At 40.3% G+C, this 144179-nt stretch overlaps 2 protein-coding genes and 2 pseudogenes across 3 annotated transcripts; 3 read left to right on the forward strand and 1 right to left on the reverse strand.

Annotated features, from left to right (window-relative positions):
• Positions 1 to 14000: 14000 nt before the first annotated feature.
• Positions 14001 to 14458, forward strand: LOC149216227 (cysteine proteinase inhibitor A pseudogene; annotated as a pseudogene). Its single transcript, XR_016250081.1, has 2 exons — positions 14001 to 14174; positions 14267 to 14458. The product of XR_016250081.1 is annotated as a cysteine proteinase inhibitor A pseudogene (transcript).
• Positions 14459 to 55774: 41316 nt separating this feature from the next.
• Positions 55775 to 56764, forward strand: LOC149216228 (uncharacterized). The gene has a single exon (XM_089389869.1). It carries the CDS (start codon positions 55775 to 55777, stop codon positions 56762 to 56764), a length of 990 nt encoding a protein of 329 aa, XP_089245995.1.
• A 22207-nt stretch (positions 56765 to 78971) lies between these two features.
• On the reverse strand, positions 78972 to 79538 carry LOC149216229 (cysteine proteinase inhibitor A pseudogene; annotated as a pseudogene).
• Positions 79539 to 81270: 1732 nt separating this feature from the next.
• Positions 81271 to 81957, forward strand: LOC149216230 (uncharacterized). The gene has a single exon (XM_089389870.1). It carries the CDS (start codon positions 81271 to 81273, stop codon positions 81955 to 81957), a length of 687 nt encoding a protein of 228 aa, XP_089245996.1.
• Positions 81958 to 144179: the final 62222 nt, after the last annotated feature.

Here is a 144179-nt window from a genome sequence, read left to right on the forward strand (position 1 = left end):
GGACCATACCGGGCATGAGGGGCCAGGTAAGATTCTTGGAATGGCTGGTTGAGCGATGGAATGTTCAAGAACAATGCTTTTACATAGGAGGGCACCAGCTCGAGATAGAGCCCTCGGATGTATACTTTCTCACTGGCTTGCCAAACAGAGGCGAGCAACTCAATCTTGCGGGGACTAGGCCGGGTGGCCAACCCCTTGATAGTCTCTGCGAGGATTGGTGCACACGTGGGGCTCACCATTCAAAAGGCATAGAGATAAAACACATCACTCTGCCTGAACTCAAAGTCATAGCGTTCACGGTTACCAGAATTTGCGGCGCGGCCGCTTTACACATTGCTTCCGGATCCCAAATGCGGATGGCAATTGACTGTTACCAAGGCACCATTTTCAACTGGTGTGAAGCTGTGTCGGCTCATATGAAGAGCCAACTGACCAAGGCAAAGAACGGACGACTAAAAACTTTTGGATATGGGCCTATAGTCGTGAGCTTTGCCTTGGAGAGAGTTCCAATGCTGATCCCTCAGCAACTCACTGTTGATATCTTGGGTCCTCGGGAGCCAAAGCTGATACGATGGGTTGCGGTGATGGCCCGGCATCCTGACGAGGGTGCGGCAGTGGTTCGATTCTCAGATAGTTACTTTCACTGGTTAGAGGACCAGGTTTTTTCGATACAGGACTTTCCGTATGCCGGAATGGATTTTAGAGGTGATCCGGACATGGTTCTTCCACAGGGAGAACAATGGGACGACAGAGGTACTTTTATTTTCACAAGTTTTCTAATTATGTATTTTTTATTTTTCATATATATCGTCTCAAAACTAACAGTAAAATTTTCAAAATGCAGATGTTGGTCCACAGCGTCCAGCCAACCTCCGGCCTTTTGATAGACTACATCCAGCTGCACCGGTACCGGCCCCACAGGACGCGGTAGCAGAAGTACTAGCTGAGTTGGAGCATGATCTAGAGCGTCTCACGGCAGATATACCTGAGACTACTATGGATGACATTCCTATCAGGCTTCAGCGTTTTGTAGTCGCGGTCCCTGGACCGTTTAGGAGATTTTTGCGTAAGGTAGCCCGCGCAGTGGTGTCATACAGAGAGCACCACCAGTGATTGACTAGTCACTTTTGTAGTCACATGTGACATTTTTGACTTTTTGTACTATCATTTTGCCGATCATAAGGTGTTTTCAACCTATGATCGAAGACGATGTATATATTTTTTGACACACTTCTATCTATATATATCACTATTACCGGCTTATCTTGTTTAACATGTATGATGAAATGTTTTTAAATTTACTTGCATGATTATTGTAAATGTCTGTCCAACACTCGAGAAGCAATTGCATCTGCTAATGTATTTAAGGACCTTGGAATATGTTGATATTCAATGTAATCAAATTCACGTTCCAAGAGACGCACTCTCAAAAACAACCTTAATAACACAGGATTTCTAATGGCATAAACTCTATTAAGCTGTAATACAACAAGTTCAGAATCTAACCTCACTATCAAACGTCGAATTCCAAATGAAATAGATTCGGATAATAATTCAACCACTGCACTGTATTCTGCAATGTTATTCGTTGTTTGACCGAGGCTTACCCCATGCATAGAAACTAACTCGTCAGAGGGTGAATAGATAACCCAAGCTGCGGAAGAGATATTCCGTGTACTACGACAAGCACCATCAGCAAATCCAATGTATGTTTGGAGAGGCGTCGACATCTACAATATCAAGAGTAAAACCAAGATAAGCCAGAATAACGACGAAAAACCACACTCTCTAAGCTAAGCACACTGACTAGACTAACACACTTGCTAGCTAAAAAGAAGATCTAACCTATCTAAAAATTTCTCCATACCCATCATTTAAGCATAATACCTCTTTAGGTAAAGTCCATTTCTGGGTTTACCCAAAGAGTCCCCATCAAAGTCAACTAGCTCATAAGCCCCTTTTGCTAGCTTTCGCTTTACAATGTAGGGCCATGCCACATGGGAACGAATTTTCCGGCACCTAGCTTATCGTTAGCTTGATCATATAATAGTACTAGGTCTCCTTCCGAAAAACTTCGAGGGGTTACATTTTTATCATACTGAGCTTTCATTCGTTTTGCGTGAGTCTCGATAGCTAAAGTAGCGTCACGTCGAGTCTCATCTAATTTAGCCAAGTATAATAACCGTTTCTCCTCTTCGGAAGTAGCTGGAAGTAATTCGACAGCCATTTGAAGTGATGGGATTTCGCATTCAATAGGTAACACAGCTTCTAAGCCATAAACTAGCTGGAAAGGGGTGAAACCTGTTGAATTTTTCACTGAAGTTCGATATGCCCATAGCGCCGAAAATAACATGTTGTGCCAATTCGTTCGATGGATACCAATGATCCGTCGAATCATGATGACTAGAACTTTGTTGATTGACTCAACCAAACCGTTGGCTTGCGGATAATAAGGAGTAGAGCTATCGTGGCGCAAACCAAGCTGGCTTGTTAGTTCAGTCATCATGACGTTTCGAAAATGGCTTCCATGGTCAGTAATGATTGCTTGTGGGACACCAAACCTAGTTATGATATGATTGAATACGAAAACTGCAGCTGTCTTGCCGCTTGCGTCGAATGTAGGCATCGCCTCGGCCCATTTAGTAAAATAATCAACCGCGAGGATGATATACGCATGCCCCCCGGCCGAGTGAGGGTTACAAGTAATAAAGTCAATACCCCATTTGGCGAATGGACCAGCGGCAATTATAGGGTGGAGAGGAGCAGGTGGAGCGCGCATCTTGCGATCAAACACTTGACAGTTGTGGCATTTCCTGACGGCAATGATACAATCTTTAAACATAGACGGCCAAAAATAGCCAGCGCGCAACACCTTCTGAGCTGTGGCATACCCAGACATATGACCGCCACATGCTCCAGAGTGACAATCATTCAAAACTCTCTCAGCCTCTTCGTGAGTTAAACAACGTCGAAAAACTAAGTCTGCCCCCCAGCGATAAAGTGTATCTCCAATAATTTTGTATTGCTGGGATCGAAACCGAATTTTTCGACGGTCTTCCTTGGAAGCTTCAGGCCGAAAGGTTTGGGTTTGGAGATAGATGATTATATCCCCATACCACGGATCTAAAGTGCTAATAAGAAACAAAGATTCGTCCGCAATGGACTCTTCTGCCACAGTCTCTGTGTCAGCACTCGGGAAATCACACATCAATTCCGCAAAAACTAAAGATTTCTTAGACTTGGACTTCTCGAACTCCAAGTCGAACTCTTGCAGGATGACAATCCATTTAGAGTACTTGCCCCCTAGCAGTTGTTTTGTCAAAATATAAATCATAGGGTTGCAATCCGAAATAACTGTAGTTTTGCGGAGAAGAATGTAGTGACGAAAACGCTGGACAGCTTGAACGGCTGCCAGGGCCAATTTCTCCACATGCGAATATTTTAACTCAGTGGGATTTAAGGTTCTACTAAGATAATATATCACATGCTCCGCTCCGAATTCATCTTCTTGAACTAACACCATTCCAATGGTGGAATGCGAAGCTGCGAGGTATAAGAAGTAGTCCTGGTTGTAGTTGGGAGGATGCAATAACGGTGCATGGGTCAACGCGTGTTTAAGTGCATCAAAAGATTGTTGGGCAATCTCGTCCCAAAAGAATTGTGCGTTCTGTTTCAACAACCGTGTAAAACCTTTAGTGACCTCGGCGTAGTTTGGGATGAATCGGCGTAAAAAGTTCGCTTTCCCTTGCAAACTTTGGAGTTGGCGCAAACTCGAAGGAGGAGGCAATTTGATGATAGCCTCGACTTTCGAGGGATCGACGCGAATGCCGGTTTTTGAAACAACAAATCCCAGCAATCGACCTGTTTCTATACAGAAAACACACTTGTGGGGATTCAACCGAATTCGATAATGCCTACACCTCATAAAGATTGCTCGTAAGTGGACAAGGTGATCAGCTCGATGTAAAGAATGAGCAGGCAAATCATCGAGATAGGGTTGCACAATGTGCTTGATGTCATGAAATGCATAAGACATCGCCCGTTGAAAAGTAGCGCCGGCATTCTTAAGCCCAAAAGGTAATTTGCAATAAGCAAATGTCCCCCATGGACAAATGAATGCCGTTTTTGGTTGGTCGGCAGGTAGAATATTGATTTGATTATAGCCCGAGAAACCATCCATGAAGGAAAACATTTCACTTCCGGCACAATCATCAATAATTTGATCGATATAAGGCGTAGGATAGTTGTCTTTTGGACAAGCTCGATTGATATCCCTATAGTCGATACAGATTCTTATTGTTCCTTGTTTTTTATTGACGGGAACAATATTCGATACCCAATCCGTTAACGGGATCGGATAAATGAAACCTGCTTTCAACAGCTTTTCGACTTCTGCTTTAATCGCAGCCGCTTTTCGAGGGTGAATCTGACGCAACCGTTGCCGAATGGGTTTAGCATCCGGGTAGGTTTTGATTTCATGAACAACAATGGCAGGATCGATTCCTGGCATTTCCTCGTAAGACCAGGCAAACACATCGCGGAATTCTTGGAATAGGGCCTTGTAAGTTTGGATTTCTTCTTCAGTACATGCGGCACCTATATGAATGTTTTCCTCGATTCCGGGCTTCACTGATATATCAATGGGAATAGTACGAGAAATATTCCCTAAATTCAACTCTGAATCAGAATGTTTCGTTGGATCCTGAGCGTCTTTGACATATTCAGCGGTAAAGATAGATGAAAAATCATTTTCAAATGCATCGTCCTTAGGTAAAAACGAAGATCTGTGATGGAGATCTTCCCATGGTAGATCATCTACACTTAGGATTTCGCGAAGTTGTTCGTCAGATGACACGTCTTCGGGAAACGTTATCCGTTCTAAGGGTGAGGTGAAAAGTGACTCTTCACTGACCACATTCATTTGGTCGGTTTCGGTTGAATGAAAATCGGTAAAAGACATAAGAGCTTCATAAGCAATTTCATACGGACTCAACGGCATAACATCACCGAACGAGTCTATCTCAGAGTCAGATGGAACATACCAAGGATCATCATAAATAATGTTTTCTGACGTGATCATATGAATTGTTGCAAACGAAGGGTCTACACTGAGTGGAGGGAGAGGAAAAGTTCCCAGTAAACCGGAATCCTTAACTAAACCTACACCAACGTCCCTATAAGGGATTGTCGTCTTACCAACATGTTGAATACTCTCTGAAGAGGCTGGGTCGGATGAAAAGTATGTCAGCTGATCAATAGTCATGATCTTACCGTTATGTGGAAATTTAATTATTCTGAAGACCGATGAAACGACCGCTGTCATAGCATATGACCAACTTCGACCCAAAAGAAGGTTGTAGTCTAGAGGGGCATCAACCACTTCCACATCCAGACTAACGGTTTTACCTTCGACCCCTATAGGCAATTCTTGTAGAATACCAAACGGACGGAACCCACGGCCATCAAAGGCCTTAAGGATGGTGGGGGATTGGTTCAACGAAGGAGAACCAAGCGATCTCCAACATTGAATCGACATAATACACGTAGAAGCTCCCTCATCAATCACAGTCCGATGAATAGGCCTGTTTTTTACTATCACTGGAATTTGGAAAGCCATTTGATGGGGGAGACGAGGTGTACTATTTTCTAGATCAAAGATCATTAGGTTCGGGTCCTGAACATCGACAGCTCCGATAGCCGACAAAAGCAATTTTCGTTGTGCTGGACATGATTACAGCACTTCGAGTGCCGACATTGCTGAAGGTGAAACAGCTAAGTCCTCAACAATGTTGTAATTCTGGGCTGCTCTCGCATGTGGATTGAAAGCAGACCTTCGAAGTACACCCTTGGCGGGCGGCTTAATCACTAAGTCTGGGTTAGGTTTTTCGATCTGTAGTGGATCGGAACCAGGAGCTGAGGTTGATGGGTTAGAGTGAGAAGATTCTGCTTCCTTGCCATCAACAGGAGCCTTACTACCATAATCTTGCGATCGAGTCGCAATCCTCACATGAGACATCATCAAAATGGGTTCTTCACTGGCATTCGAAGAAGAACCTATCATCTTATTCTCCTGCTCTGGAAATGGATTTTTTAACACAGCAGGAGTGGGAGAACCTTTGACTATTTTCACTACCTCGGCCCGATGAGGGCAGTCTCTCGTAAAATGATCCTCTTCACAAATGAGACAAGGATATCGAGGTTTGCGCTTTTCGTCATTGGTTTCCGACTTTTCCGTTTTCTCCTTTGGAGCCTTGTCTGCTTTAGCCTTCTTCTTTCCTTTCTTCTTTCCACCGTTTTTTGGTTTGGCCGTAGATGACTCTACAGCGTGAATGTCGGCGGTGAGTTCAGGAGAAGACTCTCCTGTCGGAGAATCAGGCAAAGTGATAATTGGAGTAGTTGAATCCTTGGAAGACTTCTTCTTGCTCTTCGTAGTCACGATACCAATCATACCATCAGCGGCATGAGATCCCGAAGGAGCAGCAGCGATTTGGTTCGACTTTGGAAGATCCGGAATCTTCTCGTGTAACGTACCCGACTGAGTGTAAACTAAGTCAAGGTATTGTGCCTGAGCAATGACTTGCTCCTCAGTAACTACTCCGGCCTTAGCTACATCTTCAGTAATTCTTGGTAATAATGATTTGACAAACCATTCAGCTAAGATTTGGTCCGGGATAAAAACTTTCACTAATCTCCTTCGACGTCTCCACTCATGGATGTGATCTGAAATATACGTGGAGGTCGATTGTTTTAGTGAAGTTAATAACTCTGTACCATTATCGTATCTGACTGGTAACTGAAAATGAGTTAAGAACGAGGTAGCTAACTGGCTAAAGTTGTAAAAAGAGGCCCGTGGTAACTCAATGTACCACTTGGCCGCGAGACCAATGAGCGTACGCTGAAAAAGACGTAAGCGGATCGAATCATCTGAGATGGAATTTGAAGCACACCAGAGGTGGTAAGTCATCACGTGATTGGACGGATCCTCTCCAGACTTACCTTCGAACTTGGGTATATCGCTGGGCAACTTATTTGGCATTGGCGGCCAGAACTGAAGATATTGAATTGGATCGTTCGTTAGGCGCGTCAAGTCGGGTAAATCCAAAGTTGCGATAAACGGTAACTGCCGGTTAGGATCTCTAAAACTCTGGGTCACAATACCAGCCCCAGGAGGAGGATATCCAGGATAACTAGGAACAGGAGTCGCATTTGGGATATTATATCCTCCTGGAAAACCAGGATTAACCGGACCGTACTGGGGTTGCTGAGGTTGTTGATAAGTGTACCCAGGATACGGTTGATACTGGTAAACCGGTTGTTGGGCAGCTTGCCCAGGTTGATACTGTCCCTGGTACGGAGGTTGAACAAATTGAGGTTGAGTAGTAACAACCGTACTTGTACCAGGTTGGCCTACAGGCATCTGGACTGTGGTTTGAATCGTAGATCCAGACAACGGTACAGATGTCTGAGGAGTGGTTACAGGGACAGTAGAAACCGGAGCTGCCGATACTCCAGAAGTAAGTATGGTAGATGTGGCGGTAGTTGCTGCAGCCATTCGAGATGGAGTACCAGGTGCAACTGGCGGCTGAGTAACTATCGAAGTTACAGGGGTCTGAACACTTGACTGAACAGGTTGTGGTTGCTGGGGTGGACCAGGAACCACAGGTTGTCCTGCTTGAGGTACCGACTGTATACTTGGTTGCGACATCTGTTGACCCTGTGACGGATCCCACACTAACATTCCAGGGTATTGACCCGTAACAGGTTGAGGATACTGAGATCCATAGCCGGATTGAGGATAGGGTTGATAATTGTAAGGTGCAGTCCCATATGATTGCCCTTGAGGTGGTTGATAACTTTGACCAGAGTATTGACCCGTAGGTTGATAACCTTGAGGTAAATACGGGTACTGGGGTTGACCTTGACCTTGAGGTTGGTATCCTTGAGGTTGATACCCTTGGGGTTGATACCCTTGGGGTTGATACCCTTGGGGTTGCCATCCTTGAGGTTGCCATCCTTGAGGTTGATATTGATACTGAGGTTGACTTTGGGGTACATATTGAGGCTGGGGTTGACCTTGAGGTATGTATTGCCCCATAGGAGCGTATTGACCTTGAGGTTGCCCCCCAGACACGAATGAAGTACCTTGAGGTTGCCCCCCAGGCATTAATGAAGGTTGCCCCCCAGGCGGTAATTGGCCACCTTGAGGTTGGGTAACGGGAGCTGAACCTGACATCATGTAAATGTCACCTATACTCAATGGTACATTACCACTGTTTCCAACTAATAACCCATGATCAATGGGTTGAGGAGATGCTCCCGCAAAGGTACCAGAAAGAGATTGATACCCAGTAGGAACAGAAGGACCGCCATGTAAAAATGATTCAGGACTTTGCGTAAACACAGATGACTGACCAGACATATTTACAGGAGTATGAATTCCTCTAGGTGGAAAAGGAGTACGAGGTGTAGAAAAACCTACTGAGTTGTCTAAAAAATTGGTTAACGCAAGGTACCAAGAAGTATTTCTAGGAGGACTGTAAAAGATGGATTCACGCTCCCTTAGATCAAGGGTAATTTGATCTTCAGAATCAGAGACGCCTATTTCTTCCTCTGGAACAAGTTCTTCTATAGCAATTAATCCAACAGGAAGATTTTCGGTGATAATTCTTTCTATTCTTGGTGAATCAGGAACACTAGGAGTTGGAGTAACAGGTTCGGAAATTTCAGGTTCTTCGCCTGTTTCACTGGAAGATGAAAAACTACCAGCAAGCTCGGAAACTGTAACAGTTTCAGGATTGTAACCTGTTTCTAAACTTTGGTAATCTAGATGGACTACCAAGGAAGATTCTCCTTCTTCAGGTGAACCTACTCTACTACCACTAGGAGGAGTTACAAGGACCTTTAAACCTTCGTACTGACCCGAAATGTCTTCAGGAGATTCACCCCGCGATTTACGGAGTTTTCTTAACAAATCTATTCCGGTAACAATCTCAGGAGACTTGCCCCGAAGTCGATGGGACTGTCTCGGTAATTCCGCCACAATTAATGATTTTTAACTACAACACACGAAAACAAAGTAAAAATTTTAAATCAAACCACCTAAAGTCTTCTAAAGAAGCAAACAAATTTGAAGCACACGCCTAAAGAATCTAGAGCATCAAACCACACACAAACAGTATCTTCCGGACCAAAAGCGCTAGTTGGTGATTAGGTCCAACCTCGCAGGATTCAGTACAGAAATGGCGGGTGGAACAGTTACGCCGACAACCTGCTTAATGAATAGACTGGACCAAGTTCCTCCACTTTAACCGTCTCGAAGTGAAGTGAACCCCCCAGAAAATCCAAGTGAGTATAGCCGACGTCTGCTCCAGGTACAGTGGGACCTTCCCTCCACCGTCACCTTGGGTAGAATCCTAGAGATTATGGCCACTAAGGTTACCAATCACAACAATTACACCTGGGGGAACAGTCTAAACTCCGACAGCACGCAAGGGCAGAGTAACAAGCTCAATCCCCTTACCGGCTCCTTGACAGTAATCCAAGGTTTACCGATAAGTGACCCCTGGCTCCTCGACAATGGTTAATCCGAGGTTTACCGTTTGTAATACGTACTGTCTGGCGTCGTTCCCAACGAGGGAGGAATGATCCCCTCACTGGTTCGGACACGAGCTCGTGCTTCTCCTTTAAGAGGAGCTTTCCCAGAATGTAACTGAAACAATTGGATTTGATCTACTCAAGATAAACTATCTGTTTGGTTTTGTAGTCTTGGAGAGTTAAGTACTCACCTACTCCAAGACCCTAGCCTAAGCTATGTTGGTGTTTCAGAGCCCTAGAAAATAAAAGTTACTAGTTCAATTTTACTTTAAGCGTTACTTTTAAGGTTGTTTCTTAAGTCAAAAGGTGATGGAAGTGAAACCAGTGGTGTGTTGACTCGACTCGAAACCACTACAAAATGCACCTAGGATGATTTACCCACTACTTTACTTTTTCGATGAATTGCTTAACTAAAAAGTTGAGAGAATGCAATCTTTATAAAAGCAACTTCTTAATTGAAGACAATCAAAGAAACAATTCGTTTGTCTTTTCCAAGCATAAAAACATGACCGCTCTTTACATGCACGAAAAAACTCTTTTCCTCTTTTAAAAACAAAAAGCTACTTGAAACAAGACTTTTAAAGAAGATGTTTTTGTATTTTCCTTTTAATAAAGCAAATAAATCTAATATAACAAAAAATCAATCCTTAACAACTATTAAAATCTACGAAAATCCACTCATAAGCAAACTAAAAGGCAAATTTACTCTAAGCAATCTTAATGAGGCCAAAACTAACAATGATTATTCTAAGGTGTTTTACTTGATCACAATCAAATCAAGGACTAGCTTATTGCAGAATCAAAAACTAGTCAAAACAAAACTCTAATCTTTTTGTTCTTTTGTAAAATGGAAATCAACACTTTATAAACAAGCAATTCGAAATTTGACCCAAAACAACTTAAATGGCAAGCTGCTCACACAAGGAGACTTTACGACAGGCCCGACTTCTAAGAAGGTTGACTAACCAAAGAGATCTAAGGCTGGACAACTTTCTACCGTCAAAGTCACTACAGGACCTACCTAAAAATCAAACCCTAGGTCTAAACTTCGTTGAAATCCACTAAAACACTCAAAGCTCACAAAACAAGTTCAGGTGAAAATTTTTGACAGGGTACTAAAGGATCTGGGCAGAAAACACTAAGAAAAATCAAAATCTAAAAGCAATTAAAGTAAAAAATGGAATTTTCCTAAATTTTACAGGAAGACGCAGGCAACCCGTTACAACAGGTGCGGGCCCGCTCTGTGCAAACGGAAACATCGCGTCCAAAGATGCACTGTGCAGTACTCAGAGGGTGCGTCCTTCTGGAAAAATTAAGAAAAACCAAATCTAACTAAATCTAAAGCTAAGCCACCCAAATACTAATTCTCACAGTCAAAAACCAGAAAATAAAAATGATTTTCTCAAAGCAAAGTTCACACAAAGGAAAAGACTCTCTCATTAATGGATTCCCCAGCGGAGTCACCAATTTGTCGTGGCGGAAAAAGTCGTTTGTGCGGACACAACGGACCTCCCTAGGAGTCTAAACTCTCTAGTGACAAACAAGACAAAATGGAGTGATCTTTCTCTAAATATACCTTTTACAACATGAAAACTACAAGTGTTTAGGCTTACCTTATTCCAAAACGCTGTTGTTGTAGTCCGTCCTTGCCGATCCGGATGAGCTCCTCCTTCACATCAATTCCTGCAACCACAAACAATCAAACAATTACCAAGCACTTGTATTTCATATAATAAAACATATATTCAACATGCAGACCAAGGAACACATGAAATAACTCATTAACACAAGCTATTGAGAAAAATAAACCAGTTTGTATTAATAACGAAACAAAGAAACTCTTACAACCTGGCCTTGGTGTTGTGCAAGTTCCTCCCAGGGTCCATCAAGGGTTTTCCTCTACTTTGACAAAGCTCACCCACTTCCAAGTAGAATCAAGCAAAGACAATCTCTCCTCACAAGGTTCTAAATGGGAGACCTAAATCCTGCAGCATTTACCTAAAGAAAATGTGTAGCTCCAACCTCCTCTCCCTCTGGCTCAATGTCTTTATTTATAGTGCTGTAAAGAGGTTATTCAGGTCCACTATCAATGGGATAATCCCCCTCTTTGGATGGGATAGCTCCCTTATTGATGGGATAAGTTCCCCCTTAATAGAGATACATGAACCAACTGGAGGCGCATCCATTTCATCAAACCGACCTCTAGAAGGTTCTAGAAGTAACCACAAGTAACTTTTTTAAGATGAAACTCGCGCATTTTGCCTTTTACAGAAGGACGCACCTGTCCCTTAACATACAGAGCGTCCATGGACGCAGCTTTTGTGAACATGGTGAGCGTCCCCACAGGTAAGGCTAGAGAGAACCTGCGTCCCCAGAGATAAACACATTTTTACAAGACTTTCTCTCTTCTTTGAGTTTGAGATGGATAGCAGAGGCATAAGACTTGCCTAAGAGGGTAGCATGACTGTTGATTTGAGCCATACTAACTGTAAGTAGTCATGGTGACATTTTTTAGTGTAACACCATGTATGGTCCATGTATTAGATATAGAATATGGATATGCAAGCATTGAGAAACATTTCTTGGAATTTGAATTGCTCAACTTTTCATTCCTTTTGAGCATGACCTTTTTTTTTATAATTTTTTCAAATGCACTCAGGAATGCTAAAGTAACAGTGTTTTCTCAAATTTCAAATATAAAATGTTATCCTTAGCTAGACATTCATATGCATACATCAAATTCACATACTAACAAATAAATGCATTTTTTCCAACACATAAATGTAAAGACCTTATTTTTAAACATGTGTTTTATTTAATATTATCCTCACATTGATGAGTAGGGAGCCATGTAACATTAATTCCGATGTGATTATTCAACAAGAGTAAACACATCATTTGCTTTATAAATCGTTATTAAAAGAAAAATGGCATAATGTCACTACTTTTGGGATTGTGTTAATCGATGAGACACAACTCTATAGTATTGTTTCAAGGTTTCAGATAGAGTATATAAATAATTGCTTCTCCAATCCATTATTTAAATACACACATCCATATTTTATTTTCTCCATATTTCTTTGGATAAAGGTTAGGTTTTGCTCGATATGATCAGATCTTTGATCTTTGGATAAAGGTATGGTGTTGTCTCTCATAATTAAATTTGACATATGTTTTTGTGATATTTTTATATGGATCTATTTATTTTAAAAAATTGTAAATATTGAAGTGCTAATTTTTAATAGCAAATAAAGTTGGAATTTCATTTTATTTTATTACTCTCAGATTTGATTGTCCGTCATTGGATTATAACTATCATCACTGAATTTGATTTCGCATCATTATATCATAATCACTATTAACGGATATTTTTAATACCCATTAGTGTATCATAATAATTAATAAATGATATTGATCTCATTTATGTGTTAAATAATCATTAACAAACACTAATAATTATTAAATAATATTGATCTCATTTATGTGTGAAATAAGCATTAGCAAATGTACTTAGTGTAGATAAAATAGCCAAAAAAAATAAAAAATTATTAGAGGATTATAGAAATAGGGGAAGAAAAAAAGCGTAGACGGCATTTTACAAAAAAAAGAGATAAAAATGTGTGATGGTTATGCATTGTTTACCCTTTTGACGTCACCTCGCGTTTTCGAATTCTGTCATATGTGGACATAGGCGCAGAAGAGTATGCATTTATGGAGTTGTGGAAGCAACATACAGATGTAAGTTACAGAAACAAATGAGAGTATTGTATGTCCTTTTATGGAGTTGTGACAGTGACTCGTCGGTGATAAGTCACCAATCAGAATGAATGTGCGTGTCTATGGTGACTGTCAATTCTCCGGCCAAACTTTGGCTGTCTTTGGCTAATTAACATATTTCTACCGGAACACACTTATAAATCTCCATGTCCGCGCGCGAATTAAGTAGAGTTCCACTTGTTCCTTGCTCTGCTCTTGAAAACAAAACTGTTTTGTGTTCTGGAAAAGAAAATTGTTTTGTCTTGACAACTATCTGTCCACATCTTTAATTGCTACCATTTCCAACGGAGCAGCGGCACCCCGGGCCGCCCCACCCCGCCCGACCGGCGGCCACTGGTCGGGCAGGGCGGGGCGGCCCGGAGGTGCCACTGCGCACCCACAGCGCCACCCCTGGGCCACCCCGCCCCGCCCGACCGGCGGTGGGTCGATTCCCGGAATCAACCCGCCGCCTGTATCAGAGTGCATAATAACAAGTAGGTGCCAAAAGGCTCTTCGCTTCTCCGTCAAAGACATGTGGGTAACATTAAGATGACGGTGTTTGACCTGAAAGGCCGATAGGCTCTGATAAGGTTGGTCGTGTTTGCTTTTAAAAGGAACTTCAAGAGCCGCTATTGCCAGTGTCGAACAAGATGGGCACGACACGCACAATACTGGCGATGACGATTTTTTTGTTGGGATGGCTCTGCATATTGTCGGAGGCTTCTACTCATGTTGGCGGCATCCGCGACATACCGGATGTGGAACATAATAAAGAGATTCAAGACCTTGGGCGATTTTCTGTCGATGAATACAACAAGCAACAGGTGGTGGTCTGTGTTTATATTTTTTGATTTATATTCCACCAATAGGTATATGCACTTCAAAATTAATTGAGGGTTTTCATGGCTTTGTGCAGAATGTGAGTCTTTCGTTTCGTAAAGTGGTAAAAGCGGAGGAGCAAGTAGTGGCAGGCGTGCGGTACTACCTTACAATAGAAGCCAAGGATGGCGGCAAAACCGGGGTGTATGCAGCCGAAATATGGGTGAAGGCATGGGAGAACTTCAAGCAACTTCTTGATTTCAAGCCTGTGCAGACCCCGCATTAACAATACTCTCTTTCCTCTCCAGTATCTCTTGTTTTCTTCTTTTCTGAAGTTTGAAGGTTCACTCAATAAGAATGTACCGATGGTGTAGATTCAATTAATAATAAGTTGAATGTTTGTTTATTAATTCTGCACACTTTAACATGGTGATAACAAAATTTAGAAAGTTCTCTCCGTCGTCGTTGTATCCAAAACCCCCAACGAATCTAGACATGCGTATGAATGGTCTTAATTTTCATAATATAAAATATAAATTCAACCATCCACCTTTCAAGAGCTTCTTTTATTAAAATTTAAAATCTGTTCTCTTTATTTCGATATTAAAAGTTAGAAAATCTTTGGGAAGGCTTAACATGGACAATGTGATAGTGGTGCGCACTTTGTAATTGAGAACATTGTGTGTTGGAAAGCTGGCCACATCATCTTGTTGTCAATATTAATTGAATGACTTTAATTTAATTATAAAATAATATATTTAATATTTAATAAACAACTACAGTTTAAAATATTATATATGTTACATACTCTAAAAATATTAGATATTCTCTGGTTAATTTATTCCATTATATATTAGATAATTTCTGGTTAACTTATTCCATTATTATACACCATTGTTTCAGCTTAAAGATAATACACCATCTAATATTATATGGTCGTGCATAAAAATCATCGACATACACGTGTGTCATGCGGGTCAGCACATTCTCTGAACCGAGATAAACCATTTTGAGCATCTCACACCAAGGCTTAGCCAATGGAATCTTGTACTCCCTCTCAGTAATTTAATGAAGACACCTTTAATGTCCAATGTTTAATGAAGACACCTTATCAGAGCCTACCGGCCTTTCAGGTCAAACACCGTCATCTTAATGTTACCCACACGTCTCTGATGGAGAAGCGAAGAGCCTTTTGGCACCTACTTGTTATTATGCACTCTGATACAAGCGGCGGGTCGATTCCCGGAATCGACCCGCCGCCAGGCGGGCGGGGCGGGGCGGCCCAAGGGTGGCGCTGCGCGCGTGCAGCGGCACCTCCGGGCCGCCCCGCCTCGCCCAACCGGCAGCGGGTCGATTCCGGGAATCGACCCGCCGCAGGTCGGGCGGGGCGGGGTGGCCCAGGGTGCCGCTGCTCTGTTGGCAATGGTAGCAATTAAAGATGTGGACAGATAGCTGTCAAGACAAAACAGTTTTCTTTTCCGGAACACAAAACAGTTTTCTTTTCAAGAGCAGAGCAAGGAACAAGTGGAACTCTTTACTTAAGTCGCGCACGGGACACGGAGATTTATAGGTGTATTCCGGTAGAAATATGTTAATTAGGCAAAGACAGGCAAAGTTTGCCCGAAGAATTGACAGTCACCATAGAAACGCACATTCATTCTGATTGGTGACTTATCACCGACGAGTCACTATCCAACTCCATAAAAGGACATACAATATTCTCGTTTGTTTGTGTAACTTACATCTGTACGTTGCCCCACAACTCCATAAATGCATACTCTTCTGCGCCTATGTCCACATATGACAGAATTCGAAAACGCGAGGTGACATCAAAAGGGTAAACAATGCATAACCATCACACATTTTTATCTCTTTTTTTTGTAAAATGCCGTCTACGCTTTTTTTCTTCCCCTATTTCTATAATCCTCTAATAATTTTTTTTTGGGCTATTTTATCTACACTAAGTACATTTGTTAATGCTTATTTCACACATAAATGAGATCAATATTATTTAATAATTATTAGTGTTTGTTAATGATTATTTAACACATAAATGAGATCAATATCATTTATTAATTATAATGATACACTAATGGGTATTAAAAATATCCGTTAACAGTGATTATGATATAATGATGCGAAATCAAATTCAGTGATGATAGTTATAATCCAATGACGGACAATCAAATCTGAGAGTAATAAAATAAAATGAAATTCCAACTTTATTTGCTATTAAAAATTAGCACTTCAATATTTACAATTTTTTAAAATAAATAGATCCATATAAAAATATCACAAAAGCATATGTCAAATTTAATTATGAGAGACAACACCATACCTTTATCCAAAGATCAAAGATCTGATCATATCGAGAAAAACCTAACCTTTATCCAAAGAAATATGGAGAAAATAAAATATGGATGTGTGTATTTAAATAATGGATTGGAGAAGCAATTATTTATATACTCTATCTGAAACCTTGAAACAATTCTATAGAGTTGTGTCTCATCGATTAACACAATCCCAAAAGTAGTGACATTATGCCATTTTTCTTTTAATAACGATTTATAAAGCAAATGATGTGTTTACTCTTGTTGAATAATCACATCGGAATTAATGTTACATGGCTCCCTACTCATCAATGTGAGGATAATATTAAATAAAACACATGTTTAAAAATAAGGTCTTTACATTTATGTGTTGGAAAAAATGCATTTATTTGTTAGTATGTGAATTTGATGTATGCATATGAATGTCTAGCAAAGGATAACATTTTATATTTGAAATTTGAGAAAACACTGTTACTTTAGCATTCCTGAGTGCATTTGAAAAAATTATAAGAAAAAGGTCATGCTCAAAAGGAATGAAAAGTTGAGCAATTCAAATTCCAAGAAATGTTTCTCAATGCTTGCATATCCATATTCTATATCTAATACATGGACCATACATGGGGATTCCTCAATCAAGGTTGAATACCATCATATTTTCTAATTATTACGATTATCACTGTTAGAGTGAAGCGGGGCTTCTAATTGTTGTTCTGACTTTTTCTAATAAATAAATAAATAAATTTGTACACATGCTTACACTGAAGGAAAAATGGCTTAGAAAAGGCACAATGGAAACCTAGGTGGAACTCCAAAATAATGGAAGTATATCTTCTAATATTTACATTTTTAATAGAAGGATAAATGTTGTCAAAACATTTCATACAAAATTTCTTCAAACGCCAATCTTTGCAAAAGGTAATAAACCATGCACTATTCATGTTGATAACTCAATAAACAAACCATCTATGCAAAGCTTGATGTTTAAATGATTTAAGTTTGAAGGAAATATTTACTCATTTTATGCACACAATCACATTACTAAAATTGATTTCTACACAATAAGGAAGATATGTTAAGTTGTTTTAGATTGCCACCTACTTATCCATATTTATTTAAGTCTAAATTATCTCCTCACAAATGACTCCTTTTGTGATTGTTGTGTCCCTCTATGGTAGTATTCATTTCTCTATAGCTAATAGCCCACAACCTCCCTTGCATGTGCCTTTTGGCACTTTAACTACTTGTAAAAGACTTGAGATTAAGCTATGTATCAATGCAGAAACAACATTTTTACACTAGAATATGATGTCAAACATGGGTAAGGGGGGTGCAGGGGGGTGGGGGGTAGGTTAGGGGGTTGGGGGGGGGGGGGGGTGGTTGGGGTTAAGGATAGGGGGTGGGAGGGGGCAGGGGGGGAGGCGGGGGGCAGGGGGGTAGTCGGGGGTAGGGGTTGGGGGGGGGGGGTAGGGTAACGGTAGTGGGGTGGTGGGGGGTGGGGGAAGGTAGGGGGTAGGGGTAAGGGTATGGTGGAGCGGGGTAGGGCGCGAGGCCCATGGGGCCGACATTAAGGAAGGGGGGGAGGAGTTGAGATTGGAGGGGAATGGGAGTTAGGGGGTGGGCTTATGGGGAGGAGAGTTGTGGGGTAGGGAAGGAAGAGTTGGGGAAATGGTGCATGGGTGGGTGAGTTGGGGGTAGCAAGGGCTGGTGCATGGGTAGGGTAGAAGGGGGAAGAGGGCATGGGTGAATGGGAAAGATCGGTAATGGGTTGGGGGAAGGGGGCACGATGATGGCCTACCCACGGTTATTGGGTGATTGAGTTTGAATAATTGTTTAAGATAGTTTATATAACTGATGTATGCATCGTATCTTCAAATAAAGTTAATGTTTTCCATATTTTGTTAAATGAGAAGTTATGAAGCATTTTTATGTTGTTGGATAATGTCTTAAGTATGATAAATTTTATTGTTTAAATATCTACAATGCAATATCAAATTAGAGATATAATGTCTGTTTTATTCAGTATACAAATAAAGACTTTTGAATTCATTCAGTGATATAATTTGTTCATAATGTCATGTTTTTTTAGTTTTATAGTTGAAAAATTTTCAATTTCTTTTGTATCTAGCATGTTGTGGTTGAAAACATGTTAAATTTATACTTAGGAAAGAAAAATGATATTCTACTAGAAACATTAATGTGTTTTTTCCTTAAAATTTAACTTTGTTTGAGACATAAAAAATTGGTTTTATTAGTATTTTTTTAAAAGTTTGAAAATTGACCCTGAAAAAAAAAATCATTATTCCAGTATCAACACTTTCGTTTTGAAGCTATATTTTGCACGAAAATTTCGTAGTAAATTTCGTAGTCACTGCCATTTTTAAAACACGTTCAAAATCGACACCTAAAAAAAAACATCGTTCCAGTATACACACTTTTCGTTTTTAGCACTGTTTTTGATGTTTTTTTGGGGTTTTTTTGCCAGAGTTCCCGTTTTGAGTTTATAGTTCCCGTTTCAAAGTTTACATTGTTAGTGGTAAAGATGTGGAATGAACGATGATAAATAATGCTCAATGGATTTTCATGAAATTCTCCTAAATTCGTAATAAATCAGAAAATTATGCTATTTTACCTCAAGTTTTACCTCCAAAAAGAAAAATGTGGAATGACATGTATGGATTGGCATTTGTTGAAGCTAATGTAGTTAGAGTTGATGCTGAAAGTGATGCAAAAGGTGGAATCCAGGTAAGCACATCATGTCTGAACAATTATTCGTGTTTGCAAGTTGCTCGAGCCTCTTCTGTTAGTTGCAATAGTGTGATCATGTTGCGAATAGAGTTTCCCCCCATACTTGTTGTTCTCCTATAAACAAATCACTATTTTTCATACAATGTTCTTGAATCCACAATGTTAGTTTTGAATAGCAACTGATAAGATGCATGCAAAAATTTCAATCAGAAAAACTTGTGTATATATGCAATACTAATATTTTGTCAAATCAACAAGTTATGGCAGATTTTAGTAATTATATCACATGCTATCCCATAATGCATACATTCCCCCCTCCAATTGGAAAAGGGATTCCATGACCGTAAAGCATATGAAAGGTGTTGTGTTGACGACAAGGCAAGGGAATGAACAATACGGCAATGAATGAAGCAAAGTACACATATCAATGATAGGACAACGAGAATTATGGTTATAACGAGAGCAGAGTGTGTAAAGATAGTTATGAATAAGAGATATGACACTTTGGATTGATGATAAGTTATGTGAAAAAGAAAAAGGACAACAATATGCCAAAAACATGCTTTGCTAATGGTATTCTAGTTGAAAATGATGCGATTGATCAGAAAATAATTTCTCATGCGTAAAGGTTCAAAACAGGGAAAATTTTAAGGAAATAAATTTTCTTAAAAAAGAAAGAATAAGAAAAAAGGGTATTATAGTAATAATTGACGTTAAAATATAACTTCAATACCATAAGAATAGCTTCTACTACCAGCAGGCGTCGATAGCCTCGGCAGGGTTGCTTTTTAACCTGTATGAGCTAGGATCCTCAATTTATAAATGGAGAGTTCCAGTGCTGTTCTACAGAAGAGATTAGTGTGTTGGCATGGTAACCAGATAACTATACTGCCATTCACTGGGATGTAGCAAAATTCATTAGGCCAGCTCGTGATGAGACCCCCTGTTCTAAAGATAATTTGGCTATCCAATGGATCATAAGCCTAGTGTGGTGGCCATAATGGGAATGTCACTTTGTTACAACCTTGTGAACATGGTAGGCTGGCTCGTAATGAGATCCCCTATCGTCCATATGCAAACAAAATTTTGCTGTTATTACACATTTTTATGATAAAAAGAGGGAGGCTCAGTACTCCTTAAGAGTAGGGATGGTGTAAGAAGTTGAACATGTCAATAGAAAAAAATATACCCATAATCTCATTTATTACAGACAAAGAAGGTTATAACTAGGACGGGTGGAACTAGCATGGTATATAAATAATTGTGTTCCTTCTAAAAATAATCTATCATCAAGGTGCTATCATGTTAAAGGTCATAACGTGAATGATATTAACTTGCTTCAATAGAATCCATAATTCTTTTCCTCATAAAAGTAGTGTACTTCATCCCATGAAATGGAATTAGTAAAATGTGGTTGAGATGAACTAGGAATAATCCCATAAGAGGAAGGAAGGGTTCTTCTCGAAAATACTCCCAAAGTGTTGTTCCTTTGAAGGAACAACAAAAGAACTAAAAAAGGTGTTGTTCCTTGTAAGGAACAACAAAGGAAAATACACACAAAAGTGTTGTTCAAATATATCTGAGAAGACGAGGTATGATGGATATTAGAAAGTATGAGATCATTTCATATCATCAAACATCAGGTCTCCATCATTTGTCGAGAAGTCATTCCAAGGAACAAGCCATTCACCACACACAAGAGACGGTTTTTCTTCAAACTGTGTTTCTGGGAAAGAAAAGATGAATTGAAGAAAAGTGAGAGAGATTTTTGTCCATCATTGACTAAGAAGAAAAAACTCTTTTATTTTTTTCACAAGTTTCATGGTTTGGGAGAAATGTCGAAAACATCATTTGCCTTAGGAGGGTTAGTGCACCTTTGGAGTGACCTTGGTAAAATCAAATTTTCTCCTATATGGAATGACCAAATGACTTATTTGATGAGTCAACTGATAAGTAGACACAAATAGCTTACCAATTAGCTATCATGAGCTCAATTTGGAGTTGAGGAAGGCCTTCAAAAGTTGGCTGTGACATCACTATGCATTTCGACAGCTTCATTTTGCACATTTTTACCAGTCTTGGGGAATTGGACTTTTGATAGGGAAAATGAACTCCGAATTGCAAAATTCAAGATGTTATGGAAAGTAGACTTGACAAAATTTCCAACGAGTTATTGCATGCTCAATTTGGCTAAGAGGAAGGCCTCCAAAAGTAGGTGGCAAGTGACGACGTGCTTTTGACCAGTTTGCCCAAAAATTGTTGTTCCTTAAAAGGAACGATTGTTGTTCCTTAAGGGGAACAACTGTTGTTCCTTCAAAGGAATATCAACTGTTTCTTAAATGGAACATCAAAAGCACAAACATGTGAAAGTTCTGTTCCTTAAATGGAACGACTACTGTTCCTTAAGAGGAACAATAGTTGTTCCTTAAGAGGAACCACAAAAATACAACATACGCAAAACTGTTGTTCCTTAAGAGGGACGACTGTTGTTCCTTATGAGGAACAACAACTGTTCTTTAAGAGGAATAGAAAAATAAAACATACAAAAAACTGATGTTCCTTAAGAGGGACGACTGTTATTCCTTAAGAGGAACAACGACTGTTTCTTAAGAGGAACAACAAAAATATAAACACGTAAAACTGCTTTTCCTTAAGAGGAACGACTATTGCTCCTTAAGAGTGGTTGAAGGGAAAGTACCCCTAGAGTCCTTTGGGCTGAGACTCTACCAGACTGAAAATTGCTTATACAAAGAAACACACACACACAGCCATCTTTTTTACTTTTAAGCAAATTCTAATGTTTAGGGTACATACCTAAGGTCCTACGTCCGAGAAGACCGTTAGGGTGCAAACCCTTCTTGGAGTTCCCTTCTTCTTTCTCTGACCTGCAAGACAAACAAATCAAAGAACACAACAGTACATGTATAGAAGTTTATGTATAAATCATCTTTATGCTATAAAGTTAGTTATAAATAATCTTTAAGTAACTACTTTCATAAGAATTCAACACAAGAATCTCATAAGCATAAAGAAAGATTATTCGGGAACAAAGACGTGTTTCTTTATATATAAAGGCAAATAAAGTACATATATCGGAAAGATATCACCTGAACACCTTCAGCAGGCTCCAAGCAAGCTTCCTCCCGGATTCGTTCCAGCCTCCAGCCTTCAACAAGAGCTCCTTCCAAGTCTTACTCAATGATGATGTCAAGGATGAATGATCACCAATACACATGGAAACAAGGGTTTCCTATGCAAAATGGGGGAAGTGCAGGATGCACCAAGGACTTCAGACCTGGTCTAAGGGAAAAATCTCAGCATAATAATCTTGCTCTCCTTTCTCTCTCCCCTTGGCCTTCCCTTTGATGTCTTTTTATACCCTCTCCAAAGTAGTTTTTTAGTTAGGAGTTGGTTGGGAACAGTTGGGCCACGGGCACTAACAGGTGATCCAGCAGGTAAACCCGCGATCACCGCCCGAAAAAGAGGAAATTATATTTTTTTAAGTGTTTTAATAGATACACGCGGGTTGGGTATGACAGACCCGCGTGTACACGCGTTTAACACAGGGCAAAGTCGCGTATAGGGAATAAAACACTGTTTTTTTAATTTTGGACCAGGTCTGGAAGGAGGGGTTGCCCTAGGCCATAAGTGCAGCATCACAAACCATAAGAGTGAGATTTGGAGCTATAACAGATGCCCCCTAATGTATGAGGTCAGAAGGGGAACATGATGGCCGAAATACATTAAGTAAGTACAAGGAAAGGAACTCTGCCGAAAAACCGAGGAGGACTTCACCAGAATTCAGCCTGCCAAGCCACCGAAAGGAGATAAGAAAGAAACACTGTCTGAGGCGGGCATACCCATGCTCAGGAAAAGTAAAGCATGTCCGCATATCAAGTACAAGCGGATCCACTAAGTATACAAGTATAAATGACTGTAAAATACGTAATGGATCATCTGACCATAATGAGTATGTACATGTCTGAATATCACATATAAAACTGTCAATGATGCTGAAAAGATGCAACGGATCACTGAAATCAAAGACTGATCCCATAAGGTACCAACTGAACATGATGGAATAGGATGGTACTACACTGCAAACTCAGGTGCTAGCATATAAAATGTCGCCATGACTGACTGCAACATATAAGGTGGAGTGGTATCAACTAGCAGCAACAGGAGCAACTGTCAAGTGAACCAATGAATGCTGATACAACCTGAGGTCTTCACCGACCGCCGTGGTACATTTCTACACCATGGGAATAAATGATCTGAAGTCAACCATGTGAGAAATCGTTTGATTACCGGTCATTGATGTATACCGTTAACAAACGCGAGACTACTCACCGATAATGATAATGAGCGTCAAGGTACCCAGTACAATCTAACAAGTGTGAATAGATGAGCTGAAGTCGAACACCTGTAAGAATCTATCAATCAGGAGACAATGATGGTTTCCCACTGTCGATAGCGAGGAATCTGCCACTAATGACTGCAAACCCCAAGGTACTGCCAAATGGACTCTAGATCTTTGCCCCAGAGCAATGAGTCGGAGTCGATAGGGAAAGATCCGCTAGAAGGAAGGCATTAAGGCATCCTCCATCAATCTAGCGCGAGTGTAACCCGTAGGCCAATAATGTGGAAGGAATCGGACGAAAAAGATGTAGTAACCCAACCGGAGTACGTTTCCGGCGTACACAAGATGTGGCTAGCGCACGGCAGAAACCCTCTGAACCAACCAATAATGAAAGCTGACACAGAGGCGAGGTATCCACCAATAGGGTCAAATGGAAACCAAGGTACTGCACGAATCCCAATGTGTGATAATGTATGCTGATGTCGAACACAAGGGAAACCACTCAGTCAAAGACCCATGATACTGATCGATGCTGAGCACAAGGTGACCTATCAATAATGAAAATAGGGCCAGGGTGCGGTCTCTAGGTCTGCCCTCAGAGCAATGTGTCGTCGTCGATAAGGACAAGACCCGCCAGCAAGAAGTCAATGGGGACCTTCTCAAACCGGCACGAGTGAAGGACCAATATAACTGATGTGATGATAGACATGACACTGACAACCAGGGATGGCCGACTGAAGAATGAGTCAAGAGACACCGCAGAAAGGCCGACTCAGGCTAACTTCCCTTGAACAAAAGCACGACTCAATGTGACTATGTGGCAGCATATAATGAATCTGTATAAGTTCGTCATGCAGGAGGCACGAACGAACCCTCCATATGATTGGAAGAGATAACCAATCGGGGGAGAACTGACTCGATAACAAGGTTATGGCTTACCTAAGTCAAACTAAATCCCACCCAAGCGGAGGAGACTTTGTTTTGAGTGCTTTGTTCAAGGGCGACACGACTGACTCTAGCTGCCAACCATAAATGGAAATAATGTCCCTGTTCCCGCTCTTTTTGGAATATTTAATTTTTTTGTCTTTTTCTGATAAGCCGAAAAAAGAATAAAAGAATGCTATGGTACAGTGGAAAGAACGAGTGTCGGTGAAACAGATGCTCTAGTTCCTGGGAAAGGAACGTTCCTATGCTCAATGCAGGGAGGTGAAAAACTGGTCAGTGACACTCAGAGGTATGTTCCTTCCACGGATCTGGGTATGTCAAGCTGCAGAGGTCAAGGGGATGCAAGGTTGATTTTTGCAGACGCCATGGTCAAAAGTGGGCTTAAACACGAGTCCAAGTGAAGCCGGCTATAGGCCAAAAGGTGCAAATGGTCAACATGCAATGCAGAAGTACAACTCAACACACATAGGAGCCTCTAGGGTATAAGGCCAGAACAAAGCGAAGAAGCAAAGAAGAATGAGTCTTCAACGCATAAGTCATGGCGGGACTACAGAGGACTCCCGAGCCTACTCAAAACGAAGCAGCATGGGCAACAAATGTCAGTGAGGTGCTAACTAGGATGCCCATGTAAAAGGATGGCTCTACCATCATGTCATGATTTAAAGAATCGGCGAGTGAAAATGGCTTGCGAACCATAACATGATGGGGTCGACCCTACGGCAGATGTATCGGTCAAATGGAGGCTAGTATGCATAATGCAACGGAAAAATGGTGTCCCTAACCTATATGCCAGTGAGAACACGATACCTGCCATGACGGGTCAGCAGTCATGGAACCGCCTCGAACCGTCGAAAAATGTCCAAAATGTCCTGAAAAACAACTCAATCTCGACATTCCAAGCTCCCAAGTTAAAAGTGACATGAAACCAAACAAAATAAAATTTTGAAAAAATTTTGCATTTTCAAAACTTATAAAAAGAAATTTTGGACTTACCATTTTCACCGTTTGACTTGGAGAGCAAATTGTGGAGCAAAAGGAGCAAACTTTCCCCGTGACTTATTCAACCGTTCAAACTTGCCGAAAACTTCCAGGTAAGCACTAAACTTGTCTTGCAATCAATTGTGATAGTTTTTAGGAAGTTTAATTAATGTTTCACCGTTAGATTTTTGCAAAAAATTGCTCTGCGGCGTACACGCGGGTTGGATGTATATAAATCGCGTATACGACGGCCCTACACGCGACTGTGTATAGGGTAAACCGCGTGTGCGCAGCGAAAAATTTTTATACGAAAAACTAATGGATGAAATTGATTTTTTCTTCCAGGATGACTCTCACATGGCGTGAAAGAGAGCACTCAGCTGTAGATAATGAAGTTATGGAGAATGATGAGGCATTAGATGCCTTACGGGGATGCGGATTGTTAAAATTCTTTAAGTTGCCGAATATGAAAGTAAATGTGCGTCTGCTCGAGAGACTTATTGATTATTGGGATGTCGAGGAAGAAGCCTTTATGATTGATCAAATGCCACTCAGGATAGAAGTGGAAGATATATATTTCATCACGGGCCTTTCCCGAAGGGGAGAGGTAGTCCACTCCCGGGGCAGGACCCGGAATAGTCTCAGCGTAGACGACTATGTACAACTTTACTGCCCAGGTCATCGGAAGGTCGGGAGTCAAATCTCGATCCCACACGTGGCGAGTTTGTCACTGCGGATAATCCTGTTCACCATAGCTCGAGTGAACGGGTCATCTTCGCTACATCAGGCATCACGAGTAAACATGAGCGTAGCAGTGGACTGTCTCACCACGGTGTTTGACTGGTGTACTCCTCTACTTGCCAACATGAAGGAGCAGCTTGCTTCTATCAGGAAGGGACAGACCAAGAACTTTGGGTACGGAACCATTTTATGCACATTTTTCTTCGAGAAGGTTCCTGCACTCCGCCCCAGGGTAGCAGTTCCCATCAGTAGTCCACGTGATCCACGTATGGGCCGGTGGGCTGACTTGATGAAACGTCTGGGGGGTGGGGAAGTGCCCAGGAATGCATTCGACGACGACTTTTTTGCTTGGTGGGAGCAACAGATCATCGCCATAGACGACTACCCCTATGCTGGACTGGATTTCCGAGGAGATCCTGACCTAGTGCTGCCACCAGATGCAGCATGGGGCGAGATCGGTAAGATTTTTTGATTTTTATGATTTTATGATTTTTAGGATTTTTCAAGCATAATGATGAACTTTGAGAAATATATTTTTTTTTGATGAGATTCAAATGACTGATATGATGATCATGTTTCAGACATTGGGCCTGTGCGACCAGATGGATTCCCACGGCACGGACGGCGTGGCCGAGGAGCCGAAGAGGCGGCTGCGGATGCGGAAAGGACCCTCGCCAACGTCCAGCGACACTTGGCGAGATTGAGCTATCAAGTACCGATGGCCGAGATAGAGGACCTTCCTCCAGATATGCAGCGTCATGTGGTTGGGATGCCACGTGACTGGGTTCGCGTTTTTCGGCGCGTGGCCAATGCTATAGTTAGTTATTTAGCTGCTCATCCAGAGCCGAGGCATTAGATATGCCTGACATGATTATGGGCATTTGAGTCCCAATTTTGTATATTTTTGGACACACATATGTACACTCGAGACGCTTTGTGATATATATATATATACAGTTTGACTTTTTGATGCATGATTTTATGATGATGAATGATTGATATGCCAGTCTAATGCTTGATTAGCGATAGAATCAGCTAACCAATTTTGAGATCTTGGAATGTGCAAATAATTAATGTAAATAAATGATCTTTGCAACAACCTCACCCTTAAATATTGGCGATATAATGATGGATCTCTAACCCGATAAATGTTATTTAACTGAGACACTATCAATTGAGAATCAAGATACACTACCAACGAGTCGATCCCGTAAGAGATTGCCTCGGATAATAAATTGATAACAGCTGTATACTCGGCCATATTGTTTGAAGCAGGACCGATACACACGCCTCTCGATGTCATCAACTGACCAGTTGGGTAATAAAGTACCCAAGCTGCGGAAGCAAGATTCCGAGTGTGCCGACTAGCACCATCGGCGAATCCAAAATAAACCAAATCATCCATCAACACCTGCCAAAGCAGACCAAAAGTGCTGATATCAGAAAAACGCTCGATAAGATATGTACAAATATACATAAAATACAAAGAAGCCATTGCCTGGTAAAACTAAGCAAAATACTTCTTTAAATAGAGCCCATTTCGGGGCTCCGCCAGCTTGTTTCCTTCGAAATCAATTAACTCATACGATCCTTTTTCTAAGACTCGTTTGATAATGAAAGGACCGTACCACATAGGCTTGAATTTGCCTGCCCCCAAGGCGTCCTTATCTTGGTCATAGACCAAGACAAGGTCACCTTCAGAAAAAACACGAGGTCTGACAGACTTATCATACTGAGTTTTGACCCTTTTCTTATGGGCCTCATTCGTCGTGGCGGCATCTCGACGCTGCTCATCGAGATGTTCCAGATGAACTAGGCGCTCCTCGAGACTCGAAGTCTCAGGAAGAAGCTCGACAGCCAATTTCAGAGATGGAATTTCACATTCGACCGGAAAGATAGATTCCACCCCGTAAACTAACTGAAAAGGAGTAAAACCAGTAGCCGTTTTAACGGAGGTTCGGTATGCCCAAAGAGCCGGATACAACATAATGTGCCAATTGGACCGATTTTTATCGATTGTCCGTTGGAGTATCGTCTTAAGAGTTTTATTGACCGCCTCGACCTGTCCATTGGCCTGAGGATAGTAAGGAGACGAATGCTCTTGACGGAAACCTAATTTAAAAGCCAATTCGGACATTAGCTGATTTTGGAAATGACTGCCATGGTCAGTGACAATCTCTCTTGGGATACCGAATCTTGAGATAACTTGATTGAAAAGAAACAAAGCTGCCGTGTCACTGTCGTTCTTATAAGTAGGCATGGCTTCAGCCCACTTCGTGAAGTAGTCTACAGCCACGATAATGTACTTGTGATTTGCCGCTGAAGGCGGATTACAAGTCGTAAAATCAATACCCCACTTAGTAAAGGGACCGACGGTGACAACGGGAAAAAGGGGAGCTGGATGCGCGCGCATCTTGCGAGTAAAAATTTGACACGGGTGACAGCGTTTTACCGCTTCCACACAGTCCTTAAAGAGTGAAGGCCAAAAGTAGCCGGCACGTAAGATGCGCTGGGCTGTAGCAAGCCCGGATAGATGACCACCACAAGCTCCACTGTGGCAATCATTAAGAACAGACTCTGCTTCCTCTAAGGTTAAACAACGTCGAAGAATTGAATCAACCCCTCGACGGTATAAAGTGTCACCAATGATAACATAGTTTTTAGCCAGGTGACGTAACTTGCGACGTTCATCCTTGGAGGAAGTAGAGGGAAACTTCGAAGTCTGGAGATAAACAATGATATCTCCATACCAAGGGTCTTGTGAAGAGATGAGGAATATATGTTCGTCGGGTAAACTTTCCTCATAAACAACATCCTCTCCACAAGGAAGCTCAGAAATTAGCTCCGCGAAGACCATAGATTTCTTAGACTTGGCGGACAAGAACTCGAGGTCGAATTCTTGTAAAATGACTATCCATCTATTATATTTGCCCCCAATCACTCGCCTACTGAGGACAAATTGGAATGGATTGACCGCCGCTAAGACAAAAGTTTTGCGTAGCAAAATGTAATGACGGAGCCTCTGGACAGCATGGACTGCTGCCAAGGCCAACTTCTCAACAGGAGAATAGCGGAGTTCAGGGCCTATCAAGCCTCGGCTCAAATAATAAATCACGTGCTCGACAAGAGCATCGTCTTCCTGAACTAGAACCATACCAATGGTAGATTCTGCTGCAGCGAGATATAAAAGGAAGTCTCTACCGTAATCCGGTGGACTCAAAAGCGGGGCAGAGACTAATGCCTTTTTCAAAGCATCAAACGACCGCTGCGCAAAGTCGTCCCACAGGAATGGAACTCCTTTCCGTAGCAAACGCATGAACCCTTTAGTGATCTCGGCATAGTTTGCTATAAACCTTCTTAAGAAATTGGCCTTCCCTTGAAGACTTTGAAGTTGACGAATTGAAGACGGGGGAGGCAACTGAACTATTGCCTCAACCTTGAAGGGATCAACCCGAATCCCTTCATTGGAAACTATAAACCCTAACAACCGACCTGATGTAACCGCGAAAACGCACTTATTAGGATTCAACCGGATTTTGTAAAAACGACATCGCTCAAAGACTAATCGAAGATGACTAGGATGATCAGTTCTCTTTCGAGAACGAGCAGCGAGATCATCTAAGTATGCCTCGATGATATGTTTGATGTCGTGGAAAGCGTAAGACATGGCCCGCTGAAAGGTGGCTCCAGCATTTTTAAGACCGAAGGGCATCTTTCGATATGCAAAGGTACCCCAGGGACATATGAAGGCAGTCTTATGCTGATCCTCAGGACGAATAGAGATTTGATTATAACCTGAGAAACCATCCATAAAGGAGAAAATCGCATTACCCGCACACTCGTCAATAATTTGATCAATAAATGGCGTGGGGTAATTGTCTTTTGGACAAGCCTTGTTTAAGTCCCTAAAATCGATGCATACGCGGATTGTTCCTTGCTTTTTGTCCACAGGGACTGGATTCGAAACCCAATCCGTAAGAGGAACAGGGTATATAAAACTCGCCCTTAGCAGCTTCTCAACCTCAGCTTTGATAGCCGCTGCTTTCCTAGGGTTAACCGGCCGAAGCCTTTGACGAATCGGTTTTGCGTTTTCGTACGTCTTGATCTCATGTTGGACTATAGAAGGATCAATGCCGGGAATTTCCTCATAAGACCAAGCAAATACATCACGATATTCCTTGAATAGGTCGGTGTAAATTTGAATTTCTTCAGGGGAACACTCACTTCCGATGAAGATATTCTCGATGATGTTAGGATTTTTAGAGATGTTTATAGGTATCGTTTTTGAGATTACCGACATATTACCTTCAGCACGTGTGTGTGTTGGAGCCAAAGGGTTCGATACCGTACAAACATCACTACCAACGAGCTCGGAGAATCTAGATTCTACTTCCTGCAATGGAGGAAGAAAATATGAGCGATGGTGTAAGTCTTCCCAAGGTCGATCTATACCCATCATAATTTCGAGGATTGCTTCTTCAGAAGGTAGAACCGAATCTAAGCAGTCCAAGGCAGAGTTAGAATCAAAGCTCCAAGCGGGGGCCACATGACCATCTAGCTCCTCTTCGGAAAAGGGAGTAGAATGGTTATCTGCAGAGTCTACGATAGCCTGATATCTAAGCTCAGCTGCAGATATAGGAAACGCCATTCCATTAACTTGCCCTTCAACTAATGTGGTCGTAGGTGAAGGCAAGGTCCAAGGGTCGGAAAAATGATGAGTTCGGAAGAACCCCTCTCGAGAAGATTCCTTGGATGATGAAATAGCATTGATTCTTGCAAAAGGAGAGGGAAGATCAAACGTACCCATCAATGAGGAATACATCCCTACTCCTAAATTCTCAGTCGGCGGGCGAGGGTTATCCACCAAAGGAACAGTAGAGTCGGAGGTTGCTTGAGGATCGATTGGAGCATAGTCCAATTGATCAACCTTAACGATTTTCCCCTCATGAGGAAAGCAAATGACACGAAACAAAGTCGAAACAACGGCTTCCATCTCGTACACCCAGTTCCTTCCTAATAGGAGATTATAGTCTAGGTTAGCATCTACGACTTCAACTTCGATATTAACGACCTTCCCTCCAACACATATAGGAAAGGCCGGGATAATCCCATGCGGCTTGTGAGAATGGCCATCAAATGCAGTTAAGACGGTTGGTGAAGGAACAGCCGAAGGTGAACCAATAGCCTTCCAACAAGACATGGACATGACACATGTGGAAGCTCCTTCATCTATAACGGTGCGAAAAATATTGATTTTCCGGTATGTTGACTTTACCTGAAAAGCCATATGATGAGGGAGTCTCTTTTTGACATTTGACATGTCAAAAGAGAGCACTAGAGAGTTAGCTGAATCGACTGCTCCAATGGCGGAGAGTAAAGCACTTCTCTGAGACGGACACGACTGGAGAACTTCCAAAGCGGACATAGCACATGGGCTTTGAGCCAAATCCTCCACAATGGAGTAATTTTGAGCAGCTCTAGCATTGGGGTTAATTGTCGCGCGTTTGGCGGAACCTTTCGGTATCCTAGGTACAGTCTCAACAGGAGGTCGCTCAATATGAAGGTCATTACTTCCGGGAACCGTTTTATCCTTAGATGTTTCGGCTTCACCATAATCACGTGACCGAGTAGTCACGTTAACGTTTGAACCCATCATAAAAACATTTGATGCTTTTTCCCCTTCCTGGTTGCCCCCTGAGGAGGTCCCAGGATTCGAATTCGCGCCAGCAAGAAGTTGCTGCCCTTGGGGAAACGGGTTAGTCAACACAGCTTGCGAACTAGAAGTCCCTTGCTGTGCTAACAAGCGCTGAGCGTCTTCGATTTTAGGGCAAAGATGAGTTAGATGGTCTCCACTGCATAACTTGCAAGGAAACTTGACTTTCTTTCTCGACTCACCCTTACCACCACCAGCGTTGTTGCCGGATTTATTTGCATCGGGCTTCCCATCCGAGTTCTTCTTTTTACCACGTCCTTTCTTTTTCCCATCGGAATTTTGATTTCCTTTGGGGTTATTGGATTGGACGGCGTTAATGGAAGAATTTTGGGAAGCAGGAGGATTAGACATTGTGACTTGGTTGTTAGGAGCAGTTTGTAATGACAACTGCTGCAATTGATTCAACAAGTTCACTGTAGTCGAGTCTACAGACCCCACGATACCATCCGCATGCGGACCTGGCTTTGGCTTAGCTAAATCAACCTTAGATCCAGGAGCATCTGGCAAGTACTTTTGGAGGATCCCAGACTGAGAGTAGATCAGTTCTAACTGCTGGGCCCTGAAAATGGCTTGCTCCTCAGAATAGACCCCAGACATGGAGACATCCTTGGAGATCTCAGGTTGCAAAGACTTCAAAAACCACTCTAGACGGTACTCCGGAGGGATTTCGGCTTTAATGAGCCTTTTTCTCCGTCTCCATTCCTGTATGTGATCAGAAATGTGGGTTGCCTTATCCTGACGAAAGGTAGCCAGAAGTTCAGTTCCGGCATCATAGCGGACAGGCAACTGAAAGTGATTCAAGAAGATATTAGCTAAGTCTGCGAACGATGTAAAGCTGCCCCCTGGCAACTCTATGTACCATTTAGCCGCATTACCAGTCAAGGTGCGCTGAAAAAGTCTCAACCTAACCGAATCTTCGATGAGGGAGTTAGATGAGCACCACAAATGGAATGTGGTTACATGATCGCCCGGATCTTCACCACTCTTCCCTTCGAATTTTGGGATGTCCGAAGGGAGTTTGGTTGGGACCGGAGGCCAGGCTGGATTGTATCTGATAGGGTCGTTCGTTAGCTTAGTGAGATCTGGCAAGTTTAACGTTGCCAGAAATGGAAGCCTAGGAGGACCTAGGGGATTCCACCCAGACTGGGCAGAACTCCCCAAGTTCTGAAAAGATTGTCCTGGGATTTGAGAGGCACCAGGCTGCCCCAAGTGACCAGTAGAACCAGCTGAACCAAAGGGCAAGCCTTGTGGTCCAGCAAAATTCGGAGTTTGACCAACTCCTGCCGTATAAGCTCCATAGCTTGCAAAGTTTCCTCCTATAGAATTGTAAGGAGTCGATAACCCCTGATATGGGTTCCAAGCCGAAGCGAGGGGAGGAATACTTTGAAACATGCTAACCGTGGAATACGGCCTACTTCCTTGTTGGCCAATGAATGGATTCGCAGTTCCTGCGTTACTAACCCCAGGGTTATTCCAACCTTGGAAAGGATTGCTGCTTTGTCCTATTGAAGAAAAAGGCATGGATCCTACCGTTGGGTTGGAATGTGGAATATGACCACTTCCAAAAGGAAAACCCTGAAATGAAGCCGATCCGCCCATCATGGACGTAGCGGCATTGAACGGAACTGACGGAATACCCTGTGATTGGGTGCCAAAAAGGAAGGAACCAGTACTAAAAGCATTGGTTTGGGCATTTCCACTCGTGGACGGAATGGAGGTAGACCCAACCAAAGATGTGCTAGCAAACGATCCAAACAAGGAAGCGGAGGGGATGGAAATGGTTCCTCCCCCTTGCACCGATGTTGGGGTTTGCATAGTCGCAGCACTCGTGGAAGCCATGCTTCCAGTAGTGATCATAAATGGTAAGCGCGTAGCGTAACCTGGACTCGCTGGTCTATATAATGGAGGCCCAACGTATTGCAATACGTCTGGGTAACTAGATGGTAGTGGAGAATTTGGAATCACTAATGATTCTGAAAGTTCTTCTACCTCTACGTTATCCTCCGCTTGAAAGCGAACTTGAGAAAAGACTGGAGCGTCCCTCTCTTGTTCAAAAGTACCAGGCCTTGCTTGGCCGCTAATATCCCCGAGAGGAGGATCAATCCCCGATGCGTCAGCCGGCGTGGGACGGACCCCACCGGTAGTATTCCCTCTGCGCCTTCTAGGAGAAGGCTCTAAACTAGGTGGCGAGAGACCACGAAGTCTTCGAGACCGTCTTGGAGACCGGTCAGCCACTTTGAATTTTTTGTTATGATCTTATCTAAAGACTCAAAAAATTAAAAGCTAGGCCAACTAGGAGCACAGAGCACACACTAAAAAGTTCCTAAAGATACAGCCAGTCAAACAACTTTCAAGTATTTCCGCTCCGGGTGATTGAGACCGGACACCAAAATACGAGAAAGTGAATCAAAGGGCCTTCCGAGGATAGTCTGGGATGATGAGGGCCCAGTCCTATCAGCGAAGGTATCAGAGGAAGTTACGCTGACCTCCTAACAACAGTCTGCGCCGGTGCAAGCCCCCAAGCTTCGCAAGGGTGCCCTCCAGAAGTACTGTCGAGAGTGATACAACGTCGACCTCAGGTGCCACGGGATTCCCCTCCGCAGCCACCTATGCAGATCCCTATGAGAGGCAACTATGGGTACCAACTCGTCGCAGAAGCCAGGCGGAACAGTCGTGAGGTAAGTTCGGACAAGTAGGAGAGGGGGTATCTCTCTTCCCTGTCTTCACAGACCCTCGTGCTTAACTCCCAGATCCGGAGTCTTCCTGGTCTCCCTAACGCTATTGGATTTACTCTCTTTAATCAGACTCTTATGTTTGACGTTTTGTGTGGCCTTGGAGAGTTAACTCTCCACTCGCCTAATCCAAGGCCCTAAAATCCTAAACTTGTTGGTGTAATAACTAAAACAAAAAGTTCTAGTGGATTTTAATTAAGCGCTTGATTTTATTAGGCTGTTCTTTAAGTCAAAGGTAATGGAGGTGAAACTTGTGGTGTTTTATGGACGCAAAAGAAATTAATAAAACCTAGCTACATGCACATGCACTTTTGTTTTCGATGAATAGCAATTTCTATGAGGTTCAGAAGGCACTTGTAATATAAACAAAAAATTTTCCTTTTTCTTTTCAGACTCCACACTCACAAAAACTAACAAAACTAAATATGCCTAAAAAGAGATGCAAATCTTTCCCTAATGCAAGAACTAAATGTGGATGCACGATTCAAAGACTACTCTAAAAACAAAGAAGGAAAGTTGCTGCTTTACCAAATTTTGTCTTGCCACTGAAATGCTTAGATAGAAGATGATTTGTTACTAATCATTTCGTCCAAACAATAAAAACAAGTTTTAAGATAAAAAACAAAGCACTTTCACTTCGCAAAAAAGGAAATCAGATGAGAAACAAGTTTAAGAAAGCAAAACTCAAAAACTTTCAAAAGATTTTCTTTCAATCAAACCAAAAAGTCTTTTTCAAAGGAAAAACTCTCAAAAATACTGACACCAATGATTGATAAACAAGCAACCAAACACTTTTGTGAATTGACACCAATGAAATGATGAGAACTCAACAAAAATAAAATGTGTTCAAAGTCGCTTTTGACAATCAAAAGCAGCAATGAAAGTCCAAGAAATCAAAAGACAAGTTTCAAGGAAATGGTAACAAACAACTTTCCCGAAACGAAGGAGCAAATGGTCATAAAAATGATTTCGTTAAGCAAACACAAATGTCATAAAAACAAAATGGACACAAAGATTTTAAGACAATCTTCCCACTCTGCCGAAACAGAGCAATCAAGATTCTTAAACAGAAACCTTGTGTGTCAAAAATCAATGACGCTTGCAATCAACGAAAAACAAGACTAGCACTCCTTATAACTAGAGAGAGTTCGAAACAAGATGCCCCCTGTTAAACAGAGAACTGTCACTGGGAATTGACTGCTTTAAACTGACCCAAACCACCAGACAGACATTCAGCCAAAAGAAAAATTATAAATCTTGAAAATTATGGAATATACGCGCCTGCAATTACTTGCAGAATGCGTGTACACGCTACTGTAACTAAGGAAACCTGCGTATACGCGGGTTTACTTAGTGAAACTTGCGTATATACGCTTCTGTAATCCAGAAAAAGTGCGTATATGAAGTGTTTCAAGAAAAATAAAAAAACACAAACTGAAAAACTGTAAAAGCTTGGAGTTCAAGAAAATATCAGACAGTCAGAACCAACAAACAGAGGGACTGAGCCTTGATTGGCTTGAGGACTACCCAAACTAGGAACAACAAGAGTGTTGTCCCCAGCGGAGTCGCCAATTCTGGTTGAAGGGAAAGTACCCCTAGAGTCCTTTGGGCTGAGACTCTACCAGACTGAAAATTGCTTATACAAAGAAACACACACACACAGCCATCTTTTTTACTTTTAAGCAAATTCTAATGTTTAGGGTACATACCTAAGGTCCTACGTCCGAGAAGACCGTTAGGGTGCAAACCCTTCTTGGAGTTCCCTTCTTCTTTCTCTGACCTGCAAGACAAACAAATCAAAGAACACAACAGTACATGTATAGAAGTTTATGTATAAATCATCTTTATGCTATAAAGTTAGTTATAAATAATCTTTAAGTAACTACTTTCATAAGAATTCAACACAAGAATCTCATAAGCATAAAGAAAGATTATTCGGGAACAAAGACGTGTTTCTTTATATATAAAGGCAAATAAAGTACATATATCGGAAAGATATCACCTGAACACCTTCAGCAGGCTCCAAGCAAGCTTCCTCCCGGATTCGTTCCAGCCTCCAGCCTTCAACAAGAGCTCCTTCCAAGTCTTACTCAATGATGATGTCAAGGATGAATGATCACCAATACACATGGAAACAAGGGTTTCCTATGCAAAATGGGGGAAGTGCAGGATGCACCAAGGACTTCAGACCTGGTCTAAGGGAAAAATCTCAGCATAATAATCTTGCTCTCCTTTCTCTCTCCCCTTGGCCTTCCCTTTGATGTCTTTTTATACCCTCTCCAAAGTAGTTTTTTAGTTAGGAGTTGGTTGGGAACAGTTGGGCCACGGGCACTAACAGGTGATCCAGCAGGTAAACCCGCGATCACCGCCCGAAAAAGAGGAAATTATATTTTTTTAAGTGTTTTAATAGATACACGCGGGTTGGGTATGACAGACCCGCGTGTACACGCGTTTAACACAGGGCAAAGTCGCGTATAGGGAATAAAACACTGTTTTTTTAATTTTGGACCAGGTCTGGAAGGAGGGGTTGCCCTAGGCCATAAGTGCAGCATCACAAACCATAAGAGTGAGATTTGGAGCTATAACAAAGAGGAAGAACAAAAATAAAAATACGCACAACTATTGTTCCTTAAGAAGAACGGCTACTGTTCCTTAAGAGGAACAACAAACAAAATTCATACGAAAATTGGAACAACAAGGGAAAAATAGAAAAAAAAACTAATGTACAATCTATTATCCAAGCAAATCCAATTAAATAAAAAGAAAACAACAAAAAAGGTAAACTTATGTACAGGTTTCAAGATAATAAATTGTTTAGTGGACTGGTGTTGTCGAAGAGTTTCCTTTTGCAGCAACAATTTGTATTGTGGGGTCCTCATTATTCAATCGCCAATGGATCGGAAACTACAATTTGAAGGGAGCAACACCTGAAACACAAAAGCATAAAAAAATCAGAAAATAAACAACACTTTATTAAGTTACAACAACTATGATGTCTTTAGATAGGAGGAATGACCTGTTATAGAGTTTTAGTGAACCCAACGTTTCAGACTACCAAGTGAGTCCATCATCAAGGGATGCGTCAACAGATATTCTTCAGATCTTAATGATGTATCAAGGAGCTAGATTTAGGTTATATATATAGGAACTTGAAGAAAAGATGTAAGAAAATAGGTCGGCTGGATTTTCATTTATTTATTTGATTAATTAATTATTATTCCTTATTTTTTTTTTTTTAACTAATTAATAGGTTTATAACTTAATTGATTTTATTATTTACTTACAATGTTTATTAATTTTATTTAAATATATGGTTTAATTGATTTATTAATTTGATTGATTAATTAATTAAGGGATGATTAATTAATTAAAAGGGTTGATTAATTAATTAATTTTATTAATTATTCTTTATTAATATGTTTATTAATTTATTGTATTATTCACTTGTTAGTTTGATTAATTGATTAATTTTTAGTTTTTTGATTAATTGTTATGTTTATTTCTTTAATGTAAAATTAATTGCTTAATTTATTTTATTTATTCTTTATTTTTATTAATAATTAGATTAATTACTTTTATTAATGTTTTTAACTACTATTCTGAGTGGTTAGAGTTTTTAAGTTGGTAGATGGGCTGTTTGGCAAGCTCTTGATATTATCTATGCTTGTGGCTATGATGTTATTTCCTAAGGCAAGGAAAAAAAATGATGTCTTTGAAAAATGTTTTGGTAGCAGTGACATGACTTGAATCTTTAAATGGACATCAATTGTTCATTGCTTATGTTATGAATATGTTGGGTAATGAATTGTATGAAATTCCCTTGTTTCATTAAAATTTCTTTCAAGAATTGCTCGTCCATAAATTGACATTCTTTATTCTCTTAGGACCTATGAAAAATGAGTGTCTATCTGCAATAAAACATTAAATCATGGAGAAAGAGAGGTGATTGAGCTCTCCTACTCAAGGAATTATGCAAAAAAACAATAAGTAGCTACTCTTTATAACAAATTCACAGAGAAAATAACAAAGTAAAATTGATTTGTCACTTGCAGGAGAGCAGTGGCTAATCATGCTAAATTGCAGTGTTTTAATCACAACTTCTTGGTTTTTTGTCCAAATTGAGTGATTCCAAAGCCAGATGAGAGATAATTCAAAGATATATCTCCAATTAAAATACGTTTTAGAAATTCAATGATATGATATGTCAATTTTACTTAGAACAACCTGCATAATAGAGTCATTTTTTATTACCCCACTTAGAACAACAATGGATATTTTAAGCATAGATTTTTCGTTTGATGCTAGATTTGAATGATTAAAATTGGAAATGAAAGTAGATTCATTTATTTATCTTCAATAGAAACTCGTTTTGAAGACAAGAAGAATTGATAGGTCAAATAGTCTAATGAACATCCAGAGAAATAGAATTTTAAGAGTGTTGATTTACGATAGAGAGTCAGTATTTTTGTCATAACTTCTTCATACAATATAAAAAATGAGTGATTCAAATTTCCTTGTAAACTAAATTCATAGGGGAATATACCATAGAAAAAAGCTTTCAAAATATGGTCATTTAGGCCTTCAAAAATGGACTATTCCAACTCTGTTCTTGAGCTGCCTGCTAAACACCTTGTCAATGTTTTGGTTCTAACTTTTTCGTTTCAAATCCAAATCGAGTGATTCAAATTGGGTTGAAAAGTAGAAATCAAGGGTTACTTAGGATAGAAACAAGTTTTTAAAATATAATCATTCAGGCCTTCAAAAATGGACTGTCCCAACTCTGTTCCTGAGCTTCCTGCTAGATACCTTGTCAATGTTTTGGTTCTAACGTTTTCATTTCAAATCGAAATTGAGTGATTCAAATTGGGTTGAAAAGTAGACATCAAGGGCTACTTAGGATAGAAACAGGTTTTAAAAATATTCCATTTTAGTCCCTCAAAACATGACTGTCCCGACTGTGTTTCTAGAATTTTCATTAAGCCCACAAGCCAAAAAATATGATATTCAAGCATTTTTTTCAAGTTGGTGATAAAAATGAATATGAGTATTTGTAGAATTTTTATTTCCATTATTATTCATCTATATACACAAATGAATTAAAATATTTACCACCGATGTTGATTTCCACAACGTGTTGCAAAAAAAAAACTATTTTTACATAAAAAAATGTGTTTATTTTATTTTCTACACTAACCTATTCTGATTTGAAAATTGAATATGATTACGTATCAGAGTACTTCCAATGGATCCATTTTCGAAATAAGGCTTCATGTATGTACATACCCAAATTTGAGAAATGTATGTTAATAAATTTTAGGGTATGAGAAGTCAACTTCCCTTGAAAACATGGTACCAAAAATTGTTGAAGTATGGAGTGATGCTGCAAATAAATGATGGAGTGAAACCAATCTTCAATATATCTTTTACTTTCTTGATTTCCCATAGCCATAATATCATGAATTTCTTGAGCTTCTAAAACGACTTGTTGATGCAAACTAAAAGAAACCTCATTTTCTTCCATAACTTCTACAATTTTTGAATTTGAAACATTCAGAATCTCAATATAAGTTTTCTCCATTGGTGCATGTGAGATAAAATGGGTGGGAAGGGTCGGTAAATTTTGTAGTTCAACAATGTAAGCATGTTGTATTGGTTTATTATGGTGAGGGTGTGGAATGAGTTGAGCAAGAAATTGTGTATGGAATGGAGCATTTTGATGATGTAGTTGATTGGGTTGAGTGGATGATTTTGATAGGCAAGCAAGATGTTGTGGAAATGCTGGTGGCGAATATGGAGGATGTGTTTGTGCTACAAGATGAGGGAGAGTAGTCATGAAATCATGAGATGAACCATGCCAAACTAGAGATTTGTGAGGGTTATATTGAGATGGATATGGCTGCCCTAACACGTGAGTATTCCATAATGGATTATGCAAGTAAGAGAATGGAGAGGAAGTGTTTTGTGCTATACATGTAGGCCATGCTTCCCATGGTTTTGACCTTGTTGTAGCTTCCCCATCTCCTTGATATACTACTTCCATCCTAGATAAAGAAGAGTGAGTATCTATGGGATGCTCCTTTCGATAATGAGGGAAAAATACTTCATCAAATTCTCGATTTTTCTGATCCTGCAAAACATCCAATTTTGAATTTAGAGAGTTAATAAAATCAAGTTTAAAATTTCCCAATAAAACATTGATTTCAACTCTTATGTCTCCTGTTCTTATAGCATATTTGAAAAAGCAAAAATAAAATACTCTATAATTCTTACCAGCCTTGAAGATTCCTCTTGAATACCTTATGCACAATTCACAAACATCATCATATGACAACTGAAAAGCATCACCTTTTCCTATCAGATTTAAGGGTTCTAAAAATTCATCTTTGATTCCTTTCAGTAGGAGTGTTTTTAAGATCTCTTTTTCCAAATACTTATGCTTTGATTTTTGAAGGTTATATTGAAATCACTCTACAAAGTCCTCCAAGCTTTCATCTTCCCCATGTATCATATCGAAAATATCTTCATTGGATTTGCAGTAGTCTTGGTACTTCTTCAAGAATATGTTCTTCATGTTCTCCCATGTTTGGATGTAGTTCCCACCTAGGCTCACGAACCATCGAAGAGTTGTTCCTTTTAGAGTAAGAGGAGACACTTTCAACCTTTGATCATTAGTACAATAATCATATCCTCTACAAAGTATTTCGAACTCAAATAAGAATGTGTCTGGATCTTCATTTGTCAAACCATGAAAATTTCGTAGAGAAGATGGGGGAATTATGTGCATTTGTGTCACTCCTCCTAGATCTTTGATAGGAAATTCAAAAGTTGCAATGTGAGCCATCTCTTACCATAATAGAAGATGTTCTTCATGTGTTTCTTTGAGGCTCCTCCTTGAAATGTTCCTGTCAATTAGTTAGTGAAATGGGTGGTGCTTACATCACCACTTGAGTGGAATTATGAGATTTTTTCAAAAAATTATACCTCTCAATTTCCTACTTCAATTTCTATGAAATTCTGCTGAAAAGTGGGTTGAGGAGCAAGAACTTTACTTGCTTGTTACGCAGGTTCTTACCTTCTGTTTTTAATACCCAATTCTTTCACAGTAGACAAATATAAAAAATACATCACTCTCTGTGAAATGACAACACTCTCCCTGGTAATGGCGCCAAAATGTTGGTTGATAAAAGGTGTCTTTTAAAACTCCTATTTATCCCACATTAATTATCAACTCGGGCAAGTCTTCTTATTTCAAGAGTGTACACAATGTGTGCACACTATAATTCTAGAGAGTAATGTTTCTTAAATTGCAGTATAGATCTTTCAAATACAAGAGTAAATGGATGCTTTGAATAAAACCCACTTGCAATTAAAGGAAACTCAAATCCTGTAGTAATCTAAGTAACAACAATGCAATCTACATAACAACACTATCAGTTAAGAGTGCAGTAATAATAACTCTTCCCTTAGAAACTGATAGAAATTAAATCATATTCATTCGAATGTAAATAACGATGGCATCAATTTGAGAGTTCTTAACATCAATAGTTATAGTTCATTACAGTTGATTACACCAAGCAAGAGATGTATCAATGAAACTAAATCTGAAATGAAAGGAAACTAATCAAGAAACAATTCTTTAAATTAAATATAAAATAGAGTTATTCTATCACACAAAGAACCAATGAACAACAAAGCGATAAAATAATAGAAGGCAACATATGATCACACTAGCACACTTGCGATAATTGAAATAATATAATACAGATTAAGAAGTGAGTTCCACCGGAAGCCAGGCCCTAGCTGCCAACGTGCACTGCTTTGTTACTTCAGAGAATGGAGAGGAACAACAACTCTTTTATTTATTAATCATCAAACTGTGAAATCATTACAACGTATTTGCGCTCTACAGCAAAAGTCTGTAATTGAGAATTACAATGGTAATACAATAGCCGCCCTTTCCTCCTATCCCATCCTATCCTATCTCTAATAATCCCTATCTTAATCTCTCATAATCTATCCCATAATCTCATTCTTTGATCACTGTTCTCATTTAAATACACAGAGAGCTGAGAGAAGTTACAACATATATGATTACAAAATGATTTCTATTACAAAATTGGATTCTTCACAACAAATTGATCATCAAGATCATATCTAAGATATCTTTCCATTAGCATTCAATAGGAACAAGTCGAATTTGGTATTGCAGCTGAGATAGTTTGGAAAATGGCAACAACAATGAAGAAAAATGTCCTCAGATAACCTTCCGTTTCTCTTAGTACAGACTGAATTTGTGAAAATTGTTCATCAAAAAACTAATTTGGTCCGTTCTGAACAAAACCCATGTTTCGGATTTTCTAGATTCTTCTCCATTTGCCCGAACCGTTCAATACAAAATTGTCACTTCTTATTCCAGCGAGTTTCTGGGTTGGCACATTTAATGATGAGCTAGAGATCAAATATTCAATCTAGAAAATATCTTGGAGGCTAAAATGGTGAGTGATGTTACAACCAATTTATTAATAAACCATCATTGGTAAAATCATGCATACTCATAAATTTATTAAAAATAAAGGAGAAAAAATAATATTTATCCATAACATCATAAATAATTATAAGATGGAATTTTATGATAAATCATGATAAATGATAGGATAAAGAAGAGTAGAAATGGATGAAATAAGTGTTAGAAAGTGATAATAATAATGACATATTAACGACCCAACAGTGTGCAATTGTATGAAATAGCGGGTAGTTGGGAACATAGGGAAGAGACATTGGCATATTGTGGGATATCTGTTTTAGTGTAAAATTAACAAGTTATTGAAGACAAGTTTGAAGAGACACGTGTGAGAGTTGAGCTAGGGATTTGATTGCGAACAAGTTAGCAACTTCAATTACATAGCAAATAACAGGGAGCTAGAACACTAGTTCATAGGTTTCATATGAAATGGGGTGTGTTAGGAAAAAAATGTGAAGAAATACTCGCATTAGATAATAGAAAGGTACTTATATTGTATGACTCTTGACTTACATACCAACAAGAAAATTGTTAAGGCAATTGAGATTATTACCTCCAAGTATCTCATGAACATAATTATTGGATTTCCCCATATTTGATGAAAATGTATTTAAAGGGGATCCCTTCAGAGTCCTTTAAGATCCTTCACTAGGTTAGGCCATGTCCACAACCTAATTTTATTGGCATTATGATAAATATGTTGTACTTGATGGCAACCCACTCATCTTAGATGATAAATTATAGTGCAGCAAAGTTCACGCACTTTCATGAAGATAAAAGTTCACGCACTTTTCATGAAGATAAAAGTTTCTTTCATGTAGAGAAAAGTTCACGCACTTTCATGCACAGAAAAGTTTCTTTCATGTAGAGAAAAGTTCACGCACTTTCATGCAGAGAAAAGTTCCTTTCATGAAGAGAAAAGTTTACGCACTTTCATGGTTGGCTCATGGTATTATTCCGACAGTCTTTAATCCTATGGTTTTGGTTTGTGGTATTGCATCCAAAGTATTGGGTTCATGGTATAGTGTTATTATGGTTTTGGACTGTGGTATTGTGAAAGGCCTAAGACTATAAAAGAGGAAGGAGATCATTTGGCAAATCATCATCTAAATTAGTTGAATATCTAATAAGTGCTAGATATGAAATATTTGTGATTGGGGTTATGGTGCAGATATGGATCTGAATGAAGGAGGAACCTTAGCGCAAAGAGAAGGATAAGTTCTATTGATGGGTCATAATCTTAAGGCTTGAATATGATTTTGATCTGTTATATGTGGTGCATACTTGATCTATAAATATGTTAATCTGGGTTAATTAATGTCTGAATATTTGAAAGAGTGAATTATCCTTTATAGATATGTACGCAGGTTTCAGGTTGTTGAAGTAGCATATATCTTTTAAGTTGTGATCTAGCTGCTTCTGTTTATTGCTGCAGTGTCCTGGGTTCAGAATTTGGTGTGTGGTTACTGTTACTGTGTTTTGGGTACAACTGTCAGAAAAGTGTATACTTGATTCAGTCCTAATTGGTGAAAAGAGATTGTTTGATGCAGAAATTTTGATTATTGATTGATGTTCATGGATCTAGTCTGAAAATTTATGAAACGTGGTCCCTGGAAGAAAGAGAAGGTTGTAGCCTTCTGTAGGCCAGCACCTATGTACTAGTATCTTGGCTAGTGCAAGAGCAAAGGGGGTTGTAGCTCCCTTCCAGGAGAAGCTGGAAAACGAGAGAGGGTTGTAGCTCTCTGCGGGTTGCAGCCTGCGTACTGGTAAAGGACTGCACCAATACATTGTAAAAAGAAGTTTCTAATTAAAAGAAGATAGAGACGAATTGAAGCAAGTGGTTTTCACCCACATTGGTTTTCCACCTTATATCTTGTGTTCCTGTGTGTGATTATCTTCTGTTTCTGGTTACTAGTTATTTGATTCTGATACATAGATTAATAATCAACATCTGAAAGATAAAGTAAATTATAAGTTTGCATTGTATACGTGGGTTTCCTTCTACATAGTTTCGTATATACGCGGTTTTAATCTGGATTTGAAAAAGCGAATATTTGACTTGATAATACTGATTCACCCCCCCTCTTAGTATTATTTCCAACAATTGGTATTAGAGTAGGTCCTTCTGAAGAAGCTTGATCGCTTGAAGGAAGATCCATCATCATGGGAAATTATGAGAGCGAAGCATCTATCAGGCCACCGATTTTTGATGGGACAAACTTCATATATTGGAAGGTAAGAGTTACTGCCTATCTTCAATCTCTTGGTACAAAAGTCTGGGATATCATAGATACAGGGTACACTTTTCCATCAGCAACTCCTACAGATCCGGCTGAGAAGAAGAAATATGAAACAAATGCAAAGGCTGTCAATACCCTATTGGGATGTCTATCTCAATCAGAATTCATCAAGGTTATGTAGTATAAATCCGCAAAAGAAATATGGGACAAGATTGTTTTGAGCTATGAAGGAGATGAACAGGTAAAACGAGCAAAACTTCAAACCCTTAGAATTCAGTATGAAAATATTCGAATGCACAATGATGAAAGTGTGGCTAACTATTTCCTTTGTGTAGATGAGATTGTTAATTGTATGAAAAATTTGGGTGAAGAAATAAAAGAGGCTGTTGTGGTTGAAAAGGCTCTAAGATCTTTGTCCCCTAAGTTTGAATCTAAAGTTTCTGCAATAGAAGAAAAAGAGAATCTACGAAACCTTACCATGTCTCAACTACATGGAATTCTAACTGCTTATGAAATGAGGAAAGGAGGACCATCGGACAGGAGAGAAGCTGCTTTCAAGGCTTTAGGCAAAGGAGATTACTATGAGTCAGGACACGTGTCAGAAGAAGAGGAGGAATCAAATTTTGTCGAGAACCTTCAACGGGGTACTGGAAGATTCAGGGGTAAGTTACCTTTCAAATGATTTTCTTGTGGAAGAGTCAGACACTATGCTGCCAAATGTCCTCATAAGGATAAGATTGACAAGGGGAAGGAACCTGTTAGATGGAACAAGAAACAGAATGTAACTAAGAAAATTTACTACATTCATGAAGACAATGATGGTCTTTCAAATAGTGATGAAGATGAACGAGGTAATAATTATAAACTTTTAATGGATTTTGAAGATGATGACTACAGGGATGCTATAGATGAAGAAGGTTTTTATGAAGAGATTTCTAGACTCAAAATATGTTTAGAAGAGAAGAATGTGATCATTGATACTCTGCAATTCCAACTTACTGAAAGAGAAAAATTTCTTGAGAAGTTAGAATGTGAAATTGTTGGTCTTAGAAAAGATATTGAGAAAACAAAGGCCCTTAATCTTAAATTTGTTAAAGGATTTGAAACTCTGGATGAGATTATCAATGTGCAACGTTTTCCTCTAATCAAGACAGGTTTGGTGTATAATGGAGAAGCATCTCAAGCATCCACCTCCAAAAGTTATCTTGATGTAGCAAGGAGGAGCGAGCAAAGGCCTAATAAATATCATCAGGTAAGTCAGGGACAGTTTACCTCAAGAATGAACAAAGACTATCATGAAAATCGGGGGCAATCTACTTTAAGGACAAACAGAAGCCACAATCAGCCACAGGTAAAATCTTCCCAATTTGCCTCAAGAATGGATGACAATAGAAACTACAATCATTTGGTTGGTAGATTTGATAATCGCAAGAGTTTCTTCAATGGCCAATGTTTCTCTTGCCATAACTTTGGTCACAAAGCAGCTCAATGTGTTGCCTATAAGACACTCATGAGTAGAGAAGCTCAAAAACAAAGAAGTATGACTGGAATCATGAAAAGGACCCATAACAACCTTTCCGCCCTTGAAAATGAAATTGAATTTTCTATTTGTAATAACTTTGGGCATGAAGATTCTGAATGCAGGAGCAGGTTTTGGAAGACAACTCAGAAGGAACAAACCTCAAGTGCCAGAACATGGAGAATGAAGGAACCGCAACCAGAAAGATGTGGGATAGCTTTATATGCAGAAGGACAAGAAATTCAATGGTACATCGACAGTGGATGTTTGAAGCATATGAGAGGTGATAAAGAAAAACTTCAATCATATAGTGCTTTAGAAAAAGGAAAGAAAGTTTCATTTGGAAATGATACCTCTGCAGTCATAAAAGGAAAAGGCACTGTTCAGTTGAAAGAAAAGGTCAAAGTTGGAAATGTTTTGTATGTTGATGGCTTGAAGCATAATCTACTAAGTGTCATTCAGATGTGTGATCAAGGAACTGAGGTAATATTTCGATCAAATGGATGTAGTGTTCGTGATCTTGATACATGAAAAACAGTAATCAAAGGCATAAGAACTCAAAATAATTTATACATATTTGAAGAAGGACAACGACAATGCTCCTTGAGAAAGAATGATGAACATTGGTTATGGCACCGAAGGTTGGGGCATCTAAGCTTTTCACAGATAAGGAAAACATGCAAATACCAGGCAGTTCGTGGTCTTCCAGACATCAGAATTCCAGACAATACAATATGCAAATCATGTCAGTTTGGTAAGCAAACCAGAACCAACTTCCCTGAAAAGGAAGGATCAGCTATCAGGCCTCTTGAACTAGTCCATACAGATGTATGTGGTCCATTTAGGACAAGGTCACCTCGAGGAGAAGAATAATTTATATTCATTGACGACTTCTACAAGATGGTTTGGATAGGACTTATGAAGCACAAAGACGAAGCATTCGAAAAATTCAAATATTTCAAAGACTTGGCTGAAAACGAATCAGATCACAAAATTAAGTGCCTCAGGTCTAACAGAGGTGGGGAGTTTAACTCAAATGAATTTTTCGATTTCTGTGAAGAACAAGGAATAAGAAGGGAATTCTCTGCAGCTAGGACTCCTCAGCAAAATGGAGTGGTGGAAAGGATGAATAGAACCGTTCAACAAATGGCTCGTGCTATGCTTGATGAGTTTGGAACTCCCGCAACCTTCTGGGGTGAAGCTGCATTTGCTGTTGTTGTTATTCTCAACAAAACAAATGTCCGAGTGAACAACACTCAAAATCCTCATGAGCTCTGGTATGGTGAGACTCCTTCAGTAAAACATTTCAAAATTTTTGGAAGCAAATGCTATATTAAAGATAATGATGAACAACTTGGCAAACTTGAACCTAGAGCAGATGAAGGCATTCTCCTTGGTTATTCTCCCCACAGCAAAGCATATAAGTGTTACAATAAAAGACTTGGAAGAATTGTTGACAGCATTGATGTAGTGGTTGATGAAGAAGGAAACATTCTTAGGCAAGTAAAATATGAAAATATCAAAGAGGATGAAGACTATCCTTCAAATCAGACCGATGATGAAGAAGAACCTCAAGAGGCACCAAAGGAACAGATAAGGATAGAAGAAAAGACTCCATCCACGTACGTTTAGAAGAATCATCCAGAATCTCAAATTTTGGGGCAGAAAGGGGCAGGTATACAAACAAGAAGAACAATTGCAGAAGCCTCAATCTATTTGGCATTTCTCTCCTCCATTGAACCAAAAAATGTAAAAGAGGCATGCAAAGATGAATGTTGGGTCAAGGCAATGGATGAAGAACTTGAGCAGATCAAAAAAAATAACACTTGGGAGTTGCTTCCTAGACCAAAAGATAAGAATGTCATAGGGACAAAATGGATCTTTAAAAACAAGTTGAATGAAAATGGGGAAGTGATTAGAAACAAGGCCAAACTTGTTTGTAAAGGGTATGCTCAACAAGAAGGTATAGACTTTGAAGAAACTTTTGCTCCTGCTGCTAGACTTGAGGCCATCTGAATGTTCCTTGCTCTCTCAAGCTTTCAGAAGTTCAAAGTATTTCAAATGGACGTGAAATCAACCTTTTTGAATGGAGATTTAGAAGAAGAAGTGTACATTGAGCAACCAGATGGTTTCATTCTTGGGAATGATCCAAATCTTGTATGCAGACTAAAAAAGGATCTTTATGGTCTCAAACAGGATCCAAGGGCTTGGTACTACCGTTTGGACAAATATCTTCATCAACAAGGTTTTTCAAAAGGATCAACAGATAGCAATCTTTATATAAAAATTGAAAATGACAAATTGCTAATACTTGTTGTGTATGTAGATGATATTATCTTTGGCAGCAATGAAGAAGCTATGAGTCAAAGCTTTGCCTTGGTGATGCAGAAAGAATTCGAAATGTCTTTGCTTGGAGAACTGACATATTTTCTTGGATTTCAAATCCAACAAAATGAAGGCGGTATCTTTTTGTCTCAAACCAAGTATCTCAAGAAGATCTTGAAGAAATATGGCATGGAAGATTCAAAACCAATGTGTACCCCTATGGTTACAGGATGCAGCCTCAGTGCAAATGATGAATTTGCAGCAGTGCATCAACCAACCTATAGATCCATGATTGGAAGTCTTCTTTATTTGACAGGTACTCGACCAGACATCATGCATGTAGTGGGAATAGTTGGAAGATTTTAGGAAAATCCTAAAGAAACCCATCTTCAGGCAGTAAAGAGAATTTTCAAGTATCTTCAAGGAACTCAAAACTATGGCTTATGGTATCCTAGAGATACAGATCTCACTCTACATGCTTATAAAGATGTAGATTGGGCTGGAAGTGTGGATGACAGAAAGAGCACAAGTGGTGGAGAATTCTTTATGGGTTCCAGATTAGTGTCTTGGTTCAGCAAGAAATAAAGTTCGATTGCTTTATCTACAACTGAAGTAGAATATGTGGCTGCTGCATCTTGCTGCACTCAACTCCTTTGGATGATGCAAACCTTGTAGGATTTTCAAATCACTTGTACACCACCTATCTCCATCCTATGTGATAATACAAGTGCAATCAGCATTTCAAAGAACCCAGTCATGCATTCAAAGACCAAGCACATACCGATCAAGTACCACTTTCTCCGGGAACAAGTATTGGAACAAAAGGTCAAGTTGGAATATGTTCCCTCTAAGGAAAAAGTTGTTAATATACTCACCAAATGACTACCCAGGGAGACATTTGAATACCTCAGACAGAAGCTGGGAGTAGTTGATGTATCATCTTGCTCTTAAAACTTGTCTGTTTCAGAGAAAAATGGGTGTACGCGAGTTTCCTAAGGAGGATCCACGTACTTATGCCGTTTGTGCAGAGACAATTGCGTATGTGGAGGCTTGATGGATATCAGTAGGGACAGGCTCTGGTTGAAGATAGTCTGATATGGATCTGACAAAGACCATCTGGCACAAGTTCAAGGGGAGCATATAAACTTCTAATGATGCATTGTTGGCATTATCTTAGAAGCTTTTGGTTCTAGTTCACAGATGTTGTTGGTTTCAGGTGGAACAAAGGCAGAGGAAGAACAGAAGGAAATCAGGGTTGCTGATCTGAATGGTGATTGTCAGATGCTGCTACTATCAGTTATTGGTGACTTTCATAAGTCTTTCTCTAGATATTTCGTCTTTATATCATGTATCTCTTTTATGGTGTGAAGGTCTTGTAACGGCCTATCTTGGTTTCCCCACTATGCCTGGGATGAAGATGTAATGTTCTTGTTTTATCATGTGTAAACTTTTGATGTATCCCCACTTGGTTGGGTGCTTGAGTCAATCCCCACTTGGTTGGGAAATGGATGTATATATGAGTCCTTGGTGATAGGAAGGTCATTTACGATAAAGTCATGTTCTTCTTGTAAAACATCTTTTTGTAGACCTTGCTTATAGTCAGGGGAGCATGAACAACACACTTCAACAGAGCAGAGACTTCAGCATGTACTCAGAGGAAGCATGGACAGAGTGGTACACCTTGGCATATACAAAGGGGGAGCTCATTCAGAGATTTCAGCAGGTACTCAGGGGGAGTATGGGTAGCTGAATGTTTATCTAGGAAAGAGATTATCTTGGTTTTCCCTTTGCCCTTGATGTCAAAGGGGGAGAATGATTGGTTTTTGTTGCCATCAAGTCCAAAGGGGGAGATTGTTGGAATTATGATACATATGTTGTACTTGATGGCAACCCACTCATCTCATATGATAAATTATAGTGCAACAAAGTTCACACACTTTCATGAAGATAAAAGTTCACACACTTTCATGAAGATAAAAGTTTCTTTCATGTAGAGAAAAGTTCATGCACTTTCATGCAGAGAAAAGTTTCTTTGATGTAGAGAAAAGTTCACGCGCTTTCATGCAGAGAAAATTTTCTTTCATGTAGAGAAAATTTCACGCACTTTCATGCAGAGAAAAGTTCCTTTCATGAAGAGAAACGTTCACGTACTTTCATGGTTGGCTCATGGTATTAGTCTGACAATTTTTGATCCTATGGTTTTGGTCCGTGGTATTGCATCCAAAAGTGTTGATCCCAAGTATTGGGTTCATGGTATTGTGTTATTATGGTTTTGGACCGTGGTATTGTGAAAGGCCTAAGACTAGAAAAGAGGAAGGAGATCATTTGGCAAAGCATCATCTGAATTAGTTGAATATCTAATAAGTGCTAGATCTGAAATATTTGTGATTGGGGTTATGGTGCAGATCTAGATCTGAATGAAGGAGGAACCTTAGTGCAAAGAGAAGGATAAGTTCTATTGATGGGTCATAATATTAAGGCTTGAATATGATTTTGATCTGTTATATGTGGCGCATACTTGATCTATAAATCTGTTAATTTGGGTTAATTAATGTCTGAATATTTGAAAGAGTGAATTATCCTTTATAGATATGTACGCAGGTTTCAGGTTGTTGAAGTAGCGTATATATTTTAAGTTGTGATCTAGCTTCTTCTGTTTATTTCTGCAGTGTTCTGGGTTTAGAATTTGGTGTGTGGTTACTGTTACTGTGTTTTGGGTACAACTGTGAGAAAAGTGTATACTTGATTCAGTCCTAATTGGTGAAAAGAGATTGTTTGATGCAGAAATTTTGAAGATTGATTGACGTTCATGGATCCAGTATGAAAATTTATGAAACGTGGTCCCTGGAAGAAAGAGAAGGTTGTATCCTTCTGTAGGCCAGCACCTACATACTAGTATCTTCGCTAGTGCAAGAGCAAAGGGGGTTGTAGCTCCCTTCCAGGAGAAGCTGGAAAACGAGAGAGGGTTGCAGTTCTTTGCAGGTTGCAGCCTGCGTACTGGTAAAGGACTGCACCAGTACATTGTAAAAAGAAGTTTCTAATTAAAAGAAGATAGAGACGAATTGCAGCAGGTGGTTTTCACCCACATTGGGTTTCCACCTTATATCTTGTGTTCTTGTGTGCGATTATCTTCTGTTTCTGGTTACTGGTTATTTGATTCTGATACACAGATTAATAATCAACATATGAAAGATAAAGTAAATTATAAGTTTGCATTGTATACGCGGGTTTCCTTCTACATAGTTGCGTATATACACGGTTTTAATCTGGATTTGAAAAAGGAAATATTTGACTTGATAATACTGATTCACCCCCCCTCTCAGTGTTATTTCCAACAAATTCTACTGGAAGCACTTGAATTTGGTGAATGAGAAGGTAACACATAAGAGAGAGGTAAGTGGCTTGGTAAAATGGCAGAGAAAAATGAGACTGGTGACTAGATTTTTCACCATTAGGATTCCAAGATTTTGAAACTATAGGAAATGATTTTAATAGGTTAAATAATCAGTAGAGAAGGAAGATTAGAATAAGGGGTGTATATGGAAATGGAATTAGTTTGAGTAGGGTTGAAGTGCCTATATTTGGCTTTGATACCATATTAGGCTGAATTATGAAAACTCCCATCTCTCTCTCTCTCTCTCTCTCTCTCTCTCTCTCTCTCTCTCTATATATATATATATATATATATATATATATATATATATATATATATATATATATATATATATATTTCTAAATTTACCATATTTTGGACTACCCCCCTGTCCCACTAGTTAAACCAAAAAGGCCACCCACCTGCTTGAGTCACTTTACCTATCTGAGGGAAGTCAACCCCGCTGGCTAGATTGTGGGCTTTGATTGCTAGATTGAATAATCATGTTAGATAATAGAAAGATACGTATCTCGTACGACTCTTGACTTAATTACCAAAAATAAAATTGTTAAGGCGATTGAGATTATTCCCTCCAAGCATCTCATGAAATTCTTCACATTTGATGAAAATGTATTTAATGGGGATCCCTTTAGAGTCCTTTAAGATCCTTCACTAGGTTAGGACATGTCAACAAACTAATTCTACTAGAAGCACTTGAATTTGGTGAAGGGGAAGGTAACACATAGGAGAGAGGTAATTGGTTTGGTAAAATGACAGAGAAAAATGAGATTGATGACTAGATTTTTGCACCATTGGGATTCCAAGATTGTGAAAGTAGAGGAAATGATTTTAATAGGTTAAACAATGAGTGGATAAAGGCGATGTGCAGAAAAAACGCTCTGCTAGGATTTTGCTAGGGCTCGGGTTGTTCCTTACACGGCGCCGTCAGCGCCCCTGTCAAGCTCATCACTGAAGTGAAAATTTGCTGCAGCGGTTCAGATCTGCAGCGTAGCAGGGTCCCTCAATGGCTCAGCCGCAGGGGGGGGCGTCAGTGCCCTCCCCGTCGCAGCAAGATTCGGCGCAAAACGTCGTATTCGGGTCAGTTGACAAAGAGATTCTGAACAGGGGGAAAACACCCCAGGACGGCAACAAAGGAAGCGAAGATCGCAGGGAAGAAGACGGTAATCCCCAGAAGGGTTCTGAAAATCCTGTAGAAGGTCTGAAGGTCACTTCATCAACTTGCAGACCAGTTGCCAAGGAAAGACCAAGAATCGAGTTGCCAGGAGACATGATAGATAGAAGAATCGAATTCATGCGAGATCACGCCCTCATCGGGAAATTTATAGGGTTCTGGCCTACTGAGAGAGCCCTGAATGGATGGATAGCGGCGAAATGGAAACCAAAGGGGGATGTAACGCTTCAGCTCGGGCCAAAAGGTTTCTTTACAGCAATTTTCTATTGCCTGGAGGACTAACACAGAATACTAGTGGGCGGACCATACTTTTTCAACTCGGCCGGCCTTTACCTGAGAGATTGGATCCCCAGATTCAACCCAGACAAGGAAGATCTAACCTGGGCGCCTGTCTGGATTCGGTTATACTCCCTCCCAGATGAATACTGGGAGGAGGAGGCTCTCAAAAGAATAGGAAATGGGGTAGGAGAATATATTAGATCATCGGATGAAACCAAGTCTCGCAAATATATCTCCTACGCCCGAATTTGTGTGTTTATTTGCCTCGATGAAGCCCTTCCAGATTCGATCACTCTTTCTCATAGGGATGAGGAATGGATCCAACCTCTTGATTATGAGCATGTTCCTTTCCGGTGCCGAAAATGTCATACCATTGGTCATCTCTTTAGGGATTGTCCTCAGAATACCCATTCTATCTTTCCCGGCTCTTCTGAAGCCCCTGCCCAGGATGGATTCACCAAAGTCACTAGCAGGAGGCGCTCTCACAAAAAACCCCCTATTGGGTCCAGGCCCTAGCCCTCCAAGTCTCATGGCCCAGTAACCAAGAACAACTTTGACATTCTCGGCCAAGCCTCTGAGAATCTGCCTCTCATCGATGACGTCAACCCTGAATGCCCGTCCTCCTCGTCAACTCCTCCTCCTTCGCCCCCCCCCCCCCCCCCCCCCCCAAAGCTTCCTCTCCCGTTACTTCCCCCTCTATTCTCAAAAGGGATCAGAAAGAAACTCCAGAGATCATCAAAGAAATGGAAGTTGATGGAAAATCGGAACAACCCCAAAACCCAGAGATCAGCGCTAAAGAAAACGACCAGGTGCAAATCATGGAAGAAGAGCTCGAGAGTATTGATCTGCACGGCTTAGACCTTCTAGAGCTGGAAGCAACCTGCAAAAAAAGAGCATACGATGCAATACCAGAACTCCAACTCAACAAGCTCGAAATGGTCATTTCTCGAGCTTACTATCAAAGCCAACTTGGAATACAATCAGGTAGCTAATGGGACGGAAACATGCGCCCAAAAGATTCGAAGAAGAGAGGCAGAAAAACTGATCTGCAAAGGACAATAGAGATTGGGAAAATCCTGGTGGATTCAGGCAGATACGCACAGTTGACGAAGTACTACAAGCCCTCTGTCAATGGTTAATGATGAAGCTAGTATCATGGAACATAATAGGGCTCAACAGTCCTGGAAAACTCAGAATGTTAAAGCATATGATAAAAAACGAAAAGCCACAAATGTGCTTTCTCCAAGAAACTAAGTGTAACAGTAATACGCTAGGCAGCATCCTCTCGAAAGCCTGGCCTGGTTGTAGATCGGTAGCTGTAGATGCCTCTGGAGCCTCAGGAGGTCTGGCAATAGCATGGAATACCCAAGCGGTATCCCTCTCTGACTTTCACGCGGCGCACCACCTCATCCAGACGACCTTTCATATCATGGGTACCAATATTTATGGTAATTTGTCAAATGTATACTTCCCTCAAGACACTGGAAGTAAAATAGCACTTCTAGACACAATTGAAGTTATTAGCAATAGCGGAAGGTACCCTCTCTAGATCGTTGCTTGGGATTTCAACATGATAAATAATACTGAAGAAAAGTTGGGAGGTAGGCGCAGAATGGAGCAAGAGGACACCCGCTTCAAAGACTTCATCCAATCTACCTTTCTTATTGACATGCCTTTCTGCAATGGCACCTATACTTGGAGTAACCGCAGGTCTGGAAAGCACCAAATCGCCTCAAAACTGGATCGCTTCCTCATCTCTGACAACGCGGTCCACTTAGGAGGAGACTTCTCTGCAGCCATTCTTGCGCATACGGGATCGGACCACTGGCCAATAGCACTTCAATGGCAACGACCAGGTAACTTAACCAAACGACCCTTCCGATTTGAAGGATTTTGGCTCACGCATCCCACCTTTAAGGAGTTTGTAAAAGCTACTTGGGCTTCGTTTATTCCCCCAGTAGGATCAAAGATGTATCAATTCCAGCAAAAGTTAAAATTTCTCAAAAATCAGCTAAAAAGGTGGAACAGGGAAACCTTTGGAAACATCTTCAAGGAGCAGCATAAGCTCACTCAGGACCAGGAAACTCTTCACCAAAGGGTTATCTCAGAAGGGCACACAGAAGCTACCCTGGAGCAAGAGAGACTCATCCATAGTCAAATGGAGAACAGGAGGAAGCAGGAAGAAATATACTGGAGGCAAAAGTCAAGGGTAAGATGGTTGAAGGAGGGTGAGCGCAACACAAAATTCTTCCACAGAACCACAGTTCAGAGAAGGATGCATAACAACATTCCCTTCATTCAAAAGCAGACAGGGGCAAGAGTAGAGACTCATGAGGAAATTGAAGAGGAACTTCTCAGCCACTTCCAACAGATCCATAAAGAGCAGAGAGAAGGAAGGAGACAGGCCATTAGCAAAATTACAAGCAACATCCCTAAAATCATTACGGAGGAACAAAATGACCTCCTAATGCGCCCTATTCACCTGAAGAAGGTGGATGAGGCAATGAAGCGGCTCAAGGAAGGTAAAGCCCCGGCGCCAGATGGGTTTTCCACCACCTTCTTTCACTCTTTCTGGGATATGCTTAAGGAGGAAGTCTGGTAGGTAGTCGAAGAATCCAGGGCTACGCGTTGGCTCCTTCGCTCTCTCAGCGCCACTTTCATAACTCTCATCCCCAAGGAGGAGGCGTTGTTGTGGGGAAAAGTATCCGACTCAGATGACCCTATCCCTACTCTAAAGGTGATAGTCTTTAGCAACAACTGAAAGTAAAGCTTTGATGTTTTCCTTTATGAAAGTACAGAGAGAATGAAAAGAAGGTCAACCAACCTGGTGTCTTTCGCTTAGTCGATCCTTGTCCTCTCTCTTTGAATCTTGTTCCCAGCTCCTTGCTCTCTTTGCCGGTCCAGCTGCACACAGATCCTGCACAAAACAAGAGAGGAAACTACAAGATACATGTACTCATAACTGAAGCATGGATTAGGGTGAATCAAATATACATGTAAATACAATACATCAATGCAATACAAGTATATAGGAGAACATGCAAAACTTTATTGATAGAAGTAACAGGGTTCTGAGAAGGTTACAACCAATGATGGCTCCAATCCAGCAGCACCTCCCCAGCAGCAAGAACTCTCCTCTTCACCTCTAGTAAAACAATCACCCAATAGCTCTAACTGTAAACCAACAGCACCTCCTTGCTTTACACAAAATTCCAGCCTCCCTAGACCTCATAGAAGAGCTCTATATATAGGAGAGAAGAAGAGAGGATGAGTCAGCTTGAGGCTGGCATAGAGCTGACTAGTGTCCTCTCCCTCTTCAGTTAAACTTCAGTCCTTGAGTCCACTTGGAGATCCTTTCTTACACATGGTGATCAAGTACCTCTTACTCATCACAGGGCGAATCTCATGAACCAAGTGTCAGTTTGGAAGCTTCCTGGGCAGTTGACACCTTGCAGGATGACTGTGCCACTTGGCCAATCTCGCCCAGCGCAGGTAGCCTTCATTAGTTTTGACTTCCAGCGCAGGTACAAGGAGGAACAGTTGCATTCCAGCGCAGAAGCTCAGTGTAGCAGCTGACATGATCCAAAATAAGCCTGTTTTGAAGTGTTTTCAGGTGGAGAACTGATTGGAAGTGCTGTTGTTTGATGACCTTGTTCTTTTAGGGGTAAGAACAACATGTTTAGGGACTGAGGATCCCTGTAATTATTGACATTCCATGCTCCATGACGCGAGGCACAAAAATGTCTATAACAGTTGCCCCCTAAAGTATGAGGCCGTTTATCGGGTGAAATGCTTTAGCTAGAGGGTCCGAAGTTCATTCCAGTGCTGAGGAGGCGCCCTGTAATACAATACAATACAATACATTATTTTTCATTTTGTTTTCATGATCTAGCTGAGGCGGGCATTCCCATGCTCAGCTTTTATAAATACATTTTGGTACATATGACAGACGATCGTCTGGTGGTAGACTGATAATTTTCTGCTGAAATTATCATCCTTTGAATAGGATGATCATCTGCTGCAATGATGTACATGACAAATGCTTTTATATTTCCTGAATATATATCGCAGCCCGGATGGATGAAACTAGATCCGGGGTCTTCAAACTCGTTCGATCTTCACTCTAAGTACAAGTCGATCCATGTGAGAAATGCGCTGAAGTCGAACATGGAAAGACATCGCTTGATTACCGGTCAATAATGAAAACTGTTAACAAGCGCGAGAGGAATCACCAATAATGACGATGACCCTCAAGGTACTGCAGTACAATTCACGTGGCGTGAATAAAGGACTTGGCGTCGAACGCCACGCAAAATCTTCTGGTCGAAGGTCATTGATGTATACCTGTCGCCGGAAGTGAGAAACTTGCCATTGAGGCATGCAAGCTTCAAAGTACTGATGGGGGTGTCCCTAGATCAACTTCTTGGATAATGAGCTGAAGTCGACAAGAAGCGATCCGTCAAAGGAGGGCCTTAATGAATCCCACATCAATGACACAGAACGGAGCTGATGATTTAGTGGAGGTGAAAACAAACTGTGACATATGATTCAGGGTGGCGATCATGAATGGATGAAGGATAATGTATGGCAGTGGATGGGACACGGTTGACACTTTCAGAATGACCCCTCTTGAACATATAACGACACTGATGCGATGGATCGGTAGCATTACCCCAAATGTGGATGGTTTGGCGAGGACCATGGTGATGAGACCGGTGAATGAAACAACCCAACCCGATGTGGTACGGAGGAAAAGTGTCATGTTCAAGAGTGACTTGCTACCTTTAAACTTTGATGTTCTCCCAATTTTTCCCCAGTCATTTCTGACCAGTACCTCTTTATTTTTGTCAAGCTTGAGGAGGATAACATATGCTTGTTCTATAACCTGCCCTTCAGGCAAGCCCATCGCTATGATTTAACGAGCCTAGCGATAGGGAAACTCGTTCTCGTCTAAAGACAAGTTTGTCGCTATTTAATCATTTTAACGAGTCTAACGACAAGGAAAACTCGGTCCTTTTCATTTTTAAAGAGTCTGAAAAGGTACGGAAAGTCAACTCCATAATTCCTTTTTCGTCAGCTAATCCCTTAAGTCCGAAAAAGTATAAAACAATACAGAAGGGATGGCTGTTCGGTACTTTTAACGAGCCGAACAAGACAAGCGCTCGATCCTTTTGTGCAATAATCCCTCGGGTCCAAAAAGATTAAAATTTAGAGGAGGGATAGCGTTCCCGTTATTTAACGAGCTGGAAGGCCAAAACTCGGCAAACTTTTCATATTTTACGAGTCAGTGAAAAGAGCTGAAAGAAGACTCGTCTTTTGAGGAACGAGTGATAAACAGGGATAGCTATAGATTCCAGGTACAGGTTGGAATTTTCCAATCACGGCAGTGTCACAAGGATGGCTAGGTGAAATCACTCTTCGCAGCTGTTTCTCAAAAGAGGTAAACACACAAATGGAAGTGAATGATCGGCCAAATGAACAGTGGAGGTGATGGATGAAAACATGATCAAGGTTCTTATGGCTGATGAATTTACGATCTCAAAAGGTTATTTACCGGTTCATTTTTTCCATGACCTTGAACTCTGGGGGAAACTTTTGCTCACACTTTTCTATTTTTTAACGAGCATAAATTCAGTCATAAAACTGCTCGAATTTTGCGTTTATTTTTTAACGAGCATGAACTATATGCTAAAACTGCTCGATATACCAGTCATAATAAGAACGCCTCCTGTAAGGACCAATTTTTATAGAGCTTGTGCCTTACCACAGCTATGCTCCAATTTTGGCAAATTTTACTTTTGCCCCACAGGCTTCCTTCATGCAAGTTTGGAAACGGCTAATCTTAAAACCAGATAAATAACCACCCCTAGCTTGCACTCCAGAAGGTTTGCATGCCCCCAGGTATAGGATAGAATTTCGAGGCTGCCCCTCCTCTCCCCTACCTCTGCTTTTCTTTGGGTGTTCACAGTTACTTGTCATCTTGCCAATCTAATGTTAACGATACTTGTCTTCTCGTTATTTTAAGGGGTCTTACGCAGTACTCAGGCTTCCCGTCGGCCCACTTTTAACAAACAGCTATTTGTGACAATGGAAGAACACTACTCAAAGATAAAACATTGGTATTATTGAGGGAGGCTTGCCTCTTTCTTATTATCCCAAAGACGGTTCGATTTGCTGCCGCAAATCAATCTCTTTCTTCGGCGGTGTCTATCATTGGGTTGTCCAAAGATGGTTACCTTCTGTCAAAACAATATAGTCCCCTTCCTTGTAGGCTGCCCCTGCTTATCCTTCAAAACATATGTTTCGATGGGCGAGGCTTGAATTCAAGGATGTTTACTATTTGTTGCAATAAGGGAATTCCTACTTGGGCATTGCCCACTTTTTTAGACAAAGGTGAATGACTCTTTTGTCAAACACATAACTTTAACAAAAGATTATTATTCCAGAACAACCCCACTTCCTACGGACGGGGTACGGACTAGTCATATTCTTCTGCGGAAATTCTTCCTTATACCCGGGGTTTCTTCTGCCCGAAGCAGACCAGGGTGCATGCCCCCTGGGTCCTAGTCTTTCTTTCTGAATCACTCGCGCTCATCGGGAAGGAGGACCGGGGGTGGAGGCGTATCTTGAGTGAACAGACCATTTAGGATTGGTATTTGAATATTTGCGATGCGAGATCCCGGAAATGAAAGTTGGTCTACAAGCTTGACCATCCTTCCTTCGTGTGGAAAACACATTACTCTAAAGAGTGAGGAGACTATCGCTCCCATGCAATAAATATAGTCGCGTCCAAGGAGTAGGTTATAATCCAAGGGTCCTTGGATGACCAACATGTTCATCTCGACGGTCTTCCCTTTCAATGTAACAGGTACATTGGGGAGGATCCCTAATGGTCGACTGGTTCCTTTATCAAAACCTAAGAGATTTCTCAACTCAGGTAAAAGCGCTGGGGAACCCAGTGCTTTCCAAGCAATAGAGGAAAGGATACTCACAGACACCCCTTCATCAATGATAGTACCAGTCATAATCATTCTATAGATCTGGACAATGATTCTGAATGGTATACTGGCTGGTAACCGGGGTCTGCCTAGTTGATTCCAATCAAAGGATACAACCAGGTTGCTTGGTGGTGGGACCGAATATACGGCCGGATATGACCCTGATGTTGTTCCTTCCTGCGATAAAGGAATGGGCGCATTGCCCTGACGCTCATCAGAGTCGGCGCTGATATAAAGAACCTGGATGGTGTCATCCTTATTCTCTTCAGCTAGGGTGTCGCATGAAGATGACTCTTCAGCGACGGTGTCATTTGAAGACGGATCTTTAATGACGGAGTCATTGGACGATAGAACCTCTGAAGGAAGAACCGGGTCAACTGCCGTTTCGACCTTTAGACTTTCATCTGGTCTGGATTCGGTAGGTTCATTTTCAATGACCGACACTTCAGCTGACCACTTGAGCGGGTCAACTGGATTTTCAACTATCGAGGGATTAGGCGCGAGTTTTTGATATCCAGGAGGAAGTCGCAACGGTGAAACCGGGCGATCTTCCAAAACTCTCTTTGCTTCATCTAAAAATGGACATTTGTGGAGGGCATGATTGCCTTCACACAATAGACAGGGTGATCTTGGTCCCCTTCTTCGTCCTTCACTCTCGCTAGTTGACGGAATGCAATCAACTTGACAACCAGAGGTTGATGCTACCGGATTGTGCAACCTTGGGGACCAGTCCCTCAGTATCCGGGGAATACAAGGACAATCACGATGGAAGTGGTTCCCTTTGCAAATGACACATGGCGATTTAGGCCCGGTCGGTGCAGTGTGTGGGTTTTTGTCAGTTTTCTTCTGCTTGCCCCCAGTCGCCTTCGCCAGAGGCTCCTTCTGCTTCTTTTCTCTATTCTTCTTTTCCTTCTTCCCCTTGGGAGGCTGACTTTTGCCGGCTCTACCTTGCGAAGATGAAGGATCAGAGGAAGTATCATAAGAAGTGGAAGGCTGGTGGGTAGTTCTAGATTGTTCTGACTGTTGATTCGACTGCTCAGGATTAGTGGCGATCTGGACTACATTAGTTGAAAAGAGCCATACAGGGAGGCCAATTGTCAATCCTGGAAGTGACAATGTAGCCATATGAGGCGCACCAACATCTCCCCAAGAGGAGAAGGGATTTGGACTTCCGCCAAGGTTACTTCCTTGGTTGGTGGGCTCCATACTCTTCAACTGAAAGATCAACGTGGGAATAATAGGTGATTATGTTCCGCTTAAAATAAATTTTATTAACGACGCTTTTAGACACAAACTTGCTTTTTCATGTTTTAAGAGTCGAGAAAAAGCTAAAGATGACTCTAGTCGCCTTCGATGTATTAACAAGCCCGAAGTGACAAATGCTCGGTTGGACTTTTTCAGTTATAGAGTTTGAAAAAGGCCAAAAGAAACTGCTCTGGAGATCTAGGCAGAGGGTGTGCCAAACCTTTCGCGAAACCACAGAATACGTTTTACGGTACGGGTGGTCGATCTTCGTGAATGCTGTGTTCACTGCATCGCGATCAGTAGGGCGCCCGACATGGTTTCCTAAGGATAAAGGATAAAAGCCTATAGGGGTCTCCCAATATACGTGACGGTACGCGGGAGCTCAAGTCCGTGTTAGTGCCACCGACCCTCAGGAGGAATCACCCACCTTCGTAGAGATCGACAGTCACTATGTTTAACGACGCCGGAACACGTCTCTACCTAGACCTCTAGATGTTTGCGTTAAATTCCAAAGTGTTGTTATGTAAATTGAGTTTATTTTAATGTTGATCTTTCTTAACAGTTTGCCTTTCAGGTTCGCCACGAGATGTATATATACAACTTCCTATATGCAATCTAAGAATGAGAAGCAAATATTTTCAATCTTTCAACTTTGAAAACCTTAATCTACTGAGGGAAAAGAAAGACACAACTTTTTCCACAGATCAAAGAACACACACTAAAATGCACATTTTCCTAAATCGTCAAGCATACAGTCAAATGCAAAATGCACAATGCATGTATTTCTTTTCGTTATCCTTAATGTTGATGCTAGACAGAAAGGAAACTGTTGTATGATTTTGAATCTAATTTCAAGCAGAAATAAACAAGCTTGTCCACAATCAAAAAGACACCTTATGATAGACTTGTTTAAAACACAGGAAATGTATAGATTCAAACCATAAAATGAAAAGCAAACAAACTCAAACAGCCATGAACAGTAATAAAACTAGCTCATAAGATCACAAAGACACTTTTACAGTTCAGGATCTAAGAGGCCACAGCTATACTGGTTCGCTTTTCACAATGGGAAACTGTAACTGAAACAAGAAATACTGAAAGAACATTCACAGTTTCATCACACAACTGAGGCGGAATAATGTCAAGGAGAAGTGGTCTACAGCAAGTACAATGACCAGCAAGCAATCAGCAAAAAATCAGTGAAAACAGGGCCAAGACACAAAGGGAAAGCTGAGCTAGACAATGGCTAACTGGACCAGCGCAGTTTCTAGTCTGCCAATTTGACTCTCAGCGCAGTTCCCGAAGGGAGTACCTGCGCTGTAATGCAGACTGCCTGTGGACAGCCTGCACTGACACACGAGAGTTGCGTCTGCAAAGAATTCCGGGTCATAAAAAGCTCAAAAATGCACTGTTTTTGCTGAAATAAAAAGCTATAGGTCAAGTACAGGCTAAGGGATGATCAAGAGGATGAAGATCTATCACAAAGAGTAAAGAGTCTTTTGTAGATTAGCTCTTTAAATCTTGAATTTGCTCAGCAAAGGAGCAAGAGTAACAAACCCTCTACTTCGCTTTTGATATAGTCAAAAGCTTTTCGATTTGGTACTCTTTTCTTCAAGAAATGAATACCAAAGATACTACAAACACCAACAAGATACTAGGCTCCCCAGCGGAGACTGTCACCTTTAGAGTAGGGATAGGGTCATCCGAGTCGGATACTTTTCCCCACAACAAACTGGCGACTCCGCTGGGGAAAAGTATCCGATGCGGATGACCCTATCCCTACTCTAAAGGTGACAGTCTTTAGCAACAACTGAAAGTAAAGCTTTGATGTTTTCCTTTATGAAAGTACAGAGAGAATGAAAAGAAGGTCAACCAACCTGGTGTCTTTCGCTTAGTCGATCCTTGTCCTCTCTCTTTGTCTCTTGTTCCCAGCTCCTTGCTCTCTTTGCCGGTCCAGCTACACACAGATCCTGCACAAAACAAGAGAGGAAACTACAAGATACATGTACTCATAACTGAAGCATGGATTAGGGTGAATCAAATATACATGTAAATACAATACATCAATGCAATACAAGTATATAGGAGAACATGCAAAACTTTATTGATAGAAGTAACAGGGTTCTGAGAAGGTTACAACCAATGATGGTTCCAATCCAGCAGCACCTCCCCAGCAGCAAGAACTCTCCTCTTCACCTCTAGTAAAACAATCACCCAATAGCTCTAACTGTAAACCAACAGCACCTCCTTGCTTTACAAAAAATTCCAGCCCCCCTAGACCTCATAGAAGAGCTCTATATATAGGAGAGAAGAGGAGAGGATGAGTCAGCTTGAGGCTGGCATAGAGCTGACTAGTGTCCTCTCCCTCTTCAGTTAAACTTCAGCCCTTGAGTCCACTTGGAGATCCTTGCTTACACATGGTGATCAAGTACCTCTTACTCATCACAGGGCGAATCTCATGAACCAAGTGTCAGTTTGGAAGCTTCCTGGGCAGTTGACACCTTGCAGGATGACTGTGCCACTTGGCCAATCTCGCCCAGCGCAGGTAGCCTTCATTAGTTTTGACTTCCAGCGCAGGTACAAGGAGGAACAGTTGCATTCCAGCGCAGAAGCTCAGTGGAGCAGCTGACATGATCCAAAATAAGCCTGTTTTGAAGTGTTTTCAGGTGGAGAACTGATTGGAAGTGTTGTTGTTTGATGACCTTGTTCTTTTAGGGGTAAGAACAACATGTTTAGGGACTGAGGATCCCTGTAATTATTGACATTCCATGCTCCATGATGCGAGGCACAAAAATGTCTATAACAGGCGTCCATCACACCGGATAAGTTCAGGCCTATTGCGCTTTGCAATGTGATTTACAAAGTTATATCAAAAGTCATTTCCAATCGCCTCAAACCTCTATTACCTGGACTCATTTCTCCGGAGTAGTCAGGGTATGTGGAAGGAAGGCACATTATGGATGGCATCCTGCTCTCTCATGAAATCATTCATTCCCTCAAGCAATCGAAGCAACCAGGTATGCTTCTCAAATTGGACCTTTCCAAGGCTTTTGACAAACTAAGTTGGACTTATATTCATGAAATGCTAACTGCTTTTGGCTTCTTCCCTCCTTGGATCCGTTGGATCATGAATCTGATCTCCTCCACTCATTTCTCAATCCTCGTTAATGGCATCCCCTCCCGCCCCTTCAACCCCTCCAGGGGTATTCGGCAAGGGGACCCCCTCTCCCCCTTTCTCTTCGTCATTATGGCGGAAGGGTTAGGGAGACACATTAAGCAAGCCCTCCTCTCTCATCAAATCAAAGGCATCTCTGTGCATAACTCTCCACCCACTTCCCACCAGCAGTTCGTCGATGACACTATGCTCTATGCTTACCCTTCTGCTCAAGAAGCCCGCCGACTAAAATCTCTCCTTCAGGACTTCTCGGAGGCCTCTGGAATGCACATCAACAGTTCTAAATCCCAGATTTTTTTCTTCCATACGCCGCCCTCAGTCAAGTCGGCTGTTTCTCGAATCTTGGGGTTCACCGCAGCTTCTCTTCCCTCCAAGTACCTGGGTGCTCCCCTCTCGGTCTCGAGTCTTAAACAACCCGCTTGGCGTTCCTTGCTTGAGAAACTGGAAAACCGTCTTACTCTCTGGACTTATAGATCCCTTAATCTAGCCAGTCGAATAGTTCTCATCAAATCGGTTTTGCAGGCAATGCCTCTGTACTTGTTCTCTTTCTTAGCGGCGCCAAAATGGGTCCTAAGAAGCATAAGAAACCTTCAGCGCAATTTTCTATGGAGTAGTGCGGCCACCAACCGCAAATGGGCTCTGGTGAAGTGGACCAATGTATGTATGCCCAAGGAAAAGGGAGGCATTGGATTAAGGGATCCTGAACACAGCAATTCCATCATGAGCGCCAAGATCTGGTGGCAATGGATCACTAGCCCAGAAAAGCCTTGGGGAAAAATATGGACAGCCAAGTATGCCGGAAATCGACCTCAAGAGGAACTCATCAGATTCATCCCCACTGAAAAGGGATCCACAATATGGAATGCGGCCAAACAACACTACCAGTTAATACAGAAGCACAGCTTCTGGGAAATAAGGAACGGACGCACTGCAAGATTTTGGACCGATGCCTGGAACCAACTGCCCAAACTCCAGAACATTCTCCACCCCTCTGTTCTCCCAGAAAGGTCAGAACACCGGCAGGAAAAAGTTTACCAATTCTGGTCGCAGGAGTTGGAGCACGGCTTCAGGATCTGGAAAAGGAGCAACTTGATTCTCAATCAAGCAAATGAGCAGCAGCAAGAGGAGCTAAGGATCGAGCTAAGGAAAAGAAATATCAGGCAGGATAATAGAGAGGATATTCTCAGATGGGGGTACCTTCCCAAGGGATCCTACACAACCTCAGAGGCTTACAAGTTGGTATGCAACTTCCCTTCTCCCCCAGATCCCATATGGAGCAGAATCTGGGAGCTTGGTCCATGGCCAAAAATTACCTACTTTCTATGGCTGGTGGGTCACAAAAAATCCTTACCTGGGACAAACTCAGGAAGCGGAGCTTTCATGGCCCTTCAATCTGTCTCAATTGCTCACAAAATGAAGAAACTCTCCAGCATCTCCTTGATACCTGCTCTCTGGCCAGTCAACTTTGGGACAAGGTCAGCTTCAGATGTCAACGAAGCTGCAGGAGGGAGGGGGGCATTATCAACTCCTTAAGAATTTGGCAAAAATCTCCTTACAAGAGCAGGATCCTCAATCATTTATGGAATATTCTTCCAGGGATCGTCCTCTGGAACATCTGGAAGGAAGGTAATCAGCGCATATTCAAAAACAACCGTTCTCCCTTAGAAGAAATCTGGAGCAAGACTCACAAAAACATACAAGAGACAATGGCTCTTCAGGCATGGACAGCGGATGATCTTCCCACTATTGATAACGAGCATAACATTCTAAGCAATTGGCAGCTGCAGTTACCACCGGATTCTCTTAAGAGCAGTGCTCCTAAGGTCAATTGCACGAACCTCTGTCAATGGAAAGCCCCTCCCCAAAACTCATACAAGCTGAATTTTGATGGAGCTTCCAAAGGAAATCCTGGCGCAGCTGGATATGGAGGTATACTAAGGGACTCTGAAGGAAAGCCCATTCTGATTTATTTTGGGAACCTAGGGTGGGATACCAATAACTCCGCAGAGCTGGAAGGCCTATGGCAAGGCCTTTTGCTAGCTTGGAATCTCAATCTTCAACCTCTGATAGTAGAAGGGGATTCCCAGATTCTCATTAACATGGCCACCCGTCTTCAGAATGGCACGAATGCAAGGAAAGTAGCCCCCAGTTGGCGGCTAGAAGCTAGGTTAAATGACTTAGCTCAGAAGCTCCGCAATTCTATAGCCCTCTCCTTCACACACACTAAACGAGAAGGCAACAAAATTGCAGACCTTCTAGCCAACATTGGGACAGAGGCAGACCACCCTCTGGTGTCTGGAAATACCAACATCATTTCTAGCAGGCATCTGCTTCAAGATTGTCAAAGACTGATCCAAGAAGAGGCTGTCACCCCAGATGCGGGTGTCTTCGAGCTAATCCATGGGAGGCCACATGGCGGGCATGGGCCGACACGTGAGGAAAGCGAGCCTTTATTGCCTCAAGCCGCCGATCCTTCAACAAGCAAGAGGCATAAAGGAGGTTTTAAATGCACTGCGGGAGGTGATGGTAGTCCAGCCAGACGCAGTTAATGGAGGTCTTTTCAGAGGGAATGTGCAGGAGCTTAAATATGCCGATTCGGTGGGTAAGGGAGCTCAGAGTGATTGGCATAATTCTCAGAATCTTGAGAGTCAATATCTCATCTTGGTATTTGGAGGTTCGGGTAAGGTCCGCGCCATTCTGATGCTGTCTGGGCTCTGTATTTGTTCAGTCTACACTGGTACATACCCAATTTCGGTGCTGCAAGATAAGGGAAGGGGGCATAGCCACTGTCGGCCCTTCGCTGCTCGGGCTCAGGAAGCGGAATTGGAGGATTCCATGATGCAGCCGAGAGAGAGGATGCCTAGCCGAAGAGGCCCAGGAAGGGGGGAATCCTCTCGTCCTCCTACAGATGATGTTCATCATCATTGCTGCTGCTGCTATTGTTATCGGAGGGCGGGAGTCACCCAAATCCCAGCTGGTCAATTCATGGAAGTGGGAAGCTCCGTCGAGGGTGAGCCAATTCTCCCAGCATTTGGCTCAGTCACCTTCACGCTGGGAAGCTCCAGAGACACTGCAGGTGTTAATGCCCACATCTCTATGCTTTTTACAAAAATCCCTGAGGAAGATGAGGATAGCTCGTCACTGGTTCTGGCGGAGGACAATTCAGCAAAGGAAAAAGGAAAACGCCCAATGGGGGAGTCTTCCAACGCAGCCAGCCATTCTGAAGGAGAGCTGCCTCATCCCCCCGTCCAACTTCAATAGCCCGAAATGTCATCTACTGCGCAGAACCCCATGACCATGTGGGAAGGAGTTCCAGATGGGCAGGGTTGGAGCAGATTTGTGGAAGAAGAACCAGAAGTGTAGTCCTCAGCGGCTCCCCTTCGTTTTTTCTTCCTTCTCTCAGGTTGGGGTCTGTATACTGGCTAATTTCAAGTTTTCAATGTGCATCTTAGTCTATTCTCTTTACATCTGTAAGTCCGGCTCGCGGCTACCTCAGTTGCACTGGGTCTGGAGTCTAATGTCGGGTCTTAGCTATATGTCTTTACCTGTATCGTGTTACGGTAATGTCACCAATTTTTTCAGTTTGTCTGTACTCCGCGTCTCTTCTGGTTTGCCCCTGCGCGGGCCGCTTTGTAGTCATGGTGGAAAACCACATAGTCATGTTTTGTCAAGCTCTCTGGAACAGGTGCCCTGCGAGGCAAAAATTCAAGTTTGCTATCACCACCCAAGGATCCATAGGTGGCCCTGGGCAGCTTGTCTGTTTGATGTAAATGTTTTACTGTAAATATTAATACAAAGTAGTTAGAATTGCCGAGAAAAAAAAAAATAAGGTTCAAATAAGGGGTGTAGATGGAAATGGAGTTACTTTGAGTAAGGTTGAAGTGCCTAAATTTGCCTCTGATACTATATTACGTTGAATGATGAAAACTCCCAACTCTCTCTCTCTCTCTCTCTCTCTCTCTCTCTCTCTCTCGCTCTCTCTCTCTCTCTCTATATATATATATATATATATATATATATATATATATATATATATATATATATATATATATATATATATATATATATATATATATATATATATATATATATACTATCCTTTGGGCTACCCCTCCCCCCCCCCACCCCCCTTGTCCCGCTAGTTAAACCAAAAAGGTTGTTCGCCTGCTCGAGTCAGTTTACCTGTCTGAGGGAAGTCAACCCTGCCTAACTAGATTGTGGGATTTGATTGCTAGATGGAATAATCATGTTAGATAATAGAAAGGTACTTATCTCATATGACTCTTGACTTACATACCAACAAGAAAATTGTTAAGGCGGTTGAGATTATTTCCTCCAAGCATCTCATGAACATAATTGTTGGATTTCCCCATATTTGATGAAAATGTATTTAATGGGGATCCCTTCGGAGTCCTTTAAGATCCTTCACTATGTTAGGCCATGCTCACAACCTAATTCTACTGGAAGAACTTGAATTTGGTGAAGAGGAAGGTAACACATAGGAGAGAGGTAAATGGTTTGGTAAAATGGCAGAGAAAAATGAGACTGATCACTAGATTTTGCACCATTGGGATTCGAAGATTGTGAATGTAGAGGAAATGATTTTAATAGGTTAAATAATGAGTAGATAAGGAAGGTTCGAATAAGGGGTGTAGATGGAAATGGAGTTACTTTGAGTAGGGTTGAAGTGCCTAAATTTGGCTCTGATACCATATTAAACTCCCCAACTCTCTATCTCTCTAAATATATATATATATATATATATATATATATATATATATATATATATATATATAAATTTACCATCTTTTGGGCTACCCCCCCCCCCCCCCCCCCCCGCCCCCCATCCCGCTAGTTAAACCAAAAAGGCCACTCGCCTGCTCGAGTCACTTTACTTATTTGAGGGAAGTCAACCCTGCCTGGATAGATTGTGGGCTTTGATTGCTAGCGGGAATAATTAATAGGTAGCTTTACTTTTTATCTAAATATGTTTTCTCTTTTCCAGCTTCTCTGTAACTGCCCCTATTTGTACCGAACTTACCGTCTTTAACTCTATCTATTTCCATCCTTTCTATGCTCCTTGGTTGCAATTGTATGTAAACCCCCCTGAAATCAAACCCCCCAAATAAAGTGGTAGAGAAGGGAACATCTAAGCTATTATGAATAAGTAAGCTTTATTACGTGAATATCATTACACTAGTAGTAACAACTAAACCTGCTTGGTCTTCTCTAATCAAGCATCATAGGGGAAGGAAGAACCCTAAATGGGAGGGATGACATAGCATTAATACCCACCTTCTTACCCTTATACCTTATCTTATGTGCTTATTACCTGATAACCTATAGAAATATGACCTATCTATACTACTTGGATTAAAGAAGTGCTTAGTTAGTAAGGATTGGTTCGAAGAGGATGCGAAAGCATGCTTGACCACTGGGAGAGGAAATCTAGTATCTTCAACAAATTATAAAAGAGATTATATCTATTCTCAGGCATGTGAAGGGAAGCAATTCAATTTAGAAGCCTTCAACGAACACTAATGCAATAGACTTCCACCAAGATGGTATGATTAGAGGCAGGTCCTTAGTGTTCGATATATATATCTATATATATATATATATATATATATATATATATATATATATATATATATATATATATATATATATATATATATATATATATACCTTTGCCTTCAACTTCAAAGACTGGATGTCTCTTCCTATTTTAACATTTCATATTTTCATATTTTCATAAAAATATTTAGAATTTTGATCAATCCCTAAGGATTATGTATCTAAAATGAAGCTTACAATTTTATATGTTTATCTAGAATGGATATTTATATTATTTTCCATCCATATTGATGATTTTAGAATGGAAAAAGTGGAGGAATAATCTCATAGGACCATATTTTTCGGTGGGTCCTAGTTTGGAAAATTGGGGTCTGAAACCTTTTGGAAGCAATTTTAGGCATACAATGATTTTTTTGGGGAAACAATTTTCCTATTAAGCACAAATCCCCCAATGGTATTACGCACATAGATAACATTCTAACAACATGAGAATTTCCTCAATCAAAGTCCATATGAAAATGTTATGCCACCCATAAGTTAACCTTCATGGTTTGACCACCATGATTCGAGAGGATGCCACGTCAGCCCCCATTATTCATGGAAATGGGGCTTAGCACATGATCACGATGAATAAGACTCTACAAGAGTTAATATTGCAAATCTAGTTAAGAGTTGAAGGAGTTGAACTTAGCCACTGGTAGGTTATTGAGTTGTCTCATAGAAAGATCAGTAGGAGGAAAAGTGAGTCCATTTTGTTTAAGTGTATTTTATTCCATTGATGAGTAGAGTAGCTAAGAGTGGATATGGAGAGAGAAAACAAAGAGGGTCTATGCATTGTAGCAACCCATGGGCCATATGTCTCACTTTTTACTTGCATCTATTTACATTTATATAAAGAGAGAGCATAGAAGCCTCACCTTTCAGCTAGGTTTTCTCAAGAAATGGTTTCCCAAGTCATATATTATGTTATTAAGGTTGTAAGTTGTTTTATTTTAATCTATTCTCCATTTTTCTAAATTTTATGTATTACATGCATAAAAAAAAGTAACTCAATAAATCCATAAGTCTAAGAAAAATAAATCTCATAGTATAGATTTTAGATTTCTAGTATAAATTTATTAGATTTATGGTGACAAACTCTCCAGTGCAATATCCATGGTAGTTTATGTATCATATTGGTATCAGACTAGGTTTATTTTGGTATATTGTTGGGAAATGTAGGGAATCCAAACATGTTAAGCCAAAAGTCATAAAACCCTAGCCATTGAAAAAAAATATGTTAATAACCTTCTAGATCTCGCAAAGGAGATGTATACGTGGATGGAAATACAAGTCATAGATATAAATTGTAATGTGAACCACCTCATGGTTTCCTTAACAAAAAATCTTAGGCTATTCAAAGAAACTAGAGTTTGTAACACATAGGTTGGATCAGAGGGGAAATCTATAGATCAAGAAGAACTGGAGAGGAAATCTAAGAAATAACTTGAAAAGGTTCAACCCAATTTGAGTGTCGTTAACCATTCATAGTCCCCATTCATATGGAAGGGAAGGTTAATATGAAACCAAATCAAGGTTAGGATTAACACTTTAAAGTTAAATCATCAATTGCAACAATTAGAAGTCTATTTTAATGTTCATGTTATAGAGGAAGAACTTATGATTTTGTTTGCTTGGATGAAATAAGACGGTTGTGCCCTAACCTAGTGGGAAAACCACATGGAGACCCTAAGGTTGGAGGGAGATCGTCTAATGACTAAGTGGGAGGGTTTCAAAACTCTCACAAAGTCTTAGTTCTACTGTATTGGGTATGTAGAGAAATATTTGATTTGGTTGCATTACTTCAAGAAGAAGCAAGGGCATAGAGTTTAGGTTTACGCCACATAATTTAAAAATATTTCCATAATGTTGGGTATATCCTTAAAGAACCCATATGTAGTACTCCACAACTATATGGGGGGTTTACAGGATCATCTGTGAAAGCAAAGTGATGTTGTTAAAACCTATATTGATAGACAAGGCTTGCATATAAGCATAATACTTGAAGAACTTAGGCTAGAAGAAAGGGAAATTATGCAAGTCAAAGCAGAAGGAGCACTAGGAAGCTTCCAAGGAGGGCCAAAGAAGATAAAAAGGGGAAGAGACAAAAAGACTAGCCATAATGAACTACTGTAAATATCCTAGTAACCACTGCAACCACCATAACATTGACAGTCATACTATTGGAAGTTGCATCCATAGCTCAACCTGAACATTGAAAAGAAAGATGCTAAGAAGAAAAATCCACAAATTCAAGAAACTAGGAGTAAAGTAGCTCAGACGTGGATGCGAATAATGTTTTTACATCAGTGTAGAGGGGGATGAATTTGAGGAGCCCTTGAAAATAGGAAGAGAAAGAAATGTCTATATTTCTCTATATAAAGTTACAAGTCAAGAAGACAAAAAATGATGCTCAAGAAGACAAAAAATTATGCTCTATTCGGCTCAGGATCATAGGCAAATTTTATTATAACAGAGTTGGTCAAGAAATTGGGATTGGAATTTCCTATTAATCCAAGCCCATATCGATTGGGATGGGTAGATAAGGATGCATAAATAAAGGTAACCAAATAGTGGACGACCATATTTGTTATCAGTGTTGATTTTATTAATGAAATAGAACTAGATGTAGTTCCCATTGATGCATGTGGAGTGGTGTTTGGAAGTCCCTATATGTACATGCAAGATACAATATTCATGCAAAGAGCCAACCAATATTGCCTAATAAAGGATGGAAAATCCTTCACCATCAATGTGTATGAGGGTAGGTACAAAATTTTGTTGGAAAGTTCCAACCAAGCCAAGAAATTTATCAGTTCTAGCAAGAAATATGTTTTACTTCTTTTAAGAGAAAATAAATTTGTAGAAGAGTGAGTGAGAGAAAATTTATCCTTGGAGGGGTGTACTAACAAACATAAAAAATAAATTAAAGAGTTTCTATAGGCTTGTAGGGTTGTGTTGCAAGATCCTACAGGGCTACTGCCTAAGAGAAAAATGGAGTACTAGATCTAGTTTTTGCTAGAATCCTCGTTGCCAAACCTTGGGCTATACAAGTAGTTCATTATAGAAACAAGTGAGGTGAAGTATTCATATAAATTGTTGAAATAGGGTGTCATTTGACCAAGCACCTCACCATGTGGGTTTTCCATCATCATTATGCAAAAGAAGGATGGGACTTGGTAGATGTGTTTTGATTATGGGGAAATAAACAAAATTATTCTTAAGAACATGTAACCCTTGTTTAGGATAAATGATCCGTTGTATCATTTACAACAAGCAACAATGTAAACTTTGAAACGGGAACTATAAACTCAAAATGGGAACTCTGGCCAAAAAACCCCAAAAAAACATCAAAAACAGTGCTAAAAACGAAAAGTGTGTATACTGGAACGATGTTTTTTTTTTTAAGTGTCAATTTTGAACATGTTTTAAAAATGGCAGTGACTACGAAATTTACTACGAAATTTTCGTGCAAAATATAGCTTCAAAATGAAAGTGTTGATACTGGAATAATGATTTTTTTTTCAGGGTCAATTTTCAAACTTTTGAAAAAATACTAATAAAACGAATTTTTTATGTCTCAAACAAAGTTAAATTTTAAGGAAAAAACACATTAATGTTTCTCTTAGAATATCATTTTTCTTTCCTAAGTATAAATTTAACATGTTTTCAACCACAACATGCTAGATACAAAAGAAATTGAAATTTTTTCAACTTATAAAACTAAAAAAACATGACATTATGAACAAATTATATCACTGAATGAATTCAAAAGTCTTTATTTGTATACTGAATAAAATAGACATTATATCTCTAATTTGATATTGCATTGTAGATATTTAAACAATAAAATTTATCATACTTAAGACATAATCCAACAACATAAAAATGCTTCATAACTTCTCATTTAACAAAATATGGAAAACATTAATTTTATTTGAAGATACGATGCATACATCAGTTATATAAACTATCTTAAACAAGTATTCAAACTCAATCACCCAATAACCGTGGGTAGGCCGTCGTCGTGCCCCCTTACCCCAACCCATTACCGATCTTTCCCATTCACCCATGCCCTCTTCCCCCTTCTGCCCTACCCATGCGCCAGCCCTTGCTACCCCCAACTTACCCACCCATGCACCATTTCCCCAACTCTTCCTTCCCTACCCCACAACTCTCCTCCCCATAAGCCCCCCCCTAACTCCCATTCCCCTCCAATCTCAACTCCTCCCCCCCTTCCTTAATGCCGGTCCCATGGGCCTCGCGCCCTACCCCCCTCCACCCTACCCTTACCCCTACCCCCTACCTTCCCCCACTCCCCACCCCCGCCACCCCACTACCCTTACTAATCCCCCCAACCCCTACCCCCGACTACCCCCCTGCCCCCCGCCTGCCCCCCTCCCACCCCCTACCCTTACCCCCCCCAACCCCCCCTGCCCCCTACCCTTAACCCCCCCCCCCCAACCCCCTAACCTACCCCCCTCCCCCCCACCCCCCTGCACCCCCCTTACCCATGTTTGACATCATATTCTAGTGTAAAAATGTTGTTTCTACATTGATACATAGCTTAATCTCAAGTCTTTTACAAGTAGTTAAAGTGCCAAAAGGCACATGCAAGGGAGGTTGTGGGCTATTAGCTATAGAGCAATGAATACTACCATAGAGGGACACAACAATCACAAAAGGAGTCATTTCTGAGGAGATAATTGAGACTTAAATAAATATGGATAAGTAGGTGGCAATCTAAAACAACTTAACATATCTTCCTTATTGTGTAGAAATCAATTTTAGTAATGTGATTGCGTGCATAAAATGAGTAAATATTTCCTTCAAACTTAAATCATTTAAACATCAAGCTTTGCATACATGGTTTGTTTATTGAGTTATCAACATGAATGGTGCATGGTTTATTACCTTTTGCAAAAATTGGCCTTTGAAGAAATTTTGTATGAAATGTTTTGACAACATTTATACTTCTATTAAAAATGTAAATATTAAAAGATATACTTCCATTATTTTGGAGTTCCACCTAGGTTTCCATTGTGCCTTTTCTAAGCCATGTTTCCTTCAGTGTAAGCATGTGTACAAATTTATTTATTTATTTATTAGAAAAAGTCAGAACAACAATTAGAAGCCCCACTTCACTCTAATAGTGATAATCGTAATAATCAGAAAATATGATGGTATTCAACCTTGATTGAGGAATCCCCATGTATGGTCCATGTATTAGATATAGAATATGGATATGCAAGCATTGAGAAACATTTCTTGGAATTTGAATTGCTCAACTTTTCATTCCTTTTGAGCATGACCTTTTTTTTATATTTTTTTCAAATGCACTCAGGAATGCTAAAGTAACAGTGTTTTCTCAAATTTCAAATATAAAATGTTATCCTTTGCTAGACATTCATATGCATACATCAAATTCACATACTAACAAATAAATGCATTTTTTCCAACACATAAATGTAAAGACCTTATTTTTAAACATGTGTTTTATTTAATATTATCCTCACATTGATGAGTAGGGAGCCATGTAACATTAATTCTGATGTGATTATTCAACAAGAGTAAACACATCATTTTCCTTATAAATTGTTATTAAAAGAAAAATGGTATAATGTCACTACTTTTGGGATTGTGTTAATCGATGAGACACAACTCTATAGTATTGTTTCAAGGTTTCAGATAGAGTATATAAATAATTGCTTCTCCAATCCATTATTTAAATACACACATCCATATTTTATTTTCTCCATATTTCTTTGGATAAAGGTTAGGTTTTTCTCGATATGATCAGATCTTTGATCTTTGGATAAAGGTATGGTGTTGTCTCTCATAATTAAATTTGACATATGCTTTTGTGATATTTTTATATGGATCTATTTATTTTAAAAAATTGTAAATATTGAAGTGCTAATTTTTAATAGCAAATAAAGTTGGAATTTCATTTTATTTTATTACTCTCAGATTTGATTGTCCGTCATTGGATTATAACTATCATCACTGAATTTGATTTCGCATCATTATATCATAATCACTATTAACGGATATTTTTAATACCCATTAGTGTATCATTATAATTAATAAATGATATTGATCTCATTTATGTGTTAAATAATCATTAACAAACACTAATAATTATTAAATAATATTGATCTCATTTATGTGTGAAATAAGCATTAACAAATGTACTTAGTGTAGATAAAATAGCCCAAAAAAAATTTATTAGAGGATTATAGAAATAGGGGAAGAAAAAAAGCGTAGACGACATTTTACAAAAAAAAGAGATAAAAATGTGTGATGGTTATGCATTGTTTACCCTTTTGATGTCACCTCGCGTTTTCGAATTCTGTCATATGTGGACATAGGCGCAGAAGAGTATGCATTTATGGAGTTGTGGGAGCAACATACAGATGTAAGTTACACAAACAAACGAGAGTATTGTATGTCCTTTTATGGAGTTGTGACAGTGACTCATCGGTGATAAGTCACCAATCAGAATGAATGTGCGTTTCTATGGTGACTGTCAATTCTCCGGCCAAACTTTGGCTCTCTTTGCCTAATTAACATATTTCTACCGGAATACACCTATAAATCTCCGTGTCCCGCGCGCGACTTAAGTAAAGAGTTCCACTTGTTCCTTGCTCTGCTCTTGAAAAGAAAATTGTTTTGTGTTCTGGAAAGGAAAACTGTTTTGTCTTGACAGCTATCTGTCCACATATTTAATTGCTACCATTGCCAACAGAGCAGTGGCACCCCGGGCCACCCCGCCCCGCCCGACATGCGGCGGGTCGATTCCCGGAATCGACCCGCTGCCGATTGGGCGGGGCGGGGCAGCCCGGAGGTGCCGCTGCAGGCGCGCAGCGCCACCCCCGGGCCACCCCACCCCGCCCGACCGGCGGCGGGTCGATTCCGGGAATCGACCCGCCGCTTGTATTAGAGTGCATAATAACAAGTAGGTGCCAAAAGGCTCTTCGCTTCTCCGTCAGAGACGTGTGGGTAACATTAAGATGACGGTGTTTGACCTAAAAGGCCGGTAGGCTCTGATAAGGTGTCTTTATTAAACATTGGACATTAAAGGTGTCTTCATTAAATTACTGAGAGGGAGTACAAGATTCCATTGTCTAAACCTTGGTGTGAGATGCTCAAAATGGTTTATGTCGGTTCAGAGAATGTGCTGACCCGCATGACACACGTGTATGTCGATGATTTTTATGCATGACCATATAATATTAGATGGTGTATTATATTTAAGCTGAAACAATGGTGTATAATAATGGAATAAGTTAACCAGAAATTATCTAATATATAATGGAATAAATTAACCAGAGAATATCTAATATTTTTATAGTATGTAACATATATAATATTTTAAACTATAGTTGTTTATTAAATATTAAATTTATTATTTTATAATTAAATTAAAGTCATTCAATTAAGATTGACAACAAGATGATGTGGCCAGCTTTCCAACACACAATGTTCTCAATTACAAAGTGCGCACCACTATCACATTGTCCATGTTAAGCCTTCCCAAAGATTTTCTAACTTTTAATATCGAAATAAAGAGAATAGATTTTAAATTTTAATAAAGGAAGCTCTTGAAAGGTGGATGGTTGACTTTAGATTTTATATTATGAAAATTAAGACCATTCATACACATGTCTAGATTCGTTGGGGGCTTTGGATACAACGACGATGGAGAGAACTTTCTAAATTTTGTTATCACCATGTTAAAGTGTGCAGAATTAATAAACAAACATTCAGCTTATTATTAATTGAATCTACACCATCAGTACATTCTTATTGAGTGAACCTTCAAACTTCAGAAAAGAAGAAAACAAGAGATACTGTAGAGGAAAGAGAGTATTGTTAATGCGGGGTCTGCACAGGCTTGAAATCAAGAAGCTGCTTGAAGTTCTCCCATGCCTTCACCCATATTTCGGTTGCATACACCCCAGTTTTGTCACCATCCTTGGCTTCTATTGTAAGGTAGTACCGCACACCTGCCACTACTTGCTCCTCCGCTTTTACCACTTTACGAAACGAAAGATTCACATTCTGCACAAAGCCATGAAAACCCTCAATTAATTTTGAAGTGCATATACCTATTGGTGGAATATAAATCACAAAATATACACACAGACCACCACCTGTTTCTTTTTGTATTCATCGACAGAAAATCGCCCAAGGTCTTGAATCTCTTTATTATGTTCCACATCCGGTATGTCGCGGATGCCGCCAACATGAGTAGAAGCCTCCGACAATACGCAGAGCCATCCCAACAACAAAATCGTCACCACCAGTATTGTGCGTGTCGTGCCCATCTTGTTCGACATTGGCAACAGCGGCTCTTGAAGTTCCTTTTAAAAGCAAACACGACCGACCTTATCAGAGCCTACCGGCCTTTCAGGTCAAACACCGTCATCTTAATGTTACCCACACGTCTCTGACGGAGAAGCGAAGAGCCTTTTGGCACCTACTTGTTATTATGCACTCTGATACAGGTGGTGGGTCGATTCCAGGAATCGACCCGCCGTCGGTCGGGCGGGGTGGGGTGGCCCGGGGTGGCGCTGCGGGTGCGCAGCGGCACCTCCGGGCCGCCCCGCCCCGCCCGACCAGCGGCGGGGCGGGGCGGCCCGGGGTGCCGCTGCTCCATTGGAAATGGTAGCAATTAAAGATGTGGACAGATAGCTGTCAAGACAAAACAGTTTTCTTTTCCGGAACACAAAACAATTTTCTTTTCAAGAGCAGAGCAAGGAACAAGTGGAACTCTACTTAAATCGCGCGCGGACACGGAGATTTATAGGTGTATTCCTGTATAAATATGTTAATTAGGCAAAGACAACCAAAGTTTGGCCGGAGAATTGACAGTCACCATAGACAGGCACATTCATTCTGATTGGTGACTTATCACCGACGAGTCACTGTCACAACTCCATAAAAGGACATACAATACTCTCGTTTGTTTCTGTAACTTACATCTGTATGTTTCTTCCACAACTCCATAAATGCATACTCTTTTGTGCTTATGTCCACATATGACAGAATTCGAAAATGCGAGGTGACGTCAAAAGGGTAAACAATGCATAACCATCACACATTTTTATCTCCTTTTTTTGTAAAATGCCGTCTACGCTTTTTTTCTTCCCCTATTTCTATAATCCTCTAATAATTTTTATTTTTTTTTTGGCTATTTTATCTACACTAAGTACATTTGCTAATGCTTATTTCACAGATAAATGAGATCAATATTATTTAATAATTATTAGTGTTTGTTAATGATTATTTAACACATAAATGAGATCAATATCATTTATTAATTATAATGATACACTAATGGGTATTAAAAATATCCGTTAATAGTGATTATGATATAATGATGCGAAATCAAATTCAGTGATGATAGTTATAATCCAATGACGGACAATCAAATCTGAGAGTAATAAAATAAAATGAAATTCCAACTTTATTTTCTATTAAAAATTAGCACTTCAATATTTACAATTTTTTAAAATAAATAGATCCATATAAAAATATCACAAAAGCATATGTCAAATTTAATTATGAGAGACAACACCATACCTTTATCCAAAGATCAAAGATCTGATCATATCGAGCAAAACCTAACCTTTATCCAAAGAAATATGGAGAAAATAAAATATGGATGTGTGTATTTAAATAATGGATTGGAGAAGCAATTATATATATACTCTATCTGAAACCTTCAAACAATACTATAGAGTTGTGTCTCATCTATTAACACAATCCCAAAAGTAGTGACATTATGCCATTTTTCTTTTAATAACAATTTATAAAGCAAATGGACTAGAAAAATGACGGACGGCGGCTCTGGCGATTCGGTTCTGCAGCGAGCTTATTTGACCTGATCCTTCCTGCGCGCCTATGCCTGGCAGCGTCGCTGCTAGGCTCGCGCTCTCCCTCTGCTGATCCCCTCTTTGTCTGGGGCCTTCTGCCCTTCTTTTCTGCCTTTGGGCCTCTGCCCTCTCCCCTCACCGGGGACTCCCCCGGTTCCCCTCTTGAATCCCTCGATCCCCTCAAATGCCTGACATGGATCCATCACTTCAGGATCCGGAAGATCTGGAAAAAACTTTCGCTTCTCTCATCCCTGAGAATGCAGCAGATAAAATCCGCCCTACAGCTTCTAAGTTCATCAAGAAGTTAGACGAAATCCCGGAAGTCTCGCTCCCTCCTTCCCTTCCGAGGAGAGCAGCAGTCGCCTTAGCAGAACGAGGCCTGGTAGGCCAGTTCACGGGATTGTGGCCTTCTCCTCGATCAGTCCAAAGATGGGTCGAGAGAAACTGGAACTCGATAGTGCAAGGGAAAATAGCAATCAGGTTCTGCGGGAGGGGGTTTTACACCTTCCTTTTTGAAACAATGGAGGATCGTAACCTCATCTTCAGAAATGGCCCCTATTTCATGGACTCTCGGGGCCTTTATCTTAACAGATGGACCCCTGATTTCGATCCAGAGATGGACGTACCCAGCGCTGTCCCCGTCTGGGTTCGCCTGCCCCATTTGCCGCTACATTGCTGGGGGGACGAATCAGTGAAAGCCATAGGGAATGTCGTCGGAAAATATATTGACAGATCCGAACCAAAGGAGAACATGCATGCCTGTGCGTGGATATGTGTCGAAGTAGATCTTGGTAAGGGACTGCCGGAAGCAATCAAACTCAAAGTTGATCACTGGACACACATACAGCAAGTGGACTACGAGCAGCTGCCATTCAAGTGAAAAGTATGTCACGAATATGGGCATTTCGCCAATAGATGTAGCAAATCTAAATCAAATGTTTCTGAAGGCAATGTAGAAGCTCCTGAAGAAGCTTGGGAAATAGTCAAAAAGAAAAAATCAAACCCCCCTCTCGGCCCATCCTCTAAGCCCCACCTTGAAAATCCCTTCCCCCCCTCCCAACCCTCTGGATCTGGCCCTTCCTTCCCCTCCTCCTCCAACCCTTTTGAATCCTTGTCTGCAGAGGAACCCCCATCCCCCCCCCCATCCCCGCGAGGCCCCATGGTAACCCCTTCCCATATCTCTCCCCCCCAGCCCTCCCCTCCCCCGACAGTGGAAAGAATCTTAACCAGGAACAAATCAAAGGAAAACAACCTATCCACCAACCCTCCCAGAAAAGTTGGAAGGAAGTCAAACAAAGATATAAGGGATGAAAACGCTGCAAAAGAAATGGCCACCGAGACCCAACAACCAATGGACACATACCTAGATAAAACTAAAGGAAGTGGAGAAAAAATGAAAGAGAAAAGCGGGGCTCACAACAAACAAGGTAAATGATGATATTGGTCTCCTAGAATTGTAGGGGGATGGGCTCCTCCCTAAAAGCAAATGCAGTCCGAGATATTCTCAAATCTGAACATCCAAACATTCTCCTTCTTCAGGAGACCAAAATCACAGAATAGGAATTTCAAAATAACATAAAAAAAAAGTAGAAGTTATGAAGGAATAGCATCGAGTGCAGTGGGCGCCTCAGGGGGCATAGGGACAATATGGGACAAAAACAAATGGAAACTTAAAGATCAAATGCAGAACAGATGGTGGATAAGATCAGACATGCAAAACATAGCCTCGAAAGAAGAATTCTCAATATACAACATCTACGCCCCCAACCATTATAGAGATAAAGCCTCATGTTGGGATTCAATCACCTCAGATCTTATGATTGTTCAGGGAAGGAACATTTTCCTTGGAGGAGATCTAAATCTTATAAGGAATGCTGATGAGAAGCTAGGAGGAAACTTCTTTTCTGATCCCTCAAGAGATTCTTTAGAAGAAATTATTCAAGCCCATAACTTAGTGGACATACCTCCGCAAAATGGGCGTTTCACTTGGTCAAATAAAAGAACAGGCAGCAATAACATAAAAGAGAGGTTAGACCGAATACTCGCCCAAGAGAGAATAGTGGCAAGATACCCAAGTATCCAAAGCAAAATAATCCAAGGATACATCTCAGACCATAAACCAGTGGCTTTGACTCTTGATAAAGGAAAGAACATGGGACCGCTTCCATTTAAATATAATAAGGCCTGGGACAGCAGCGATGAATTCAGAAACCTGATCAAGGAACAATGGGCAAAAGAAGTTTTGGGCTCTCCTCATTACATCTGGGAAGCTAAGCTCAAGTCTCTCAGGATTGCCATTAAACATTGGGCAAAAAATCATGCAACAGAGGAAGGCAAAAAAAGAATTGAACTCCAGGCAAAGCTGGAACAATGGAGCCAAGAAAAAGAAAGAAGTCAGGACACAGAAGAAGATCAAGCCAAAGAAAACGAAATGTATAAAGAGCTGTATAAACAGAACATAAAGGAGGAAGAAGAGCAAAGGCAAAAGTCTCGTTGTCTTTGGCTCAAAGCTGGAGACAAAAATACCTCTTTTTTTCACAACAGCCTTAAGCTCAGGCGGGCAGGGAATCATATAGAGAGAATTATGATGGAAGGAAGTGAACTCAGAGAACAAGAGGAAATAAAGGAGGCAGCGTCCCGACATTTCCGCGCTCTCCTAACAGCTGACCCTCAATATATTGATAACTCAGATTTCCTTAGCATAATTGAAAATAAAATTTCAGTAGCTCAAAATGCCGAGTTGGAGAAAGAAATCACGACAGAGGAGATCGAGTGGTCAATCTTCAGCATGGCTATGGACAAGGCTCCGGGCCCTGATGGGTTCACTGTGGCATTTTATAGAAACCATTGGGAAGTTATCAAAAAGGATTACATCAGAATGGCTAAGAATTTCTTTTCGAAATGCAAAATGGGCAGCAGCATCAAATCTTCCCATTTAGCCCTCATCCCCAAAGACCCTAATCCCCAATCCTTTGATAGATTCCGACCTATATCCCTGTGCAATGTCTCCTATAAAATCATCACCAAAATCTTAGCTAACAGGTTAAAAAAGATTCTTCCTTCCCTTATCTCTGAGAATCAAGGAGGCTTCGTTCCTGGAAGACAAATAACGGACAATGTTATTATTATCCAGGAGGCAATTCACAGCAGCATAAATAGGAAGGAAAGGGGCATGATCATCAAACTAGATATGGCGAATGCCTTTGACCGTGTTAATCACCAATTCCTTCAGGCGGTCCTAAAGAAATTTGGCATTTCCGAGATCTTCATCAGCAGGGTCATGGAATGCATCTCATTCACCTGGACAGCCCCCCTCATTAATGGCAGGCCCAGCAATTCCTTCAAAAGCTCAAGGGGTTTGAGGCAAGGATGCCCGCTCTCTCCCTTCCTCTACATCATCATGGCCGAAACTCTAAGCATACACCTGGAGAATTTGCGCAGGCTAAAAGAAATAACAGGTGTCACCATAGTCCGGGGAACCAAGGGAATAAACCACTCCCTCTTCGCTGATGATACTCTTCTAATTGGAGGCGCTTCCAGTCTCATGGCTAGGAGGTTCAAGAACACGCTGGAACTCTTTCTTCAAGCTTCTGGAGGCAAGCTAAACAATAATAAGTGCATGATCTACACATGGAATGTTCCCAGGCATATCATTCAAAGAATCTCCATAATCTTGGAAATCCCGGCTCAAAGGAACTGGACACACTTCATATATTTGGGGTTACCATTAGCCAAGGAAAAGGTCAAAACCGAAATCTGGCTCAAGCTAATTGAGAAGCTGAGAGGGAAGCTTCAGAGCTGGGGGGTGTCTTGGCTCAACCTGGCTGGCAGAACAATTCTTATCAAAGTCATCCTTTTAGCCCTCCCAATCTATCATTCTGCAACCACCCTCGCCCCGGCCAGCATTCATAAACACATGGAACTTATCATCAGAAGTTTCTTGTGGCAAGGAGGCAGGCAGGAATCAAAAAAGTTCAGCCTAGTAAAGTGGGAACAGGTCATCTTACCCTTCGAGAAAGGAGGGCTAGGAATAAGAATCCCAAGATTAGCCAACATGGCCATGGGCTTTAAATTGATCTGGAGAATTCTCAACGAAAAAGGAGCCTGGTGGACAGAGGTCATCAAAAAGAAATACTTGAATGGGGCCAACTCCAATATCCTTTCAGAATCCATCATTGATAGGCAGTGCACCCCAGTATGGAAGCTTATCAAAAAAACTCTCCCTCACTTCAAAGCCTGTATCTCAAGAGTCCCGGGCAATGGCAGAAACATCAACATATGGGCGGACAGAATAATGGGCTCAGAAGCAAGGGAAGCCCTCACAAACTTCAGGCCCCTGCAATGGTGGATGATAGAGGAAAATCTCAAGACCCTCTATGATATCTCCTCCTGGGATCAAAACAGTTGGATAGGTTGGAAGTCTATCTCCCTTCCTAACGATCTTAAGAACCTTTGGTTTGATCTTAAGATATCACTCATAGGCTCAGCTCCCCTTAATAGAATGTCAGAAGATAAATATGTTTGGGACTCCAATGGTGGAAGCTACACAGTCAAAGAGGGTTATAAAGTCCTTCAAAGCGCCTCAGCAATAAACAACTGGCCTCTCCACAAAGTGGCTTGGAAAACTGAATGCCTTCCAAAGGTAAAATTCTTCAATTGGACCCTCCTCAACAGCAAAATTCTCACAGCGGAAAATCTAAGGAAAAAGGGTATCCATGGTCCCTCAATCTGCTGTCTGTGTAGGGCAGCGGAAGAAAGTTGTAACCATCTTTTTCTAGAGTGCTCCTTTGCGCGGACTTGCTGGAAGCTCATCACTAGCCCGTTGATCATAGGCGATCTCCCCAATCAGATGGCTCTCCTTCAGAAAAATTGGGGAAATAGCTATCCCCTTCCCAAAAAAGGCAAGACCCTGGCTAAAAGGTTGTGGAACAGCATTCCCTCAAACCTGTGCTGGCAGATTTGGAATGCCAGAAACAAAAGCATTTTCAATAACAAGATTCCCAGCATCTCCAACACAATGGCAAAAACAATTGCGCTCATCTCAGAGACCATTGAGGCGAATGGAATAACCCATGATGATTCGAAACCGGGAGACCCAAGAGAAACAGAGTGGATGAGCAAATTCAGCTATGAAGCAAGAATCCAAAAAACAGTAAGCACAGGCAAAGGAAATTCTGATTGGAAGTTGAGAGGGACCAAAGAGGAAATCAGAGATTGGATACAAAAGCAAAGGAGGCCCTCCCTACAATTCGACGGGGCCTCAAAAAATAACCCAGGCCAAGCTGGAGCTGGAGGAATCATTAAAGACCTCCAAGGTAAAACAATAGTAACCTACGAGTGGGGATTGGGATCAATGTCTAACAACAAGGCAGAGGCCTATAGCCTCCTCCTGGGGACCTCTATAGCAAGAAAACTTGGCCTTCACAACCTGCTAATTATGGGAGATTCAGCTATTATCATAGCAGCCATGGTTTCTGGAAAGGATTTCAATCAAATGGCTTTGAACAACATCAAATACAGGGTTATGGACAATATCAAGGAAATAAGCGGGGCCATCTTCAAGCACGTTCTAAGGGGAAGCAATGCAGAGGCCGATGAACAGGCCAACAAGGCAATTAGCAGACAGACAGGTCAGGTCAGAGAAAATGATGATGTCTATGACAAAGCCATCCCTTAAGCTCTTCCATCCGAGTCACCTCAGGCTTCACTCTCCTTGAAATTGGTTTTTCATCGAATCTCCTTATCCCCTGCAAAATCTCCTCGACTGCACAATCGGTACCTCAAAAACCAGATCCGCCCCCCTGCATCGATTCATATCACATCAATCAGCCACTCCAACGAGTCTCAGGCACCCTCAGCAGACATTCTCTACCTTGACGCTCTGGATCATCTCCTCGGTACCCTCTCCGCTCGCAGTAAGATCTTTTCTGGGGATCTCAGTCTTGTCAAGAGCCGACCCTCCCAGAATTGGTCCAAGCACCTGAGGAACCTTCATCTTCCTATTTATAGCAGCTCGGGCCTCAGCGATCTCTCATTCTTCAGCGCTGCAAGGACTCTTCATTGCGCTCTCATCAAGCATAGGCTCCCTCCTGAAGCGGCTCGCAATCACCGGGAGCTTGATCCTCGTTCCCTGACTGTGGTAATCTCAGGTTTCCTCATTGTTGTTTTAAAGTTTGCTAACTGGTGGTTTTTTGGATGTAGCAGAGCCCCTCGAGTCCCTCCGCTCCCCTCTTCTCTGGACTATCCTCTCCCTCATATCGCTTCCCTCCCTGGTTCTTTCCCCCTCCCAGGAATTGGCCCGCTTCCTCAAATTGCTGATACTCTTCTACAGATTACTAAGATGGCGGATCAGCAGGACCAGCCAAATGCCCAGGAGCCGGCCAACAATCCTTTAGACAGGATCTTCAACAACAACGAGTGCACTATGTGCAAAACGCATACATTCATGATCAACCGTTTTGTCAAACATTTCAATGAACTCAAGGATGATTACCAGGCAGATAGCAGATCGAAACGGAAGAAGCTGGAGAAGCGAAAAGCAGAGATCGAGGCGTTGAAGGAGAGGTGCAGCCATCTGGAGGAAGCCATAGAGCATATCCGAACTCTCACTCAGAGTTTTCAAGCGGAGGCTTCAACTAAAGCCAGCGCCAGGAAAGATCCCCTTCCCGATGATTCGGTCACTCAGAAACTTCCCTAGGAGCTATGGAATGTAAATTTTGTTGGCTTGGCGGTTCTTTTGTACGGCAATATAGCCGTTACTTCTTTGCTTTCAGTTATCCTAGAAGTAGCAATGAGGAAAAAGGGTCTGCGAACCCGTTTTTGATCCTCATCTCTCAAATCTACCATATTTATGTACTAGAACTTTGTTCCTGATGGTTTTTATAATACACAAGTAACCGATTCTGTTAAAAAAAAAAACGATTTATAAAGCAAATGATGTATTTTCTCTTGTTGAATAATCACATCGGAATTAATGTTACATGGCTCCCTACTCATCAATGTGAGGATAATATTAAATAAAACACATGTTTAAAAATAAGGTCTTTACATTTATGTGTTGGAAAAAATGTATTTATTTGTTAGTATGTGAATTTGATGTATGCATATGAATGTCTAGCAAAGGATAACATTTTATATTTGAAATTTGAGAAAACACTGTTACTTTAGCATTCCTGAGTGCATTTGAAAAAATTATAAAAAAAAAGGTCATGCTCAAAAGGAATGAAAAGTTGAGCAATTCAAATTCCAAGAAATGTTTCTCAATGCTTGCATATCCATATTCTATATCTAATACATGGACCATACATGGGGATTCCTCAATCAAGGTTGAATACCATCATATTTTCTAATTATTACGATTATCACTGTTAGAGTGAAGCGGGGCTTCTAATTGTTGTTCTGACTTTTTCTAATAAATAAATAAATAAACTTGTACACATGCTTACATTGAAAGAAAAAGGTGGAACTCCAAAATAATGGAAGTATATCTTCTAATATTTACATTTTTAATAGAAGGATAAATGTTGTCAAAACATTTCATACAAAATTTCTTCAAAGACCAATCTTTGCAAAAGGTAATAAACCATGCACTATTCATGTTGATAACTCAATAAACAAACCATCTATGCAAAGCTTGATGTTTTAATGATTTAAGTTTGAAGGAAATATTTACTCATTATATGCACGCAATCACATTACTAAAATTGATTTCTACACAATAAGGAAGATATGTTAAGTTGTTTTAGATTGCCACCTACTTATCCATATTTATTTAAGTCTCAATTATCTCCTCACAAATGACTCCTTTTGTGATTGTTGTGTCCCTCTATGGTAGTATTCATTGCTCTATAGCTAATAGCCCACAACCTCCCTTGCATGTGCCTTTTGGCACTTTAACTACTTGTAAAAGACTTGAGATTAAGCTATGTATCAATGTAGAAACAACGTTTTTACACTAGAATATGATGTCAAACATGTGTGTTCTTATCACAACGGAAGACCTAAAGATTAAGTTGAAATTCAATCATAAACAAAATATCATTACTTAAATATCAACAACAAATCACTCTCTATCCATGCATTGAAAAAACCAAACACCTTTTCTATTGTTATTCAAACAAGTTTACTCCCTCAGGGAGGGGTTGGGGGGTGTAGGGGGTTTGGGGGGATGGGGGGCGGCGGGGGTTTGGGGCGATGGAGGGGGGCGGGGGCGGGGGGCCAGGGGGGATGGGGCGCGGGAGTGTGGGGGGGCGGTAGGGGGTAGGGTGAGGGAAGGGGAGGGGGGCCGGGGAGGGGGGGAAGCTTAGGAAGCTTCATTCAAACAGAAAATTCAGTTGAAAACAAACATCTAGCGTGGCATGCAAAAGATGGACCACGAAGAAATAAAGAGTTGGCGAGCGAAATAAAGAGAAAACACAGATTTGATGGATGCAGGGAGTACAATAACTTGGTAATCATATCGAGGGATTTGTCATCATCATTATTTTCGGAGATTGGATCAAGCGTGTTACTTTAATTATTAATGTGTAGTGAATCCAGACAAGAGATCCCTCGTGTGAGGAATAAGTTAATGGGGCCGGGGCTTCAGTGTAGTCGTCAGGGGGTTGTGGGGGGCGCATGGGTAGGGGCTCGCCCATACTTGCCCAATTGTGCACTTAGTCTCATTATCCCTCACCTGACCTCCCGCTCGCCCATCGACCCGCCTGCCCGTTAGAGGTGGCTGGGCAATTGTGATTATACAAATAAAAAATTTATGGTATATTTTTGTTGTTAATTTAAGTTAGTATGTTTTTTTATTTACTAATTTATGTGTCTTTTTTTAGGAAAATGGCATCAAGGAAAATTTCTGTGAATCTTTCTAGACCAAAGAGTCTTAAAAGTGTATCTTCAAAAAACATTGGTGAACGAACTCCACCTGAGCTCATGCCTACAAATATTTCAAGTGCTTTAAGTGATAAGAAGCTAATCTCAGATTGGAAAAGTTCAAAAGAGGTGAAATTTCCATCAAGAGTCTGGTATGTGAAAGAAAGAGAGAGCACAACTGTGATTTTCGCACTGATTTTTAAGTTAATTATTATTTTTAGAAAAAAAGTTGTTATTATTATTTTTTTGACATGAAATTCATAAAAAAAATATTATTTGACCATTTTTAGTTAATATTTTTGTATAAAAATTGTGATTTTGACATGTTAATTCTATCAAAAAATTATCAAAACGTTTAGTTTTTTTGTTATATTTATGTCAAAAATGGTTATTTTTATGTCCATTGTTAAAAAATGTTGTTTTTTAGAAACAATTATTTCATGTGGATTGAAAAATTAATTAAGGATGTATAAATATGTAGATTATCTAAAATTCAAACTATCGACTTTCTAATTTAAAAACGCAAAACAATTAAAACCCCCCTAAAAAAAAAATTAAGATAGAGAACAAGAAAATAGGAATAAAATAACGACTTCAAAAACTATCAAATTTAGAAAATATTTTTTTACATTTCACAGACTAGAAAATTAAAAGTCAAAAAATAGGTCTTTTAAAAAAAGGGTGTGATGTAGAATACTCACTTTTTAAAATCAGCATGAAAATCACTACCATTCTAAAACTTGATTTCATCCTTGAACATGAAAAAAAATTAAAGTTCCAAAAACCATGTTCTAAAAAAAACATGTGTATTCTGCATCACCACTTTTGAAAATCGGGTCATTTTTTTGCTATCTCTACGAAACAGGTAACAGTATTAGTTCCTGTTTCAAAGATTACATTGTTCACTTCCCATTTTTCAGAGACATATCATCTTTTAGTTTAGGGGAGTGTTGCTTTCATTCATTTCTTTCTTATGACCCTGTCATTAATATTCTTTATCATCCATTGATCTTCTTATTCATTCTCAACACCTCCCTTATTCCATGTTGTTTTACACCAAGAATAGATTTCAACAGATGGTAGCGACCACCTCAATTTGTTTTCTAACATTGCATGAGGGCATGTTAATTCTCCAGTTTGGAGGAAGAATTGCTATGCATGATGGATGTTTTCTACTTTCTTTCTCATTTAAGGCATACAATTTCATTTTTATACAGTGCAGAAATTGATTTGCGTATAACTTTAAAACTATGAATTGAATTCTTGTGGTTATTGGATAACAAAGAGGTATCATTAAAATACACAAACCTAGAATATTTCAAGTTAAATTAGTTTGAAAATTTTCAAAAATCATGCACTATCACCTACAACCATTTTGTTTATATCCCATGATCCGTGCATCAAAACGATCTAATTTTTGGATCATAGAAGCATTCATATATTATAAATCTACTTGCAAAATTTCAGCAAAATCTAGTTTGTAGTTTTTGAGAAAATGGTTAATGAAGTTTGTTGTTACTTATATCATATTTTGTTGCAACTTTATATACACATAAGTTGAACGTCAATATAAAAATTGTTACACTTTCATCAAGATTGCTAAAATTGAATATTCATTATTTGAGGAAGAATTCATTTGCTCCATCCATTTTATGAGTTGGGATGACCAATTTTTTATTGTTTGGTTAACACAAAGTCTTTGGGTTGCATGAGGACATGCAATATATTCAGTTTTGTGTTCCATGAGGACATGCAGTATATTCAGTTAGGGGATATGTTGGGTCGTTAATATGTCATTATTATTATCACTTTTTAACACCTATTTCATCCATTTCTATTCTTATTTATCATGTCATTTATCATGGTTTATCATATAATTCCATCTTATAATTATTTATGTTCTTATGGATAAATATTATTTATTCTCCTTTATTTTTAATAAATTGATGATTATGCATGATTTTACCAATGATGGTTTATTAATAAATTGGATGTAACATCACTCACCATTTTAACTTCCAAGATATTTTCCATATTGAAGATTTGATCTCCAACTCATCATTAAATGTGCCAACTTAGAAATTCGCTGGAATAAGAAGTGATAGTTTTATATTGAATGGTTCAGGCAAATGGAGAAGAATCTGGAAAATCTGAAACATGGGTTTTGTTCAGAACGAACCAAATTATTTTCTTATGAGTTGTTTTCCCAAATTCGGTCTATACTAAGAGAAACAGAAGGTTCTCTGGAGACGTTTTTCTTAGATTCACTGTTGTGACCGTTTTCCAAACTATCTCAGCTGTAATACCAAATTCGACCTATTCCTGTTGAATGTTGATGGAAAGTTATCTTAGATATGATCTTGCTGATCAATTTGTTGTGAAGAATCCAATTTTGCAATATCAATCATTTTGTAATCATCTTTGTTGTAACTTCTCTCAACTCTCTGTGTATTTAAATGAGAACAGATATCAAAGAAGGAGATTATGAGAGATTAAGATAGGGATTATTAGAGATAGGATAGGATAGAATAGGAGGAAAGGGGGATTGTTATATTACCATTGTAATTCTCATTTACAGACTTTTGCTGTAGAGCGAAAATACGTTGTAATTATTTCACAGTTTGACAATTAATAAATAAAAGAGTTGTTGTTCCTCTCCATTCTCTGAAGTAACTAAGCAGTGTACGCTAGCAGCTAGGGCCCCGCTTCTAGTGGAACTCACTGCTTCATCTATATTATATGATTTCAATTATTGCAAGTGTTCTAGTATGATCATATTATTTCCTTCTGTTATTTTATCGCTTTGTTGTTCATTGGTTCTTTGCGTGATAAAATAACTCTGTTTTATATTTAATTTACAAAATTGTTTCTTGATTAGTTTCCTTTCTTTTCAGATTGAGTTTCATTGATACATATCTTGCTCAGTGTAATCAATTGTAATGAGTTATAACTATTGTTGTTAAGAACTCTCAGATTGATGTCATCGTTATTTTACATTTGAATGAATATGATTTAATTTCTATCAGTTTCTAAGGGAATAGTTATTATTACTGCACTCTTAACTGATAGTGTTGTTTTATAGGTTGCATTGTTGTTACTTATATTACTGCATGATTTGAGTTTCCTTTAATTGCAAGTGGGTTTTATTCAAAGCATGTGTTTACTCTTGTATTTGAAATATCTATATTGCAATTTAAGAAACATTACTCTCTGGGATTATAGCGTGCACGTATTGTTTACACTCTTGAAATAAGAGGACTTGCTCGGGTTGATAATTAATGTGGGATAAATAGGAGTTTTAAAATGCACCTTTTATCAACCAAAACACACAACCCAACAACAGTTTCTTATGGCCATTGTCAACATCCCAGGAGAGAGGAACTAGTTAAGGAGGGGGGAATATCAGTGTTTTTCAAGATAAATTGATTTATTTTTGGTTCATTTTGGGAGTTATATTGCATACCTATATGATAATTTATCGTGGCATAATTCATCTTGAGTTTAAAACCATAGTGTATTTTATTTAATTCCATATGCATCTAAATACAATTTTAATTTGGCTATTTAGGTATATAAGGAAATAGAGATATTATTCCCATCAGATATTTTATTATTACATATACTTTCAATCCAAGTCTCGCCTCATAAAATTATTAATTAATATGAATTCCCTCATCTCCATTGTTGGTGTAGTGGTAACTATCAAAAATAACTACAAATAATGGTAAAGAAAGATCAGGCATACCGTCACTTTCAATAATCCATGGAAATGCATCTATGAAGGAGAGGATGAAAATGCACCCACCAAGTCCACATTAGATAAGGATATAGCCATTCTGAAGAATAAGGACAACAAATCCTATGCCCTAATTATTTCTTTTATACGTGAGTAGGTGAGTCACCATATAGTTTTAATTGAAAATTCTTACGATGCACTGAAGAAGTTGTAAGATCTATATGACTCACACTCAAAATTGGAAGTTATTTAGTTGATGGTCAAACTCTTGAATCTTGAGTTTAAAGATGATTAGCCCTTGGCCCTAGGCTCTGAAATCATAACCATCATGTATGATGTAGATGTGGCTAGAGTTAAGATGGACATTCCTCTCATAGAATTTGTTAAGTCCCTCTGTCATACATACTGTAATTATCTTGAATCCCTACAAGCTAGTGAGAAACTCAAATCCATTGCTTATGGAACCCTGGTGGAAAAGTTTACAAAATGAGAGAAATATTTTGGGAAGAGGAAGACAACAACTATGTCCTGCAAACAAGTGGTGTTCCTTTCTCAAAAATGGAATAATTAGTCACATGGTTCTCCTAAAGGAGGTGGCAATAGAAGAGGATGTGGAAGAAATAATTTCGTAGGAAAGGAGGTAGATACCATAGAGGATAAATATTTGATATTCATTGCATTTGCCACAAAAGAGATGGACATGATGTGACAACATGCAAAATCCTCTGGGTCAAAATCAAAGACAATAAAAAATAGAAAGAAGGAAGAGGTAAAACATCATATCCATCTAAAGGTAAAAAAATTGAATATGCTCGTTGCAATATTGGAGTAACTGAAGATATGTTTCACACTTCATTTTACTCTTGGAGAGATGCATGGCTACATAAATATTTTTTGAATATTTTAATTACAATATAAATGGAACAATGTATTTTATCAAAAAAATCAAATCTCAAGCCTTTAGGACATGACACCATTAGGCTTAAATTGCTTGGACTTCCTAATTTTTTTTTACATGATGTATTGTACCTTCTAGTGTTGCAAAGAAATTTGTTGCCCCTTGTTCATATTCTTTGGCAAGGCCACTCTATTCATGTGTTCAATGGAAAAATAGATATAACGAAAGTATCTGAAAACATAATTGTCATGATTGCAGTAGAGGAAAGACTGCTAAAGCTGGAAGGAACATCTGCTCATGCACAAAACTTTTCCCACCTATCCCAACACAATGAAGGTACATTTCCATCCAATCTTCTCTGGCATGCAATATTTTGACATCTTAATTATGACAATCTCCATTTACTAAAATTAATGGTGTTTTTAGTTTTCCAACTATTTTAAGGAAATTGAAGCAATGTGACATTTCTATCCTAGGAAAGCACAGAAAACATTCATTTCATGATCTTGCCTCTTGATGGGTCCCATCAGTAGGTATATTTTGACGCCCATCGTGTTATCCTCTAGCCCTTAAATTATTTTTTTCTCACATTAATTTAAATTTCTTTGCCACAATGTGCTTAGTTAGAATACTAAAGGGTGTTTATCATATTTCATGGCCTAATGTGATTAATATGTAGGAAAAAGAAGCATTTTTTGAGACACTTACTATGCAGGGGCATGTTGGAGGCATCTAGAGAGAATATAGGAGGCTTTTCCACTATATTAACTCTCCAACTCGACTTGTGTCCCAATATTCCTCACCAATAGCTCAAATTCCACTAGCAACTGATGAACTCGGCTGCATGTGGAGATCTAAGGGAACTAGATCTGCCAATTTCGAGATTTGGAGGGAAGCAGTCCTCCTCTTAAGGGAGTTTCCCCTTAGTCACCTTTTGTATAAAAAAACAAGCCTAAGGGCTCATTAGGATTCGAACTCGAGAAGCTAGGAAGAGCTATTGAAGATCAAGTACTTGAGATTGTTATCTCCATTTTAAGATTATGTACTTGCACTCTATTTTATGTTAATGAAAGGTCTTTTGTTGGTCTACATCTTAATTAGCTTAGGAGGGATGAAACCCTTGGGTTAGGGCCCAACTCAGAGGATTTAAATCCTCTCATGTATTCTTTCTTTATTCTTTCTCAATTTGTTGTATTTATTTCCTTGTTTAAGTAGAAATTAGATTGTAAAAATTGTAATTGCATGTTTGATGACCACCTCTCTTGTGGGAAGTGTGGTTAGAAAGTCTACAACAACAAGCCAAAAATATATGTTTATGCTTCCTTGGAATTTTCTTGGATTTGGATTGAAATCCTCTTGCATGCTTTATTTTTTCACATTATAAGCTAATGTCATGACTTGGAAAATAAATTGTATGCATGTTGTTGGATAGAATAGATCTTGAAGAAATAAATGTCAACTCATATTTTCCACCTTGATTAATTTTGTTGCAATATTTATTAGTAGATGTATGTTCTTGATTGCTATTCTACAGGGGTTACCAATGAATTGTAGAGATTGGTACACTCAACCACATCCACTTAGACATCACCATCCTTCTCCTAGACACCTCATACTACTCTCAAGTTCTACCATTGATATATTCCTTACAGGCTTAATGAAGGACACTGTGGGAATGAATTTTTGTTTAAGATGGGCCCCTAAGGGGTGAAAATCTTGGTAAAAGGCCTTGCACATACTTCATTCACCCTCATCCACCTTTCCCCACTTTCAGAACACCTTCCATTCCCTCACCTTCCTTGCCCTGAGAAAGATCTTGGACCCAATCCTGCTACAAAACAAGGTAATCCTATAGTAAAACAGGGTTTCCTATGGCACCCTCTAGTAGCCATGTAGCACTACTCAAACTTAGCCAGATTTTCCCTAAGACCTTGATTTTTTAATTTTGAGCTTTAATGGTGATCCTCAAGCTTTGAATCGATGATTAGGGAGACCCAATGACCACTCAATACCCCTCCTTGCTTCATTGCAAGCAAAACAACAAATAGATTTAGGAAGCAAATTTTTCATATTTGAATCACAATGAATGCTCTCTTATGTAGTGAGTAAAGACCTTTTTTCTAATGTTAAAACCATCCTACACCTAGTGACATGAAGGGAACTCTCCAATGCAAATAGATTAGACTTGGTTTTTGAATTTCCTAGTTATGTGTTGTAGATTGAATTCCTTCCTTCCAAGCAATTTGCAATTAGATTAATGATCCAGGTGGATATTGGTGGCCACCTGCCAAGTCCACCTGGACCCCCACCATTGTCTTTCTCAGCATTTTCAGTTTCCTTAATTGTAGCACAACTTACTATTTTTAGCAGTTTTTCGGGTCCTAAACTTTCGGAGCCGTTTTGAGGCCCTAAACGACGTTTTTTTGGGAATCCGAGGGCAACACGAGTCCATGGAATGGACTCGTGTTGCCCGTTCCAACAATGATAGTGCTCGGATAGATCTTTCTAATGAGCTATTGTACGCGTCAAACGGAGATCATATGCCAAAGTTACGACCCCGGGAAGTTGATGTACCAACTTACCCCCAAACGGGGCCCACAGTTTGGCGTTTCATCTCCTAGGGTTAGGTTTTGGAATGTTAATGGTTTTTCCATTGTTTCTCAACAATAAATAGGCCTTCGAGCCTCATTGTAACACATTTCAGAGGCATGTAGCCATCACATCTCTTCTCAGAGATAAGCTACCATTGCCCTAGCTAGTTTATTGCCATTTCTGTTTGTAAGCATATTTCAGTATTTTCCATTAATGAAATGAAGTATTAGTTCTGCTGCATCTTTGTGTATATGGTTATCTCTGTAATTTGTTGCATTCCTGTTTAAATCCGGATCAGTGGTATCAGAGCGGTCTGCTTTTTCTCTGTTTTTCTTTGCATGTCCCCAACAAGGTCGGGATATAAGGAGTTAGGGCTTGAACTGGTTGAACCTTTGCAAGACCAGCCTCGCAAATCCTGACGGCCTCCCATGGAGGACGAGAAGAAAGACGAGGGGGCAGGAGATCCCATCAAAATCTTGCTCGAAGAAGCGCTCGAGCGACAACGGAACGCGATGATGGACAGCTTTGTGCAGATCCTTCAGCGGCTACCCAGAAGCGGCGCATCGGCTTCCAGCAGCTCCTATGGAAACGCCACACCCTTTAAGGTATAAGTTAATTTTGAAATCCCCATATTCGAGGGTCAGATAGACGCCGATGCCGTAGATAAATGGTTAAATCTGCTAGAGGGTTATTTTTCTGTTCATGAATTTTCGAGTCGGGAAAAGATTGTTTTTGCTCTTCTCAAAGCAGCCCCCCACGTCAAGGACTGGTGGGAAACCTAGTACGAGCAGAAGGATGAAAGTACTGGCTCACTATTTTCAGCCGCACCCACCTGGGATTCGTTCCGGGATGCCATCAAGGAGCAGTACTACCCTGTCGGAAGCTATGAGGATGAATACATAAAGTGGACCACGCTGCGGCAGGGAAGGGACCAAGATGTGCCGGAGTTCACCAATCTTTTCCATACCCTTCGCACAAAATTGGGTATCAAGGATTCGGAGCAACATTTGATACTCAAATACTGTGGCTGCCTGCACAAGTACATCCAGGAAGAAATACAGTTCCTAAACATCCCCTCGCTCGGCGCAGCATACCGGTATGCCGTCAAGGTCGAGCAGAAGTTTAAACAAAAGAAGCGAGACTTTGGATCTGTGAATCCAAAGCAGGGGAAAGGTGCCCCTAAACCACAGAACAAAGGACAAAGCCAAGGCAGGACAGCCCAAGACAACCAGCCGAAGCTGCAAGCAAAGAGCAACGCCGCGAAGCCGAGAAAGGACACTGGAAAATGGTATGAGTTCCATAAGAGCTCCACTCACAACACAAGTGAGTGTCGGGCCAAGCAGTCACTGGTGGCTGAGCTAAAGGTTTCAGAATCAGATGCATGTTCCGACTCTGAGTCAGAACCCGATAAGGGGTATGAAAAAGGGAAGCAGATCATTGATGCGGATCCCAGCGCCACTGTTGCTACCGCAAAGATCCAGAAAAATGAACCCGAAGATCCAGAGGAGGAGGAGCGTCTCTTCCACTCCCAGATGTGGGTAAAGGGCTCCCCGATACAGTTCATTGTTGATAGCGAGAGTCAAAAGAACCTCATTTCGGCAGAGATCGTGAAGCGGTTGGGCTTACCGACCACAGCACATCCACAACCATACACCATTGGGTGGCTTCACCAAGGGCGAGATCTTCGCGTGAGCCAGCAGTGTCGCCTTCCATACAACATCAAGCCCTTCACAGATGAGGTATTGTGTGACATTGCTCCCCTTGAAGTTTGTGATGTATTACTAGGACAACCATACTTGTGGAAGCGTCATGCTGTGTATGAATCAAGGCCCCGTGCTGTTATTATTACATTGGGAATTAAGTTGTTCAGGATACCAGAGGTAGCACCACCTGTCGCCATCTCTTAGATTACTGCAAAACAATGCAGTAAGATCATTTCCAAAACCAGGAAATTTGTTTTCCTGATGATACGCCCTCAAGGGAAGAAGAAGACAGTGGCCGCGGCCTCCAAACGGGGTCCCTGTGCATGGCAGCTACAGATGGACAAGATTGTGGAGGAGTACGAAGACATCTTCATCTCCCCGGTAGGGGTTCCTCTGCACTGTCAAGTCAAGCACTCCATCGATCTGACCCCAGGTGCGCCGCTACCCAATGGACCAATTGATCGGCGCTCCGTTCTGGAGAACAATGAAATCAAGAGGCAGATTCAAGAGCTCCTGCAGAAAGGTCACATCCGTCCGAGTTCTTCGCCCTGTGGGAGCCCGATAGTGTTGGTACAGAAGAAGGATGGGACGTGGAGACTCTGTATTGACTATCGGGCGTTGAACAAGATCACTGTCCGTAATAGGTACCCGATCCCGCGGATTGATGACCTCCTAGACCAACTAAATGTTGGAAATAATACTGAGAGGGGGGGGTGAATTAGTATTATATAATTCGTTTAATAAATCTTCTTTATTTGTTCTTTGAATTATTTTCGCATGTCAGTACCATAAAATAATGAGCATGAACAAAAGAAACAGATAGTCACACCAAAGAACACAAGATGTAAGGTGGAAACCCAATGTGGGAGAAAACCACCTGTTGCAATATGTCTCTATCTTCTTTCAAATTAGAAACTCCTTTTACAATGGTTTTGTACTGGTGCAGTCCTTTACCAGTACGCAGGATGCAACCTGCAGAGAGCTACAACTCTCTCTCGTTTTCCAGTCTCTCCTGGAAGGGAGCTACAATCCCCTACTTCTTTTCATACAAGGACCACTTTTCATAAATTTTCAAACTGGATCCATAAGGATCAATTGATCATCAAGTGTAAGAGAATTACCCAATCAACTGTAGTAACCAGATCAACAATAATAGGACCAAACCCAGAACACAACAGTGATAAACAAATATTTTAAGAGAAGGAAGCACCCTGCTCAACTGCTAGTCTGAGTCCGGACTCACCCTGCTCAACTGCTAGCCTGAGTCCTGGACTCACCCTGCTCAACTGCTAGCATGAGTCCCTGGACGCACCCTGCTCAACTGCTAGCCTGCGTCCCGGATGCACCTGAAACGCTTCGCTCCTGCGTCCCGGACGCACCTGAAACGCTTCGCTCCTGCGTCTCGGCGCACCTGAACCCTTACTGCACCTGCGTCCCTCCGGGCATAGATGATTTCAAGGCTTTAGAAGTAACCCAGAGAATCAGATCCACACATCTGAACATGCGCCAAGAGATCTCGGTCCATTAATAGATTCACCTTGATTAGATCTAGACCAGATCTCACCCCATAAGATATTCAACAAAGACATGCTCCAACCAAATGATCTCCTTTGCTTTATATAGGCAAGCTCCTCCTCAAATCAAGGAACAATACCACGAGCCGACACCTTAAAAACACAATACCGTCGGCTAGATACCAGGAGTAAATCACAAGAAACCCCCACGTGTGCTTTTCTCTGCCTTAAAAAGTGTGCACTGGGTGGACGCACCTTTTGAAAGGCTGGACTGCGTCCCTGGACGCGGCTTCTTCATGGTTCACTTGCGGGTACGCACCTTCTGAACAGATTGCCTGCGTCCTTCTTAATTTTTCAATAAATTGAGAGCTGATCATCAATCTTTGCTGTTGACATGAAGAACAGTGATCTACCACCTGAATGGGTTGCCATCAAGGACAACACCTGAACCATAATGCCAACAATCTCCCTCTTTGGACTTGATGGCAACCTCATAATCTTCAGCTTCATTCTCCCCCTTTTACATCAAGGGCAAAGGGTATGCTCCCCCTAAGATCATGCTCCTCCTGAATATAAACCAGATCTGCAGCGACGAACCATAATCCACCATGAAAGAGATAGAGACATATTGCAGCAATTTCCAAGATCTCCTTCTGACCATCCTCCATAATGCCAACAATGCATTATGTGCTCCCCCTGAGCCTGTATCACCAATAAGAAGAGGTTCAACAATAAGATGATGCATCAACAACCCCCAGCTTTTTCCTGAGGTATTCAAAAGTGTCCCTGGGCAATGGTTTGGTGAAAATATCAGCAACTTGCTCCTTAGAAGGAACATACTCCAATTTGACCTTCTGTTCAAGTACTTGTTCTCGGAGAAAATGGTACTTGATTGGTATGTGCTTGGTTTTTGAATGCATAACAGAATTCTTTGAGATGCTGATTGCACTTGTGTTGTCACATAAGATAGGGATTGGTGGTGTACAAGTGATTTGAAAATCCTGCAAATTCTGCATCATCCAAAGGAGTTGGGTGCAACAAGATGCAGCAGCAACATATTCCGCTTCAGCTGTAGACAAGGCAATTGAACTCTGTTTCTTGCTGAACCAAGATACCAGTCTGGAACCCATAAAGAACGCACCACCACTTGTGCTTTTCCTGTCATCCACGCTTCTGGCCCAATCTGCATCTGTATAACCATGAAGTGTAAGATCTGTATCTCTAGGATACTATAAGCCATAATTTTGAGTCCCTTGAAGATATTTGAAAATTCTCTTCACTGCCTGAAGATGAGTCTCTTTCGGATTTGCTTGAAATCTTCCAACTATTCCAACTGCATGCATGATATCTGGTCGGGTACCTGTCAAATAAAGTAAACTTCCAATCATAGATCTGTAGGTTGGTTGATGTACTGCTGCAGATTCATCATTTGCACTGAGGCTACATCCTGTGACCATGGGTGTACATACTGGTTTTGCATCTTCCATGCCATATTTCTTCAAAATCTGTTTGAGATACTTGGTTTGAGATAAAAAGATTCCTTCTTCCTTTTGTTGGATTTGCAAACCAAGGAAATATGTCAGTTCTCCTAGTAAGGACATTTCAAATTCTTTCTGCATGACCGAGGCAAAGGTTTGACTCATAGCTTCTTCATTGCTGCCAAAAATAATGTCATCTACATACACAACAAGTATTAGCAATTTTTCATTTTCAACTTTTATATAAAGATTACTATCTGCTGAACCTTTTGAGAACCCTTGTTGATGAAGATATTTGTCCAAGCGGTAGTACCAAGCCCTTGGAGCTTGTTTGAGACCATAGAGGGCCTTTTTCAATCTGCATACGAGGCTTGGATCATTTCCAAGAATAAACCCATCTGGCTGTTCAATGTACACTTCTTCTTCCAAGTCTCCATTCAGAAAGGCTGATTTCACGTCCATTTGAAATACTTTGAAGTTTTGAAAACTTGAGAGAGCAAGGAACATTCGGATGGCCTCAAGTCTTGCAATAGGAGCAAAGGTTTCTTCAAATTCTATTCCTTCTTGCTGTGCGTACCCTTTACAAAAAAGTCTGGCTTTGTTTCTAATTACTTCTCCGTTTTCATTCAATTTGTTTTTGAAGACCCATTTTGTCCCAATAACATTCTTATCTTTTGGTCTAGGAACCAGCTCCCAAGTGTTGTTCTTTTCGATCTGCTCAAGTTCTTCATCCATTGCTTTCACCCAACATTCATCTTTGCATGCTTCCTTCACATTTTGTGGTTCAGTCGAGGAGAGTAATGCCAAATAGCTTGAGGCTTCTGCAACTGTTCTTCTAGTTTGTACACCTGCTTCTTTCTGTCCCATAATCTGAGATTCTTGATGGTTTTTCTGAACATATCTGGATGTAGTCTTTTCTTCTATTCTTGTTTGCTCCTCTGGTTCTTCTTGAGGTTCTTCTTCTTCATCATTCTGTCTTTGAGGGTAGCCTTCATCTTCTTCGATATCTTCTCGATGTACTTGCCTAGGAATGTATCCCTTCTCATCAACCACCACATCAATGCTGTCAACAATTCTGCCAAGTCTTTTATTGTAGCACTTGTATGCTTTGCTATGTGGAGAGTAACCAACAAGAATGCCTTCACCTGCTCTAGGTTCAAGTTTGCCAAGCTGCTCATCAGTATTCTTGATATAGCATTTGCTTCCAAAGATTTTGAAGTGCTTTACCGAAGGAGTTTTACCACTCCAGAGCTCATGAGGAGTTTGAGTGCTGTTTACCCGAACATTTGTTTTGTTGAGAATAATAACCGCAGCATGTGCAGCTTCACCCCAGAAAGTTGCGGGAGTTCCTGATTCATCAAGCATAGCACGAGCCATTTGTTGGATTGTTCTATTCATTCTTTCCACAACTCCATTTTGCTGGGGAGTTCTTGCTGTAGAGAATTCTCTTCTTATCCCATGTTCTTCACAGAAATCGAAAAATTCATTTGAAGTAAATTCCCCACCTCTGTCGGATCTGAGGCACTTAATTTTGTGACCTGATTCATTTTCAACCAAGGCTTTCAAGGATTTGAATTTTTCGAATGCTTCATCTTTGTGCTTCATAAGTCCTAACCAAACAAACCTGGAGAAATCGTCAATGAATAATATCAAGTATTCTTCTCCTCGAGGTGTCCTTTTTCTGAAAGGACCGCATGTATCTGTATGTACTAGCTCAAGAGGCATGCTAGCTGATCCCTCTTTCTCTGGAAAGTTAGTTCTGGTTTGTTTTCCAAACTGACATGATTTGCATATGGTGTTGTCAGGAATTTTGATATCTGGAAGATCGCGAACTGCCTGATATTTGCATGCTTTCCTTATTTGTGAGAAGCTTAGATGTCCCAACCTTCGATGCCATAACCAGTGCTCTTCATCCTTGCTTAGATAGCATTGTTGTTGTCCTTCTTCAAATATGTACAGATTATTTGGAGTTCTTTTGCCTTTGAGCACTGTTTTACCTATATCAAGATCACGAACAAGACATCCATTTGATCTGAATATAACCTCGGTTCTTTGATCACACATCTGGCTGACACTTAGTAGATTATGCTTCAATCCATCAACATACAAAACATTTCCAGCCTTGACATTTTCTTTTAAAGGAGCAATACCTTTTCCTTTTATAGTTGCAGGAGTATCATTTCCAAAAGAGACTTTCTTTCCCTTTTCTAAAGTAGAATAAGACTCAAGTTTTTCTTTATCACCTGTCATATGCTTCGAACATCCACTGTCAATGTACCATAGATTTTCCTGTCCCTCTGCATAGAATGCTATCCCACATCTTTCTGTTTGAGGTTCCTTTATTCTCCATGTTTTGGTGCTTGAGGCTTGTTCCTTTTTCCGCTCTTGTTCCTTTCTCTCCTGAAACCTGCTCCTGCATTCAGAGTCTTCATGACCAAAATTATTGCAAATGGAACATTCAACTTCATTTTCAAGAGCCGAAAAGTTGTTATAGGTCCTTTTTGTAATCCCTGTCATGCTTCTTTGTTTTTGAGCTTCCCTAGTCATGATTGTTTTATATGCAACACATTGAGCTGCTTTGTGACCAAAATTATGGCAAGACAAGCATTGTCCATTGAAGAAGCTTCTGCGGTTATTGAATCTACCTGCCAACTGATTGTAATTTCTATTTTCATCTATTCTTGAACCAAACTGAGAAGATTTTACCTGTGGCTAGTTGTAGCTTTTGTTCACCCTTAAGATGGATTGCCCTTGATAGTTTCTATTTGTATTTCGTCCCTGCTTCACCTGATTATCTTCATTGTTCTTCTGCTCATTTCTTCTTGCCGCATCAAGATAACTTTTTGAGGTGGATGCTTGAGAGGTTTCTCCATTATAACCCAAACCTGTCTTGTTTAGAGGAGATCGCTGCACATTGATAATCTCATCCAAAGTTTCAGATCCTTTGACAAACTTAAGATTAATAGCTTTTGTTTTCTCAATTTCTTTTCTGAGACCAACAATTTCACCTTCTAGTTTTTCAAGATGTTTTTCCTTTTCATCAATTTGAAATTGTAGAGTATCAATGATCACATTCTTTTCTTCTATACATCTCTTGAGTCTAGTAATTTCATCATAGAGGTTATTCACATCTACAGCATCCTCATAATCATCATCTTCAAATGCCATTAACAACTTATATTTATTACCTTGTTCATCTTCATCACTGTTTGATAAACCATCACTGTCTTCATGGGTGTAGTAGCTTTTCTTATTTGTACTTTGTTTCTTGTTCCATCTAGCAGGTTCCTTACCTTTATCCTTATAGGGACATTTTGCAGCATAATGACCTACTCTTCCACAAGCAAAGCATTTGAAAGGTAGCTTACCTCTGAACCTTCTAGAACCCCTTTGAAGATTTCTAACAAAATTTGATTCTTCTTCCTCTTCTTCTAGAACATGGCTTGCTTCATAATAATCTTCTTTGCCTGATGCCTTGAAAGCAGCTTCCCTTCTATCTGATGGACCTCCCTTTCTCATTTCATAAGCAGTTAGAATTCCATGTAGCTGAGACATAGTGAGAATTCGGAGATTTTCCTTTTCTTCTATTGCAGACACTTTAGATTCAAACTTGGGGGACAATGATCTTAGAACCTTTTCAATTACTGTAGCCTCTTTTATTTCTTCACCCAAATTTTTCATACAATTAACAATCTCATCTACCCGAAGAAAATAATTAGCCACACTTTCATCATTATACATCTTGAGAGTCTCATACTGAATCCTGAGAGTTTGAAGTTTAGCACGCTTTACCTGTTGTTATAGACAATTTTGTGCCTTGCAGCATCAGGCATGAATTGTCAATAATCCAAGGGATCCAAAGTCCCTAAACATGATGTTCCTACCCCTAGAGGAACAAGGTCAGCAAACCAACAGCTCTGAGATCAGTTCTCCACCTGAAAACACTCAAAAACAAGCAATCCTGAAATCAAAGCAGGTGCTCCACTAGGCTTCTGCGCTGAAACTCATCTCCTCCATGGTGTACCTACGTTGCAAAGCAGGTAGAACAAAGGCCACCTGCGCTGAGTGAGATGGGACAAGTGGCACACTGAGTCATTGCTCTGGAATCTTCCAAAAATGACACTTGGATCAGGGATTTCACCTTGTGATGAGTCAGAGGCTCTGTTTCTCCAAGTGGAAGCAAGGTTCTCCAAGTGGACTCAAGAACTGAAGATCAACTGAAGAGAGAGAGGACACAAGGCAGCTACACATCAGTTGCAAGCTGACTCATCCTTTCTTAATTCATCTATATATTGAGCTCTCTCCTATGAGCTCATGAGGCTGGAATTTTGTGCAAAGTAATGATATGCTGTTGGTTTCACTATAGAACTATTGGGTGATTGCTTGAAGGAGGTGAAGAGGAGAAATTCTTTCTGCTGGGAGGTGTTGCTGGATTGGGGCCTTCAATGGTTGTAACTCTCTCAGAACTTTACTTCTTCTATTAATAAAAGCTACTGAGGTTCTTCTATATGCATTTATTTCAATGATGTATTGTGATAATTGTATATTTGATTTATGCTAATCCTTGAATCAGTTATGATTGCATGCTTCTTGTAGTTTCCTTCTTTGTTATTTTGCAGGATCTCATTGTAGTTGGGCCAGCAAAAGAGCAAGGAGCTGGGAGCAAGCAGCAAAGAGAAGAGTTTGGATTCGACATTAAGCACAAGGCAACGGTTAGTGCATTTCTTCATTCTCTCTTGCTTTCATAAAGAAGTAAACCTTAAGTAGTTTTCTTTACAGTTGTTGCTGAGGTACTATCACCCTTAGAGTGGGATAGGGTCATCCGAATCGGATACTTTTCCCTACAAAAAACTGGCGACTCCACTGGGGATTGTATCTATTTGATTGTTTGTAGTATTTTGCTATTCATTTCCTGAACAAAAGAGTACCAAATCGAAAAGCTTTTGACTATATCAAAAGCGAAGTAGAGGGCAGCTACTCTAGCTCATTTCTGAGCATGTTCATGATTTGAAGAGCTGATCTACAAGGATCCTTGTAAGCTCTTAGTGATAGCTTTTCATCTTCCTTGTCATCCCTTAGTGTGTGCTTGACTGATAGCTTCTGATTTGAAAAAAAACTGTGAATTTTTGAGAAAATTGTGACCCGGAAACTGAGAAAACGCAACTTTCGTTTTCCAAAGCAGGTAGTACACAGGCTACCTGCTTTGCAACGCAGGTCCCGAAGGGGCTACCTGCGCTGAGAGCCAGACTGGCTGTGCAGCACCTGCGTTGGCCCAATTTTGCCTTGTGCATTTGGGGTTTCCTCCCTTTTTCTTGCCTGTTTTCACTATAGATTTTGTAGCCAGTTACCAGTCTTGTACCTGTTCTGAAACCAACCTTACTTGCCATCATTCCCCCTCTGTTATATAACGAAATTGTACTTGTTCTTTTGTATTTCTTACATCATTTACAATTTCCCATAACGAAAGTGAACTAGTCTTTCTTTGGCCTCTTAGATCTGAACCTGTGTTAGGCATTTTGCTGGTCTAAAGAGTTAGCTTGTTTGCTGTCCATAGCTGATTAGTCTTTTTACTTTCGTCATTATGGTTTGATTTCATGTATTTCCAGTGATTAAACAAGTAAATCTTAAGGTGTCTTTTGATTTTGGACAAACTTGTTTGTTTTCGCTTTAAATCGAAATCAAAGTTATATAACAACTTTCTTTTTGTAATACATCAACATTAAGAAAGGGAAAAGAAAATACATGCATTGTGCATTTTGCATTTGACTGTTTGCATACTGATTTAGGAAAAAATTGCATTAGTGTGTGCTCTATGATCTGTGTGAAAAGATTTGCCTTTCTTCTCCCTCATTAGTTAAGATTTTCAAAGTTGAAAGATTGAAAAGTTTGCTTCTCATCTTAGACTGCATTCAGGAATTTGTTACATACATCTCGTGGTGATCCTTAAAGGCAAACTGCTAAACAAGATCAACATTAAAATAAATTCAATTTACATAACAAGGCTTTGTAACATAACGCAAACACATAGAGGTCTAGGTAGAGACGTGTTCCGGCGTCGTTAAACATAGTGACTATCGATCTCTACGAAGGTGGGTGATTCCTCCTGAGAGTCGGTGGCACTAATACGGACTTGTGCTCCCACGTACCGTCACGTATATATTGGGAGACCCCTATAGGAACAAAGCCTTTATCCATAGGAAGCCGTGTCGGCCGCCCTACTGATCGCGATGCAGTGAACACAGCATTCACGAAGATCGACCACCCGTACCGTAAAACGTATTCTGTGGTTTCGCGAAAAGTTTGGCACACCCTCTGCCTAGAACTCCAGAGAAGTTTCTTTTGGCCTTTTTCAAACTCTATAACTGAAAAAGTCCATCTGAGCATTTGTCACTTCGGGCTCGTTAAAACATCGAAGGAGACTAGAGTCATCTTTAGCTTTTTCTCGACTCTTAAAACATGAAAAAGCAAAGTTGTGTCTAAAGCGTCGTTAATAAAATTTATTTTAATCGGAACATAATCACCTGTTATTCCCACGTTGATCTTTCAGTTGAAAAGTATGGAGCCCACCAACCAAGGAAGTCACCTTGGCGGAAGTCCCAATCCCTTCTCCTCTTGGGGAGATGTTGGTGCGCCTCATATGGCCACATTGTCACTTCCAGGATTGACAATCGGCCTACCTGTATGGCTTTTTTCAACTAATGTAGTTCAGATCACCACTAATACTGAGCAGTCGAATCAACAGTCAGACCAGTCTAGAACTACCCACCAGCCTTCCACTTCTTACAATTCTTCCTCTGATCCTTCATCTTCGCAAGGTAGAGCCGGCAAAAGTCAGCCTCCCATGGAGAAGAAGGAAAAGAAGAAGAAAGAAAAGAAGCAGAAGGGGCCTATGGCGAAGGCGACTGGGGGCAAGCAAAAGACATCTGACAAAAATCCACACACTGCACCGACCGGGCCTAAATCTCCATGTGTCATTTGCAAAGGGACCCACTTCCATCGTGATTGTCCTTGTATTCCCCGGATACTAAGGGACTGGTCCCCCAGGTTGCACAATCCGGTAGCATCAACCTCTGGTAGTCATGTTGATTGCAGTCCGTCAACTAGCGAGAGTGAAGGACGAAAAGGGAGACCAAGATCACCCTGTATGTTGTGTGAAGGTGATCACGCCATCCACCGTTGTCCATTCTTAGATGAGGCGAAGAGAGTTTTGGAAGATCATCTGGTTTCACCGTTACGACTTCCTCCTGGATACCAAAAACTCGTGCCAAGTCCCTCGATAGTTGAAAATCCAGCTGGCCCGATCAAGTGGTCAGCTGAAGTGTCGGTCATTGAGAATGAACCTACTGAATCCAGACCAGACGAAAGTCTAAAGGTCGAAACGGTAGTTGACCCGGTTCTTCCTTCAAAGGTTTCATCCTCAAATGACACCCTCACTGAAGAGAACAAGGATGACACCATCCAGATTCTTTTCATCGACACAGACTCTGATGAGCATCAGGGCAACGCGCCCATTCCTTTATCGCAGGAAGGAACATCGTCAGGGTCGTATCCGGCGGTGTATTCGGTCCCACCACCAAGCAACCTGGTTGTGTCCTTTGATTGGAATCAACTAGGCAGACCCCGATTACCAGCCAGTGTCCCATTCAGAATCATCGTCCAAATCTACAGAATGGTGATGGCTGGAACTATCATTGATGAAGGGGCATCTGTGAGTATCCTTTCCTCTATTGCTTGGAAAGCACTGGGTTCCCCGACGCTTTTACCTGAGATGAGAAATCTATCAGGTTTTGATAAAGGAACCAGTCGCCCGTTAGGGATTCTCCCCAATGTTCCCGTTACATTGAAGGGGAAGACAGTTCATATGAACGTCATGGTCGTCCAGGGACCCTTGGTGTATAACTTACTCCTTGGACGAGACTATATATATTGCATGGAGGCGATACTGTCCTCACTCTTCAGAGTTATGTGTTTTCCGCACGAAGGAAGAATGGTCAAGCTCGTAGACCAACTTTCATTTCCAGGATCACACATCGCAAATAGTCAAATACCATCCCTTAACGGTTTATTCACTCAAGGAATGCCTCCACCCCCGGTTCTACTTCCCGATGAATGCGAGTGATTCGGAAGAAAGAACTCGGACCCAAGGGGCATGCGCCCTGGCCTGCCTTGGGCAGAGGAAACCTTGGGTATAAAGTTAATTTCCGCAGAAGAATGGGACTAGTCCGTACCCCGTCCGAAAAAAGGAAGAGAGGGTTGTTCTAGGATAAAGTTCTTTTGTCAAAGTTATGTGAGTGAGATAATCAGCTTCTCGCTCCCTTTGTCTAAAAAGTAGGCTCTCCTGAGGGAGGAGATCCATTTGTGGCGGCAAGTAGCCACCATCTTTGAAGCCAAGCCTCACCCATTAAAACATATGTTTTGAAGGATAAGTAGGGGCAGCCTCCAAAGAAAGAGATGAAATTGCTGCAACAAGTAGTCACCATCCTTAGCAACCTAGTAATAGACATCGCCGAAAAAAAGAGTTTAGTTTGCGGCAGTGAACAGAACCATTTTTCGGATAATAAGTAAGAGGCAGCGCCTCGAAATTATACTTTATACCTGGGGGCATGCAAACCTTTTGGATTGCAAGCATGGGACGACTTTTTATTTTTTAAATTTTTAGGTCCTCCCTTTAAACCTGTAGGTCTAACCCGTTAAACTCGTAGGATTAGCCGTTTCCAGCTTGCATAAAGAAAGGATGTGGGGCAAAAGTCAAAACTTGCCAAATAGGAGCATAGCTTCGTGAGATAAAGCTCCTTAAAAAATAGCTATCTCACCTGAGGCGTTTCTTGTATTATGACTGGTATAATCGAGCAGTTTTAGCAATGTTCATGCTCGTTAAAAAATAAACGCAAGATCCGAGCAGTTTTAGCACATAGTTCATGCTCGTTAAAAAATAAACATAAGTTGTGAGAAATCTTCCCCTAGAGTTCAAGCTCACCCAGAAAAAACGAACCGGTAAATAACCTTGGTAAATGTAACCTTTGACAGCCATATTAAAGCCCTTGGTCATGTTCTTGCAGTCTCACCTCCATCTGTTCATTTGGCCAATCGTTCATCTCCATATGTTTGTTTACCCATTTTGAGGAACAGCTGTGAAGAGTGATTTCACTTAGCCATCCTTGTGACACTGCCGTGATTGGAAAATTCCAACCTGTACCTAGAATCTGCTGCTATCCCTGTTTATCACTCGTTCCTCAAAAGACGAGTCTTCTTTGAGCTCTTTTCTCCTGACTCGTAAAATATGAAAAGTTTGCCGAGTTTCGGCCTTCCAGCTCGTTAAACGACCGGAAGAGCTATCCCTCCTCTAGATTTTAATCTTTTTGGACCTGAGGGATTATTGCACAAAAAGATCGAGCGCTTGTTTTGTTCGGCTCGTTAAAGCAATCGAAAATTCATCCCTTCTGTATTGTTTTATACTTTTTCGGACTTAAGGGATTAGATGACGAAAAAGGAATTCTGGAGTTGACTTTATGTACCTTTTCAGACTCTCTAAAAATGAAAAGGACCGAGTTATCCTTGTTGTTAGACTCGTTAAATTCATTAAATAGCGACAAACTTGTCTTTAGACGAGAACGAGTTTCCCTATCGCTAGGCTCGTTAAAACATAGCGATGGGCTTGCCCGAAGGGCAGGTTATAGAACAAGCATATGTTATCCTCCTCAAGCTTGATAAAAATAAAGAGGTACTGGTCAGCAATGACTGGGGAAAAATTGGGAGAACCTCACAACTTTAATGGTAGCAAGTCGCTCTTGAACATGACACTTTGTCCTCCGTATCGCATCGGGTTGGGTTGCTTCATTCACCGGTCTCATCACCATGGTCCTCGCCACACCATCCACATTTGGGGTAATGCTACCAATCCATCACATTAGTGTCGTTATATGTTCAAGAGATGTTGTTCTGCAAAGAGTCAACCGTGTCCCATCCACTACCATACATTGTCCTTCATCCATTTCATGACCGCCACCCTGAATCATACATCACAGTTTGTTTTCACCTCATCACAATCACTAGCTCTGTTCCGTGTCACTGATGTGGGATTCATTAAGGCCCTCCTTTGACGGATCGCTCCTTGTCGACATCAGCTCATTATCCAAGGAGTTGATCTAGGAACAACCCCTTCAGTACTTTGAAGCTTGCATGCCTCAATGGCAAGTTTCTCACTTCCGGCGACAGGTATACATCAATGACCTTCGACCAGAAGATTTTGCATGGTGGTCGACACCAAGTCCTTTATTCCCACCATGTGAATTGTACTGCCGTACCTTGAGGGTCATCATCCTTATCGGTGATTCCTCTCGCGCTTGTTAACGGTTTACATCATTGACCGGTAATCAAGTGATGTCTTTCCATGTTCAACTTCAAGAAATTCTCACATGGATCGACTTGTACATCGAGTGAAGATCGGAAGAGATTGAAGACCCCGGATCTAGTTTCATCCATCCGGGTTGCGATATATATTCAGGATATAAAGACATTTGATATGTACATCATTGCAGCAGATGATCATCCTTCTCAAAGGATGATAATTTCAGCAGAGAATTATCAGTCTATCATCAGACGATCGTCTGTGCTATGTACCAAAATGAATTTATAAAGTTGAGCATGGGAATGCCCGCCTCAGCTAGATCATGAAAAAGTATGAAAAATAATGTATTGTATTGTATCTTATTACAGGACACTTCTCAGCAGATTGAATGAACTTCGGATCCTCCTAATAAAGCATTTCACCCGATAAACGACCTCATACTTTAGGGGGCATCTATTATAGACAATTTTGTGCCTTGCAGCATCAGGCATGAATTGTCAATAATCCAAGGGATCCAAAGTCCCTAAACATGATGTTACTACCCCTAGAGGAACAAGGTCAGCAAACCAACAGCTCTGAGATCAGTTCTCCACCTGAAAACACTCAAAAACAAGCAATCCTAAAATCAAAGCAGGTGCTCCACTAGGCTTCTGCGCTGAAACTCAACTCCTCCATGGTGTACCTGCGTTGCAAAGCAGGTAGAACAAAGGCCACCTGTGTTGAGCGAGATGGGACAAGTGGCACACTGAGTCATTGCTCTGGAATCTTCCAAAAATGACACTTGGATCAGGGATTTCGCCTTGTGATGAGTCAGAGGCTCTGTTTCTCCAAGTGGAAGCAAGGTTCTCCAAGTGGACTCAAGAACTGAAGATCAACTGAAGAGAGAGAGGACACAAGGCAGCTACACATCAGTTGCAAGCTGACTCATCCTTTCTCAGTTCATCTATATATTGAGCTCTCTCCTATGAGCTCAGGAGGCTGGAATTTTGTGCAAAGTAATGATATGCTGTTGGTTTCACTATAGAACTATTGGGTGATTGCTTGAAGGAGGTGAAGAGGAGAAATTCTTTCTGCTGGGAGGTGTTGCTGGATTGGGGCCTTCAATGGTTGTAACTCTCTCAGAACTTTACTTCTTCTATTAATAAAAGCTATTGAGGTTCTTCTATATGCATTTATTTCAATGATGTATTGTGATAATTGTATATTTGATTTATGCTAATCCTTGAATCAGTTATGATTGCATGCTTCTTGTAGTTTCCTTCTTTGTTATTTTGCAGGATCTCATTGTAGCTGGGCCAGCAAAAGAGCAAGGAGCTGGGAGCAAGCAGCAAAGAGAAGAGTTTGGATTCGACATTAAGCGCAAGGCAACGGTTAGTGCATTTCTTCATTCTCTCTTGCTTTCGTAAAGAAGTAAACCTTAAGTAGTTTTCTTTATAGTTGTTGCTGAGGTACTATCACCCTTAGAGTGGGATAGGGTCATCCGAATCGGATACTTTTCCCTACAACACCTGTTCATCTCCTTCATAACTTGTGACCATTTTGTCCCATATCTCTTTTGCGGATTTGAAGTGCATTACCTTCATGAATTCTATTTGGGATATACTTCCTAATAGAGTACTGACTGCTTTCGCATTTGTTTCATACTTCTTCTTCTCTGCTGCATCTGTAGGAGTAGCTGAAGGAAAAGCGTAGCCTATTTCTACAATGTCCCAAACTTCTGTACCAAGAGATTGAAGATATGCAGTAACTCTTACCTTCCAATAATTGAAGTTTGTCCCATCAAAAATGGGTGGCCTGATTGATGCTTCTCTCTCGTAGTTGCTCATGATGAACGATCTACCTTCAAGAGATCAAGCTTCTCTGAAGGACCTGCTCTGATACCAATTGTTGGAAATAATACTGAGAGGGGGGGGTGAATCAGTATTATATAATTCGTTTAATAAATCTTCTTTATTTGTTCTTTGAATTATTTTTGCATGTCAGTACCATAAAATAATGAGCATGAACAAAAGAAACAGATAGTCACACCAAAGAACACAAGATGTAAGGTGGAAACCCAATGTGGGAGAAAACCACCTGCTGCAATATGTCTCTATCTTCTTTCAAATTAGAAACTCCTTTTACAATGGTTTTGTACTAGTGCAGTCCTTTACCAGTACGCAGGATGCAACCTGCAGAGAGCTACAACTCTCTCTCGTTTTCCAGTCTCTCATGGAAGGGAGCTACAACCCCCTACTTCTTTTCATACAAGGACCACTTTTCATAAATTTTCAAACTGGATCCATAAGGATCAATTGATCATCAAGTGTAAGAGAATTACCCAATCAACTGTAGTAACCAGATCAACAATAATAGGACCAAACCTAGAACACAACAGTGATAAACAAAGATTTTAAGAGAAGGAAGCACCCTGCTCAACTGCTAGTCTGAGTCCGGAATCACCCTGCTCAACTGCTAGCCTGAGTCCCGGACTCACCCTGCTCAACTGCTAGCCTGAGTCCCTGGACGCACCCTGCTCAACTGCTAGCCTGCATCCCGGACGCACCTGAAACACTTCGCTCCTGCGGCCCGGACGCACCTGAAACGCTTCGCTCCTACATCCTGGCGCACCTGAACCCTTACTGCACCTGCGTCCCTCTGGGCATAGATGATTTCAAGACTTTAGAAGTAACCCAGACAATCAGATCCACAGATCTGAACATGCGCCAAGAGATCTCGGTCCATTAATAGATTCGCCTTGATTAGATCTAGACCAGATCTCACCCCATAAGATATTCAACAAAGACATGCTCCAACCAAATGATCTCCTTTGCTTTATATAGGCAACTCCTCCTCAAATCAAGGAACAATACCACAAGCCGACACCTTAAAAACACAATACCGTTGGCTAGATACCAGGAGTAAATCACAAGAAACCCCCACGTGTGCTTTTCTCTGCCTTAAAAAGTGTGCACTGGGTGGACGCACCTTTTGAACGGCTGGACTGCGTCCCTGGACGCGGCTTCTTCATGGTTCACCTGCGGGTACGCACCTTCTGAACAGATTGCCTGCGTCCTTCTTAATTTTTCAATAAATTGAGAGTTGATCATCAATCTTTGCTGCTGACATGAAGAACAGTGATCTACCACCTGAATGGGTTGCCATCAAGGACAACACCTGAACCATAATGCCAACACTAAAGGGGGCGAAATATTTCAGCAAGATTGATCTGAAGTCAGGATATCACCAGGTACCAATTGAACCCTCAGATGTGTGGAAGACTGCCTTCAAATCCAAGGAGGGCCTCTTCGAATGGTTGGTCATGCCTTTCGGATTGACGAATGCTCCTGCAACCTTTATGAGGCTAATGGATGACATCTTGCGGCCATTCACCAACTCCTTTGTAGTAGTATACTTGGATGACATTCTGATCTTCAGCTAGAGTTGGGAAGAGCACCTCCACCACATCCGACAGGTTCTCCAAACACTGCGGCAACACAAGCTATGTGCCAATTTGGAGAAATGCACTTTTGGCATGACCGAGGTTCAGTATCTGGGATACATCATTGATGAACAGGGGGTGCATGTCGATCCAGCCAAGGTCCAAGTCATTCGGGATTGGCCCTCTCCAACCACTCTAACAGAGCTCTGCAGCTTTCTAGGTCTTGCCAACTTCTACCGCAGGTTTGTGTTGGTATTTTCTCATATTTCTTGGCCCTTGAGTCAAGTCACCAAGGGCGGGGCGAAAGCAAAATTCTTTTGGTCTGAATCTCAACAGAAGGCATTCAGGGAGTTGAAGGATCGCCTCTGCACGGCACCAGTGCTCGCGTTACGAGATTTACAACAACCATTTGAGGTCGAGACAGATGCCTCTGACTATGCTATTGGGGCAGTCCTTACTCAACATGGACATCCAGTGGCATATCACAGTGAAACACTTTCAGACACAGTCCGGAAGTACCCCACTTATGATAAAGAGATGTATTCCATTGTACAAGCCTGCCGACAATGGAAGCATTACATTTTGGGGAAGGAAACGGTCATCCACACAGACCACCGACCTCTGCAGTTCATACAGACCCAAGGGAAATTGCAGAATGATCGCCATCAGAAGTGGTCTACATACCAGCAACAGTTTCACTTGAATATCAAATATAAAAAGGGCAGCACCAATAATGTTGCAGATTGCCTCAGTCGACCACCGATCATGGCGCTAACCATCGTGCTCAACTCTTGCGGGCACGAGACTTCTGATTGGCCACTTCTCTACAAAAGCGACCCAGAATTCGGCCACACATACCAGACACTCTTGGAGGGTCGGCAGGTTGCAGATTTTCACCTCCAGGATGCCCTATTATGCCACCTCGGTCACCTCTGTGTTCCTTCAAGCGAGCGTGCCAAGATGATTTGGGAAGCACACTACAGTCGGGCTGCTGGGCATGTCGGGGTCGAGAAAACAGTGGCAGTACTGCAAAACTATTTCTATTGGCCGAATCTTCGACAGGATGTTGGGAAGTACATCCGATCATGTACTGCCTGTGCCATTGCCAAACTGACCATTAAGAAGCAAGGCCTCTATACCCCGTTGCCTACCCCTAGTCGACCTTGGGAATCCATCTCCATGGATTACATGTCAGGCCTTCCTTCCACTAAGCATGGAAATGACTGTGTTTTTGTGGTCATCGACAGGTTCTCAAAGATGGCGATTATGATGGCCTGCAAGAAGAATATCACAGCAGAAGCCACTGCTAAACTCTTCTTTGAACGAGTGTGGGTGCACTTTGGGATCCCACAGTCTATCATCTCAGATCGGGACAGTCGGTTTCTCAGCACCTTTTGGTCCAGTCTCTGGTCAATGCTAGACACCAAACTCACGAAGTCCATAGCCTTCCATCCTCAAACTGATGGCCAGACAGAGGTTCTCAATAGGATGATTGTGCACATTCTGCGCATGTATAACTCAAAGCATCCACGCACATGGGACGAGAGCCTCCCCTACGTTCAGCACAGCTACAACCGAGCTCTTCACAGCTCCACTGGCCATAGCCCTTTTCAGGTGGGTTTGGGATTCCAGCCACTATGCCCCATTGATGTGGCCATGCCACTTGCAGCTACTCACATGAATTCAGCTCATGTCCAGTCCGAAACAGATAAGGCCACCAGCTTCATTGAGCGCATCCAACATATTCGCCAGCAGGTCCATGACATTCTTGAGAAATCAAATGCCAAGTACAAGCAGCGACATGATCAACATCGGGTGCTACACAAGTTTCAGGTGGGCGACAAAGTCTGGTTGCATTTGAAAAAGGAACGCCTTACTGGAGCCTATCGGAAATTGAGACCACTCCGATATGGTCCTTACACCATTACTAAGGCTATGGGAGACAATTCATTTGAGCTCAGCATTCCCCCATTCCTTGGCCTGCACCCAGTATTTAATGTGGACCGCCTTCGGCCATACTTTCCACCATTGCTAGACACATCTGACATTGCAGAACAGCTCAAACCCACAGAATTAAATCCAGATTGCATGGAACAAGCTGCAACTAATCGGATCATGGACACACAGATCAAGAACACTCGCCAACAGAATATCCAACTGTATCGAGTTGGCAAAGCGGGCCAACTCCTTCAGCAGGGCAAGTGGCTCACCAGGGAACAAGTTCAGCAGAAGTTTCCTCATCTCATGGAGGAGCTCAACGCAATGGGGACCATTGCTTCCTAAGGGGGGAGGAATGATCTAGGTGGATATTGGTGGCCACCTGCCAAGTCCACCTGGACCCCCACCATTGTATTTCTCAGCATTTTCAGTTTCCTTAATTGTAGCACAACTTACTATTTTTAGCAGTTTTTCGGGTCCTGAACTTCCGGAGCCGTTTTGAGGCCCTAAACGACGTTTTTTGGGGAATCCGGGGGCAACACGAGTCCATCGAATGGACTGGTGTTGCCCGTTCCAACAATGATAGTGCTCGGATAGATCTTTCTAATGAGCTATTGTACGCGTCAAACGGAGATCATATGCCAAAGTTACGACCCCGGGAAGTTGATGTACCAACTTACCCCCAAATGGGGCCCACAGTTTGGTGTTTCATCTCCTAGGGTTAGGTTTTGGAATGTTAAGGGTTTTTCCATTGTTTCTCAACAATAAATAGGCCTTCGAGGCTCATTGTAACACAGTTCAGAGGCATGTAGCCATCACATCTCTTCTCAGAGATAAGCTACCATCGCCCTAGCTAGTTTATTGCCATTTCTGTTTGTAAGCATATTTCAGTATTTTCCATTAATGAAATGAAGTATTAGTTCCGCTGCATCTTTGTGTATATGGTTATCTCTGTAATTTGTTGCGTTCCTGTTTAAATCCGAATCAATTAATGATTTCCATTTTGCAAGTAGAATGTTGATTTGATCAGTTTAAAATATAATAACATGGATTATTTATGAAACTAGTGTAGCCTTAACCTTTCCTGCAGTTACAATTAATCTCTACATTTAATGAACGGTACTTCCATTTTTGAAATTAGGCTAATACTCCTTTCCTTTCAATTAGGGCATTTTTTCTTGTCTTTCCACAAAAAATCTCTTTGTAGATTATTTGAAGGAGTGGTCTCTATTGGCCTTGATCTGATCCAATGATTGAGGGTGACATGAGTAGAACTTGACCTACTGTGCATATAACATTGTCACCTCTAAGTTGTACGAACCCCAGGTTTACAATTCCAGTTAAGAGTCTTGGTAGTTGCAACATCCTTGATGCAATACTAGGGCTCATCACTTTTTGGCATCGTTGATGGGGAGGTGTTCAAGTAGGTGTTGTTTATACTTATAGGTTGTTTTCTTTTTCTTTCTATTTTTCATCAATACTATTGATTTGAATTTTTATTTTTTTTAAAGAGGAAAAAATTCAAAAAACGGGGTTAGTTCTTTCATTCCTTGTAGGAGTAGGGATAGTCAAGGGAAATTACTACCAAAAACCCCCACCCATTCAAGCAGCCAACCATCATTCTTCTTTGGAGACTATGAATGTCCCTCTTTGACTACAGGGGAGTTATAAAACCCTCTAGGTGAGGAACTTAAATTTTTTTAGGAACCCATTGGAGAAGAAGAGCCCACCTTGCCTACCCAAAACCTGGTTGAAAATAGAAAAAATCAGATCTTTCCTATCTGAGAAACCAATGAGGGGGATAGAATGAAGAATATAATCCTTGGTTCCCTTCCATTTTTCCATGGCTTGACCTCTGGGGACCCTAACACCTTCCTATTTGAATCTGTTGTTGTCTGTAGGACCTATGATACCTCTGATGAACAGAAGTTGAATTTGTTTCCATCCACCCTCAAAGATGCAACCTTGTGTTGTTTTATGGGCTTTCCTAGAGGCAGCATCACTACTTGTGCCCAAATGCAACAATTCTTTAATGAAAAGTATAGGGATTACTATGGGTCCAAAGAAACAAATGAAGAAATATTTAAGGTGGCATTAGGACCATATGACTCTTTAGAGGACTATGAGGAAAGATTCCAACTCAATTATAGGAGGGATAACTGTACCCTTGACCCTAAGCCACTCAAGCTAGTTCTTCTCTAAGGGATTAGGGATGATGTAATGGAGACCCTCAACATGTTGTCTGGAGGAGAAATATACCAATTTCCTTATGATGACGTCAAGACACTATTAAGGAATCACTCTGGGGCTGTTAGGAAAAAGGTTAGGTCTAATCAAGGCTTGGTTAGTTCATCTCCCTCTACATCAACCATCAAACATGAGATACGAAGCATGTTGGAGGATTTAAAGAGTGAAATGTTACATACCTTTTCCCTACAAATGGACACTATGCGGATTAAAAGAAACAAGAGGAAACAAAAAGGGCACTAGCTATATTTTTCCCTAGATGCACTAAGAGACATCTTATAAATGAGTTCCGACTTAATATCATTGAAGTTTGTGTTGTCTGTGAGGAAAGCCATGAAAAAAAAATGTCCCTCTCTATCAAGCCTGAAAGTTGTATACCAAAGGGTATAAGGTGGTTCAGAGAAACTCTACTCCATTAACCAAAGGAGGCCCCATTTTCCTCAACCATATCAACAAGGTATGAAAGGTGCACATTATCCTCCTTATAATCCAAATCAGAATGCACCTTTCCAGCCTTGGTACCCTTCCACTCATCCATCATGGCCCATACCCTCTCCTTGGCTTTATACTCCTTAATATCCTCCTCAACCTATCAACCCTCCTTTCCATCCATATCCATCTCAATCCCCTCAATGGGGCCGCTCCTCGCGAGGATGGAAGCCTCAAACAACCCAACCTCTTGTGTTAGTGCCTCCCACTCAACCTCAACCACAACCATAACTCCCTCACCATAACCCACCTAATCAACCTCAAATGTTTTCCCAAGCCAATTTGAACTCAAACAACAAGCAGGCACAACAAGTCTACAGTGGGGAGACATCTTATCCTGCTTATCTTGTGGAAATCCAAAATATCAACCTTCAGTATAGGAAGGTACTTCCATGTTTTCACCCACCTTCTCCACCTGAATATCTTGAAGAAGAGACGGAACAAAGTGTCCCTTAAGCGAGTGCACCTCCTTACCCTAAAAGGTCGGTCCACCCTAAACATCACACCCTGAAAGAGGCTGAACATTTGGGAGAATTGAAGGCCTTATGTGTTAAAATACCCCTTCTCGAGGCCATCAAAGATGTCCCCATTTACAAAAATATTATCAAGGAGGAGCGATTTAAAAGGCCTAGAAGAATAAGAAGAGATACCCCCATTATTAATGTTGTTGGGCATTTGTCCGATTTGATGCTTGGGAAGGTAATCTCCCCAAAGTACTTAGATCCTGGTAGCCTAGTAGTGTATGTGCACAAATATAGCATTATGGTCCCTAATACCTTGATTGACCTTGGAGTTGCAATCAATATGATGACCAAGGAAACCATGCTCAAGCTCAACCTTGAAGGGGCCTTAAGGAGGACCACTACAGTGTTACAACTTGTAGATAGATCCACAGTAGCTCCTGAGGGAGTTATTAAGGATGTGTTGCTCTCCATTGACTCTTGGGAGCATCTAACAGATTTCCTCATCCTCTAGCCAAAAAATAAGTTTAATGGTTAATCTCTCATCCTAGGAATATCTTGGTCGGCCATTGTTGATTCCTATATTAGTTGCATGACAAGAAACATGACCATCAAGAATGGGAATCTATAAAAACAACTTGTGTTGTATCCTCCTTCTCAACCTTTTATTGGGCATGACTTTCTCTTGTGGTTAGAGGATGAGGATGAGGGAGAATTTTATCAGGCATCCCTCTACCCAGTCTATACACTATACACTATTGTAGGATGGATGCAGCTTGATGAAGATGATCGTATTCACCATATCTTACGGAACCAACCTCCCACTGCCATGCAAGTCTATGAAATGATGCAAGAATCTGAGAGTAACCCATGGACTAATTTGTGCTTTGTTGACCCTAATCTAGATCATGTCAAGGTTGTAGAGATTAGCCCATCCAAAACTCTAAATATCAACCCATCTCTCTCAGCTGAGCAGGAAGAGAAATTATGCAATGTGTTGAGACAACACTCATATGGTTTCTCTTGGGACTATAAGGAGATGAGAGGTGTGCATCCCTCAATTTGTACTCATCATATCTACACCAAATATAGATGCAAGCCTATGTTCCAACCCGAGAGAAGAATGAATCCATCTCTTAAGGAAATTGTGAAAGAGGAATTACAAAAGCTACTGGACGCAGGGTTCATATACCCCACTTCAAATAGTGAGTGGGTGTACCCCATTGTTGTAATGCCCAAGAAAAATTGGAAGTGTAGGATATGTCTTAATTATCAATAACTTAACAAGGCTACAAAGAAGGACCACTTCCCTTTGCCTTTCATTGACCAATTCCTGGATGGCCTTGTAGGGAAGATATTATTTTCCTTCCTAGATGGTTTTAGTGGGTACAGCCAAATAAAGATCAGCCTTGAGGACCAAGACAAGACCAAATTCACATGTCCTTAGGGTACTTTTTCCTATAGAGTCCTTCCATTTGGTTTTTGCAATGCACCTGCTAACTTCCAGAGGGTAGTTTTGAGTATCTTTGTTGACCTTGTCCATGAAACTATAGAGATATATACATGGATGACTTCACTGCTTATGGTTGTGACTTCAAAGAAGCTCTTTCTAACCAGTCTAAAGTCTTAAATAAATTCATTGAGATGAATCTTTCATTAAGTCCCAAGAAATGTGAAATTTTTATGAATGCAGGGACTGTCCTAGGCCATTCAATATCCAAGGAAGGGATACAGGTTGACCCCAACAAAATTGACATAATTAAAAGGGTCCATATCCCTAAAAAACAAAGATATGTTAGAAGCTTCCTTGGATTGGTTGGGTACTATAGAAGGTTCATTAAGGACTTCAGTAAATTGGCTTCACCCTTGTTGGGATTGTTAGCTAAATATTCAAACTTTTGTTGGACGGATAAATGTCAAGAGGCCTTTGAAGTGCTAAAAGAGAGGTTTACCACTGCACCCATACTTAGGGGTCCTAACTAGGCATTTCCTTTCCATATACACACAAATGCATCAGATAAAGCTATAGGATCAGGCATAGAACAAGTGGAAGACAAATTTCCCTATGTTATATATTTCATTAGTAAGAACATTTTTAAATTTGAACTAAATTAAATAGTCACTGAAAAGGAACTCATGATTGTGGTGCACTCTTTGAACAAGTTTAGGTAGTACATCACTGGATATCAAACTTTTTTCCACACTGATCATGCAACCATCAAGTATTTAGTGAATAAACATGATTTCATTGCTAGGATAATTATATGGTTTTTATTATTGCAAAAAATTGATTTAACTATTGTTAACAAGTCAAGGAAAGAGAATGTGGTTGCAGATTTCTTGTCAAGACTGACCTTGCCTACAGGGAATGAGGAGATGGTAGATGATCAGCTCCTAGATGAACACTTATTTTCCATATCAGTGTTATCCCCTAGGTTTGCTGATATAGAAAACTACTTGGTTATTGGGAGGTTCCCTCCTAATATATCCTCCAAGGAGAAGAGCAAGATTATGAGGAAGATTGCCCCATTCACGTAGATTAGGAGAAATATTTTCAAGTTGGGACCAGATCAAATTTTGAGAAGATGTGTGAGGGAAGAGGAGGTCTTTTCCACCATATTATCATGTCATGATGGACCTTTTGGAGGCCACTTTTCTACTAATATAACAATCTTCAAATTTCTACAAGTTGGTTATTATTGGCCCACTCTACATCAAGATGCAAACAGGTACACCACTAGGTGTGATCAGTGCTAAAGGATGGGAAATCTTGCACCTAAGGATGAAATGCCCCTACAATCTTAAGTTACTATGGATCCATTTTAGAAATGGGGCATGGACTTCATTGGGTCCATTGATCCCCATCAAGACAGAAGAAGTATATCATTGTGCGCATTGAATACTTCACTAGATGGGATGAAACAAAGGCAGTAAAGGCAACAACTAAGTAGAAGGTGGTTGAATTTATGAGGGAGAACGTCAATTACAATTTTGGTTTTCCAAGGGAGTTGGTCATTGATCAAGCGACATAATTCATCTCAAATATGATTGCAGACATCATGAAGAAGCACCACATCAAGCAAAAAACATCCACTGCCTATCACCTTAGGGAAAATGGGAGAGTATAGGTCAAAAACAGAGCCTTGGAGAACATTTTTACTAAGGTTGTTAGCAGTACTAGAAAGGATTGGGGAGACAGACTTATGGAAGCTACTTGGGCCTACAATACCACTTGGAAGACCACCACTGGATTTACCCCATTCGAATGAGTCCATCGAAAAAAGGCTCTGTTGTCCATTGAATTTGAATACAATACCCTAAGGATGACAACTCAGTTAGAATTAGACCTCATTGCATCATAGCAAGAGAGCATGCTCCAGATAAATGGTTTATATGAATTTAGATTACAAGCTCTCTTATACATTGAGGTAGTTCAGCTAGAAAGGAATATTTGGCATGACAAGAACATTAAGGAAAATACTTTTAAAGAAGGTGCTTTGTCCCTACTGTATGATTCAAGATTCAAGGATTTTAAAGGAAAATTAATGACAAGATGTTTGGGCCCTTATCTAGTGTAAAAATGTCATGAGAATGGGTTTATCCAAATTACAACAATTGATGAGGAAGGTATCCCCTTGCTTGTCAATGGTTATTGGTTGAAAGTGTCTAAAGACCTATGTCCAAGGAAGCGTTTATTAGTTCAATTAGCATGGAGATGAATATGATTGGGAGGCTCACAACCCTCATTTCACCAATACTCTAACCAAAAATAAATAAAAAATACAATAAAGGGCCAAGGTGAAAACCTCCATGAGGCATCTAAGGCAAACTCTAGGGTTGAAAACCTCTATGAGGTAACCCAAGTGAGGAAAAAAAATATCCCCAGGTGAAAACCTCCTTTGAGGCACTGGGGGCAAGCATGCAGATTGAAAACCTCTCTAAAGGCAGTTTGGATGTCTCAAAAAAAAAATAGGAGGAAAAGAAAAAAAATAAAAACACAAGGAAGAGTCCTTACATCAATTTCGCTAACATTTTTCTTTTGCAAGACTCCAAACAATCAAGGGGACAACAATTGAAGGGACAAATTCCACAATCCATTTCTCCATTCCCCTAGCCTAACCACTACAATTCCATGATCATTCATCCAACTCCCTACATCTCTCCATCACCTAGCAAGCAACCGCACCCAATTGTGTCTCAATCTTGAACTACTACAGGATTGTCTTGAACTGCTACAAGATTGACTAGAAATGTTGCAGGATTGAGATCCACTTAGAAAAAGGGGTCAAAAGTCATATTATTCCTTGGTAAATGTTAGTAGAGGTCCATCCAACTTCCTTCACACCTCATCCACTCCATTTAGCTAACTCTATCCTCAATATTCCACCAATGACCTTGAAAGAACACAACAACAACAACAACAAAAGGACTCTACCTCCACTCCTTTTCACAAACTTTCACCACCATCAGAAGCTCTTGTCTTTATCTCTAGGCTTGCCATGATTTATTCAAGTCCCTAAATGCAATATTATGTTTTAAGAAGGAACATTGGAACTACTACATGAAGGAGATCAATCTTGTAGCAACCTACACATATCCAACAAAACAATAGACAAGGGACTATTGTAGCTCCATAAAGAATATTTAGCCACCCTAAAGCATCAAGAAAAAACCATTGAGGCCTAGACAAGTCACACCATCCTTAAGGAGAAGTTGCAAGGTCACTAATCCACTCCAACAACATCATATCGAACACTGGAAAAGACTTACATGGAGGGGAGATTTCATCAGTCAAATACATCATCATGTTGTTTGTGTAAAGAGGACATGTGCATAAGAAAGACAATGGAGGATAGCACCTTTAGATAGTACTTGATCAATCATTTAGTTCAACGGCAGCATGCATGCATCTCAAGCAATTCAACATCACAGGTAGGCTCAAGTATGAAACCCCTCACCTCTTCCTTATGCGCTAATGGTAAAAAAATGTGTTTAATAGTAAGAATAGAGTTTTTATGGGTTGGAGGTGGCCAGTAAACTTGACCACCTTCGATTAGTAAACTGCAGTATACTCATCCATCCATGCAATGTGGAAAAGTCCAAATAGGGGGAGTGATAATTGTGAGGATTGGGGAAATGGTCTAAAAGAGGAAGTACATGAAAAATTCATGTCACCAAGCACATCGATCCCATTACCACAAAATGGAATAAGAGGACAAGGCTCAATTTCACTTGTACCAATGCTCATTCCCAAAACCAATTAGAGAGGCCCATCAAGATATTGGATTTCAACCTATATGATACCAAAGGCTACCTAGGGTGCTACATAAGAGCTACAGAGTTGGTATGTAGGTGTTATAAGACTGGACACCACTGCTAGAGGAATATCGAGATTTCTATATGAATGCAAAGAAGGTGCTACAGGATTAGGCCGAAAGGTGGAAAGGAGACCAAACCACCTATAATTTTCCTCCAAACCCTCTTGAACATAAAGAAGTCATCTTAAAAAGGGTGAGTGGCATCCTCCCCCCCACTTTCCATACAATTGTTCAGTTAATTTTGTTTGCTACAATCATCCTAGAGAAAACCCTTATAGAGGTAAATTCCTTTGAAATTTTTGTTTTCTCATATAAGAAAGGCAAGGTGAGAGCAAAGGAAGTCTCTAGCTAAGGTAGGGGGTATCATTCTTCTCCTTCTCTGACAAAACAAGAATCAACCACCCTATCTCTACCTCTACACCCTAGACCACTCAGAGGGAGATCTTTAAAAATTCCCTTCATATAATTTAACGAAATGGTAATAGAAGCGATGGGAGGAGGTTTCAATCACAGAGAGCCCACAAACACCAATAGAACCATTTAGCATCCTCCTGTGAGATACATTTTTCTAAGGCACCATTGGATGGGGTTCTTTAAACAACTGAAGGGGTATGATGATGAGATAACACATGAATTTGTTGTTTGTCCTATAAGAGAGAAGAGATTAGACAGAAGAACAAAGGGAGTGGGAAAACATAGAAGAAAATGCAAGGTTTTATCCACAAGAAGGCACACCATATGAGGTGCCTTGGGATGTCAGAGAGGCCACTAGGGCCATGAATGGAATTTGCATCAATGAGTAAGTTTCTCATAGGGTGAGCAACACCTTCAGCAAGGGGTGGTGATGGGTACCATAAATAGGTATATTTTGAGGCCCATTGTGTTATCCTCCAACCCTTAAATTCTCTTTTTCTCACATTAATTTACATTTCTTAGCCATAATGTGCTTAGTAAGAAGACTAAAGGGGTTTGTAATATTTCATGGCCTAATGTGGTTAATATCCATGCAAAAGAAGCATTTTTGGAGACATTTACTATGCAAGGGCATGTTGGAGGCATCTAGAGAGAATATATGAGGCTTTTCCGCTAAATTAACTCTCTAACTTGACTTGAGTCCCAAGATTCCTCACCAACAGCTCGAAGTTCACTAGTAGCTAGTGAACTCAAGTGCATGTGGAGATCTAAGGGAAATAGATCCACAAATTTCAATCTTTTGGAGGGAGGCAATCCTCCTCTCAAGGAAGCTACCCCTTAATAACTTTTTGTATAAATAAACAGGCCTAATGGCTCATTAGGAATTGAAATTGGGAGGATATGAAGAGTTATTGAAGATCGAGTACTTGAGATTGTTATCTCCATTTTGAGATTATGTATTCTCACTCTATTTTTTGTTAATGAAAGTTATTTTGTTGGTCTACATCTGACTTAGATTAGGAGGGTTGAAACCCTTTGGTTAGGGACCAACCCATAGGCTTTATTCACTCTCATATATTCTCCCTTTATTCTTGCTCAAGTTGTTGCATTTATTTCCTTGTTTAAGTAGGAATTAGATTGCAAAAATTGTAGTTGCAGGTTCGATCACCACCTCTCTTGTAGTAAGTGTGGTTGGAAGGTCTACAACAACAAGCCAAAAATATATGTTTATGCTTCCTTGGAATTTTCTAGGCTTTGGATTGAAATCATCTTGCATGCTTGATGTTATAGGCCATTTTGTCACATTTGGTCAATAGGCCCTTTTAACTAGATCAATCAACATGATTTTACCCCTTTTCATCACCCTTGCACAAATCCCTAAGCATGACTCTCCCTAATCCCTAAATTTATGCTTTTAACTGCTTCATTTCAGTGCTTTTAAGGCCCAATGCACCCTACTACCTTAGGAGACTGCATTCACCCGTAGGTTGACTATATCTATACATGCATTGATCACCAACAGGTTGACCCTCTCTAGACCTGCGTTGATCACTAACAGGTTACCCCTTGCTGGGGGTGCGCTGATTATAGAAATTCGAGAAAATTAAAAAGAATCTCAAAGCTTCCTGTTCCAGAAGCTTCCATAGTTTGTTCTAACCATTTACCTCGGATGAAAGTCTCGAATATTATCCTATCCTACCTTGGATATTTCATTCCTTATCCATTGATCTCATCCTCCCATTAAGAGTGGATCTCAAGCCTAGATTGGTAAATGGATAAGAATTTCTAAACTACCATCCTCTCCTATATATTTAGTGTCATCTACAAGATAGAGGTTGGATTTTGGAGATTAATTATACCCTCATGTTGTTGTTGTAAGAGTAATTATATTATGTATTAGGGTGACATAGAGGTACACTTTGTGACAAGGAAGGACAAGTAAACTTGGAGGAGCTCTTCTACAAGATCAACTCTATATTTGGTTGTAACTCTCTCCATTTCTATTAATAAAAAGAGTTCATTGTTTTCCTATATGTGATGTTATGATTTCATATATTTCAATGCCATTTTGATCCATTGAATAAAGTGATTGGATGATACTACATACATGTCATAGATTGTTGGCTTGTGTTTCCTAATTGTGCATATTCTAATTATAGTGATCAGAACTAGCATTGGAGCATACAATCCAAGAGAGGAATGAGGCTTATGACAAATTCGAGGTAGGATTCATCTCGTTGTCCATTTAATTTAAGGGAAACATTGGTTTCTTTGCTTATTGTTGTTCTAGACTAGGTCATCAAGTCTAGGGAAGATACTTATGTCTGAATTCATAGATTTTGTATAACAAATTGGCGACCATACTAGGGATCAACATATTCCCTTGGTGGTTTCCTTGTCCTTAGTGCTTGTTTTACCTCTTCTTTGGACCTTCATTATCTTACTTAGTTAAGAATATACCTAAGAAGACCTTTCATTTAGTTTCATTTAGTTTCAATTGCAACTTTTTGATATTTGGGGTTGATATCTCGTTCCATGTACGTAAGTGTATAGGATCATTCTCTGTGTACCTTCTGGTATATTAGATGGTGCTCCAGGCATGATAAGTATATGGGAATTCTCTCATCGTACGGTTATGCATGATAACACTACTATAAACTGCGCTTCCACATACCGTCGAGTATATTTCAGAAGTCCACCATAGGTTTCTATCCTCACAATAGGTAACTGAGTCGGTCACCTTATATACTGTGATACACCAAACACAACATTCAGGGAGATTTCCTACCCTTACGTAAATCATTGGTTCTCCAAGGTGGTATATCATGGTTCATAGTTGCTTGGTAAACCTTTTTTCCTAGTTACCCCTTCGTTTTATTTGTATCTTTAATTTCTAAAATCAATTAATTGACTGCAGAACAACATCCTCCCCGTGGAACAACTCCTTAGTGGAAATTAGGTTGAGACTAATGGTAACACTTCCCAAGTCTACCAATCAAGGAAACCCCTCTCACAAAAATTCTTCTCATTTTCCTTCTTTTGGAAATATTGGTGCTCCTTAAATGGAAACGTTGTCCCTCCCGAAATTTACCATTGGTTTGCCAGTTTGTTTGTTTTTGACCCCTATTTTTCTTAATGTCTAAACTACTCCTCAACCAATTTCTCCTCCACCTGAACAACATCAACCTCAAGTTGATCCTAAATTTGAGCATTTTCCTTTTTTGTAACACCCTCCTCCCACATCTACCCAAGTAACTGTCCAACCGGGGTAGACATGTGATGATAAGTTACTATGTTACTATTTGACTCCCTATGTGTTAGTTAAGGAAGTGGAATCGACGAAAACACACCATAAAGTCCTTCCACATTAGCAACAAAACTCCCAAGAGCCATCCCAACCACTCAGGTAACCAGCCCCTAAGACCAACTAAATTTTTAGACCATCCAACCCCCCAAATGCTCTCTTGATATGGACAAGCATGCATCCATGAGGCTCTAGACACTCCCAAAGCATCAGTATGCATGCATTTAAGGACTTTTCTGCCCAGTGTTGTGCCCATGTCTCTGGGATTTGAGCCACTTTTTCAAGCCTAGGGCCCATGCCACTTCCCAGAACTAAATGACACTTCCAGAATTGAAATAAAACAACTAAACAATGATACAAATACAATTAATTAAACAAGGACTTGACTAGACCCCTACTAGGCATGATAGGAATTTCGTCAAACATGTCACAGTTATGTAATCTACAGGTTTAAACAACAAATCTGAGCATATGGTTATCATACTCATTTGAGAATCGTTAAGAAGCATTGATGCCTCAACACATTAGCTGCAGTTCCATCCATTACGCCATACATACATTGTTCATTCATTTACAAGTAAAAACATGATATGAGCCAAACATAACCAATTTCATAATACATGTTCATAACCAGCATAATAGACATTGAAATACCAAGGATAAAACAACCATATAATACACATATGAACCAATATAATATTCATGAAATAACAGCCCCAAGGGTTAGCTCAATTGGTCAAAATTAGTGCCTCGTCATCGGGAGGTCACAGAGACCAATCTCTTCGAAGCCCTTGGGGTCAGGCCTTACTAGTGGGCCATGGGGCTAGATTCCCTTGGGGGTCGATCAGCCCAGATTTTTCTGTGGACGTAGCACCACCCGTTGATCAGGGTTTCCGTGAACCACAACATATATATATATATATATATATATATATATATATATATATATATATATATATATATATATATATATATATATAATATAGAAATAACAAGGAGAAATAACCTCATATTAATGATGCAAAGGCCAACTAGGTTTGGGACTTACATGAACCACCCGATCGTAGACATGGCTGAGCCAAATCTCTCTCTAGCCAGTCACCCTCATGCCATATTCCAAGCATGAATGTGATATCTCATAAAATACATCAATCAAATATTGTACAGGGCTTCCAGAGGCCAAATTACCTCAACCCATCAAATAGTGATTCCACCTCATGGTCAGACATCACAAAACCATCAACATATTGGTATCTACCTAAGGCTTTTAGGGCTCCAGATCATTTGTTCCAACCAAGGCTTCCAGGACTAATAACTCAACCCAAGTTAAAGAAAACATGAGAACCAACCAAAAAACAAATAAATGAACCCATAACACCATGGCTATCTAGGAAATGGCAAGGCTAGGCAAATCCATTGTCAATCCAGGCAATCTTCCATGCCAATGACAAATCGAGACTAATAAACTACATGCATTTACCATGCATGCCCAAACTAGTGAGGAAAACATACATGCAACTCAATACCCGCAAGAAAAACCTGTTGTAGTTGTTGATTTCGATGCCCTATTATGCTTTCCTACTCTTCATTTTCCTTCTTGCTACAAAATTCCAAGTATGCCACGCTCCTCCAAGAGTGATCCAATAAACTCTAAACGTCCAATAGTATGAGAGAAAGAGAATAGAGAGAGAGTTCCAAAATTGAACTGACAAAATTCTGTGTACTGATCCTTAGAAGCCTTTTTATTAATGAGGCCTCTATTTTCTTCATTTTCCATTATTTTCCTTCATTTTACTCCTTATGGGCAACCTATGACCTTTCACCTCCCTTTTCTCCTAATTTCCATTATTTTTATAAATAGATGTGCCAAAATTCCATTTTGTCTTTCCAAAGCCTTTGTCATTGCCTTTGCCAATTTCCTTAGCCATTAATCAATCACAAGTGATCCCCATCACTACGCTTTTTCCTAACATTCAGCTTGGAATACGTGTCCCATCAACTGTGATTATTATTTTGCCTTTATTAATTTTTATTACATGGAATTTTCACCAGGGTTGTTACATTCTTCACCTGTTGTTTCTTCATCCCTTTCTTCCTCATCACCTGGTGAAAGTCTTGATTCTATTAACTAAGAAGTTAAGAAGAATAAGAAAGGGAGGAAGAAGAAGAAGCAAAATAAGGAGGGGGAAACCAAGCAACCATTTCTACCAATGTAAATTGTATGGACAAATCTTCCAAACAGGTCTGCAAAGTTAAATAACCTTGCATGATTTGTAAGGGTGACCACCTTCTTAGAGATTGTCTTGGTATTCATAAGGTATTAGAAGTATGGTCCACAGACTCACATCACTCCCACTCTATCTGAACATGAATCCCATGAGTCTGTTTCCAACTAACCATTGGTTGAGAAAATAGTTGAATCAAATCCAGCTTCAATTGATTATACCTTTCCCGTAAAGAGTGAGTCTCATACTACTCAGGTTCTTCTCATTTCTTCAAATTCTAATACACAAGGTAGGAGTTCTCTTGTTCCCACAGTACAAGGAGGAAGTTCTCTCATTCCCATGGCACCCCCTCGAAGTAGTAAGGTTACCTCCTTTGATTAGAGTCGATTGGTAGGATATCATCCTCCTCCTTACATTCCCTTCTAGATCATAGTACAGGCTTATAATATGCATGTACCTAGCATAGTCATAGATGAAGGCACATCTGTTACTATTATGTCCGCAACTACTTGGTAAGCTTTAGGTTCTTCGCAACTTGTACCCGTCACTCGAAATTTCTTGGCTTTTAATAGAGGAACCAGTCAACTATTAGGATCCTTCCTCAGTTCCCTATTACTTTGGGAGGAAAGATTGTCTACAAAGATGTGATGATAATCCAAGGCCCTTTGGATTTTAATTTACTCCTTGGGTGTGACTATGTTTAAGACATGGGAGCTATTGTCTCTTCACTCTTTCTTGTGATGTGTTTCCTGCATGAAGGAAGAATTGTGACCATTGACCAGCTTTCATTCATTAGTCCTAATTTGACTTCTAATCAAACATCTTCCCTAAATGGTCCTTATTTGTAAGTGGTATCTCCCCCGCCACATGTTAATTATGTGGCCACCTGTTCCATGCCCACATCAATTAATGATCTAGTCCATGCATTAAATCCTTTGAAGCTTTCTAGATAATTTTTATCCCATAAGATGAGAACCTCTTGGAAGTTGTTATCGCCTAGATTGACCTCAGGCTGAAGGGAGGTAATTCCAGGGTAACCACAAACCAAGCTTAGCCTTATAGCTAACCCTACAAGGCCATGAGAGGGCTCTCTCCTTTAGAATCTCAGTCAAGATGACTAGATTAGGTAAATATCTTAGGCTAGGTATAGTAGCTCGAAATATGTTGATTGAATTTGTTGGTGTTTTCTAGATCATATGGAGCTCGGCAGTTTAGATCTGGGAAATTAGGTCAGAAATTAACGGTGCTCTATGGGGTAAGGTAGTCATAGGGTTTAGAACTTCAGGTTTAATGGTGTAAGGTGTTCAAGACTGATGAGGAGCTGAGGAGGGAATTTCACAATCATGGATCCTTCTCAAACAGTTGAAAAAATAAAATATTGAATAATTTCCCAAGGTAGAGCACTGTAACATGGATTCTACCTTCCTAACTTGATAACATTCAATAGGAAGCAAATGAAATGGAAAATGGCATACATAAAACATGTAAAAAAATGATTATAAAAGAAGAAATTGTGCTAAAACTCCATACCACAGGGATCCCATAAAAATAGTTGCAAATCCTATTAATTTCCTTGCCAAACTGCTTACAATGATGTACAATCAAGCTCTAAGCATCCAAGTGAGTCCAACCCTTGCCAATGACAAAGAAAATACATGATATAGACTTTTAAATCACTCATCCTATCCATCAAGGGTCGAAACCATGAGAAGAGGAGTTGTTTCAACCATTTCTGACCAAGGAATGGGAATCTAGGGAGTCAAACAACTTGCCTGGGGAAATTGATTCATTACCCTCAAAACCATTTGTTATCTAATGAATCTACCATTTACTAGTGTTTGACTATTACAATTACAAACCATGGAATTAATTACATCAGCAAATTCATCTCCATGAGAGAGAAAACAATAAAATAGTCGAAATCTAGCAAAACAGCCATCCTAAGTAAAAATGCCCTACGCGCAACGCCACTAGTCCCACACACAACTCCACTTTGAGTCCACTTTTGGAGGCCTTCCCGTCATCTAAATTGAGCCCAGGATAGCTCATTGGAAAGGTCTTCAAGTCTAATTTTTGGAAAACCTAGAATTTCTGTATTTGGAGCTCATTTTCCCCCCTCATAGGCTGCTTATGTGTGCCTAAAAATTGGCAGAAAGGTCAAATTTTGAGTGTTTTTGGACCTTCAAGTGAACTAATTCTGCTCCAAAAATTCTGAAAATTTCTAGGGTGCATGTCCTTGATGCCCTAAATAAAAAAATGCAAGCCATTTATGCATTGGGTTCCCTTAGAAAAAGTGCGGCGCCGGTGGTGCTGTGCTTCTGGGCACATTTTTTGTGTATTGAATTTCCAAAATTCAAAAATGACAAAATTTCCTCAAAAACTGTCCAAAATTGGTATCAGGCACCACCATCAACTGCTTTGATTAGCCAAGGAGACTTTAGCCAACATCTTTATTCTATCCTCCTCCTTTTTTCCTTCTAAATCCCTCCTTAACCTAGCCTTCAACTTTCTGATCCTCGTGTTACAAATTTTATTGCGATTCATGTAATGGTATACCATGTGTCTAAGAATTTTCTTGTCCATGTTGGCCTTCTCAATGAGCCCTTCTAGATGTATGTTGACTCTTTCAAGCCAATTCTCCCTATCATTTTCAATTTCTTGCTTGATAGGAGTCAAAGTGACATGAGCCTCTTTGTCACTTTGCCTCTTTGCTTTCAGTAGTTCAAGCTCCATGAGGACCTATTTATCACGTAATTGTTTGTTCTCCTGATCCAAGTATGTTATGACAAACTTGGCTCTCTCTAGATTTTCCGCCAAATCTTGTGTTTGAGCTTCCCTTTCTTGTAGGATGATGTCTTTGATGTTTTTTTCGTCCTGAGCCTCCAAGTTAATGATATCAACTCCATGATGAGTATGACGTTGCCACGGTTCCTCATGCTCAGTTAAGTCAAAATCTGTTTCCTCCTCATCATCCAAGTCATCCTCCTCTACCTTTTCCTTCCCTTTGTTCAGCTGCTCAACCTGTACCTGTTTTGTTGATGTAGAAGGCAAATCCCCTTCCACACCATGTGTAGATAACATTTGCTTGTGAACTGATGAAGAAGGCAAGGTCCCTTCAACATCTTGTGGAGAAAACACTTTCCTAGCAACTACGAATAAATTCCTTGTACCTCTCTGATATGTGAAGAATATTGGCTCCTCAGCAATTTTCGTCTCCTTGTTTTCTTCTCTTGTTTCCACATGACTAGAAGGCCCACCTGTTTCTTGAACCATGGATGGAGGAATTTGGGGTCCCCTGAACATGTCATGAGCAATGAAAGTCTCCCAAGGGATATTGAGAAGGCTGAGATGGTGAAGAACAATAATATTGATCAAGGAGTAAAGGTATATTTTGTTCATCTGTTGAGGATATGGCTTCTTCTGCACAACGTAAGCCATCTTATCAATGTTTCTAAACAAAAAGTAGGGGAGGTTCAACATCTTCACCCTTGTAAAGTGCATGAGGAGCCTGATACGGTAAGTATACAACTTGGAAAATTTTCCCTCACAAGTGAAATATTTGATGATAATCCTCATTAAGGGGACATACCTATTCTCGAAGAATTTGAAGGGGAAAAGCCTCTTCACCTAACTTCTATACTGAGGCTTAATGTAAGGATCATAATAATTCTCATCAAGGTCTTGGGCCTTATACCACTTTTCACCAACCTTTGGAGTCCTCGTGGCCTGTGAAATGATTGATGGTGACACTGTGAAAGTCACCCCAGCAAGATTCACTTTGTTGTCTTGCAGGTGAGTTACAAAGAGTCTAGCCAATTCATGATGAAACTAAAATCTCTCGACTAGTTCACAAAACTCATAACATCCAAGGTGTCTAAAACATGAAACTGCTAATGGAGAGATCTCTAATTCTCTTAGGTTAGTTGGATCTTCTCTAGTGATTTTACCTCCCTTATGAGGCTTTCTATGTTGCCTACTCCTCTCAACTGAACTATCACTTGCTGTATTCTCCTCATCATAGTCATAGTCACCTCCATCAATGTTTAACTAGCTTCTTAATTGCACAAATTTTAGACAATTTATATGGGACGGAATGGGATACTCTAAGGTTTTTAAGAATGAATTTGAGTGAATTTATGTATTTATGGACAGATCATAAACCATGAGAGTGAGGGGAGGGTTTTTGGGAATGAGGGATGGATGATGGAATGTAGATGAGGGTGAAGGGAATGATGGGTAAGGTGTTTAGTTATGAAACTAGGAAATGGAAAAAACAAAATGATTAGGGTTTATGGTGAAAAAATAGGGTTTTATATTAGGAATGAAAAATTGTCTAAAACTTCACATATGCAAGCCAATCATCAAGCAAGGTGATAGTACTTACTTGTACAAGGTGAAATTTGGAGGAAATTTGGCAAAAATCTAAAGACTGGAGCGTTTTTATGGTTTGCTGCCCTACGCACAGTGCCCGTTGAAAATTACACTATGAAAAAATGCCCTACGCACAACGTACTCCTCCCTACGTGCAGCACCGGGAAAAATACCTCCAAAATCGCAACACAAGTTGCCTATGTGCAGCGCTGCCCTTGTTTTGCTAGAAATCACTTTGAAATTGATTTTTTCTCCTCTCCTTTGGTTTCTTTGACTTGCAAAATAACATAATGAAATGAAAGTAGAATGAAAGGGGTTTATATATGGACACCATTTTGATTTTTACTTTTTGAAAACCCACCTTTCCAATGTTCTTTTCCTTTTTGAAAACCCTGTTTTTAATGCTTATTTCACTTTTGCTTTTGTAGGTGGATTAGCTCATGTTGACTTGATTTTTTGCAGTGTTTGTAGCTAGGCAGTATGGATTGATGCTTAGGATCAGCTGGGAATCAATATTACATATAGGAACATGAAATTACATCAGAAATGATAATAAAAACGAAATACTCTGTTTTCACCTCAAAACATGTTTTGAGGTGAAAACTACATTAAGCTTTGAAAAGAATAACCTTTGACTTTCCAAATACTATGCTTGAGTTTATTTGGCATCCTCATGTCCTTGCTGATCTTTATTAGCATTTAACCATCCAATTTGACAAAGTGAAAACCCTAAACATAAGGAGATCAAACCCTATGACCTAATGAAATAGAACTGTAGAATGAAAATGAACCATGACTAAATACTATAGAAAAAAGGATCAGCAAGTATATTTCATGAGGGAAAACTGAAATGACCTCAACAACTAGTGGATCCATGACCTAATGGAGTGATGAAAATTTACAACATGGGACTCCTATTATGTAAATGCAAAAGAGCGGATTTTGATCATTGATGGCAGTATGACAAGACTGACACTAACATTGGCTCCAATGGGGATGGTAGCTCCTTGGAGGTGCCAAGAACACCATAGAATTAGTAGCCTTATCCATTGGGAAATGGAGTCAAAACCCTTAAAAGGCTGAAGATTGACACAATGCAACTAAAAATGACTCATTACTCAAATTGTGACTATAAACTAAATGAAAACAAATAAACCTTACACATATCATTCAAACTTTATAGCCTTCACTTCGGGCCCCAAGCTGGAATGGCTATGTACTTTGAAATATTGCAATGAAAGGGAAAATGGTATGTACAATGATCATGTCATAATTTCATAGAATCACTTCAAAAGTAGTAGTGCTTCAGGAGCCTACCATTAACTGGGCCTCCTGGACAATCCTGACCATCCATCTCCTTGAGCAGAAAATCATTCTTTCCTCTGTATGCTGCAATCTTATATGGCCCTTTCCATAAGTTTTCAAACTTACCATGCTTTCCTTTGTCCTCATTCTAAGCATACCATCGCAACACTACATCCTTTAGCTGAAATTTGTCTGCTTTAGTTTCCAATCATAGATTTTCTTGATATTTTCTTGTAATCTGAAGTGTTTTGGAAAACTTCATCCCTTGTTTGTTGAAGATGCATCATCTGATTGATTCTTCGCTAAAGGTCATCCTCTTCACTATCAACTTCTTGTAACAGTCTCATAACCAGAACTGCAAGAGATGTTGGAAAGACCGTTTCAATGCCATAAACTAACTCAAATGGAGACATACCTATGGATTTCTTATGGCTCACTCTATCAGCCCATAAGGCATTAACCAACTTTCTGTGCCAATTTTTCTTATTTGTTTCCATCATCTTCTTGATGATGTTCACCAAAGACTTATTTGATGATTCAGCCAAACCATTTCCCTATGGGTAATATGTTGTAGAATGACCCAAAGTAATGTTATACTTGCTACAAAATTCAATCATCTTCTTTGATTTGAATGCGGCTACATTATCTGTGATGATTTAATTAGGACAACCAAAACGTGATAAAATATTTGACTCTAGAAATTGGATGATTACTATATCTATGACTTATCTGGTTTGGAATAGCTTCATTCCACTTAATGAAATAGTCGGTTGCTGTTAGGATCCATTTGTGTTGTGCCGATGACGTTGGATGAATTTCCCTGATGAAATTGAGTCCCTAGTGCTGAAATGGTTCATTGACTTCGACAGGTTTGAGAGGAAGAGGAAGCAATTTCCTTTTCCCTTGAAAGACATGACATTCATGATAGCTCATTACTGTTTTGTAAACATCTAAAAATAGATTCGGTTAGTAATAACCTACTCTCAACACTTTGTTTTCCGTTGTCTTCTAAAACAAATGACCACCACAATCACCTTTATGAAAGTCATACATCACCTACTGAGTTTTGTCTTCAACCAGACAGTTAAGTAACACACCTCCTGGATCTTTCCAATAAAAGGCATTATTTAAAATACATAATTTGGCAGCTTTGAGTTTGAGTGATCTACCTTTGTTCTTTGTCATTCCCAGAGGTGGCCAAAAATGTTGAAGTACATACACTATGTCTGAATACCATGGTGATTGAAGAAACATTTCAGACACTTGAATGAGAGAGCCTTCTTCTTCATCTTCTGACATGGCTGTAATGAGATTGATATCTAAAGCATGCAGATTTGATTCAACCATTAGTCTCGCCAAGCCTCGTCCTTTGATCAGCTTTATAGGTTTAATCTCCATATCATATTCCAACATTGTTGCAATCCACTTCCCTCTTCTTCCTTACGAATCAGTTTGTTTCAGTGCATCCTTTATTGTTGCATTGGGAACATATGCTATGATGCGTCAGTGCAGAATGTACACTCTGAAATCCTTCAATGCTTTTACGAGAGCAAGTGCCTATTTTTCAATTATATTATAATACAAGGCAGCATCTCGAATAGTCCTATTGAAAAAGCCAATGGGCTCTCTAGATGATCCCACTTTTGCATCAATATTATAGCCATGGTATGCTCAGATGCAAATGAAAATATAATGAAATCTTGAGTGTAATCAGGACTAATTAAGACTGGGGTTGTAGACAAAGCATACTTTACCAAATTGAATGACTTCATGGCATCCTTCGTCCATTTTACCATGCTGTCCCTTTTCAACATATTAGTCATTTCTCTTAAATGTTCAGCTAAAGTAGGTATGAATCTGCATAAGAAATTCATCTTACCATTGAAAGCTTGTATCTCCTTTTTGTTTCAGGGAAAATATATTTGCTGAATTGCCTCCACCCTTGAAGGATCAATGCGAATTCCTTCTTTTGGGATAATATGACTGAGCAACGTTCCTTCATCCATAGCAAAAGGACTTTTCTTTGGATTAAGAGATATCCCAAACTTCCTACATCTATGAAAAACATTCTTTTAATGGTGTAGATGCTCATCATCGGAACCTAAAAACACTTTCAAATCATCTAAATAAACAACCAAAAATACATCCTTCTCATTAGCAAAAGCGATGTCCATTTCTCGCTGAAATGTGGCTCCAGCATTCTCCAAACCGAATGGAATTTTACCATAATGAAAGGTTCCCCAAGGCATTGTAAATGCATTTTTGTCATGATCTTTTTCATGCACAAGGATCTGATTATAACCTGAATACCTGTCAAGTAGTGACATGCGTGATGATCCAACCACTCTTTGCAAGATATGATCCATCTTTGGAAGTGGGTAATTGTCCTTCAAAGATAGCTTGTTAAGGTTCTAGAAATCCATACACAATCTTATTTCTCCGGTTTTCTTTGATACCGGAACCAAATTCAAAATCCAATCAAAAAATCTGATTGGGACAATTATACCAGCTTTAAATAATCTGTTTACCTCTTTCTTGATGGAAGGAAGTAGCATTGGGTTGATCCTTCTCAACTTCTGTCTGAACGGCTTCTAATCTGGCTTGATGGGAATAGTGTGTTGAATTATATCTTTGTCATACACCTACAGATCTAAATAACCCCAAGCAAACACATCAAAAAATTCAGATAACAATCTAATATATTTAGTCTTTACCTCAGGAGACAATGCTTTGGACAAATTTACAAACTTGGGCTTGTCCATTGTTCCAAGATTGACATCCTCAACTTCTTTATCTGTAGGCACTAAGCTCGGCTTTCTTGTGACATAGTCTCGTTCAAAAATCTCCTCTAAAGGTATGAGACTTTTAGGAATAATATTATCTTTTAGTTGCAATACCTCCATCTGGTTCACCTCAATCTCTTGTTCATCAGTATCATAATCATCATCTATGGAAGCATCCTTGAATTTTCCTTCATTCTACAAAAAGGTATTGATTTCATTATCATCCCAAAACACTTGCCAATACCTTAAATTATCTGAAACAACAGGCTGGTGTTTGACATGAATTTCAAAGTTGTTGTTGGAGTTCATTGGGATTTTAAAATTACTTGCAGTATTGGTGAGTGAATCTGTAATAATATTTTGAGTCCTGGGTACAGTTGTCAAATTATAATCAGGAAACATTCACAAGATGTCTAGGAGTGCATTTCTGTAGGCTCTCATCTACGGATGCTTTGCTTGATACTCTCCCTTTACCTATTTTAGTACCAGCTCTGAATCACCATAGACCAAAATCCTTTTTGCATTTAACTTCTTCAAAATTTTCAAACCTGCAATCAAAGCTTCATAATCCGCTTCATTGTTAGAGAAGCCAAAAGCCAACTTGTAAGAACACACTCTAACATTACTAGGAACTCTGTCAGGTTGGAAAGAACGGCTTTGAATCCATATTCCTATGCTAGCACCGTACTTACCAATAGCTCCGTTAAAATCCATGCTCCAAAGACCTACCTCCTCTTCTAGATGCTGAAATCTCGTTTCCTTCTCTACCTTACCTTGACTGATCTCTTCATTTTTCTGTTGTTCAGTGTGTTATAGACATATTTGGGCTCTTCAACCCAATCATATGTGTCGATAAACCAAGGGATATTTAACCCCTAAAAGTGTTGTTTCATACCCTAAAGGATCATGGTCAAGTGATTACATCATTCCCCAAAAGTTCCACCTTCAAAACCACTTAGAACTGGCCAAAACTAGACCATACTAACTGCTCCACTATTAAGGTGCAATGCATACTGTCTCCTACACTAGCCAGCTGCGATGCATACTAAAGAAGCCTTCTGTAGGGTGCGATGAGCGAGAATGGACAAATGGTTGAGACAGTTTGCTAAGTGGATGCTCATGGAATCTTCTAGAAACTTCTCCTATGACACTTGCCTCTCTGAATTCGCCCAGGGATGAGTAAGAGATCAATGAAATCTCCAAGTGGAACCAAGAACTATGAGTGGAATGACACTAATCAAAAACCCAGAGCTGACTCACACCCTTGCAAGACATCTATAAATGGATCCCTCATTTGAGAGATATAGAGGCTGGAATTTTGTAATTTGTAAGGAAGTGTTGTTGGTTTATCTTTGAGAAGAGACATTGTATTGTTGGGTGATCTTGCTTTTCATGAGGTGAAGAGGGCTTTGATGCTAGGAGGATGATGCTGGATCAGACAGCTGGGTTGTAATTCTCCCTTCTATTTTAATAAAGTTCTTTGAGTTTTCCACCATATAATAGTGTATTTGTGAATCTTGTTATTTGTGAATGAAATTGTATGTTCAATGTATTTCTGATTCTGCATTGTTTATGATATTATAGATCAAGATGCTTTGATGGTGTTTTGTTACTTTATCTCTACAGGTACTCTCTAAGCGAGACAAGTAGGAGAAGAGTTGCAAGCTCTATCAAGGGAGATAGAAATCAAGCAAGGAGTCAAGCAGAAGATCCAGGTTGGTCCCTTTGCTTCTCTCTTATCTATCATACATAAAGGAAATCACAAAGTGCTTTGATTTTTTTTTCTAAGATAGCTACCAATCTTAGTGGCATTAGCAGATCAAAAAGACATTAGTTTTCCCGGAAACATAATGGCGACTCCACTGGGCAGTGAATAGTTTGTTTGTTTGTTATTGTTGTTTGCTTTATAAACTACAAACGAAGCCTAAAGTTAGCCAGATAGCCTTCGAACTGTTCTTGCTATGCAATTGCAAAGTAGATGAATGTTGCTTCAGCGAAACTCCGGGTTAGTTTATGAAATAAACATCTAACTTACAAGCATTCTAAATGCCCTTGTGGTATCTCAATAACCTCCTAAGATCATACCCCTATACTCTGTTCTTTATTGTTCATAATAGCTCAACTTAACTCACTGAATTTAGCTGCAAACTTGAGCAAAAACCCACCTCAGTTTCACTCCCTGGCCCACCGCACTGTCTGTAACTGGAAGCCAGTATGCATCGCACCTCTCGTGTGTAGCAAGTGAGATGCATCCTTGTTTCTGTGAAGCACAGGTGCGATGACTAAGTAATACTATTTCTCTCTTTGAAATTTGGGTTTTTCCTCCTTGTTTTCAGCTCTATTCAGTTGTTTTATTGCTCATGATCAGTATCTGATTGTTGAAGCCTCCTTCCTTTACATAGTTCAGCCTCCATTGATTAAGATTAGTAAATATTTTTATGTATTTGTCTATCATTTACGATCCTTTGTCAAAAAGTAGCTTAATCGAACTATCATTTTTTATGCAAAAAAGTGTCGTAACTGTCATTTTGAGTAAAAAAGAAGAGTGTCCTAAAGCCTTCCTCCTCTAGATAGTCAATTGTACTTTTTTCATTGTATTTGATTTGAATTGTTAATATTTGAAGTGTCGAAAGTAGTTTTCCATTCAAAATCGAAAAGTGTCATTTAGTCTTCCTTTCATTTTGAAAAGAAATTGTCGAAACATCGCTTTGAAGAAAATAGTTCAGATCTATACATATTTTTCCTTTTTGGCATTCTTCACATTAAGGGAATGAAAAACAAATACATGCATTTGTATTTTCATTTAGACTGTGTGCGAAAAATGATTTAGGAAAAATGCATTTAGTGTGTGCTCTTTGCTCTTTGTTGAAAGAATCGTAATCTTATTTCCTTAGTAGCTAGGATTTTCATTGCTAAAAATAAACAAACAATTGTTTATCATTTTAGATTGCATATTTAGGAATTTTACATCTACATCACGCAGTGAACCTTGAAAGAAAAACTTCTAAACAAGATCAATTCTAAAATAAATCTCAATGAACTTAACAACGCTTTGGAACCTAACGCAACACACCTAGAGGTCTAGGCTAGAGACATGTTCCAGCGTCGTAAAATCTAGTAACTATCATTTTCATCGAAGGTTGGGTGATTCCTCCTCTTTGATACGACAAGTGCTAGCACAGCCTTGTGCTCCCCGTACCGTCGAGTATATATTGGGAGACCACAATAGGGTGATATCCTTTATCCATAGGAAGTTGTCTCTGTCGCCCTATCGATCACAATGCACTGAACACAGCATTCGGGAAGATTGACTGTCGTACACAAGTCCTTGGTAATTTCTCTTTAATTTACCACCAATGTGTATATTGCATTTTTGCGATTGGTCTGGTAATCCCTCTGTCTAGATTTCCAGAGTAGTCACTTTCATTCCTTTTCGACTCCTTAAAAGAAAAGGTCCATCTAGGCACTTGTCACTTCAGGATCATTAAAAATCGAAGGCAACTACAGTCATCTTTAGCTTTTTATCGACTCTTAAAAATTGAAAAAGCAAAGTTGTGTCAAAGTGTCATTAAAATTTATTTAATTCGGAATAACATCCCTATTCCTTTGTTGATCTTAGGTTGAGATAATGGAGTTCACCAATCAACGAATCCCTCTTGAGGGGAATCCTAGTCCATTTTCTTCTTGGGGAAATA

The sequence above is a fragment of the Pinus tabuliformis genome, chromosome 1_1 (assembly GCF_031772625.1).
Source record: "Pinus tabuliformis cultivar Carrire ecotype Pingquan chromosome 1_1, CPIR1, whole genome shotgun sequence".
Lineage (NCBI taxonomy): Eukaryota > Viridiplantae > Streptophyta > Pinopsida > Pinales > Pinaceae > Pinus > Pinus tabuliformis.

What these genes read in the sequence shown, in the direction of transcription:
- LOC149216228 (XM_089389869.1), top strand. Translation starts at nt 55,775, where the DNA reads ATGGAGCAAGAGGACACCCGCTTCAAAGACTTCATCCAATCTACCTTT.
- LOC149216230 (XM_089389870.1), top strand. Translation starts at nt 81,271, where the DNA reads ATGGATCCATCACTTCAGGATCCGGAAGATCTGGAAAAAACTTTCGCT.